The 121,896-nt window shown below is 28.4% G+C and overlaps 3 protein-coding genes across 3 annotated transcripts; 2 read left to right on the top strand and 1 right to left on the bottom strand.

The window, feature by feature from the left end:
- The first annotated feature begins 19,642 nt into the window (after positions 1 to 19,642).
- Positions 19,643 to 37,949, top strand: LOC129969631 (uncharacterized). The gene is made up of 3 exons (XM_056084282.1): positions 19,643 to 19,838; positions 31,959 to 32,036; positions 35,675 to 37,949. The coding sequence occupies exons 2-3, from the start codon at positions 31,992 to 31,994 to the stop codon at positions 37,484 to 37,486; spliced, it is 1,857 nt and encodes a 618-aa protein (XP_055940257.1). The 5' UTR covers positions 19,643 to 19,838; positions 31,959 to 31,991; the 3' UTR covers positions 37,487 to 37,949.
- An 8,547-nt stretch (positions 37,950 to 46,496) lies between these two features.
- LOC129968457 (N-alpha-acetyltransferase 15, NatA auxiliary subunit-like) lies at positions 46,497 to 117,310 on the bottom strand. Its single transcript, XM_056082342.1, has 21 exons — positions 117,131 to 117,310; positions 115,397 to 115,481; positions 112,805 to 112,909; positions 111,957 to 112,045; positions 111,685 to 111,753; positions 110,344 to 110,478; positions 109,802 to 109,949; positions 109,204 to 109,323; positions 109,021 to 109,116; positions 107,206 to 107,312; positions 105,830 to 105,902; positions 104,708 to 104,883; positions 103,042 to 103,194; positions 100,316 to 100,444; positions 99,260 to 99,409; positions 98,361 to 98,424; positions 61,023 to 61,216; positions 59,930 to 60,137; positions 58,180 to 58,323; positions 55,792 to 55,889; positions 46,497 to 51,923 (listed from the first exon to the last, which is right to left on the bottom strand). Exons 1-21 carry the CDS (start codon positions 117,197 to 117,199, stop codon positions 51,729 to 51,731), a joined length of 2,607 nt encoding a protein of 868 aa, XP_055938317.1. The 5' UTR covers positions 117,200 to 117,310; the 3' UTR covers positions 46,497 to 51,728.
- LOC129968458 (uncharacterized) lies at positions 84,585 to 89,307 on the top strand. Its single transcript, XM_056082343.1, has 2 exons — positions 84,585 to 84,718; positions 87,513 to 89,307. The coding sequence occupies exons 1-2, from the start codon at positions 84,701 to 84,703 to the stop codon at positions 88,476 to 88,478; spliced, it is 984 nt and encodes a 327-aa protein (XP_055938318.1). The 5' UTR covers positions 84,585 to 84,700; the 3' UTR covers positions 88,479 to 89,307.
- Positions 117,311 to 121,896: the final 4,586 nt, after the last annotated feature.

Below are 121,896 nucleotides of genomic sequence, written 5' to 3' on the forward strand. Positions count from 1 at the left end.
TTGAGGTCACTCAGATGTACGATTCAAAAATACGAGCAAAAAACAAAAACAAGTTGATTTCTGTTTGTTTTGGCTAAATCGTTTCTTTTTTTACAACCAAGTAAAGATAGAAGACTTGTGACGTAGAAATAAAAACTCTTGGCCACAAATAACTTAATTTGAATTCACAATTACATCATAATAAAATTATTTATTTTAAAAATCGAAATAGCTAATGGAGTTTTAAAATGTAGTATAGTATTTATTATTTAAAATAACAATATTAGTTGTTTGGAAAGTAATTATATATATTTGGAATTATTTTGTATCATTATTTATTTTATATTTTTGTGTAAAAAATTAGCAGAAGAATTTGGAATGTTTCAAAAATATTTATTTTGTGTATGCATATTTTGAATTGTCAGTAAATATATGGAGACATGTTTATTGCGAATTTTATATTTAATATTATTTTATATTAAATATAAAATAGTGTAAAATATTTTATATTAAATATAAATTTTTATATATAATATTTAATATTATTTATTTATATTTAATTTATTATTTATAATTGCAAACATTTTGATTGCATTTATATGTATTGCAGCACACGTATTTGTTTACAATTATAAATCGAAATTACTCAAGAAATCTCTCTTTTACTAAGATGAAAAACAAGAATTTTACAATATTTTAATTTTTTTTAAACAATAAATATTTCCTTTAGCACCAATTATGAAAGTTTTGAAACGAAAGTATTTATGTAGTCTCGAGAAGGAATGCTCTTGGGGGGGGGAGACTAGTCAGGAAATAAATATGCGAAAGAAAGACTTTTGAATTTATTAAATTACTGTCTTTAAATTCTGAAAAAGGAACAGGACAGATTTAAAGATAAGATTGCAAATTTTAAGTCACAATTAAAAAAAGAAATAGATTGCAACGCATAAAAAAAGAAGTAATCTTTTCAATGAGTTTCAAGTAATGGTGCGACGGAATTTAATTTTATTGCTAGTTTTATTTTTAATTTTATCGCAGCTAATTCATTTCTTAAGGCATTTAAAGAAATATTTGTTCGTACGAAAATAAGAATGCGCAAAAGTTAAGAACTAAAATAACAATCGAACCACTGATTTGTGCTATAAATAGACTTCAAAGTTGATTTCTTTTTCAAAAAAATTGTTCAAAATATTTTTAATTTCCTTCGAAAATTATAATTAGTTTACTTCAAATGTTTTAAAAATATTATTTTAAATCTAGGTTGTACAAAAAATAAGGTTAATCATTTATTACTCTACAAAATAAATAGAAAATTTAATAATCAGATAATTTAATCGGAATAGCAGAAAATCAAATTTGAAAAAGACACTTTCAATTTTTGTAGAAGCTAGTTTGATATTAAAAAAAAATCAACACGAAATTGCACGAAGAAGTTTTAAATTAATATATCCTTGCTAACCAAAAAGCATAAACAAAATTGTTATCTCAGCAAAAATGATTAAATTACGAAAAAATCAATCGAAATTCATTTTAAAATTTGACTGATCACACAACTTCACGAGTTACAGAATATTTTAATGGACGTTGTAAAAATTATTAAATAAGAAGAGAAAAAAATTTAATCGGTAAATCTTAAAACGGTTTTATTTAATATTTAAACTAGATGACAGATTACACCAAAGGCAAAATAAATAAAAGTTGGAAATCTTTGCCAAGATTGGTGCTGACATCTTTTTAAGCTCTTTTGTATCTGTAAATTTAATTCTTAAAAGTGATGAAGAAAAATCCTATCTGTCATCAATAAGATTTGGCAGACAAAACTTTGTTTATAAAGTTATCATACTTTCGATAGAATTTATTCATAATATTGATTAAAATGTTTAATTTTAATATAATGAGTGCAAGTTCATAAAGATCCATAGAAAAGTTGATTTATATATATACAGGGCATAATTTAATAACATTTATTTACACAGGGCATAATTTAAATAGCATAATAAGAGCACAGGAAAAAAAATTAATTAGGTTAGCTGCAAAGTTGGCGAAAATAGCTGCAATTAAAATTATAACGTTTCTACACTTGAAAAAGCGTTAGTCCTAAAAGTGAAAAATGCATTCTCCGGTATTATCATGTAGCTTTTCAGAGTTAAGCAACGGCGAAGTGTAATTTAAGCAAACGAAGAAAGTAAATAAAAATAATAATAAAAAATCTCTAAAGATTACTCGAAAGAAAAAAAAATGAGAAAGCATTCTTTTTTTTTTTTTTTTTTGATGCCACGGATAGTTTTTAATTTTAACGCAAATATCTCTGCCAATTTTGCAAATGACCCCATAAAACTTTTTCATGTGCTTTTTGTTATGGTATACGCACATTTTTCTTACTGGACTTTTTGTCCAAATTCCTTTATTTTTTAAGTTATTTTTTGTAACTTTTTTATTTCGCTGCAAGAGGATCTGTAACCTCTTCCAATAAATTTAGTATAGTCACTTAACTATAGATGTTACGTACAGCAAAATGACTATACTTTACATAGGTTACTTTTCTGGATATATGAGACTCTGTTTTGAATTTAAAAGCCTTAAAAGGACTTTATCTTCAATCCTACATTTATTTTGCATATTACTAAACTAAATTACATTTTTCTAAACAAATAATCGTCAAAAAATAATTTTATTCACTTTTTTATTCAAATACCCAGTTTTGCAACGGCTTATTTTTTTACATGCTACTCAACAAAGCTAAGAGAAATTTAAATACCATTGGAATATCTTAATTTCAATATACGAATGATAATCTTTCATAGGACATAATTAATTATACAAGCCTAATGTGTCAAAAGCTGCTACGAATATTTTTTTAACGAATATTTTATCGATGCTCTGTAAATTTTTTTGTGTTGCTTATTTTACCTCACATGTAGGTTAGAAAACTCAGTCTTTGAATATGCCAATGAAAGCGCCTCTATTTGTGACATAATAAACCATAATTTCTGAATCTATCTTTATAAAACTCTCCGGTTCCAGATTAAACGCTCTAAAAAATAAAAAAAGGGAATAAGACAGCCCATTAATAACCAAATGATGTTCCATATCCGAATATGCATTCCATCCTACCTCATTTCGTATTCAATTAGACATGAATCTTTCATTAAAAATGTCCAACACGAAATATAGTCCAAACTAAATCGCCCTAAAAATCGGACGCAGCGATGTGCTCAAAAAAATGCCCCCAAGAGTTGAAATGTCAAGTATATCTTCTACATAACGTGACGGTCGGGACATATCAGCATCTACCATCGCTGGTCCGTCTGTCCGCCTTAACTTTTCGTGTGGAACGTGTTGCTTCCTGTACCTATTTGCACCGCCGCGAGATCCCGCAGCTGATACCAGCCCGGAACGTTTTAAATGCGTCACCTGCTGCATTTCATTCATCGGTCGGTTTCTTTTTATTAAAAGGATGAAACTCTATCAGATTAAGGAGGAGGAGGGAGGGGGGGGGATGATCTCTCAGCCACTTTGATTAGCTCCTCGAGATGATTTGAATCTGAGGAATGGACGTTTCTTCTTTCTTTTTTTACCTCGTCGTTCCTAAGTTATGATTCTATCTCAAAGAAGCATCTTTGTAAAGTCATGCAATTCAAATAACGGTTATTTTTCAAGAGACACTAATAACTGTTTAAAACATCTATTAGGGATGTTAATGAATGTTTTTTAAAGCATTAATTCGATGAAAGAGAATTTTAAAATCATTTCTAGATTAGATATTTTCTGTTACAACCCAAGTAAATCACTTTTTCATAAAAATTGATCTCATGAATTTTTAAAAACGTGAACTGTCTGTAAATTATTAACATTTTTTTATTTTCTATTTATTTAAAAATTTGGAGAATGTTTTATGAAGGAAAAAAAATTTAAAGAGATTTGCACCTTCAATCTGAAACATTAGCATGATGATGTTTTTGGGCCATATTCAGATGTCTTTATATTGTTTTAAACAATTTACTCTTAACTACCGCAATGGGAACGAGGAAAAAAAAAAAAAATTCCAAAGTATGTGTATAAATGCAATGATTAAATTATATAAAGTAGGTGACTATTTCAACAAATTATTTATTTATAATTATAATTTTTTTTATTTAATTAATATTTTTATTGTCCGAGTAACTTTCTTTATAAAATTGTCAGAATTTTGTTTCTAAGTCTACTTTTTGGGAAGTTACGTTGATTTTAATATTTGCGTTTGCATAATTTTGGATAATATTAATATATTTTTTTTTGTTTATGGATTTCATTAATATTCTTAATGTTCTGATACTATATTCTCTAATTCTAATCTTTGATAGAATTTTCATACCTAAATTCTCATAAATTAAAATCTAATGGATATTTTTAGTTCAAATTTGGCATAATAATTTCTCAGCATGTTCAGCAGCTCCTGAAGTAGAGAATAAGAAATCTATTTATTTAGCAATATTTTTTGTTGTTGTTTTAAGGCTTTACAATAAGAAAAAAATTGAAACCTCAGTGTTATTTATCTGTCGAACCCAAATAGTTAAAGAATGGATTGAAAAACAGCTTTTTTTAGTTCAGAAATTAGATAATGTATTTCTTAAGCTATCTGAAAAATTTTAAGCAAATCATTTGATAAACTTCAAAACTAGAAGACTTTTACTATATATATCTATTTAGATAAAAGAAAAAAAGATATTTTTACCAATTTTTTAAAGAAATGTTTGTCATTTAATTCGTATATTTTGGTTTCATAGATCTTTTTTCAATCTTTTTTATGCAAATATTCAAAAATATAATATTTTCGAACATTTATCAAAAAATCCATCCCGAACCTACTCAACTACCTAAGAAGTTTTGTAAAATAAAAGTTTGCTTTTTTTAATAATATTAGAGCGGAATTTTTTTTTTAATAATATAGAGCTGGGGGGGGGGGGGATGCGTCGCATTAGTTTGTTTAAAATTCTTTTCTAACAAACGTTTGCACATTGGAATTTGTACATTTTGAATCTAACAGGATTTTTCTCAATAAAATCATTATTTATTCTTCATTAGCCACTTTCATCTTTTACTACTTTTTAACATTTTATTCTTAAATACTATGCTAACTATTAAATAGTATGTAACCGATTCCGAAAATGCAGATCTCAATGGTACGCTAGAAGGGATCCCAATAATGGCAATTCAACAGCTTATTTATAACGGTATAAGAGTTTTTTTTTAGTTTATTAGATAGAATAGGTCGAATTCAAAATTTTTCACTGATTACAAAAAACTATTGTTAAAAATTTTTATAATTTGGAGTACGATTATTTCGATAAATTGTAAAGACATTTATAAATTTTTTTTCTAAAACCAGTTATATCCGTACATTTTAATGTTAACACTTTTGAATGATTCCAATTCCTGTAAAAATAACCATTCACCATTTGGGTTGACACCCTAGACACAACATCTGTGACCCTAACTGTGAATGTATAAATATTTGTCGTTGCGAAACGGTCTGTTCTTTTTGTAATCTCAAAACTGACATTGAATTTTAAGGACTGTATGAAACCAAAGAACTGATTGAACTTTTTCTTTGTTGACGCCATTTTGATTACAATCAGCCATAAAATCACTATTTCTTATTAGTTTCCCCATTTATTTAGATTAAAAAAATTAAATAATCTGACTATTCCATTGCAGAAATTTTACAGAATATGCTGTATGGTTCTTTTGAATTAATATTTTGTGATTAGGGAAAACATTAAAACAGCCCAGCATATTTTTATATAGATATTATTAATTTAATTGCAAAGGCTATTTTAGATTTAGATTCCTTAGATTAACCGCCGTTTTAAAGGGTGATTGCAGGAAGAACTGTGCTATTTTGAAGAAGACGACCAGATGTTGTATGTTTATCGTTTAACTTTCTCACACCTTATCAATTAGCGAATAACTGACCGACAATAAACACATATGTAAGATAAATCCTCGCTGAACTCAAATTTCGATATGAAATACCAGATCTCAAATTCAATACATTTAGATTGATACACCGAGATGTGTATCTATACTCCTGGTCGCTGTGCCACTGCTCCTGATCACCATATTGGCAGAAATTTAATTCATTATAGCACTTGCATATTTATATTTTTTTTATTTGAGTATGACACACCGAGATGTGTATCTATACTCCTGGTCGCTGTGCCACTGCTCCTGATCACCATATTGGCAGAAATTTAATTCATTATGGCTCTTGCATATTTATATTTTTTTTATTTGAGTATGACACACCGAGATGTGTATCTATACTCCTGGTCGCTGTGCCACTGCTCCTGATCACCATATTGGCAGAAATTTAATTCATTATAGCACTTGCATATTTATATTTTTTTTTATTTGAGTATGACACACCGAGATGTGTATCTATACTCCTGGTCGCTGTGCCACTGCTCCTGATCACCATATTGGCAGAAATTTAATTCATTATAGCACTTGCATATTTATATTTTTTTTATTTGAGTATGACACACCGAGATGTGTATCTATACTCCTGGTCGCTGTGCCACTGCTCCTGATCACCATATTGGCAGAAATTTAATTCATTATGGCACTTGCATATTTATATTTTTTTATTTGAGTATGACACACCGAGAGTGGGCATCTATACTCCTGCCCTCTCCTGGTCGCTGTGCCACTGCTCCTGATCACCATATTGGTAGAAATTTAATTCATTATAGCACTTGCATATATATATATATTTATTTGATTACGACACACCGAGATGGGTATCTATACTCCTTCCCTCTCCTGGTCACTGTGCCACTGCTCCTGATCACCATATTGGCAGAAATTTAATTCATTATAGCACTTGCATATATATATTTTTCTATTTGATTACGACACACCGAGATGGGTATCCGAGATGGGTATTCAAATTCTGCACAACACCTAAATATTTAACAGCTTGAGTCCAATTCACTGCAATACGTTCCTTCCTTAAAGCACATTATTATATGTACGTTGCTTCTTTCATTCACTGTAAGAAAATGAATTACAACATTTTTTTCAGGAAGTGAGCAATCGGTACTTTGCCATTGTGAATCCGCACAATGACGCACGTGAATAGCAGGTGTGCTGCTAAATTTCAAGATCAACACCCTAAAATAAATATTGCCGTGTCTCTCTCACGCGCGAACAAATCCTCCCGTTCTTGAATGTGGGTCACCGAAAATAACTCTGAGGAGGAAGGATAGAAGGGGAAAAAAAACAGCTCATCTTCGAATAAGGCGTTCTTCCTCTCCACTCCAGCCGGGTCAAAGAGAACGACCTTTCACGGAACCCCTTCCAGTCACAGAGAGCCAGGGGCGAACCGCCGAGTGACAAGACGATTCTCGAAACGTGAGAGACTCGGCGAGAGCGTGACACCGAGATGCCTGCAAGTGGCATCGCGAATTGTTTTGTGTGTCACGAGCGCGCGTTTGTGTATCACGGAAAGCGGTAACAAGAGCAGTGGGAGGAAGGTAATGCAATTATGCGGTTACCGCATCTCAAAGAGGAGAATTTAAACCTCCATCTCCGACATCACTTCGTTGGAATGCAAAATACGAGAAAGGGACAGTCAGTAGAGCACGCAGAATGACAAAGTGTATGTTGGTCACGAAAATCATGCATTTATATCTAAAGTCACGATTTCTTTCAAAATAATAAGTTTATTTCAGAATTCAAGGTCAAAGAAAAATGGTATGGGAAAAAGGATGATTCGACTTTCAGAAATACAAGAAGTATTCTTTAAAATACTTAAGAAATATGTATTGGTTTGGTTTACTTCTAGAGCACCTAAAAAAAATTAGTCATTCAAAAAAGTGCTTGTAACTTTATAAAAATTTTATCTTTATATAAAAAAAATTATTATGCCTAAGGTTTTTTTTTTTTTTTAATTTTTATAAGTTTTTTAAATGAAAGAGTAGAAGGTTTGGATTCATTACTCTTAAATTTATCAAATGCAAACTGACATCATTCAGGAAATGCATGTAGAGTTTAAAAAATTTTATAAAAAAAAGTATTGGTGGCTTCGTATTTTGGTTAATTTCTCGTACGACTAAAACAAAAGTTACTCATTAAAGGACAAGCTTGTCAGTTTATAAAAACTTTATCTTTAAATAAATAAAACATATTTATTATGCATATGGTTTCCTCTTTTTAATCTTTATAAGATTCCTTAATGGATGAGCAGGTGCCTTGGATTCCTTACTCTTAAATTTATCAAATGCAAACTGGCAATATTCAAGAAATGTATGTAGAACTTTTAAAGTTTTTAAAAATTTTGTAAAAAAGTATTGGTGGTTTCGTGTTTTGGTTACTTCTCGTACGCCTAAAACAAAAATTACTCATTAAAAGAAATGCTTGTAACTTAATAAAAATTTCAAATTAAAAAAAATATTTATTATGAGTAAAGTTTCTTTTTTTAATCTTTATAAGTTTCCTAAATGAATGAAGAGATGGTTTGGAATCATTACTCATAAATAATAATAATTTACTCATAAATTATATCATATATATAATTTATTTAGAAATTTATGTAGAGATCTTAAAACTTTTAGAAATTTTGTAAAAAAGATATTGGTAGGTTCGTGGATCTAGTGAATGATCAGATCTGATCAATAATCAATCTTCTTGATCTATCTCAAAATCTGGCGATATTGGACTATAAATTACTTTTCTTTACTCCTTGACAAATTTAAATACCTTAGAGGCTTTGAAGCAATTTAATTTCAGTCTCTGTGATGGGCTTCACAATCAACGTTTCTGAAATAAGAAGCGGCTGGAAAAGATATGGTTATGAAAATTTCTAAATAGTTTCAGAGATAAAGGGGTATGGGGTATTCTGGGTTAATAGATACCCTGACTGAGGTCTTTGCGATTGGTATTGGAATAAAATATTCTCTACTGAAGCGTCAACATGTGACAAGATGATTTTTTAAAAAAACATTACAATTGTATCAATTTTATTTTATTAGAAAAGACGTATCCCCTAGACAATGACACATTTAACCGATCGGATTTGCATGAATAACTATATAAGTACACCCGTCCTAATTTCAATTTTCAAGTTTAACAATTCATTGACAATGCGCATTGTTTCGCCCTCATTTGTAAGTTGGAAAATCAATGGATAAACTAAAAATTAGGTTTCTTATTGAAAATAGAAGAAGTTATGAAGCTCCACCTCTGCATTTAATAAAGCCATTGTCTAATACGGATTCGCGACCGTGATCAACTGTAAAATTTAACGAACTAGTTCATCTTTTATTGAACCTCCTCACGGAGTCAGTCTACTTTTTAAAATCAAAAAATTTAAATGACATTTTACCTGAGTGTTGAATGACTGAAAACAACCTCGTCAGGATATTGGAAAGACATTTTTTTTTTTCTTTAAACCTTTGAAGTGGAATTTTCATTATGTTAAAAAACGTTTTAAAAAAACATGAAGTTTGTATGATTTTTTTATAGTTTCTATACAGTTTTTTACCTTCACATATACGTAATATAGAGAAAGCATTGTAATCATTAAAAAATTCGAGCTCAAATTTTGACAAATCGCCACATTTTAGACCTCTTTGAGTTCGAAAAACGCATTTTTGGACAATGTTCATCAGTTTATCTGTTTATGACAAAGATAACACAAAAACGCTCTGAGCTAGACCGACGAATTTTGATATACGGTCTTCACACCAAATTTGTAGATTTCTATTAAATTTTGATCAAAACCTATTCAAAGGAAGTCTGTCCGTCCTGCTGTCCGAATATATGTTAACATAATAGTTACAAAACGAAGAAAACTCTAAATAAAATTCAGTACACAAATTTAATATCTATAGTGTAGATACTTATCACATTTTGAGTCAAATCCAAACAAGGTGTTGACCGTCTGTCTATACTTTCAGAAACATGTAAACGCGATAAAAACACGCTGATTTTATTATATCAATTTGATTCATTGTATGAAATCGTTCACATATCAACCACATGGCATTCAGTTCAACAATGTAAGCTAGTTTGTCAAACGCAGAAACCATATTATTCTAATATTTTAAATATTCTTTCCGAAAATTTAATTGGTAGTCTCCATTATTAAAAAATCGTAATTCTTAAACTTAAAATATATCAAATGGTTAGTCAAAGAAACTAAACACAAATCGGGTGAAATCTGACTTAAAAAAACTTTAAAAGCTGACAAATCATTCAAATTATAATTTTACAGAGTTAAATTCTTTGCTTTGTTTTAAATCTTGCCTGTTTGTTCATTCATTCATTATTATTTTGATTTTAAAAAAGTCATTTTACATTTGCCACACTTTCAAACTTTAACATGCGAAGGCCAAATCTAGGGATGTATCAAAAAACGCTCAGAACGAAAATTCAAATTCTACTGAATAAAATTATCCATATCACGATGAGCTTACCATGGCTCATAAAAGTCATTGTCATAAATAACACCGAAATTGAAGATTACATCTAAAAACTGTCTAGAAACTTCTTCAACCAAATCAAGAGTCATCCTAACACAATCAACTGCTGTCAATCATTTTCCCTTCACAATGAAGAGAAACATGCATAATCATTATATACAATTGTTACCAAATAGTCCTTCCTTTCAAATCACCCTAATTTGGAACAATCTAAACTGAAAGCTTGTGTTTGAAATCTATTACTACTGACACGAAATTAGGGAAACAATTTTATTTCCTAATCCTCACTTATAAACTTAACTTTGAATCTTTTCTGTTGCCATCTTAAAATGCTCTTTAGCTGAATTTCCGAAGTTTAGCACACAAGCTGAAGAAAAGGGCTTTGACATAAATTGAGTTTGACTCAACTTCACATAAACGAATTTTAAATTAAATGTTTTTCCAAAAAGTTGCCATTTTTTTTCTTTTGAGATTATTTATCTTGATAAATTTGTATGAATTCTTTTTTAAATTCTCAATCTAGCTTAATGGGTAATAAAGGTTTTCATTTTTCTTACTGCAAATGTGAAAAAATAAATAACGAATATTTTATTTTTAAACCAGCTGGAACTCGGCGCGTTGCTGTCGCAGAAGAAATAATTTTTTAAATATCGTATGAAATTTTAAATAGCTGTCTTGTTTAATTAGAAATTATAGAAAGTATGATATTTATTTTCTTGTCGACAGTGAATACATTCATTGAAATTGAATAATATATAAAGGAGAAGTATTGAAATTATAAAGGTGAAGGTGATATATAAAGGTGAAGTATATAAATAATTTTTTTTTTAACTTAAGATATAATCATTGAATTGGACCTATAACCTTCGCGCCAGTACAAGCAATAATTTGGTAAAGTTTCATAGCAATCGGATGAAAGGTACGACAGCGCATAAAATACGAAAAAAAAATCATTTTTATATATTAGATCAATTCGTAGCTGTATGAATTTAACAGTGAGAAATCCTTTATAGAAAAAAAAAGTATTTAAAAAGGGTTCCAAAATTAGCGCAAGATTTGAATTTGCGGTCGTCATTCGTGCCGTTAAGTGTTAGCAACCTTATTAAAAAAAACATTTGACTGCTGATAGTTTAGGGGGAATAAAACAGAGCGTTATGTGATAGAGCAACGTGTTTTCATTGTTGAACTATTTCAAAAATGGTAAAAGTTTGGCTGCCACAGTTCGAAATTATGAGAATTGGCTCCTTAGATCGAGTGATTTAACACCATTGGATTTCTTTTTAGGGGATTATTTGAAGTCGAAGGTCTTTGATAACAAGCCCACCAGCACGCATGCATTGAAGGAGGAAATTCACAACTGCATCAACGAAATTCAGCCCATTCAGCAGAATGGTCTTGGGAAAATTTCGACAAAAGAGTGCGTAGGTGCCAGCAAAGCCGCGAAGGCCATTTGCCCTATGTGTTATTCCATACATTACCTTATCCTATATGATTTGCGATTCAATAAAAATATAACAATTCAAAGAAAAAAAAACTATTTTTTATTCAATTCAAATCTTGCGTTGTTCTATTGTGTAATGCTCGGTTTTTATTAACCCTAAATTATCAATTGTCAGATGGTTTTTTTAATAAAGTTACCAGCACTTTACTGTAAGAATGGTGGCAGATTCAAATCTTGCTTTAATTTTGGGACACCCTTTATAGCCCACATGTTTATTTCCTTTTATGTAAGTAGATTACTTAATATGTTTATTTATATAATATTAGATCTAGTAAAAGTATTAAGTATATCATTTTAGTTGCTTTATAATGAAAATAATTTTTACTATGATGTAATTAACAAATTTTTACAAAAAAAATGTAGTAATAGAGAAAAGAAAAAAAAAATTACAATCGAACTAACGTCATTAAATTGATAATTTTTTCCTAATTTATGAAGGGTGAACATTTATTTTCTTCGAATTGCACCTTTAAAACTTATCCCTTGAAAACATCGAAATAATTAAACAATAGTTTCAAACTGTGAATGAAAAAGACGATTTTGCATTTTTAAAAAATATTTTAATTCATTGTAAAGAGCAATAATCATCTTTTAGTTCACATGCTGCAAGGGATATTTTACTGTGGATATATGTGCGAAAGTCGAAGGAAAAATACCTCTGATGTTATAGCTAATAATTTCAGCTTACTGCTTTGTTTTATTTCTATCTTATGAAAAAAAAAAGTATTACCGAAAACTGCTCGAGGGAGTTACACTTGACAGAGCAACTGAGATTGTTCATTAATTAAAATTAAAAAAATTAGGCGTATTTTAATCTTTTAAATTTGTCATAAGAAGGATATGATACTAATGAGGATATGATACTAATAATCTAATTTAATTAATTAGGAAATCTAATCTAACTAATTAAGAAATCTAATCCAATAAATTAAATTATTATTAACTATATTATAATTATAACAAAGTTTAACTCTTGTTTGAAAATATCTGTCCTAAATCTAACATTTCTATTCAGTTCTTATCGTAATTTACACTGATAACAGGAAGTGCTTGCGTGCACATGTGTTTGAGATGTCCACACAAATCTATAGCATTTATAGCCATGAAAACTGTAATGATGATTCAATGCATCTCGATGCTTGAATTTTAAAAACTAATGAAAAGATTTTTTTTAATATTTTATTTTCATGAATTTTCTCCTGCCTTTGTCTTTGCAGTGTTTTTGATGATCGTACAAGAGGTAGAGAAAAACTCGATGCTCAGTCAGATAGAACAAATAATTGCTTTTCTAATAAAAATTTGTTTTCAACCTCTAATATAATTAGGCAAATTTTGAGAGATTTTTAAGATACAATCAATTATTATAAGAAATTCTAAAAATTTAAACAAATTTCTGCATCCGACATTCTAATTCTGCTATCTTTCCCAAATCTCTTGAAGTGATAACTGGGACCTTTTTTTCTTAGTTTAAAACTAAGGCAGTCGAAATGCCTTCTATTATTGATTTGTAATTTATCGGTTCCTAATGGATTGAAAGCTTATTTTCGGGAAATATTCCTGAATAGCAAATCTGAATTTAGTTCCTGACGAAGTCCTTAAAATGTTGATAGTCTGCTCGAAAGTAAACACATTAAATCAAAAACGCATCAGAATAGATGGATGAACTTTAAAATATTATGATTGCCTCAAAAACTGAGGACCTGATTTGATTCTTATTGGTCAACGTAGGAATGTCCCTATTCATACTCCACTTTCCTCATTTTATTACATAGGTCTATGTAAATTCTAGTCAAATCGTTAAAAACTGACAGATTCATCAGAAATTTTATATATTAGCTTAATTTGGCGAACTCTGATTTGTTTAGGTTATTAAGAGTATATAATTTCAATTAAATCACTGAGGCACAACTTCATAATTCTAAGAACTAATAATTTTTAAGCACTAAAATGCTATAGACATTAGACCTGTGTTATTTTAATGGCTTTACACCTATTTTGTTCATATACGTGATTTTTTTCAATAGAGTCAAGTCTTATGATTTGATAGCTTTATTAAAAATGTCCTTCTCATTTTCGGATTACTATAACTTTTCTTCCTTGTTTCTCATGTAAACTAGTCAGGTTTTGAACAGTATTTTTCCTCTTTTTTTCAATTTTTTTTTCAATGCGCACATTCCTACGCTCCAAAGTATACTTATGCCAATGTGGTAGGCTAGATCAAATTGTCTGCCTTATAGAGAGTCAACACACACACATTCTCCTCTATTATTAGCGGAGATTGATAAATAAAATAAAGCAGTAATATGAAAATGGTTAATTTTTTTTTAAAAATTAAGAAGAAAGAAATTCTACTTTCTAATCAGAAACATCGCTGAATGATACCATTTTAGGTTAGTTTCTTCTGTCTTATCTTTGTCTGACATGATTGTGTCAGCTTCACGAATTTACAGAAAGAATATCTGATTAAAAATATTATATGAAAAGAAAAACAATACAATATTTTGAAATATATTGCTATATTAATTTAAAGCTTTGGTTAATTATAAACCGAAAAATCTAATATTTGTTTATATTTAATAGTACGTGAATTATTAAAACTTTAACACTGATTATTAAAAGTCTTACAGTATTTCTACATGCGATTATATAAAAGAAATGCATTATTATAAAATCATTACTAAAACTAATTTTTAAAAAATCATTAAAATTAAAGAGCAAATTAATTTTTAAACTTAAAGTATAACTTTTTTATAATTTAAATTCATGCAAAAATATTTTTGTGTGTTAATATAATTATTATATAAAAAGTTTAAATTACGATTTAATTTTAATAAATTAAAAAAAATTTGTAAAATTTGTAAAATACTTTTCTCTGTAAGCATCTGCAACCCAAGAAGTAAATTCGAGACAATTTAGCAGTTCTATATTTATTGATTCGCCCTGTAAAGAATTTTGAATGACTTTTGCCTTTCGCAGTTTATCAGTCTCAGATATTATTATGTTAAAAGTACAGATTTTACTTGAAAATATTCGCGAAATAGAAACACGCACACAGACTAAAAAAAGTCACTGAATATAACATAGATCTCAGCCAAATGCTGACTACGAATTTTAAACATTTAACAAACTTTGCAGTCATTTTGATTACTTTTATTATTTGAATTTTGCATTGATTTTTATTTTCCAATATATGAAGTATGAAATTATGAAATTGAAATTATGATTATGATATTGAAATTATGAAATTATGATATATGAATTTGGCAGGAAACTAGAACTCAAAATTTTGAACTAAAATCCTCGTTTCAAACCTCTCCGATTCCAAAAGACATATTTTTGGAATTATATCTCTCCTTGAATACGATAATTTAAAAACGTCTACAGTTATATGGATAAAAGTGATATGTGGACTTCGCACTGAATTTGTAAATTTATTTAAAATTTTGAATGAAAAGTATTTGCCGGTGCTTTGTCTGTCTGTTCGAATGAAACAGAACATGATAACGACAAAATATAACGAACTAGAAAGATGAAATTTGGTTCGTAGGTTTAGTATCTAAAACTTTATCAAATTTTGAGCTGTATCAATCGAAGATTTGACCTTCTGTTGGCCATGTTCTTTTGTATACATGTAAACGCTATAACTAAAAAACGCAATGACTTGGATAAATGAGATTTAATACACAGCTTTAAAATCTAAACTGTAGAGCCTCAGTAAATTTTGAATGAAAGCCTTAACGTCAAAGTTCCAGATATTTAGAAATTCGAAGAGTATGCGAGAAAGTTTTGGGGAGACCAGTCACGCAGCTGTCATTTGAACAATCTGTAAAAACCAGTTGGATTTATTTAAAGTTGATAATGAAGTAATTTAGCACCTTAATGCAGGAATTTTTATTTTTAATAAAAAAAAAATTTGAAATCAATTGAGAAATGGGTGTAGTTAATGAAAAAAATACAAAAATACAAAAAAAAAACACTCATAAGATTTTTTTATTTTTGAGGAAACATATTAATGTATTTCTACAACATCATGAACAATCACTCCTTGAGTTCTACAAATCTACTACGTACAATAACAGAACAGTTCAAACATAAATAATACCTCTCATTTCATAACAGAACATGAAAATTCATGCAACAATTATTTTTAGAATTTAAACTTAAAGGAACATTGCATATGCTACATAAACAATGTATGGTACTCTCACTTAATGGAATTTCACGCCTCAATTTCTTTGAAAATATAAGCCAAGGATCAACGTATATGTTTTCGTATATCCATAGACGGCAAAGGATGAGATGACTCTCTAGATTTAGAGAATTTATGTAGAACCGATTTTGAATAGTGATATATTTTTGCTTCACAAAAAAGTAATATTTTTTGCATAAATTTATCAGTATATGCAAACGTATAAATATTATTCGTTACTCTTACTTTATTTCTCTCCAAAAATAATTTTCCCTGTATATATATTTTTATTACTTTTTTTAAAAAATAATCGTAATTCGTAACACCCGCCGAAATGAAATTGTACTCAGATAACGTACCACCAATGAAAATTGGTGGTACGTTTCACAGATAAAGAAATAAACCGTCAAAGATTCTAGTTGAGTTCGGAAACGATAAAATAGTTTTTGTAGAATTAATATTTAAAAAAAAACACTATGCTACGTAAAAGGGTTATGAGATTTTAAACATACGATGCAGATCTATATCGCCATGCATTTAAGGGTTAACTCTCTTTGACGATTTAAATTTTTTGACATCAAAGTCAAGAAATTCACACAATAATTTGAAATCTAATATATATACATAGATCCTAACGTTATTAAAAAAAATCTGTAACCAAATTAAGTTTCAAGCATCTTAAAATCATAATGCATGCAAAGTTTCTCAAAGATAGGTCAACATTTGTTGCATCCATTACAGATTTCAGAATTTTCATGGCTTTAAAGCGGATCTTTCGTAAAGTGCTGCATATATTTCTCATCTTATCAGCGAAATGCATTTCTAAATAGCTTAAGAGGACCGAGTCATGCAAATTTAAAAGGTTAATAAGATAAAATGTTTCTGAATTACTTTTCCCGTGAAGTACGGAAGCTGAATTCTACGTTGAAATTTGTGACTAGAATAACTTCTGCATGATATTCTTTCGTTTCTTCCTTATTCAATTGTCGCCTTTTCCTTATTCAGAATAATTTGGCTGCGGTTTGTCATGATTACCCGGTTACTTTACGATTGCCTCATCTTCCGTTTCAAGGTCATTTTCTAAAATGTAGGTCTTAATTTTTTTTTTTCCTTCTTTCTTTTATTCAAGGAGTTATTTGTTGACGCTTCTACTAGCATTTGTGCTACAGAAAACAAGATGAGAATTAAAAAAAAAAAAAAAATCTTGGAAATGTAGAAAATATTGCACAAAAAATTTTTAAATGAAAAAAAAAATTCAATTCTTTACGCATTTGGAAATCGTTTGTTTTGAAATTTCGATTGATTTTCAGATTAAAATTATAAAATTTTTTATAATGAAATCATATTAAAATTGCTTAAGCTGTACATTTAAAAAAGAAATGGAAACTGCAAATTTTAGTCTTCTAATGCTTTTTTTAAATGTATTTCTAATTAATTATTTACAATTTTTGTAAGAAAACATTTAAGCAATTATGTTTTCTCTCTCTTGCTTTATAAGTCTTACATAAAGGTGGCCCCCCCACCGCCCCCCCATATACACACCTGTAATGGTCTCCCCAAAACTTTCCCGCATTCTTTCTAATAAATAATCAATATTAAAAATTTTTTTTTAATTTTACAAAATCTGAAATACTAAATTCTCAGAGATTTTATTTTTTACTAGCCACTTTTATCGTCGCTAATTTGCAGAGAATAAATATTTGCTGTACTTAACTTCAATTAAATCTCTCATGCATAATTTAATTCTTATTATTCCATCAATTAAGTATATTCAGGCATCAAATGCTGAAAGTCATTATAGGAGTGTTAATATGCAAATTCTACAATGTATGCAATTCTATATGCAATTCTTTTTATTGTATGTCCGAGCATTGTTAATGGAATCGAATCCCATGACATCATCATATCGTTAAAAAACTTGTGTATCTGGATAATTTATTTCAAATTGAACTTGTCTTTTGCGATAAATAATTTTACTTTAAGATTTCTCATAGAAACTGGGATTCAAATAATAATAACCATAATTTGTCTTCCTTAGCTGTCAGCAATGAAGGGAAATCACACCATTAAATATTTTATGAAAACAATAAAAACGATTTGAATGTGATTATAATTATTATTTATAGTTGGCTGATTGATTTCTAAGCGGACATCTTGATAAATTTCTTATTAATGTATAAGTATTGTGTTGAAAAGTATTTCGACTTTTTGCCATTTTATTTAAACTTGCCGTTATTAATTATTTTGCTATTTGAGCTTGTTACAATAACTGTTACTTCAAAATTAGTTATAAAAAATAAAATTAAAATAAATACAAAAAATATTGATGGGAAACTCCCGCCCTTCGAAACTACCATTCCCTAAGTGTTTCTATAAAATTTAATCCGAATTGGGCTCTGTCGCCTCCAGCTGATGAGTTTTAGACTGAAAACAGTCTTAAGTTCCTGATTTGATCCATGAGAAACTGGACTTTGCCATTAATGTAAGGTGGTACATGCCAAATATACGAAAACAGAAATAACGTTTTAATAGAAAGAATAAAATTTCAAGACAGCAATATTTGTTCTTACCAATTCGTCATAGTAAAAAAATATATATATTAAAAAAATCTTTACATAAGCATCTTGTTGTTTCAAAACGGAATATCAATTCAATATATCAAACCTCGATTTGCAATTTTTGCTCGATTTTATGCCGACATACATTTAGTTTTGAAATGCATTTTTTAAAACGGAAAAAATTACTTAAATTATTTGATATTGTTAATCATATATCGAATTTTCTGCGAATTTATATTTTATTCATGCAGTATTACATTTCAAAATTTTTTTAATTTATTCATTTGAATTTAAAAAAGAGCAATTTTACTATACGATTATAATTTATAGTTGGTTCAATGATTTGCAAATCAGTATTCTGATAAATTTCGTATTAATGTATAAATACTGTGTTAAAAAAATTTTCCACTTTTTACCATTTTATTTAACTTTTTAAAAAAATGTTTTGGCATCAATTTATTTCTCTTGATTATTATATAAAAAAAACTATCTTTTCTAATATATTTTGAATATATTAGCAAACTTTTTATTTCACAGACAACAATGAAATCTCACTAGTGTTCCCAATTTTTTTTAACATAAATAATTTTCTTGGAAAGTTTTAGAAGTAAAAAAAGCTCCACTTTTGAAACATAATCTGTCCACTTTTCACTCTCTTACAAAAATAAACACAAAGTTTTGTCTATTAAAAAAACTAATAACAGCCAAAGCGATGCTGCCATTTTATAATCAACAAAATGTGCAAACGATCTTACTTATTTTCCCAAACGAATGCAAATTAGTTTGATTAGAATGCCTTCATTGGCTCTTTCGACCGTTTTGTCTCGAGACGTTGAACTTGCAAGTGAGGCAACCTCATCCCCCCCCTCTTCCCTCCCTCCACCTCAGAAGTCACTGGATATTCCAGACAACTTTCAGGTGACTATAAAAACATTAGGTCACTCGAACACCGGGTTCAAAAGCAAAAGATCCCTGTCATGTGGATGATCTAGAAGCTCCTGTGAGAGGTGGTCGTCGTCGGTTCCTTCGCTCATTTACTTCGCAGTGGACTTAAAACAATGTGCTGGACTTAAACCCATTTGTGACTGGACATTAGATTTCTGTTGACCATCAATAGTGTTTGTGTTTATCTGTACTATTTTTGGGTGAGTGTTACTGGTTGATTAATTATTGATGGAGAATTCTTTTTGTGGTACTATTCTAAAAATAGTACTCGAAATCAATTGTGGAATAATTGCCATTTTAATAGCACTGTCCATTTCCTAAATAAGCATAATCATTGCAATTTAGCAAGACGAAAAAATATTTTTCTTTGTATGTTTTGAGTTATTTGAAATGACGCTTAATGACTCATTAAGCTGATTAAATATAGCATGGTTCTTTAAATTCTAAATGTTCTTTATTCTCTAGAATATAAATGATTTTTATTAAGGTAACGATTATTTAATTTTGTGTATCTTATAAATTAGTTTCAATAATGATTTAGAAAACTGTGGTTTTAAATTTACTAATGGAAAGAGTAAATAAGTGAAGGTTTGTTTTTTACTTTTTTTTTTTCCTGAAACAAAACATTAATTTCAAGAATAAGGATTTATTTATATATAACATTGATGAGATCTTTAAAGAGTGCTTGTGTTAATATTACTGTACTTCCCTTTCACAATAGTAAAAGGCATAATTTGGAAAAACAAGATAGAAAGAATATTGGTAAATGAATGGAAATAAGTGATATCCAAAAAATACACATCACATTGTTTTACAATTTTAACTAACTAATTGATAATATTTTGTGCAAACTATAAAAGAGGCCAAAGCGGCTTATTAAAAGTCCTTTCAATCTTTAAAATAATTGAATCTACTTTGAAATAGTAACTTTTATAATTTTTAAAACTCTTAAGACAAATTAAAGAGACAAAGAGTAATGAGTTTTTTTTAAAATTCATGCATTCCTTTTTAAAATTATTTCATCAGTTTCCAAAAACCTTCAGGAGACTCTGGCATTGAATTTCGTTCTCAAATTTTAAAAAATAATCAAATTTTGAGAAACAGAAGAAGGAGTTTTGAACAAGGAGAAACAAATTCTCTTGTTTCCTAGTTTTAAAACATGTTTTTTATTTTTTGAAAAAACAAGATAGGTTCTAATATTTCATTAAAACATTCTAATATTTTATTTAAATACATTTTTATTTTAATACATGATTCTAAAGTGTCAAATATTCGATTTTATTGATAAATATTGTTATTTTAGCTGTTGAAATATCAATTATATCGGTAATTTAGTAGAAAAATACAAGTTCATCCTGAATTGCATATTTAAATATCATTTTTTGAATTTAGCAAAAAGAATGAAATATTTCATATTGTATAGTTGCTTTGATTAAAGCTATTGGTATAGTTAAACTGCATGAGTTGTTCTGTACGTGCGTTACATACAAATTAAATTGTTGTTTAACATTTAATTCTCTAAATTATCGAATTCAAAACAATGCAATGAAACGAAGATAAAATTACTTCTGCTAGAGTAAATAAAATGGTGAGTCAATGAAAAGTCAATGAAATAAAAAAAAATTAAATTATGCCACAAAAATATTAATTTTTGTAAAATCCTCCCATTTCTGAAAGAGATTATTGAAATATTTCTTTCAAAATTAAATTTAAACTGTCTTTTGATTATCAATTATAATTAAAAAGAATTAAAATGCTTGGAGGAAACATACTAATCTTTTAATTTTAACTCCGAAATCAATATGGTATTACAATGTTCGGAAAATACATTTCTTTGTTTATATTTGTAAAAAATTATTGATTGTAGTCCGAAAACTTTAGCAATATAAATGAAAAAAATTAAAATTTTCAGATTTCGAATTTTTTTATAAGTTTTTATTATGCAAATTTAATTAATCATCGCTTTAGTATTAATTTTAAACATTGGTAAATAAATAAAAAAAAGCTTGTTGCTTGACGTTATCTTCAGTTATACGTAATAAGTTTATAGAATTATTAAGTAAGTGCGAATTTTTATTTTTTTTAACCTTGTAGTTACTTGGCATTGAGAGAATGTTGGATTAAGTTGATATTCATATTAAAGAAATACAAATTCCTCTCTCAGTTAATAATAAACAATAGTTCGTTAACAATACTAACTTCATTATCTAATTTTAAATAATATTTATTTATTTTAATTTATATATTTTCTCTAAAATCGTATATTAATTAAAAGTTGCTTTCATAAGATTAATTAATAGACGAGTGATCTTCACGAATTTTCCGTGATGGTTCATTTTCAAAAAAGAAAAAAAAAAAAGTACTTTTAAAAAAATTGTAAAATCCATTTCATTTTTATTTTCTTTTTCTTTTTATTTAGAATAAAGAGTTTAATTTTTGTTCTTGTTCAAAATTTATTATATAACTAAGTCACCGAAATAAAATATTTTTTTTTAAATAAAATGGTTTCTTTTCCATATTAGGATGACATTTTCTGGGAGACAAAAATACCCTAATTTTAAAGAGAAAAAAAAAACAAATAAAAATTTGGAATATACAGATAAACTTTTAAATAAGTTTCGAAAATTTTCCAAAATTTAATATTATCGAATTCGAACTTCCATTTGAGAATTGTAATTAATAATAAAAAAGATACATCTTATCTCTTATTTCATTACTTTTATTTAGGTAAAGGAATTTTTTTTCAACACTGTGACATGAAAATCTTTTAGTTTATTTAATAAGTAGATTTTGATTCATTATTTTGACAACGGGCATAATAAGAAACCGATGAAAAAATTTATAATGATTTTAAGAGTTGTTTGTTTGGTAATATTATTAATGCAAAGCCAAACTCCGGGTTTAATGCTATAAGAGACAGTTTATTTGATACTCACCAATTTTAAAAAATGGACTAATGTATAAATAATATCATAATCTAAAACTTCCATTTCCTGTAGTTGATAATTAACGTAACATTAAAAGCAAATTCAATGGACATAGGAAATTATTTTCTTTCACTTCGAATAATCGTCTGCTTAATCTATAATTTACTTTACATCTATAATTTACAAACTTTTACATTTCTAAAACAATACGATATGGATTCAATTCAATTTAGGGAATGACTTTTTATACAAACTCAAACTCAAAATATTTGATAATATTGCAATATGTTTTAAATCAAAAATTCAATGATATAACTTCTACTTCAATGTTTTAAGAAAATTGATAAAAAGAAAAGAAATAAAAATATATGAAATATTCGAAAATATTTTTAAAAATTCCGTTTAATTTCATTGTTGGTTCAGAAGCTTTTGATTCATTGAATTGGTGAAATGAATAAAAAATTTTCTACTTCGCTTTTTCACTCTAATTGTATGTATTATTTTTTCCATCATTTTTATTTTTACACTTCGCCACTGTTCTGCATGTGTCTGATGTTTAAAGCAAAATTATAACCTGGCACCTGTTCAAGGTCATTTTTTTATATTACTTAGTGAAAAGAATAAAAACAATCTATATTTATACTTATAATAAAGCTCAATGTGTGTGTGTGTGTGTGTGTGTGTGTATGTTGGCGCTCTACAGGCCAGACCGTTTGACTTTACAGCTACCAAATTTGGTTACATGTATACCTTGGAGATGCACCTGGGTCCCTTTTTTGAATTTTTAATTAGAATTTTAATTATTAATTAAAAACTAACTTTCCTGCCAAAAACTCTTTTAATTTCCCCACCGCCAAATGAGTAAGATTACAGGTTTTTTTTCCCACGCTAATGAGGGTAGGCTTAACAGGTTTTCGACCAATTATTTCAAATAATTCTGTTTATTTTCGTAATGTTGGATGCATTTAAAATTAAACATTATTAATTAATCCATTTTTCGGATTTATTCTGAAGTACTTTTGAATTAAAATAAAACAGAATAAAGGAAATTAAAAATTTCTGTTCTGCTTAGCGTTACTCCAACTGGCATAGAAAATTCAAGCATTTGCGATACCATAACTGGCGTTGAAAATGCACGCATGCGCATTGTGTTCTGATTGTTGACAACTGATTTGCTGTTTTGTTTTATTTCAGCTACATACTGTAAATAAAATGTTTTTAGGTTAGTTGTGTGCTTTTGTAATTAAATTGTATTTATGTTAGTTATATATTTTTCGTATGTGCTTATAGTTTTAAGTACATCGTTTTTTTAAGTAGTTTTTTTTCTTTCTCCTACGCTAACAAGGGTAGGCTGAACATGCTTTCGACTGATTATTTCAAACGATTCTGTTTATTTTCTTAATGTTGGATGCATTTAAAATTAAACATTGTTAATTAATAGATCTGTTCATGATGAATCTGAGAAAAGTTGTTAAAATATTCTTGAGATATTACATAAATTAAGAAAGATATTCTTTAGTGCCCATAAGGTTTAAATGCTCGGCGACTCTGTTTTCAGTGCTCATATTTTTTTAATAAATGCTTTGTTTCAGTAAAAAAAATGTTCTTATATTAATTGCAGTTTAATCATTTACACTTTAATTTAAAGCATAAATTCTACGGGTGCTAACAGAAAATTAGAGAGATTCATATTACGTTATTTCTGAAGGCCTTTATAATATTATGAGTGAATTATATGACTACCAAAATTCGAAGCTTTAAAATATTTTAATGAAGAAGCTATTAAAGAAGGAGTTATATAAAATAGTTAATTATTAAAATTTTAACGAGCATTAAAATGGGCGAACCAGCTGGTCGCCAAAGACGGCTAGTATAAAATAAACACAAAAAAGATAAAGCAATTCTTTTCAAATTAAACGAAGAGTGTTTAAAAAATAGAATTCTATAATTGATTTAAAATAGATTTCAATATTTTTAAAAATTTATTTTGCGCTTAATTTTATTGAAATGAAATTATTTAATATTGTTGTTGTTTCACTTCAATACCAGCACATACTACTTTTTAAAGAATCAAATCAGAATTCAAAAATTAAATAAGACTGCTTTCTTTTTTTAAAAAGCACACTTTTACGTTGAGTTAAACCCTTCTTCCATTGTCTGCAGAAGAATTAGATACAAGCAGCTTTGCAGCTGTTTATTAATGGTCTATTCTTTTCATCTTTATTTGTAAAAAACGAAAGCTATCCATCTGGCAATGCAGTATACGATAAAAGCAGATGCGTTCTTCTTGAAAAACAATTATCGTTTTGTTGAACAAGATATGACTGGAAGTTTGAGTTCGGTTACATTTAGTTTCATTGATTTAACGCTTCCGTTTTCTTTATTTTACAAATCAACAATTTAATTCTTTTAGTTAAAATAAATTTGAACCGTTGCAGATAAGGATTTTTTTTTCATTTTATATAAAAGCTAAAATAAAATAAAAAAAGCTTTTATAAAAAAAGGATTTTTTTAAAAAGAAACACTTTATTAATTAATTCGTCATGATATTACTCTGTTTTTTTAAACTTTTTTTCTGTATTAAATGAAAAAATAAATTGTTTTCTTTTACACGTTTAATGCAAGGATAGTCAGAAGGAATATACATGGAATTGTAACAGCGTACCTGGCAAATAAAACTTGCTCTTTATTTTATAAACTCTTTTTTTACGTGTCTATTTTGGTTCTCTTAATAATTATTTATAAGTCATCGCTAATAATTACTCAAGTGAAATTTTAGGTCACAAAAGATTAAGGGAAAAAATATTTTTCTGTTTGATTCATTCTTTTTTACTGTAGCATCGATAAACTCCTAATTATTATAAATTTATATTATAGATACCCTTAAAGAATTCCAGTAGCAATTAATTTAATACAATTTTAGCTTATACATATTACAAAATATTTAAATATCGCAGTAAATTCTTTACCCCTGGATTATATGTGATATAATTAACTGATAGTAAATCAAAACCAATATTCAAACATGTGGATTTTTATAATTCAATAAAGTAAAATATATATTTTAATATATAAAGTGTTTTAAAGTAAATATATATATGTTTAAAATTATCATTAAAATAATGGAACTAATTTTACTCCTTTGTCCTTTAGGGAGATATTCAGTAACTGCCGAGAAAAATGATAGCAGAATTATTGTGTGTGTGTTTTTATCAATTTAATATAAAACAACTTTATGTTTTTAAAGACTTTTCTTTTAATGGCACACTTGAAATTTATCTCTTATTAACTACAAATTGGATTTCGGGAAAATTGTGTTACTTCATGCTATCAAACGTTATCAGAAGTTACAAGGACTATGTTATGATTTGTCAACACATTTAATTTATCCACTTCCGAATTCGAAGAAATGAGATAAAAAAAACTTTAAAATCAAACAAGAAAGAAGCTTGTTCACTTTTCATGTCATTCGACCAGCTGCTACATGTTTATTTTGATTATTTTAACTTCCAGGGTTAAAAACCTTGATCTTATGAACAAGTTTTCGAGTTAGCAGCAGCATAAATAATTTTTAACAAATTAAAATTTTTCCTGATTCTGCTAAATAAATAAAAAATAATATTATTTTGACCATAACCTACAATTAACATAGTTTGTCTTTTAATAAATACAAATTTTTAGTGACAGGAACTTACTATTGCTCAACGAAATTAAAAAGATGCGCAATATGAATAATCATGGTTTTAATTTTATTTTCTGAAATGGACTTTTTTTTGTAGAATAATTTATATTTTTTTCTCATTTAATTTATTATATAAATGAAACCTATCCTATATATGATGCTCTAGAGAAATATGAAAAAAAAAATCTTACTGCATTTTGACATCGTCTGAATTTATTTTAAAGTTTATCGTTTTATCTTGATTACTGATTCCAAATATAAAAAAGAATAAAACTTTTAGAATAATTATTTGATTGTTCCATTTGGAAAAAATGGACAAAAAAAATCCATTTTCTTTTTATGATTAGAAAAAAAAAATCATGAATGCAAATAATTTTCGAATTTGAGATTTTATCGTTTGTAATTCGATAATTTTACGATATAGCGAAGTTTAAATAAAAATCATGCACATTCTAAATATCTGAATTCAAAATTTTTTAATAATCTAAATTCTTGTAAGCTACAAGTAATAATCCTCGAAATTTAAAGAAAAAAAAGAATGATTTTTATGAATAAAAGTATACAAAAAAGAATTTAATAGAAGTATTGAAATTACTGACTTCATGTTATTCATATCTTTGTCAGAAAAGAATTTACATCAACTAACGCACGATTTGATAACATATTTTAATAAATGCACTCAAAATGAGATATTCACATTCATTTCAATAAAAATAAAGACTAATATTATAAAAACTATGCTTAAGTTGTGTTGTATACAGAAGAGGTCAATTGATTGTTTTTCTTGAACATCTGACTACTTGAAAATATCGTTATTTTTTAAAAAACTTGTTTCATTGTAAGTAATCGAAGGATTTATTTTAATGAGAATTTTCAATTACACTTAAAGAATTTTACAGCCAGTAAATAACAGATAGCTTTAATAACGTATGAAATGTTATGAAAATCGATTTTTAATTAGAATTTTTTTCATTTCATTAAATTCTACTAAGATAATATTGATCAGGAAATTTTTAATTTCTTTGATATTCTTTTTTCCCCCCTTGATTATAGATGCAGTGGCACTGGAAGTTAAAATAATATTTTATGCAAATAATAACTTAAATTCTCTGGAAACTATTCATCCGATGACTTTCCGCATTTATTTAGTATATTTTCTCTTTGTATCTATAATGCCTTCATTTTTTAAATAATATATTCTACAAATCCAATTAAATAATTTTTATAAATTCTGATTAAACTTCTTTTGTAGTGTAATAGCGAAACTTAAAAAATGCCCTTTTTAATTGAAAAATTAAGATTTTCCTTATATTTGTTCAATTTTTTTTTTTTTTTTTCTTTTTCGCCAGGATAAAGAAAACACATTACAATTAGATTATTCTCAATTGTAATTATCAAATTAATAATTATCATAATTATCAAAAAGAATAATACAAATTTCCGTTTGCATTTTCAATCATATATATAGCGCGACATAATCAGATACATTTCTTTACGATATAAGTCTACAAATTATAAACTAAACTCGAATCAATGGATTAATAAAGAGTTCTACAAACTATAGTAACAATAGGTGAAAAATTCGCCAAATCTCTAGAAATAATCCGAAGTATAATTCAAACTGAAAACGAAAGAGACGCATACTATTTATAATTTTTTCTTCCTCAGAGTAAAAGTTACTACAATATGCTAGCCTTGCACTGACAATGCGGAAATAGATTTTTAACCACCCGCATAAAAACAGGACCTCCCTTCTTAGTACGAAACGTGCAAGACGACGTAACCGTTGCTAATGCAAGCATGTATGAAGCTAACTTAGGAAGAACAGGAATTACTTTTGAGAACTTGTACTTACTAATAACTCGGTAGTCAGAATCGATTGCTTTTGTTATTAAATATGGATATATGTGATCTATGGTGAAAGATGTTATTGAAGGTCAAAGTGAGGCCTTGTTGGTCACGTAGAGGGAAATATGTAATTAACCCTCAACCTCCGAGTCCAGTAAGTTTCTGAAATCCATAAATATCTTAATGGATTGTATTTCTTTTTCATTATTTATTTAGTAACATCAATTGTATTTAGTGTATCTTTGTGACAATTTTATTAAAATGATTATTTTGGTTTTACTTACAACATGTAATTCTTAAACATATTAAATATTAGATATTCTAAAAAACTGCAATAAATAACATCTTTATTATTGACTAGTCGCCTCAAGCAATCATTTGTTCTCCATGAATATTGGTTATGTTTAATTTCAAATAACTCCTTTTCTATAACTTCCAAACTGTCTGATATAAAGAGCCGTGTTTTTTTAATTGTCTTAGTTAAGTTCTGTTTATTGTGTGCATGAATCTTTCTAATGGAGATAGTCCCATAACATTACAGTGTTATTAAACTTAAATTTCCTGTTCATATATCTTCCACATTTCGCAATATTGTAACTTCATCTTTTTATTTGAATTGTAAACTATGCAAATATTTTACAGAATTTTTCTTTTTCAGCTTTCAAAAATTGAATAAAATTACAAGATTAAATATTTCATGAAACGATGTAAACGGTTTGAATTTTAAGGCAACAATGTAATTTATTCTTAGAAATAAAGGAAAAGTTAAAAAAAATTGCCAAAATTTAGTAAAAATTTGCACGTTTATTAAATTAGTATCATTAAAAATACATTTTTTTTTAAATTTTGAAACGGTGTAAAATTTATTTTTGTGCAGTAATATTTTCGGAAGTTATCACAGAAAAACTTCACAATTCAACTTAATTTTAATTAAAATTATATTTAAAATTTCAAAAATTTTGTCAGATGTTCACATCATTACCTTCTAAGGTAGAAAAAAGATTTCAAAAGATTTCGTTTCTGTCAGAATATTACTTTACAGAATAATTTAAGGTTAAATAATAACATTTGTTCAATTTTAGAAAAATCTATTAATCTATTTTAATCATTATCAATGAAAGGACTTTTTAGACAACATATTATATTTATTTGCGAAAACAATAATATGAATATGTATATGTATGTTTTTTTAATGAATATGAGTTTCTTATTTGCGGAAATAATCTCATAAATAAAGTGGTTTAATTAAAGAAAAAAAAAGAAACTATCTTTAAAATTAGTCTTTTTTTTTTCAATGTTAAGAGAATCACTAATCTTAAAATCCCTTTTAAAAATATTCAAAACAAACATCAAGAAAAATGTTTCCCAAATGCAATAAAAAATAATAGAGTAATTTCTATAATTTAAAGTCTTTATAAAAAAATTATCAATATCTCAGAGTAAAACGAAGCCTAAAAATTAAGGCAATTTAGGAATCTCTTCAATTGTCATCTCTTCAAACACATGTAGCGCATAAGCTGAATTAAAATAAATTCAAAACCCCACTTTTAAAGCATTTGCAGTTTTTACTAAAACTAAGCAAAATTTCATTACTTTCGCAAGGAGCCATGATACATTGTTTCAAATCAAATGAACTAAACGAATTCTGAATGTTAAAAAAGTTATTCTTCTCAGTTGTATGAAATTTAGCTTTATTTTCAGAATTTCTTGACTGTTCAAAGATACTGTTTTAAATTAAAATCATTTGAAAGAATATTTTAGAAAAGAATATTTTGTTCTCTTATATATTTCGAATATAAGAACCGAAATCAATATCCGAAAGAAAACGCAGCAAATAAATTTCTTTGTTGGAGCAGACGATAAGATTAAAAATTTAGTCTCCAGCTTCTAAAAGTTCCGTTCCGTCTCTATTTTATTTAATAAACTCTTTACTCAAGCATTTCCTGCCTGCTGTTGCCAAACGACATCACAAAAATATGCTTTTAGAAATTAATCACTTGCATCATATTTGTTTTATTTTCATGTTAGCTTGCACTCATATTCATAATTATATGTTCCTCAATAGTAACATGATCTAGATACAAATGTGAACAATTTTAATAAATAATCTGAATGAAATTAATTGATAAATTTGAATGAAAGAAATAATTTTTAAATGGTACTAAATCATTTCAATGTTTTTATAAACAAATAATAATTTGTGTTAAATACATTAAATGAGATGAAATACATATTTAAATGGCTTTCAATTGAATTCTCAAATTATTCTAATAATCATCTTCATGATCAATTTAGAATTAACTAAGCCTTAAAGATATAATATTTGTACATCGACACTTTAAAATATCATTCATAATTAAATCAGTACTTAATATATAATGTCCTGAACTTTTGCTGAAATAATAAAATGCTAAAAGAAGTAAGGTATAATATTTGTTATTACTTACCATTGAAATTAAAATAAGCAGTACTCATAATAGTTAAAAAATTAATCTAGATTTATAGAATAAAGAATAGTTATTAGAGGAAAAAATTTACAATTTAAATTTTATCCATATTTTGCTTTACAGATGAATTTGGTTAAGCCAGTTTTTCTAAGAATTTGATTTTAATTTGTACTCATAATAGTTATTTTTTGATCACTTACCTTTAATGAATATTATTCGCAAGTCGCAGATGCAGAATTTTTTAAATGAGAGACTTATGATTTAAACATTACATGAAAATAGAAAATAATTAGTTGCTGAAATGGAATAGGAATTATTTTCTATAAGAAATTTTACTGCAAATTTATTTTTCTTGCGCCTTTGGATTTGTTATTTATTTAACCAATTAAGAATGATCTTTATAATTCTAAAAATAGATTAATTCCTTCTAGTTGCTTAATTGATTTAAAGGAATAAATTCAATTATTTTACTATGCTTTTTTTTTTAGTCTTTATTTATTTTGAAAGATTCATATCATATTGTTGATTAGATTTTTAAAAAATTCACAAGATTAAAACTTAGAGGAGGCTTATAATACGATTAGCTGAATTTTACGATGACATAATTACTACGTAACCACATTTTCCGGGCAAATTTGTTAATTGAGGGGACGATTATATGTTTTGTTTCCATTATCACATTTTTTTTCCTTTCTAAGTTGTATTGAAAATTAAATAAAAAAAAATAGAAGAACAATTAGTGCCCTAACTGAATCAATACATAATAAGATTAAAATTCTACATTTTAAAAATTAGATTTCATAAAAAAGACTTTAAAGTTATCAGTCCGCATTTCTACATTGTTATATAAAGACATTTAAAAATTGATGGCTTTTATTCAATATTGAAAGCATATTTGTTTGTTTACATTTGAAAGTATATTTGCACAGAAGACATTAAAGAAGACAAATTTCATTAAGAAAATTTAGATTATTTCAAATATGGTTTGAAATCAACTAATTAAAAGAAAAGAAGGAAAATTTACATTTTCAAAATTCTTACTGTGTATATTTAATTTTTTAATAAAAATGTGTCTGTTTCTTTTATCGAATTATTTCAACTTTCTTGTAATATGAATTATTTACCGCTAGAAGACTTATAGAATCAAATTTTTTTTGTTTGTTATAAATTAATATGATATTATAACGTAATTTATAATAAATACTAAATAAGAAAATATCTTCTTTTGAATGTCATCTTCTTATATGCAATGTTATAATTAAAAAATTTGTTTTTGTGTAAGTCACGTGATTTATGGTATGACAAATTATTTCCAGTATTATAAGATTTATAATAAAAATATTACATAGTGGCATTTAAAAAAATTATTTTGTAGCATTTTGGTGCTGTTTTAATTAAATCATTTTTCTATTATAGGCTGTTTATTATTGCAAGAAGCTTCTAATTACAATGTTGTGGACGCAAGCTCTCATTGCTTTCGTGGCAGTTGCAAGTGTAAGTATGAAATCTATATTTAACGACATCGTGAAATTTTTATATAATATTTTGTACAATACAAAAGAGAACGATTCAAATATCAATTAAATATTTGATTTTTGAAGCATTTATTCCAATATTTTAGACAAACGATTTTCTTTCCGGATGGTTTGTTTTCCTCCATTTGTGACTTAAACTGTGTTCCTACTATTCACCTACTAATCCTACTAATCACCGAAATACTATTAATAGTATTTCGGTGATTTTTAATAAAATTACCAAAACATTATTTCATAAATTATCAAACAAAACGAAGCACTGATGAAAATCAAAATAATAAGAATATATAAATGATCAATTCTTATTTTTATTGAACTAGAACGAATCTTCGTTTTGTTTTTATTCGAATCTTTTGTGACTGCATGATATCTTAAGATGAATTCATTCGTTGAAGATTGTTCTAGACAACTCATGCTGAATACAAACATATTTTTTCTAATGCGTTAATCTGACATAAGATAATTAATCTCTTTGGTATATTTTTTTGAATCGTAAACTTTTTTTATTCCCTTCACAAGAACGCTTTATCATCGTCGGTTTTACTTCCGGAGTCAACGAACACGCAACAATATGTAAAAACAAATGTTGAGGTTCGTCTTTCGAATGAATATCATCAAAAGATGTAATTAAAAATAACAGGTGTCTTCGCAAAAGCATTCTAAACAGAACAAAGCACAGCAACCAACCAATCATCTAACACCATACAAATTCATTCATTGTCAAATTTATCGTCGCTTTTTTCGATCGCTTTGCCTACCGAAGCAAATCTGTCCAATCGCCCTCAATCATTACAGAGATTTGTCGCATAAGAAATAGAAAAGAAATCTGTCTTCCGAAATTCCATTTAGGCGTAAAATAAATTGCGGCATCGAATACTTTGTTGGGCATCGCACAACATTCTGTTTTGCATCCGGTCACTCGGGCAAAGAAGGAGGAACACGCGATTTCCCCGCTGACCCAGTTGGCAAAAAACAATCGCCATTCCTCCAAAGGTCAAGGGCTTCCTCATCCTTTTGCCTCGCGGTGCTGGGAAAACTTCCGTGTCTGGGGGCCCCCCTCTCATTAAATCAGGGGATACCCACTTTTCGGTCATCACGGGTCACTTCCTGATTCTGCTGCCAATGATATAATTCTGGACTATGCGATTCGCGCCAATTTTGAAACATAACCGGCTCGGCAAGATGCTCTTGTTAGCCAAAAATGCCGTTCACTGTGTGACCGGCAAATTATCTGTCGTTTTGGAATGCCGCGTAGGAAATCTTGAATCTGTTTGTGCAATTTGAAAGGACATTAAAGTAATTGTCGAGGTGTGCAACAAGTAATGTCGCAAATAATCAGAAGAATATTTATCGCTTAAGGGAGGAAAAAAAATCTGTTTTCTTTTCAAATTTGCTATCTTGAGAATAAAAAAGACAGCTGAATTTATTACATCTTAAATATTTTTTGGTAAATAAGAAGTTTCTAATTAAAATATAATTTAATTTAACATTTAAAAAAAAGGAAAAAATCCAAATTTTTCTTTCAAATTCAATGGAAGTAACTAAATTCTTTATATTTTAGATATAGTTTATGAGCAGAAATAAAAGATTTCAAATTAAGATTTATATTTCATTACAACTGAAATGTAAGGGGAGATATTTAATGTTATTAAAAAAATTCTGAAAACCAATGTTTTTTTCGCGCTTTTTTTATTGGGGGGGGGAGGCTAGAAGAGAGACACTATACTTACTTTTTTCGCATTTCATAATCTTTCGTCCTCAAATATTATATCTGTATTAAATGTCTAAGCAAAACTTTGACAAATTTCAAAAAAAAAAAAAAAAAAAAAATGATAATTTTTCTAAAAAAAATGAGAGAGTGAGATAATTTATGTTAAATTTTAACAATCTTTGGCAACCATATTATTCAGATGGAATATAAGCTTCCCATTCCATTAAATTATGAATATGATATACGTTTATTTAAAATTTCACCATATAATTTCATAAGACTGAAACACATGATTTTCATACAATACTATAATTACTCGACATGTAAATTATTAAAAAGTGTATAAATTATCAGATAAAAAGGAAAGTGAAAATTCTACTTAGGAGTTAATGTCCACATAAAGCATTGAAAAAAATTTAAAATTTAACATTGGCAAATGTACATAATTGAATGGTTTTATGGAACAATGAAATTGGTTTCAAATTTCATCATAGCAATAAAAAATGGTGTAGTCGATTGTGTATCTACTTAAAATTTAATATGAGGAGAACAAACTGTACGGAAAGGAATCTTTCATCATTAAAAAAAGTAATTTATTTTGAGTTTTAAGATAGTGTAAAAACCTTTCTTTGAAATAATACTTTTGGGTGATATGCTGAAAATCATCGATAATTGCTTACATTTTAATTAACTTCTAGATTTTGAAAACATAATACTGACTCTCTTCTTGTCTTGAAGATACATGTGCCAAAAATGATAATAGTAGATTTTTATAAAAAGAAAAGCATGTAAATAAATATTTGTCTTTACATATAGTATACAGATTTTTCTTAGAAAATAGAAACGTTTCTTATCAATAAATAAATCACAGTATTAATATTAAAATTCTAGGATGTTTTACACATAACAATTACAAATAAATAATGCTTGAATTATTTTTTCTTTCTTCTCTTTCCCGGTTTAAACAGCCTGTTAGCTTTAGATAAAAAAGAATACTTTTCAAATGTTCTTTTCTCTCTTCCATCTATTCTTATAATTTTACATGCATGAAATGTTTATGTAAAATTTGTCTGTTATTTTTCACCTTTCCTTTTTATCTTTCATTTTGAAAAAAAAAATTAGATTTTCTTTATTATATTAAAACTATTTAATTCATTCCTTTAATCATATCATTTTCTTTTTTATATTAAGCAAATCTTTATTCACGGTAAGGATGTTTCCAGTTCAATTTTCATGTCTCCTATAAACTTACCAAAAAATTTTAATAATTTATGGTGGGATAAATGGCTTGAGAAATAATAAATTGCATTCTTATTTAACATAATGCTGCGAATTTGAGCTGCAATGAAACCCACGGAATGCTAAATTTCAGGTTCCGGGAGAGTAGGAGGGGGGCAGGCTAATTAAAGGTTACAGTAATTTTCGTAAACCATTCTCTTACAATTTTTAGTCTCTTTTTTTAAAAAAAATATTGCCCTAAAAACAAATACAAAAGAAAAATATTGATTTGGACCGCTAATTTTATGTACTAGAAGATTTGAATTAACGTCATCAAATTGAGATATTTTGGAATTCAGGCCAGTCCTTAAAACGAAGACTTTTACTTTGCAAACTATTCAGATTTTTTTTACAATGATTAGATTTTGATATCAATAATGACCGATATCACCTGTAAAACATACTAAGTGATGAAACAAATTTTAAAACAAATCTGAAGATAGTGCCAGTCAAAGCTGTTATCAAAATGAAGATTATAAATTCTTTTTAAAAATTTATGAATGATGTTTGGAATGAATCTGATGTTTAATATATCCTTATACTATACTATAAAATTATTAAAATTATAATGCACCTTAATTGATAAATCTACTGATTCTGTATTACAGATCGTGTTGGGTGCGGAAGAAATCAAAGAGAAAATCGACACTGCTGACTCTTCTCCTCCTACGGAAGGAAAAGACGAATCAAAAGTGCTCCAAGAAAGAGGAGATATACAGCAAACATATAAACCCAACCCTCAAAAGAAAAGCGGGGGTGCTCAAGAATCTGTAGGAATACCCGTTAATGCGCATCCACCTATCAATCATCTCCTCATTCCACCACCAGGATTAAAAAGAAATCCAGGTCCACCTCCAGGTCTTCAAAGACATAAAGAACTTCCCAACCAGCCGATTTACAAAACATCTAATCAGATTCTTCTGCAGTCGTATGAAGTAGCCCCAAATAATCATCCCGATTCTGGTTCATATCCAGCCGGAGGACATCAAGAATTCCATCAAGATGGCAGGCAGTATCAGGGAGGTTCTCATCATGAATACACAGGTGGGCACAATTCCATACCCTACCAAGAAGGTGGAAATCAAATAGACATTCAAGGATATCATAATCCCGAGGAGGAATACAAGCCAGAGGATCAAAACGGCCTGTTTCAGGGTTTCCCAAGTTTACCCCACAGTGAACCTTGGCCATTACCCATGCCAGATATGCCAAAGATAATTCACTTGGATGTAAAGTGTGAAAAGAATTTAATGAAAGTGTCAATAGAATTTGATAAGCCTTTCCATGGAATTGTATTCAGTAAAGGCCATTACAGCCATGGTAATTGTGTACATTTACCACCAGGATCGGGACATACTAGTGTTTATTTCGATGTATCCATCAACAGCTGTGGAACACATGGAAATGCTCCTAATGGTCAATACAACAGTTATGGAGGCCAAAATGTTGCTGGAAGCTACTTCGAAAATACAATAGTTGTACAGTACGATCCTCAGGTTCAAGAAGTATGGGATCAAGCTAGACGCTTAAGGTGCACTTGGCATGATCAGTACGAAAAAGCTGTCACTTTCAGACCATTCCCTGTTGACATGCTAAATGTGGTCCGAGCTGACTTTGCTGGAGATAATGTAGGCTGTTGGATGCAGATACAAGTTGGTAAAGGTCCATGGGCAAGTGAAGTGAGTGGAATTGTCAAAATCGGTCAAACGATGACCATGGTACTTGCCATTAAAGATGAAGAAAATAAGTTTGACATGATGGTTCGAAACTGCATAGCTCATGACGGAAAACGAGCTCCTATTGAACTTGTTGACAGCCAAGGATGTATTGTGCGCCCTAAGCTCATGAGCAGATTTACCAAAGTAAAGAACTTTGGTTCAAGTGCCTCAGTTTTAGCCTTTGCACATTTCCAAGCTTTTAAGTTTCCTGATTCAATGGATGTTCACTTCCAGTGTACTATCCAAATCTGTCGACCACATTGTCCAGAACAATGTGCAGCAGCCAATCCTGGCATCGGCCATCAAATAGCTCCTAATCATGATATATATGCATCAGGTTCGTCTGCGCACGGATCGGTGGTAAGACCTCGGGAAGAAAGAGATGTTTCACAGAAAACTCAATCGGAGCCGATTGTTGAAGAAATGACAGAAATTGGTCTAAACAGAGTCATTCGTGTTGTGTCCACTGGAGATCTGGCTTTCGCTGAGCCCCCAACACAGCAGCAAAGTGTACCAGATTTCGAAAGTCACGAGTCGGATGATATGATCTGTATGTCTACCCCTGGTTTTGCTGCTTCTTTAATCGTTTTGTTGTCTATTTTAGTAGTGTCTTGCCTCGTAGCTGCTTTCCTGTGCCTCAGACAAAAATCGCCAAGAGATATCATAACATCCATTTCTGGGACAATTATCAAAAAGAAATAAGCCTTTACAAAATGAAAAAATTTCATTTCGTGTTAAAAGAGCTTATATTTCATGGAGGGTGTCCAGTAGAACTATAAGAAGTCTGAATGAGAAATAAGCAAACTGATGATACATTCTATTCTTTAAAATCACATTTACAAGATTATTTTTCGTTTAGATTGTTTATTCCTTTTAGAATGTTTTGTATTATTTAATTTTGTTTTTATTTATGATTCATGGAAAACTAATATTCGAGTTAAACAAGAGGAATGCAAACGTAATTTATGAATAATTTAAATTGCATGCAACTTATTAAAGAATTATACCATGAGGCAAAATATATAATTATGAGACAGACTGTGAAACAATTTCTTAGTTTCTTTCCCTAATTTCTTTCATTTGCAGTCTTTTTTCAATGACAGAAAAAAAAGTCAAACTTAGATTTTTTAGAAGAAATAAGGTAAATAATAGTTTTTTACAAGCTCACGAGCTGTAGGCATTAGCTAAATTCGTTAATAATTTAATTATTTCTTTCTTGAATATATATCATGAAATTTTAATGGCATTACTGTTTGTTATTGAATTTCAGAAGTGTTTGTGCGATATAGTTAGATTTAAGTGAAAAATTTAGTATTTTTTTTTAATGAACTGTTACATTTTTCTTATCATTTATATGTGCGTATAGAGGCACGGTTTCATCCTTTTTGTAAATCATTGATGTTGGATAATTGAAGATTATTTTGTGCTTTAAACTAACTTTCACTGCTCACGCTATTTTCTTAACAGGGAAGAATCATAAAAGTATTGTTTAGTAATTATTCATTTTTTTTCAGTTTTGGCAAATATATTGTTGTTGTATCATTATCAACTGTATTTTGTTTATATATACATATATAGTAGAAGGAAACTAGAGAGTGTAATGGAAACATTTGTTTTTGTATTTGTTGTCAAAATGTAAAAAATATGTGTTAACATAAACTATACATCATTTAACAGATAACTGAATGTAGTTTTTAGTGCAGGCACAATATAACTTAGATTCGCCTTTGTAGGTGAAAACAGGCAAAACAGCAACTCTTTATATAAGTATATAAAGTGAATACTTAAGTTCTGAATTAATGGACTAGTAAAATATTTTCTTTGTTAAATGAAATCATATTATTTGAAAGAATATAGGAATTCCGTCCTCTTATTGGTATGGATAAAATTTTAGATGGTTTTTGCCTCAAGTGTTATCTGTTAATGTTATATATTCTGAAACACAAGGAATTTTCTTATTAGGCCATTTAAATGTGTAACAAATCAAACCAATCAAGTGTTAAGAATGTATACAGTACTAATTAGTTCCATCTTCTGATTGGAGAGGATATATTCTTATTAATCCACTTAATGTGTAACAAATCAAATCAATCAAGTGTTAAGAATGTATACAGTACCAATAAGTTCTTTCTACTGATTGGAATGGGTTATACTCTTATTTATCCACTTAAATATGTAACAAATCAAACGAATAAGTTTTAAGAATGCATACAGTATTAATAAATTCCATCTTCTGACTGGAGATGTTCGTATTAACCAACTTACATGTGTAACAAATCAAATAAATCAAGTGTTAAGAATGTATACAGTATTAATAATTTCCATCTTCTAATTGGATTGAATATGTTCTTATTAACCTACTTAAATGTGTAACAAATCAAATCTATCATTAAGAATTTATACACTACTAATAAGTTACATCTGATTGAAATGGATATGTTCTTATTAATCCACTTAAATGTGTAACAAATCAAATCAATCAAGTGTTAAGATTATAAATAGTATTAATAATTTCCATCTACTGATTGGAGTGGATTGTTCTCCTAAGCGCTTTACTATCTAATTTCATCTTCAATTCTTACGTAAATTTAAATGGAATTCACTACTTAAATAATTCTTAACCATTTAATTGTTTAGTTTTCTATCTTATCTAATTAGATAACACTACTGTGAGAATGCATTGTTTTGATTTAGCTAAGAGTTTACCGAAGACTCAGATGTTTATATATTCTACTCAAGTTTCATATCAAATAATAACATCTATGAGTGTTTTAATTTTAGTTAATAGGATTAAGAATACAATAATTCAATAGACGTACAATGGATGAGCATATGAGTGAAGTGTTTGAGACGCTATGATAGAAACATATACTAATTAACTTCGATTCTTGATCTGTATTTTATCATGAGAGCACAGGTACATTTCTTTTTTCATAACCAATCTAAAGGGCACATCATTACTATCATTCTAAGTCATGATTCGATTTTATTTTCTGTGCATGTTTTTCATCGGCGGCCATATATGTATGTATTTATTTATTATCATTGTTTGTCATATTATTTTTGATGGTGTAGTGTTTATGTAAGTACTTTTTCCACCGAAGGGGTAATAAAGTTTTGATTAAAAACCGTCTCTTTATTTGAAAACAATATTGCTTTGCACGTTCTCTTATGGTTCTGAAGTTTTTAGTATGCCTGGTTTGGCAATAGCTGGAAATCAATTTAAAAGAATAAACTATCAGATGTACTTATAAATCTACAGTATCATTCAAAAAGAAGAAGCAGATTTTAAATATTTATTTTTAACGAATGGCAATAGATACACTCACACATTCAGGGTAGAGAAAAAGTTCAATGTTTTATTCTATGCATTCAATTTTAGCTTTTTTTGTTATGTGAGAAATATAAAATCGGAAGCCCATTTTTTGCCTCACTTGAAGTAATTGATCCCTGGCCTGGTTGTTATCATTGTAATAATTCGATCTTGCACAAATATAAAAAAAGTAGACAAAGATTTTAAGCTCTCGATATTCCTTTGGTTACGAAATTCTAAGCTTTTTCTTATGATTATGTTCGAAAGGAATTCAAATATGCTCAGTATTTTCATCTAATATGCGAAGACGGTTAGTGCTTTCCTTTGTGCATATGCAACCATCTTAAAGCAATTTCAGGCACTTTTCTTGTACCAATTGTAAATCTATTTATGACGAGTTGGCTCTTTGCTGAATCTATTGAACTACTGGATTCCCTCCTTGCATACCAAAGTACATAAAACTACTTTCCTTGAGACATATCCATTTTCTTATTAAAAAAAACCCGAATAGGGCGGCTTTTGTCAGGGTTATCCGAATGCAGGGGGAAAAAAACTTTGGGATTTCCTCTATCGCATATGCTTCCTCTTGGCATTCATTAAAAATGAATGTTTTCAATTTATCCCTTCTTTTTCAATAACCCAGTATTTATTAGGCAAAAAAAAGGCGCGGCTTTTGCCGGGATTATCCGAAAATAAAAACTTTGAGATTCCCTCTATCCAGTGAAGTATCGTATATGTCTCCTTCTGTTGCCATTCATTAGAAATAAATATTTTAAATTTATTCCTCCTTTTTGACTAACCCTGTATTTACTACGTAATCAGACCTGTTAATAAATATTAACTTAATGTAAGTACGAAAAAAAAATACAATATCACATAAAATCTTTTTGATACCTAAGAACTTTTGACATTGACATAAGCTTTTGACGGGACTATCCGAATACAAAAAATAGAACTTTGAGATTTCTTCTATCAAGTGAAGTATTACATATTTCTCCTGTTGCCATTCATTAGAAATAAAAGTTTTTAATTTATTCCTTCTTTTTGACTAAACTTGTATTTAGTAGGTAATTAGACTTGTTAATAAATATTAACTTATTGTAAATAAATAAAATACAATACCACTTAAGAACTTTTGGCATTACATTGAAGCATTTACAAGAGGCACCGCTCTTTTTCAACCGTAGCCATTTCTTGATCACTTCTATCTGCATTTGTTGTTACTTTACATATTTGTGGCGCATCTTACCACTAATGCGATCTGAATTTTTAAAAGGATAAAGCTGCCCCATGAATATTTTTTGCAAAGTGTCAAATGCCAAAAAAAAAAAAAAAAAAAAAAAAAAAACGATAAAGAATTTTTTTATTCCTTTTATCTCCCATATCGTGCAATAAGAATGTTGACTATTTTCGATATTTTAAAAATCTACCAATTTTAATCATGAAAGACGAATACCTTAACTTCAATCTAATACCAGCTGTCAGCAAGTAATAAAGAGACGATATAAGGAAAATCTAAAAAAAAAAAATTATATTACAGCCGATTAGAAGGCATCTGAACTCTTTTCTCAACTCTGAAGGCATTGAACATTGATTTTCAACTCACAAATGGGCCAAAGTTCTCTGTCAATCTAAATTTAAGTTTTGGTAAAATTGAATTGTTTCTTCTTAATATTTACAATGATACTTCGAAACTTTACAGAAACTTCAGTAATTAAAATTAAATAAAATATAAAGCTGTATTCCTTCAACTTTGTTATCTAGTACCATATACTGTATCAATAGATATGAATTAAGCTATGTAATCAGATGAAACTGCAACCATTTGCTGTGTAACCAAACTTTCCCATTTAGTATTTCTTTAAAAAAAATTGAAAAATGTGTTTCTCACTGTCAGCTTGTCACTTTTTGTTTTACATTATGCAGCTTTCACGTATCCTAGGTTTAATTTCGAAATATATAATTCACTGGTCAGAGTTATGATGGATCAATCTATTATAACTATCAAAAGAAAAACAATATCTAATTAATTATAAGCAAATTAGAAAAAAATAATGTTTAATGCAAAAAGAAAGAAATGATGAATCCGGCCTGAGGACTTCCTCAAGGGTCACCCTCAGGCAGGGATTCAACTAGGCATTTTTTTCTGTGAGAGGTCTGACTTTCGTTCAAAAATATTGATCCATCGTGACCCGAAAATCCTCCAGGAATTGAGGTTTTAGAGATAAACCAGTATCACAAAAATAAAAGACAATAAATTATACAATGAAGCAAATTATTACTTCCAAATCCAAGCAAAACCACAATAGAACAAACACAAATTACAAAAGATCACTCAATCATAAAACCAAAACATATAATTAAAACAAGAAAGTAAAGGACATACCAGTTGCAGGCAAAACTACATTCAACTCACCCGCATCCAAAGCTGCACACGCCTATTTCTCTAAGGCCTCAATTTCTGGGGATTTTCGGGTCACGAGGGGTCAATATTTTCGGACGAAAGTCAGACCCCTCACAGAAAAAAAATCCCTAATTTGAATCCCTGCCTGAAGGTGACCCTTCAGGCCGGAATAATCATTTCTTCCTTTTTGTATTAAGCTTAATATTTTTTTTATCTAATTTGGTTAAGATCATCTGTCTTTTAGTGGTAGCAGCATTAGGGCTCTCTAAATACAATGCATCTTTTATTAGTTTGGCTCAGAAAACATTTATTTTTAATTGAATTTCATAATGATTGCATTTTTGATTAATTATAAGAATATGCTTATTATAATGATTCTCTGACACGAAAATTTTTGCTTATCTTTACCGATCATAGTCCCTGAGTTTTAATTGGCTTGGAAGAGTAAAAATCTTGAATCAATATGTAAGTGGGCCGTCCAGCTAAAAAGTGGCGGATATGTTGGGGGGTGCTAAGCTTTTATTGCCATATAGTTTTCTTATGATTTATGATAGAAAAATAAACCTGATATAGAGGAAATGAGGACTAATCGAAAGGAACAATTTTTAAGTTAAAAATTTTTTCGATAGCTACAATTGCTTAGAAGTTAGGGGTTGAAAAGTGATTTTCAACTCCTAACTTCGGTTATTTTTTAAATTATCTATGTTTCCATAATTAAAAAATAAAATAATCAAGACTTCTACGCTTGTTTTCTTTTCCTATTTAATTATTTAAATGTACGTGGACTAAAATTTAATAGCTTGAAGAAAATTAATTAAATAAAAAAAATAAAGAAGCAAAATGATTTATTGACAATATTATAAAAAAAACGATCAGTTTTAGTGAATTCCAGTGACTGCTTTAGTTCTTTTGAACGCATTTAATATCATGTAAGAACATAATATAATTTTGGTTTGTTGTATTTGAAGCCTCAAAATGCATGAGCAGAAAATTGGTGACTTATCTCTTTTGAGGCATCAATTTTCCACTTTTAGGGTTACTAGAACATGAAAAGAAGGTCGCCACATTTGGTGACTTATCGCAACAAAAAGTTACACCTTGGTGCGAATGTCCGCCATATACCTGATTCTCCTGTCTGTCCAATAAAGGGCGGGGTTATAAGAAATTATAGCCCGAAAAAGCACAGAAAAGAAAATGGGAATGAATGCGAAACAGCGAGGGGAGGTATCAAGATAAAAAAAAATTGGTTTCTAAATATCGACGCATGTATAATCTGATAGTCACATAATTGTTTTTCACGAAAACAATTTTAGAACTCGATTTTGAGGTGGTCAAAAACCATCGTTTTTCTAAATGTTGGTGATAGCGAAATATGAGTTATGTGAAAACAGGATGTTTCCTTGTCGGATTGATAACACGTGTCATAAAAAAAATAATGTTTTCACTTGATTACTTGAAATTTGTGATAGTAGATTTTTTTTTTTTTTTTCAATAACTTCGAAGTAAAGTATTGTTAGTCAGTGTACTAAAATGGCATCTTTGCCGCTTACTCGCTATTAATCGACTAATAAAGAGGAGTTAAAAACATAGTGGTTGTCTTTTACTTTTGCAATATTTGTAATACTCTGAGTTATTAATGTTTATTAACCAAAAGATCATCAAATTCGCAAAAGCTTTGAAACAACGAGGTTCATTTAAAACATATATTCAAAAGAACTAAAAAAACACGCAGCTTATTGAAGTAAGCAATCTTCCTATAGGAATCTACTTAAAACCAGTTGTGTGTTGCAAAGAAGAGGGAAAAAAATAATAAACACTTAATAAATAAATAAAAAAAATTAGAATTATTTAAAAAATATTCTTATATCTTCAAATCTGATTGAATGTACATTGACTTCATTATGCAAGATAAAGTGAAAATATTAAAAATTCTATTTATGTATGTAACCTATGTTAAAGATAATACATCTTTGATCTTAGACAAAGCAGTATTGAAAGATTTAGAAATCTAAAAAGATATTTCTCTTCCAAAAAGTTTTAAGATTATCAGTTCTTAATCCATATTTAATATACAATTTGTTCATTGAAAAAATTGTTTGTTCATTGATTGCATTTAAGACGTATGTTTTGACATTACGCTGCTTAGAAATTTTAACAATGCACATATGCTGATAGAATAACAGTTTGTTAATGATATGCTATAAAATTATATATGCATGTAACATTAGATGATAATAGAAACACAAAACATCAACGATCTCATGTTAGATAATGCTTCTAGTGTCTGATTCCATTCATAGCAAGTATTAATCAAGGTTGCCACTCAAATCTGAAAAAAAAAAAAAAAAAAATCTCGCTGTAGGCATATTCAAATTAAGAGGAAACAGGAGGATAGCATTCATGTGGTAGTTATACTAGTACAGTAGACTCGATTATTCGCGGGCGGGTTATCCGCGCCTGCTGCAATTTTTTTTTTTTTTTTTTTTTTTACTGATTTCTTCAAAAAGGTGCAGTTTTACAGTTATGCTTTTGTAATTACATAATACATTACAGTATTAAAACAGTACATATGTATTCATTTTTCTGTGTATCCTTGACGCCTCTCGTAAGTGCAAAGCACTTTTCTGTTTTCATTCACAAAATGCATTTTAGGTTAGTTTTGAGTGATATACTAAAATATTAAGCGTTAGTTAAACATTTCCTGCTGTTTATTTTACGTTTTATTGTACATAATACGATTTTTCAAAGTTCGAATGACTGTTTTCTCTTTTGCTATACCCGTTTTTAGCTTTTTTCGGATTATCCGCGGCGGCCGCGCCACCCAATTCCGCGGATAATCGGGAGTGTACTGTATTTGGTTTTAAGGAGTGGAAAAAAAGCGAGGAAAGGAAGCAAAAATTTAACATTATTCGAAATATATTAAAAGAAGGTTTATATTAACATACAATATATATATATATATATTCATTTTGTAGAATTTAGCAAGATAAAATTTATATATTAATTTATATTATCTTTCATGTTCTTTAACTATAAGTCACATAAAATTAAGGAAGTTGAAATAACACCCAATATTTTTGTTATCACGATACAAATCATACAAAACAAAAACATTAGAAAGCAAGATTACTTTTTTTATTTATTCATTTTTGCCAATTCAAGTATTTGGGCATCGATTTTCTGCCATCAGTTTCATTCAGTTAATGGACCTAATCTGTAAGAAATAAGGTGCGATACTTCCGTACTGCCTAATGAAATTTTTTTTAGTTATTTCACTTTCAGGGAACACAAGTAAAAACATTTCCGATATTTAATTGAATGCATTAAAGGACGTTTGTGATGTAACACATTTTAATGCCCATAAAAATTTAGCTTTATAAATGATTGTTCTAGAACTATAAAGTTCAAAATCGGTTTATTTTCGGACATTAAATTTGACATGCCATCTTCTCCTGCATTCCAAAGTCCAATATCAATGATGACCCTTTTGGATTGGTACGCAGATTGTTTCGTTTTTAGAAGCTATGATTACTATCTTTTACTCTTGAAATCTTCAGAGAGTGGCATTTTTTAGATGGGGAAAAATAACTAAAAAACTTAAAATTCCCTTCTTTTATGAAAATTTTCAAATTTTCCGGGTTTTTTCGACAATTTTAAAATTCCGTGTTTTTTTTTGGCGCGACAACCCTGATTAATACAAAAGTGGTTGTTAACACAGTTAATTCTTATTAATGTATATATTTAATTTCTTGCATTAAGAAAAGAAAACAATTACTTCTCCAAATATTAATGACTACAACATTTTAATGATCTGCTACTTCTCAAATAGATTCAATGATTTATAATATGGCAATGATCTAAAAAAAATCACTGAAATGAATTCTGATAACAAACTTAAATTGACTATTCAGAAATATAAATTCTGTGTCATGAGAATTGTCTGTATAATAATAAACACAATAAGTTTTTCAATAATTTTTATTTCATAAGAGGTACTTTTTTTTCTTTTCAAATTTAAATATCAGCAAAGGACAAAAGCCAGGAAAATTAACAGTCAAATATTACACCTTTAGCCATTGACTGCAAATTCATTAAATAAAACAGAACTGAAAATGCATTGTGGTCTCTTTTACAATATGGTAAAGCGGTGTGATTTGCAAAAGCTACAATTTTAATAAATTGTAAAATACTATTATAAAAAGAACATTTGAACTATTATCAATTCTTCTATAAGAATACTGTAAATAAATCAAGCGAATGTATATTCAACCTGTATATAGTCTGAGATGTATATGGCTAAAACGCATATCTTAAAAATATCTCTAATATATTTAATATATATATTGCATAGATATTCATAGAGTAAAAACCAACCCTGAATCAAAATATGAGCTAGAATTAAACATTCTTTGTTCCAGTTGCACAAAAACGGTTTCAATTTTAATTATTGTTTAAAGAGAAAACCCGCAAATAAATGCCTAATTGCAACAACCAAACTATTGCGACACATGAAAATCAAGGTTTTCCATAAAAATTCAAACAAGTATTAATAGTTTATGAATTTATTACATAATAAAAATCAGGTTTAAAATAATAAATACATTCACATTTTTTTTTAAGAAATCAAAAACCTCTTAATGTAAAGGGGGAAAAAAACTCTAGCTTAGGGTTATATGTGGATTTAAATTCTTCTTCTTCTAAGTGAATTTAAACTATTATTCAGAATACGAGAAAGATAACTTAAATATGAGGTATAAATCATGAAAATATTATATATTTCACCCACAAAAATATAGTTGTAAAATACATGCAAGTGTAATGTTTTTAGATAAGACTTGAAGGACTTATAGACTTTAAATGTTGTATGAATTTTTGTTGTATGCAGGTATTGTGCATTAATGCAGTGAATTATTTTGAACAAAAAATGAAAGTTAATATTAAAATCACAATATTTTTTTTATTAATTCATTTAAAAAAAAAATCAATTTCATAAAATTTGAAAATCTATTTTGCTTCTCTAGATAATAAATCTAATTAGAACAGCAATTATAACTATTCATATATAATTTCCGAGACAGAATTCAATGTTATTCTTTACAGTTACTAAGTAACAGTTTATGTTTAAATTTTAAATAAAATAGTGTCACAACAATTAAGAAACAAAGAATTCAAATGCAAACAACATTTTGTAGTTGCTCATTGTTTTTTTTAATACAAAATTCTTAAGTTCAAATACAATTCATGTGATAAAGAGTAAAAAGGTCAAGAAACATTGACATTTTTTTCAACCACTTTTAAATATCCTAATAATGAAATATCAAATAACTTTGTTTTTGTTTACCTTCTCTAGAATGACTAAGTGAAGGAATTCCTCTAAGATTATCATGAGTTTTAAGGTTGCTTCTGTAAGATTGGCAATTTCTCAAGTGATTCTAATAATTTTTACTCTAATTTCTTCAAAATTCACACAAACAATAACTGCTAGGATTACATAATTTTAAATGAATTAAACATTTATTACCTCTAATATATATTATATATTTAATTAAATCTTATTTCTTAAATTATTCAGTTAATTTTCTATAAAGCTGATATTTTTCAATTATATTAATTAAAGAATGTTGAAGTAAACTGATATTAAAAAAGTACAAGAACTTTTTAAAGAGTTCATTTAATATCTGATTATTAAATAAAAATAACTGGGTTAACTATTAATAAAAATAATCATTTTTTAAATGATTTCTTCATAATTATACTTTTTTCAATTAAAAGTTAATAAATTACTTTCAAGTTTAACAAAAGAATAAACTTTAAATAATATATTTCAATTTCTAATAAAGCAGCTAAACATGTCATTTTTTTTAAAACTTAAAACATGCATACACTTTTGAAAGTTAGATTGAATTTTTCGAGTAATATTCTACGTCTTTCAAATTATTAGTGTATGTCACATTATAGTTAAATCATCATCTTATATACGTCACATGTACTTAATAATCAACTTAATTGGCTATTTATTAATTCTAATGAGGACAGACCTCAATGTTCTCTCTTTAAACCATATTAACTTAAAAATATCAATTACGCAATGAACTGATAATTGTCTAAGTGATGGATTATTTAGATTTCAGTATTAGTCTCATAACATGCATATAAAGAAAAAATGTTTGGTTATTTATAATGCAGATCTATCATGGTAACCAGAAACTTTTTAAATCATAGTCTAGACTTGAAGTGGGCCAGTATATATAAATTTTAAGATTGCAAAACCCTCAAATGTCCATGAGCTCATAAGATTCTTTATTACAAACAAGCAAAAATACTTAGCAATGTAGATATAAGTTATTCTCTAAAAATGTTTGTAAAAAAAAAAAAAAAAAAAAAAATTAACCGAATTTTGGTAAACTAATATTTAGTCAATGACTAAATATTAAAATTTTGCTTTTCTACCTATATATTAATGTGCAATCATTTCTATTTTTATAAATGTTTTTTAATTCTACTTTACGAACACCATGCTCGTTTCTCAATAGAGCAGAGTCATATAACAAGCTGGCTATTCAGTTGAAGATTATAAAATACAACACAAAACCAGGTTGGGATGCTACACTATAAAAATACTTGTTTGAATTTTAGATAGATAAGCCTTGCTTATAATCAACTTTGCACCATAAAATATATTAATCTGTTGTAATTGAAATGCTAAATGAAGATAGTAAGTAATAGAAATATTTTTTTTTCATAAACTGAAATTGTCTACAAAAAAAGCTCAATGATATATGTGAATATATCAAGCAACACGGATAAAAATGCAATACAATGTGAAAATAATTCAGTACAATAAACATGAGCAACTGTCATAAAGGCATTAAATACTAACATATTATTTTGCTGACAAATTTACTTATTTTTCCCACCTATGTCTATTTTAAATGATGATGACACTCATGATATATATATATATAATACAATTGCTCTACTTATTACAAAATTTAGAACAATATGCAATTCATCTCACATATCTGGAATCAACAAGAAAAGCTTATTGCTTGCATTTGGTTTATTAATTTATTGCTTCAAATTAATACAAAAAGATTCTCAATATTATTATTCAAAATCTTTCAATTCATCACAGATGCTAATTGAAAATTTAGGCTGAGTATGTAGTCTGTTATTCTTTATAAATCTAGCAAATAAACTTTTGTTCCTGTTTCTTTTTAAAACAAATACTACAAATTTCATTAAATAATTAGTTGATTCACATACAAATTACATAGCTAAAATTAAGTATGAATTCAACTGCATCAAAATCAAGCTAAATATGAGAAGTTCATAACTAAGACACAAGGACAAACAACTCAGTATTTAGCAGGAGAGACTGTATGAAAATAAATTAAAAAGAATGAAATTATTCTAAAAATAAATATATATAATTTCACGATATATCATCTGCCAGACATGAGTAATTTGAACAAATCAAAAATACCCGGGATTAAACATATAAATATATTAATCGCCATGAAAGTTGTATTTAACTCATGCTATTTTTGACATCAGGGCCTCATGAAGGATATGTAACTCACATGCCACTTTATTTTTTTCAATACAAAATACCATAAACCCATTTATCAATCTTCTTTATCTAGAGTGGCAGTTAATGTGTTATTTTATTTTGAACTTGTTTTTAAATTAAGAATCATTCTTTTAAAAATTAAGGGAATACTCCACCAATGTTAGGCTTCTAATTGAAGAATTTAAAATAAAAGTGCATTCAAAAAGGTTGAGGGGTATCAAGAATTTTTAAAAAGAAAGTTAAGAATTTTATTTTATGTATGTTTCAAAGTTCAATTAATTATTATATTAAAATAAATAGAGATAAACTTCGTTGCAAAGTGAAAATTCTCCTTAAATCTGCTTTTCAGTATCTCTTAAAAAACACCTCAAACATATTTTCAACTAAAAAAAATAGATAGAACTTTTTTATTTACTCATTTATTTTGTTACTTTAAAATTCATACAATACTAATTAGCATCAGCACCTGTCTTAAGCAGGCTCCTTGTAGAAAATGACAGAAAATCAACAGCAGTGTGAGGAACAGTTTGCTTTCAGAAATATTTAAAAACAAGAAAGGACCACAGTTTCTTTCGAAGCATTTTTGGCATTGATATTATCTCAACTATCGATGAAACAGCAACAAGAAGTAGATGGTAGAATAAAAAAATAAGGTTTATTATAAGTAACAGTTTATTTACCAGACCATGCTCAGTTGTATAAAATGTACCATGAATGCACTTGTGGCAAATGCTTATGAAACAACATGCACACTCCAAAAAAAAAAAAAACAACACACAGCTAAAGTACTACACACTAAGAACTTCCAAGCGATTTATTTCTTGAAGCCGTTTGAATCAGCATCAAAAAAGCATACAAAACACAAACTTAAAAAAGTTCACAACACACACAGATTTTACAATAAATTACAAAAGGACAAAATCTTACATTTAACCTGAAAATAATTTCTTGCTTCTCATTTTATTCACTGAAGGTGTATGAGATGAAAATCAAGAAAATTAAAAAGCATTTTAAAAATAAGGATTTCATTTCATTAATTGTAAAAAAATACACACATTTTTTTTCCTTCCAAAAATTGCCATTTGAGAGGTATATGTAACATTACAGAAACATCAAGGCCAAAATGTATCATCCATAATCATTTGCACAAATGCATTCAACAATACAAATACTGATCTAGTAGCCACAAGACTTTTGGGCATTCACTTGAACTAAGAGTTCATGAAATTCATTTTTTTTTGTCACAAGAGACTAGCAAAATTCAATCACACCTCCAAATATCAGTTCATTTTCCTCAACACAGTAAGAACACTCCAATATTAAAGATGCTATAAGAGTATTCCTTTTCAACGGAACATTAAAAAAGAAAAAAAAAAGTCTTGCATTATGGCAAAGAGCCTTGAGGTCACCAACAGCTTGGAGTTCTTTTTAAAAAACTATTTCTATGTGTCATCCATTCCGAAAAACGTCTTGGCGGTGAGACCAGGCGTGGCAGGTAACTCCCCACTTGAAAACCCGAGCATCGTTCGAGGGTCGAAAGCTATTCACATGTGTTCTCGGATTTGTCTGAAGCTGCTTATTTGGAGGATCAGAGTTCAAGAAGAGAATGACCTGGGTCCAGAAATGGATTGCAAGTACTAATATATAAACACTATTATTCCTCTTTTGGTAAACTGTCTACATGGTTAGCAACAGAATTGGTAGTTGGACCCACATTGTTCTCATGAGCTTGTCTGAAGACTGTTGCATATGGAAAGAGTTCTTGGCATTTTTTTAGGAAGGAGGCCATTTCTTTATCACAGGAGCCAAGATCACCATTTCGCATAGCTTCCAGTACTTCAATACAACTCTGTCATAAATAAAACATTAAAAAAATTATGACATAAAACAAACAGATACAAAATTAGATACGAAGGCAACTTAATATACTTTTAAAAAAGAGTATGTAGTAATGATTCCTCATCAGTCATCAAATTTGGACTCTAGTAACAACAATAATATACATCCAACTTTAAAGCTTAACACAAATATATCAAACAAATGCAAACTGAAAACTAAATGCTAATATCAGTATTTATTGTCATCATAATTATTTGCATATTTTATCAATTCTATTTACTATTTTAAACAATATGGTATCAAAATCCATAATAATTAAGCATAAATATAATATGTAAATAAAACAAGAAACAAATATAATGCAAAAATTAATAATACAAAGCACACAGTAAATCAACATATTGTCTATTGTCCTTTCTTTTAGCCTTCCATATTATTTCTTGCAAACAAAATATGAATTGCATTTTCAATGATCATTTCAAATATTTTACATATAACATGTAATTAAAAAATCTGATTTAGTGTTTTCCCCTAGTTAACTCATGATTGAATCCAATAGGTTCAAAGACAAAACTTTTTTTAAAAATTAATGCCAAAAAATTTTGCAATGCATTTTGGAGTTATGACCTTCACAAGGTTTTGTTATGAGAAAATACAAGTTTTATGCCATTGTGCTTCTTTCAGATTATCATCCGGGCACTTACTCTCCTGCATTTGCTTGTTTAAATCTCTACCCACTACATTAGCAAGTAATTCTGTATGTTTTGCAATTTTGCAGGAAATATGCAAATTAAAAATTCATAAAATCATTCATTTAAGATTTCACCTGTTTCTTTGAAATAAGATTTTTGTACATTCTTCATATTTTGATTTCTTTTCCATTATTTCTTTCGTATTTCCTCTATGCATATAAATATTCAATTCACAGTTATTAAAATTAAAATTACTTCAATTTTTTTTTCAAAAAAATTTGTTCATTTTAAACAACATTATATTAATAATTGAACAATTATTTGTCAATTAATATTAATATTGGGACAATTATTTGCCCTTTATTTTGTATCATACAAACAGGGCCGGCCTTCTGGTGGAGGGGGGGTGGATTGGATGCCATGCACCTTGGCCCTGGGATTTGAGGGGTTCCAAAATGATTAAGAACTAAAATCGTGGAATGGAAAAAAAGAGAAGAAAAAATTTAACTTTAAAAATCGATGGGTTTGGAAATATATGGATATATTATTATCTAATGCAATTATGTAATATATTACAAAGCTAAGGCAATAAATTTATCTCCCCATTAAGTAAGATTGCATATAGTGTTTGAAAATTCATACTATAAAACATTTAATATTGTTGGATCTTATGTTCATGGCAAGAACATATCCCTCAGGGTATCAAAAAAGAAAAATAGCAGGGGAAAAAAAAAAAAAAAAAAAAAGAAACGTTAAATTTTAAGAAGATATATTTTCTTGTTTACAAATTAATTCTGGCAATGAAAATGCTTCGACCTCAGAAGTTACATTTCGAGCTTCAACTGGAGAAGAAAGTTCCGTATAAACTACAATAACTTGTAAAGGAAACACAGAATTATGAAATTCATTGAAGAACTATATATTTAAACAAATATATATGAATATAAGTGATCCATATTTATGGCCAAGTATTATTGTAAAGAATAAGTTTAGAATAAAACCCAACCTGTATAACAGAAAAGATGTTTTCGAAGAATCCTGAAGATAGATCGTTTTCCACTATGTTAAAGAAACATTTTATTTTTTAAGAAATGCAAATGGTGAAAACCAGGCTTGCAGCTGCTTAATGTATACAAAAACCTAAGACTTAGTATTTTGTTTTTATTGTATACCATTTTTAAAAACAAAAATAAAAATGAACAATCTACACAATTTATAAGGGATTATAATAACAGGAGATAGTTGTCAAACGTAATTAAGATCATGATCGTACTATTGGCCACTTTGATTTGTTTATTGTTTGGAAAGAATTATTAAAATGAATAAATTTATGTTCGACTACTGATAAAACAAATCAAGTTACTATAAACAAAGAAATGGAACTATTTCAAAGAATGTGATTAATTATAATTTGAGCATGTAATAAACTTCCACTTCGAGAAACCGAAGAAATAATAGAAACCCCTAATAATGAATTTTTTTAAAAAAATTTTAATCAAATTATTAAGTAAATACAATTCTGTGCCAATGGATCATATAAACAGAATATAGAATTTATCATCATTTAACAAATAGACCACAAGAACAAATTATTTCAGCGTTACGAAATGAATTAATAAAATTAAAGACGGTACATAAGCATCCACATACTATAGTAGCTAAATATACTCCTGATATTTCCCATAAGGAACAGATTTCAGTCATTATTAAGAATACAAATTTTGAAGATAAAGATTAGCTATAAATGAGTCATTTACAGGGTTTATAGAAATAACTGATGTGACTAGAAAAAGACTAGCAAAAACTCTATTGAAAAGATTAAGTAAGCTAGATTTTGATATTATGAAGATTAAGTAGAGGACAGGTGTACGACAATGGTAATAACATGGAACGAAAATATACGGTGTACAATCTATAGAATAACTGCTCTGAACTTAATGCAATTTATATGCCTTCCAAATTACATTCTTTTAATTTATTAATTTGTGATGCCACTTCCAGTAACGCATACTGTAATTTTTTTTGGAATTTTAACGTTTACTTTTCTTATTTTCTGCAACTACAAAAAAAAATGGGGAAATTCTACAAAAATATTACTTTTAAACAGTTACACGACACTTGTTGGGAAGCCAAAACAGATTTGGTAAAAACAGTGTATACATAGTTTGAACAAATTTGTAATGACCTAAAAGAATTCATTGATGCAAATATCACTCCCAAAGCTAAAAGTCTGTAGGATTCAATACCAGAAGTGCCACTGATTTCCAAATGTATCAATATTGATAAATTATTTCGATCAAAAGCAATTGTTCTTGGTTGATTTAATTTAAGTCAATAAAATTAAAACTGAAACCCAAAATTTAATACATTTTTAGAAAAAGCGAAAATGATAGTGTGTAATTTGAATATTTCTGCAACTACAAAGCATTTTTTTGAAAAAGAAAAAGATTATATTCCTAAATAGCAAACTAGAAAACCCAATAGAGGAATTTAGATGCCGTTTTTTAACAGTATAATTGATACCGTTATTGCACAAATAAAAGAGTATTTCAAATTAATTCATATATTTCTAAATAAATTATTTCAGTCTTTGGACAGAGTGCTGAGCACTCTTTCAGCAAATTAAAAAAGAATTATCTTCTGTCAATCATTGTATACAGAAGGCTTAAATGCACTTGCTATATTAAACATCAAAAAGGAAATTAATTAAAAAAAAAGAATTATAATCTGAAAAAATTAAATTTTCCTAAATAATCAACAGCAAAAATAAAATTGCAAGAGAAAGATATGTTCATGTTTGTACTTTTTTTTTACTTTACAAAAAAATTTAGGGCCCCAAATTGTTTTTTGCACCCAGGCCCTTTTATAGAAAAGGCCAGCCCTGCATACAAATACTAAAAAATTTTGGAAAACAATTACAAAAATTTTGGGAAATATTATATATGAGAGAGAGAATTTTGCATAATACACAAATATAATTTTGTTGCAACAATTAAAACTTGCATAGTAAAAAAAAAGGGGGGGATACATTTTGCATGGGAACTATAAAACAAAGAGTTAAGGAGAATATAAATAACACAATTGCAAGAAAAAACATTAATGAAATGGAATACAATTATTTTTTTTAACACTGATACAACAATTATAATAACAAAACATACAAATTAGATGGAAATCAATGCTTACTTCTATAGTAACTCCTTGAATCTGATTGTTAAAATTTGTCACATAACTAAGAGCTTTTTCTTGCGACTGTTTATCAAGGCAATACTTCATTCGAGCACCTAAAACAAAGCAATTACTATTTTATTTAATGAATAATCTCCAATAATTTTTTAGAATGAAAATCTATAATTTAATATTATATGATTTCTTGTGAAGATTATGTTCCATTTATTTATAAATAACAAGACATAACAAAGTTTTGAGCTTTCTTTCTTCAAATACTATTACTATTATTATATCAACATAAAAAATGAAGTATAAACCAGTAGACTAATACATTTGTAATTTCCTTTACAAGTTAATAAAGTCATCATTTTGATCAAATCTAAAATATTTTCATTTTAATAGCAAGAAACATGAAAAATAAGAATTCAATTATGAATCAAAATATTTCACATCAGTTCCTTAATAAAAATACAAAATATACCAAAGTAATTTCTTTAAAATTATTTGAAGCAAAAGAGTTTTTAAACAAAAAAGTTATCTTAAACAAGGAAGATATGCAATTGAAAAATATTATACAAAGGGTTCCAAAAAATGGAACGAAACTTTAACTTCCTTAACTTATTTCTTCAAATTAGACGTATACTTCCAGTTCTAAAATTTCATCAAATAAAGTATCCAAAGGTTTGAAAATGTTGTAGCTTTTATAAATGGGGAAAATAAATTTTTATATGGTGAAAAAATGTCAATGTGTAAAATGTTTTTCTTAGATGCTTCTATCAGTGAAATTGGCTATGATATTAAAAAGCAAATTTATAGATTTTGACCATTTTTCCATACCTCTAACTAGTGTGAGTGAGATTTTTACTGTAATTTTAAGGGATTTTATATAATATATGTATAATGAAAGATTATTTAAAGAGCAGAACCAGAAAATAATAATGTAATTACTAACTTTCATTAAATTAAAAAAAAATGTCAGATACAACATACAATGAAGTACTTAATAACTTGTTCAAAATAGACACTCAAATACTTAAACAAAATTATATTCTTTTGAAAATACTTGCACTTATACATTCAAGTTCATCACTTTTGACCTAAAAAAAAAGACTTCTTGGCAAAGATCCAAACAGCATGAATTGTCAAAGCAAATTCAACCCTTGGTTGGACATGAAAAACTAATCGACATATTGATCATTATCCAGTATACTGTGCTACAAAATAGAGCCAATCAATGATTTCTAAAAATGGCACACCACGCATTTGTAGAAAATTCCCATTGCTAATAAACCTCTTGTATAAAAGAGTGGATTTTTACTGTTTTCCAAAAATCATAGGTTTGAAAGTTAACATTTCTATCTCGAATAAAGCAACATTCCTTTGTCCAAATTACATTTCTCAGAAAAGAAAGATTTGATTTTGACTAAAAAGGGAACAATTGTAAAATTTTAGACACTGATAGTGTAGATTTCTATGTAGCTGTTATATTAGTCCATGAACTTTACTAATACTGTATGGATGCCAGCTATGTTAAAATATTCTCTACACAACTGATTTTGGAATGTTGAGTTCTGGTTTGATTGTTTGTGCACTAGAATAACGGAAATTTTAAAAAAATAGACCAAAATATCAATTTTTCCATCACACTGTAATATCTCATCCATTCAGGTAAATTAAGAATCCTGCGGATTATAATTACTAAACTTTTCTGTAAGCATAATTCCTAAAAGGATGCTGAAAATTTGGAAAATGACATTTGTATTCTTCCACAACTAGGTCAGTATCATGATTACATACAGCATAAACTGTTGAATATCAAAATGTTCCTTATTACTGAAATATGTCATATATTCTTATTTTTTTAAAAAACACATTAAGAGTAAGCAAAAAATTTTTGACTTTGCTTGGCATTAAGCCCAATCTTTCAAGATTAAATTGAAAATATATGTTTAGATACAATATTTACGAAAATAAAAGCTTGTTTCACTTTTTAGAAACACTCTGTATATAAAACAAAACGCTCATTTTAAATTTCAGCAATTAAAAATTATGTGCATTTGAGCAAAGATGTTATTACAAAAAAATTTCTTAAAAAAAAGGCGTAACAAATTTTCATTTTTTTTCTTTCTTGGTGAAATGAATTCTATATATACATAATAGATAGCAGTGTTTAAATGAATAATAGAAGTTATCAAATATTAAGAGTGAACAGTTTTTATATTATGAAGTTTAATTTTACAATATACATAAGTATCTTAAAATTACTAAGAGTAGTCAAATTTTTTTAAGAACCAATGAATCGAAAAGAAAAGTAAATCATTCAAGTCTCATGACCATTCAAAGCAGATGATCATTTACATTATTTTTATGAAATTATAACAATTTAAAATAAAATTATCTCACCTTGCAGAAGATGAGGCAATGAATTGGAAAACTGAGCTAAAAATTCTTCATTAAGTTCATGAGCACTTTTGTGTTTATAAATCTTTTCCATCTCCTGATCAAGGACGGTTTGCACAGGCGCAGGGATTTCTTTTCTACTTGAAACTAAAATGGAAATACATATAACATTAGAATTGAATTATTTCAATTTTCTAAAAACGTAAGAAACAAAATTTGTATTGCTAATTATTAAAATGAATGGTAGAGATTTTATTCTTTTTTTTTTTACGAAATAATAACTATTTAACTATTCTGCCCCATCCTGCCGTACATGGGAAAATATGAATGACAGACTGTCATGACAGCATTGGCGGGAATTGAGACGAGTCCTAAGGGCCATCACCAGCCACGATATAATCCTCCTGTGGGAGTACGTCCCATCATCAGTAGGAGGGTAGCCAACCCACATCATTCCTATACCTATCCGGGTAGTGACATTCCAAGCCTCAAAACCCTATATCTGAGGTGTACTTCTATATAATAGAAACACATACAAATTTCTTATTAAAAGTTTAGGCACTATAATTTCAATTAATGAAAATGAATGCAATATCCTGATTTCCAAGTTGAATGATTTCTTTAAATCTTATGATTATAATCATCATCAATATATACATTAATTGTATTCAGATGATTGTCCATAGATATTTTGCATTTTTTAATTTATTATGTTTGGAGATCACCAACAGATGTGCATATATATATCAGTAATTTTATGCACTTTTAAAACGTTCCTCCCCCTTTCATTGCCAATGTAAACATGTGTAGTTTCACCTCTAAATAAAGGATTAAACCTTTTTTTTTTTCAGTTATGAAAACTCATGAAATATCAAAAAGCATTTCATGCAAAGTGCATCCTTCTCTGAATAATTTTTCGTAATTACAAATAACATAAGACATAACAAAAATAATAGCATATAATAATATATATATATATATTTAGAGCCTCTATGATGGAATAAACTTTTATTGTCATATTTCTTTTTTAACCGACAAAAGCAAAGTATGTCACATTTACTATTATTAGAGAGAGAATGTAAACAGCAGAATAGCAACAGTCAAATTGTATGGTTAAAAAAAAAACACCCCACCTTTAGAATGCAAATTACAATATGCATATTAATAATATGTATGTTTAGAATAAATGCATTATGAATAGTTTAATTAAATAACTAATTACATGAAAAGTTAACACTTCTAATATATAATTATTTTTATTGAATATAATCTTATAACAAATCAAAATATTTTATTACATAATTAGAAATGAACACTAATTAATCAACTCAAGAAAAAAGATCTTTGCCAAGAGATAGAATTTTAAGTTTGAGGTTAATTATGCAAGCATCCCTTCAGAAACAACATAACAGCTTTTTTGGGATCGACATAATGATTTTAAACTAAGATCAAATGACAAGGATGGAATCTGGGCAGGAATCACACTTACATTTACAGTTCTGAAGCCAAAGCTTTACCTTAAAGTTATATATATTTTTAAGAATGGAAGCATACCCTCTAAATAAAAAAGCACCTTTTAAATTTTATTAAACTTTAAATTATCAAATTCAATACCAAATGTTAGTAACAAACAATGATATACCAACACAAGAAAAATATTTTGTTCAGTATGCAATGAAGCAATGTTATATTCAATAATATCAACTAAAAATAATGAGAGCTTTGTAAAAAGATGACTGACATAAAAACTTACCTATATTACAGAAGCGTATTAAATTTGAATGTAATTTAGGATGGTTAGGATCAATCAACCAAGCTCTTTTGATAGACTGAAGCATTAATAATAGTTTGTCTTTTCTGATATAGATCTCAAAGGCTAATAAATGAGTTTCTATTCTTTCAGATGCTAAATTCTGAAGAGGCCTGAGAAATTTTATAGCTTGACCTAATGGATCATCAGTCTAGAAAAGAATTAATATAAACTTTAGTATTTTTAAATTTTTATATAAAATTCCACATTTTAAAAAAAGGTGATATGGCTTAAGATTTTCCTTACTAAGAAAACAATTCATATTCTTCTTAGAACTGAACTGTGTTTTCTATTCAACTTCATTAACATACAAGTAATATAGTGAATTTTAAGATTTTCAATACTAAGTAATTTTTTTAATTTTTAATATGTCAAGAAGCAATTAATTAAAAAGATGAAATAACACAAGTCTAACAGGATGATTAATGCATTTTAATTTTCTTCTCATTCAAAGACAACATATTCAAAAATCTATTCTGAAGCAATTTTGAACATAGCAGACATATTTCAGAAAACTTTTTCAATGACAGTCAATCATCACAAGAGTATACAAGTACATTATTTTAGAACTTTTATATTAACATTAATTAAGCAATTTAATTTAATAGATTAATTTCAATTAAATCTTATACAAAATTTGATGCAATAATTAAAAATATATACTTAAAAGAATTAAGTTTACAGGAAAGCAAGGATTATAATGCAAACATTGCTTATATAACTGCAATCACATTAAAAAAGATTTTTTAAAAAATGGAAAAATTCTAATAACTTTTATTATAATTTAGATTGAAATGATTTTTTTTTCAAACAACAATGATTTATTTAAAAAAAAATAATCTTAGTACTTAAAAGTATGTAATAATGACAAAGAAAATATTTTTGGGTGCTAAAAATTAAAATGGTAAATTTTGTAATTTTTTTTTTAAGTTGAAACAAAAAGGAAAGAAATATGATTTAATTCAGTTTTACTACAGTATTACCTTATAAAAATACCAGGTTTTTATTTCTAACACAACAGATAAGATTAACTTACTTTTGCTAGTTTTTCCGGAACCAATTCTTCTTCTTTAACACCATCAGTTTCACCATCTTGTTGCTGCCGAGATTTAATATGCTGTTCACGCTTTTCTTGAGCAGCATTTTGTTTCTCCTTTTCCAATTCTGCACGTTTACGAGCTTTACGCTGCTTATTTCGATACTTTTTCAGTTCTGCTGGTGCCATGTTAGCTATCAAAGAAAGAGACACCATAAGAATAAACAATCAATTGTATTAATTTTTCTAATTATAAGTATTTTATAATTTTGTTTTAGAAACTTGCTTTTTATCTCCTGAAACCATTTAAACTCATTAATTTCTCCAACAACACAAGCTAAATTATCCGTCCATAGTCCAATCTACTACGCTGAATATTTCACATACAATGAGTGAGAACTCAGATTAGAAGTGCATATAAGAGTGTTTTACTGGTAAACAATGTAATGCATTTTCACAAGTCTTAAAGCAATAGAAACAGCTTACAGATTTAAATGAGTAGTTTCCCCACACAAAATATCAGATAATACAGATTCAAACTAAATTTTATTTCAGCTAGGACATTAGGATACACTCAATAATTTATGATACATAATCTACTTGAAGTGCCACTGATTGTAACAGATTTCACACAGGACAAAAGATTTTCTCAACTTGTGTTATTTTATACAATTACAATGAATTTTTACCAAAAAAAAAATCTACTTAAACATTTACATTTCAATCCAGTCAGAATTTCTATGGTTAAAAATTATTCCTAAAAAAAGTATATAGTAAAAAAAAAAAAAAAAAAGCATTTGTCAATATATAAATTTTTCTCTTGAATTTTTTTTATTGTAATATTTAAATTTTGTATTCTAATACACATTTTCAACAAATTACAGTCAACTAAAAAAAAAAAAAAGTCACCTCTATTTTGCTTCAATCTAATTACCTCCTTTATTCATTATAACAATCTGATAAACTCAAAATATTTTATCTAATTTGAAACAACAATTTTGAAGTCATAAAATTTTGCAATGCATCTATTTAGAACAAATATTTTTACTAAAGCATGATATACTCATTTTTCTAATATGTTAATAGTTAATTAGGTTTTCAGAGAAAAGGAGAAAGAAATATCACATTTACTTTTTCAGGTTAAGAATATTTCATTTCTTGGCACAAAATCCAACAAATATTCCCACCCAACAAATATTAGAATTTTGATTAATGAATGAAAATTAAATGGTTTGAATTTTGAAAATAACTTGCATGAAAAGTCAGTACAATTCGTTTTTGTACTTGGTTGTAATGGCGACCCAAAAGCGCCAAGAAAAAATTTCGCCAATTTGGTGAATATTTTTATAATTTGGCAAATTTTTTTCTTGCTGCTGTTTGATCGCCGTTAAAACCGAATTGTACCGATTAGGTACTTATATACACTGAAGTGCCAGAAAAATTGGTACACCAATCTAATAACGTGTAGTCCTCCACGAGCACACAGAAGTGCCGCAACACGGCATGTCATGGATTCAAATAATTTGTGAAGATATTCTGTAGACAGTTTGCACCATGGTTCCTGTAAGGCAGTCCATAAAGCTATGGGAGTGCGAGGTGATGAAGATCTCCCAAGGACAGCACTTGCAAAACATCCCAGATATGCTCGATAATGTTTATTAGTTGGACAAGAGAGGGAACGAAATTCAGAAGAGTGCTCCTTAAGCAACTCGGTAGCGCATTCTTCTGCTGGAATCGTCCATGTCCGTCGGAATGTACCAGAACATGAATGGATGCAAGTGGTCAGAAAGGATGTTAACGTAACCCTGATCTGTTATGGCCGAGTCTAGACGTATCAATGGTCCCATTTCATACCAACTGCATACGCCTCAAACCATCACAGAGCCTCCATCAGCTTGAACAGTTCTTTATAGGCATGAAGGATCCATGGGGTTTCCCCTACACCCACACAAGGCCATCTGCCTGATGCAACTGGAAACGTGACTCGTTAGACCAGATAACGTTTTTCCAATCATTAATAAGAGTCCAACGACGGTGTAGGGAAGCCCAGGCAAAGCGCAAAACTTTGTGCTGCTGAGTCTACAATGGTACACGAGATGGTCTGCGGCTGTGAAAGCCCATATCAATTAAGGTACGTTGTCCAGTGCGTACGCTGGCACTTGTTGATGGACCTGCATTCAAATCTGCAGCAACTTGAGGAAGTGCTGAACGTCTATCTCGTGTAACGATTGTTTTCAGGCGTCGATGATCCCGTTCCGTCAATCTTTTTCCGGCCGCACTGCTGTCGGAGTTTTACAGGAAACCTGATATTCGCGGTACACCCTTGAAATGGTCGTGCGCGAACATTCAAATTTCATCGCTATTTCGGGCATGCTGTGCCCCATCTCTCTTGCGCCGACGATTAGCTCCCGTTGAAAATCACTTAAATCTTGATAACCTGTCCTTGTAATAGCAAGAATCGATATAACAGCCTCCTCAGACACCTACTGTCTTAAGCGGCGTTCCTACGACCTGTCCGCCTGTAGACGAGGCACATGTTCCTCTCTTCATCCTCTCGCGATTTTCTGGAGTGCTTTGATACTTGTCTAGTAATTATCGGTAAAACTAAACAGGCATCAAAGAACCCCAAGAAATAGCAAGAGAGGGTCAAGATGGGCACGCGTGCATCGTCTGAAGAATCACTGGTCGTTGGAACACGGCTTTATTTAAACACTGTCGACCGCACTGCGTTACGCTAATTGGTTAACATTTCCATTATTTGCATATGACATGCTGTACCAGTTTTTCTGGCTCTTCAGTGTATATATGTTATGAAATTTTAAAATCTAATTTAAACTTAATTAATTTCCTAATTTTTAGCTCAATTCAGCACATATTAACTTCGTTCTAAAATATTCTCTTATTTCCCGATCCCATTCCCCTTTTTATATTTAATTAATTCGACTGAAGCGTTGTAAAAATGCTTAAACCTGCACTTTCACATGCTCTAAGTGAAGGGGTAAAAAACTGTCCAGCAAGCGCATTCTTTTAAAAGATTCCTATCTTTCCCTTATCAAAATCGACACGTATAAGAAATCCCTATCAGAATCTTAATTGTATATAAGCATGGGAAAATTATTTTCCCTCTTTTACACTAATCTGTTCTTATATCGCGCTGTAAGCGGACGTATTGTGTCCGTGCTGCTTGTGCATCCCGGGATGGAAATAAAATAATATATATAAACATATTTTTTTTATATATAACTTGAATATAAACAGTGACGAATACAGCGACAAAGGCTGTTATCCCATAGGAGCGAAAAAATTATAGTTAATGGATATCAAAATACTTGAAGACTTGAATAAAGATGCTTAAATTATTATTGCTTGCGAGAACTTGAGACGGGAAAAAAAAAAAAAAAAAAAAAAAGACAAAAGAAATGTTCGGCTGTTCGATACCGATTTGGTACCTGTACTTTGGTACTTTTAAAAGCTGTAACATTTTGAATTTTTTCAGTGATTTCTTACATAAATTGATTTCACCATTTTCTTTTCACATAAAAAAATTAAGAGTAAAAAGTAAAATGCTTTTGTTTAATGGTGGATTTTAAAGTTTCATATGTCTATTACCCGAATAATTGAAAAAACTAAGAGGAAATAATCCGACTCCCTTATATAAACTAAACGATTGCAGAGTGCTTTCCAAAACGTCTGTTCTTCGAATAGCTCATTACGAAAACAAATAGAAAGACAAGGCACCACCACTTTTAATAAGGTTTGCATTAACGACACGACTGGAAAATGAATAAAACACTTCAGTTTTTAAAAGGATAAATATAATTTATTCCTTCTTAAAAAATGATAATTTTTCCGTTAAATGACCCCGCAGCATGACCACAATAGGAAATTAATTCAACCCCTGAGCCCGACGATATCAACAATACGCCATCAGCGAAGCATGGCATTAGCGGGTAAAAATATCACGCTTCCGCACCATTGTAATCGCCGACACGCATTCTAACTGACAAAGGCCATCTTTCTTACAGCGACGTCGGCAGAAAGCTCCTCGTACAACACCATCATTTACACTGCATAGAAAACTTTAAACAAGCAATACAATTACTTTTCCCAACCACCCATAAAAGTATTTGAAGCTCATAAAAAGAGGTATTTCACGTTGTTACGAACCTTGAAATTTTAAAACATCGTAAAGCTGTCGTCAAGAGTCGCAACAAAACGTAATATCGATAAAGAATATCTGTTGTAAGACGCTAAGAATTGCCAATGATGCAGCAAAATATGACATTTCTTTTATAGATGTTTATATTTTTATAATATGGGGATAGATGCAACTTAACCCTGCGCCAAAGACGAATACTTTATAAAAAGAATAAGATATCCATTAAACTTTTCAGCTTTATTTAACCAAAGACAAAAATAATTGCAAAAAAAAAAAAAAAAAAAAACATATTTTCTTTTACAATTCTTACATAAAAATTAGAATACAAAATTTTTTCAATATTTTAATGTTGTGTTTGAAAAAGTCTCATCTGCATGTTTTTCAAAAAAGTCTTTTTTTTTTTTTGGTACAATTTTTGAATTAATACGTATCAAGGAATTAGGATAACGTTCCAACATACTTAACTCATGACACATATGGCTTAAGCAATCGTCCCTAACTACCTTCAAAGTAATAATAAGCGAATGCAGATGAGAAGATTATAATTTATTGATGTAATGTACTCAAATAGTTAAGAATGAATTCATAAATTTCAAACCATGAGAAAATTTCTATGTGTGTCAAACAAGTTATGATACAACAGTAAAATAGCTAAAAACGAGTTTTTAGCTAACGAGTTTTTATTAGATGACGCTAACTTAATTCTCTTTACTTAGACCATGGCAACCATGAGATTTTAAGTGGAAAACATTTACTGACAAAAGAATTGAGATGGCTGGATCATCAATAAAAATGCTGAAAAAATAAATATAATAATCTTGTTGCAATGGAAGAAAAAGTTATATAATACAATGATCCTCAACAAATATGAATCATCGATATCTTCTATCGCATTTATATAATATATATAAATGCAACATTCCTTTTAGAGGAATAAAATTCACATGTTCTAAATTATAGATTTTAGTTACACAACAAGATTGAAAGAATTAAAAAAAGAGAAAAGGGTATTCGAATCTCTAAACCGAAACATTATGGCATCACAATGTTAGTTTTAATTCATATTAACACCATGTCATCCGTACCTTTAATCGGGATTCTTTTGTTTGATGCTAGTAGGATTTCTGTCGCAGGCAATTTTTCGAGAGATTAATTAAAATAATAATTACTAATGAAATTAAAATAAAATTTAAAAAATCATAAAATAATTAAAAATTAGCGAAACCAATGTGATGTCGCCGAATAGCATAGTGGTCAAGTTTTTTTTTAGCTTTTTTTTAATTAAATAACAGCGATAACGAGCACATAAAATATAATAATTATTGCAACACGTGAGATTAAATGAAGTAACTAAAACAATGAAAAAGATAGAATACATTTTTAATATTTTAGACAATTTATAACTGAAAAAATGCAGAAAAAATTCTTTTTACTTGTTTTGTTCCTAATTTTTAAGCGGAGTAAAAATAGTTTTTGTTCCAAAGTTACTGAGGAAAAACGATAATATTTTGATCATTTTTTACCAACAATTTAATTAAAATTTTGAAAAACATTTCTTTATGAGCATTACTACCAAAGAAATCGCTATATGCGAAATTTGGTGGTTCCAGGTGCAACAGAGAACTATGCAGAGCGCTCTGAACAATTTTTTACATTATCCATGTCGTAATTGCAAATAGTATCAAGCCATTAAATATTATCAAGTTTATAAAATATTGATTATCGGGAGCTTTATCAGATCCGTTTAAATATCAAAATCAATTTTAAAAACAGCTTAACGACTAAATCTGTATATGAAAAATACGCAAATAGATTCTTTACAGATCTAAGAAGTAAAGATCACGTAAGAATAATTTTCAACTTCAATAATTAGATTGTCTTATACGTTAACTTTTACCAGTAAACATTATTAAAATATGCCGCTTCTACAAAACAAGCAATAATTTTCAAAGACCCGTCTCTTAAGTGACATTCATCCAGCAGAAAATATTGAAAGTAAATCACTAACAGCCTAACACAACAATATCCATCTCTCATTTGCCTTCAAATCTACTGCAAGACACCAATCGTAATCAAAAATTTAATTGTAAAGTCGTGTCCCTTGCATTTCTTAATGAACCATGGTATCAATTAATCATAATACCGAAATAATGCGCAGCTTCCCGATTCGCCTCGATCAGGAAATCAGCATAATTAAAGTTGAGCGAGAAATACCTCGTTGCAACTGGGTTCTTCCCCTAAGAGAAAATTCTACAATGGTTTTAACCTTTACCCCTTGGAGCATCCTTGGCCTCTTTCAACTTTTGCTTGCCGAGCCATAGAGTATGGGAAAGCTACTCAAACGTGCCAAAAAACATTCAGGGAACGCAAGATGAGCTCGATTTCCCGAATTCTTGGCCTTCTTCAGCTACGTAAGAAAATATTTATGAAGGTTTCAATTGAATTTCTTCAAATAAAGAACCAGTCAACTGGTTTCGCCAAGTTCTTGACCAGTACTCGATAGGATTGCAGAAATCAAAGCGGGAAGAAAAAAATCTTTTCGAATCTTTTTTGCAATTAACTCATTTTTTATTCTTTTCTAAATATCGCAATATTAAGCTTATGTTGATATTTAGTGTCTTTCACAATGTTTAAAATTACTTACCTATAGATAGAAAAGTAAAACTGGATTTTGCATACAACTATCTTCCGTATGAAATCACAGAACAGAATGTCATATATGCCATATAAATCGCCAGCCATTTGAAATATGATTGCAGCCAGATCGCTAATCTCAGTATTGAAGTAAAGAACATCATTTTATGTAGTTTGAGTCAATAAATGTTCTGATGAATAACGAATCTTATATTTTTATACAGACCCCCCGGTCCTATGAGTCATATTTAATAAAGTATTCTTGAAACTAACATTTTAAATAAAGATCCATTCTACTGCGACTAAAACAGAGCGAATTATGAAAATTTGGATATTACTATCTTATAAAAATACACGATTTTAGACCACTCCATTGACTGCTTCAAAGAAGATAAGCCAGTCAGCGCCCAGAATTTATCCAAGACTGATTCGCCTAAAATTATGAAATTGCTGATTGTCCTAAACTCGATCAGATTTATTGCAGAAGACGGAAACATTTCTAAGAGTGTCAAGAACAATTTACTGAAAATTATTCCTTAAAGCCAAAGGATTGTATTAAATTTAGACAATTATTTATGCCATTACAAAAATGAATAAAAAATTTATTATTATTTATATCATTTAAATCTTTTAGAAAGTAAAAATAGAAACTGAATTTTATGATGAATCAGAGAAATTCTTATCGAATAATTCTTCGAGATATTGCACAAATTACAGAAAATATTCTGTAAAGCACATAAGACGTCCTGCAAAGTGATTCTGTTTTTTGTACTCATATATTTTTGACGATTTCAAATGTTCTGGTGGCATTGAAAAAGTTTTAATATTGAAGTTTAATGGCTCCAGCTTTAATTTAAAGTCCAAACTGTATGAAAAGTTGACAGAAAATTAGATATCTATCTATCTTAAAGACGCCTTTTCCCCTTTCCAGCTGTGGTTGCCATGGAAACCAGTCCAAGCGCAGTTTTTATAGAATTTTGACACGTTTTTTTATTATTAAGCTATTCAGATTTGTAATGTCTAGTTAGAGATGAGATGTAACGGTGAATATCCTTGTGTTAGTGCAAGTTTTCGTGTTCGTCAATAAATGTCATTATGTGTTTAGTGATATCCTTCATTCATGAGAGTTAGAAAATAGGTTTAACGTTAGATCATAGATAATTAAAACCACTGAACCACATAATAGATTTTGAATGGTGCGACTGCATTAAGAATTATTTGTCGAAAGCTCTGAAGCCATAGACATCAACAGTACATTAAACAGAACGGTGTAAGGCTTCTATGATAATATGAGCTACATGACTCAAAATTTGAAATTTAAAAATATTTTGCTAAAGCGGTTATTAAGGGATAAAATTACATAAAATATTTAATTGAAAATTTTAGCGAGCATTAATCCTGGCGGACCAGCTGATTCGGCTAATATTTCACATGAAGAGTTTTGAAATTTTATCAATTTTATATCCCCCCCCTTTTGCCATAATTTCCGAAATTGCACCTCCCGAAAAGAGAGAGGGAAAAAAAAAAAAAAAAAAAAAAAAAAAAAAAACTAATAACTACGCCTAACTGAGAATACAGTTAGGCTGTTCCCGCCTTTGACAAAAGTGTGTCATTGTCTAAGTTCTTTATGGTTATCGCTGTTGATAAAGGCATTCCCATATTTTTACGCCTTCTGTTTGTGCCAAATTCCATATCGGCGCGATTTCAGTAAATTCCTGAACTATGTAAGAAAATTTCAGAATAATATCTTGTTAAACATCTAGATATCGGGGAAAAAAAATTGCATGTTTTATATTACTATTAAAAAGTACTCTCATGATAAGCCGCTATATACGAACATAAATTTTAGAAAAATTAAAAAATCATATATAAATTCTGATAACAGTAATATTTCAAAGCTATTTGAAAATTTATTCCCGTTTTTCTGAATAAGAGTTGGAGGGGCTGGTACTTACAAAAGAAAAAAAAAAAAAAGCATACAATATGTTTTATAAATATTCTACCCCCCCCCCCCCGGTTGCTGAATTTCGTACTTCCCATTCAATTTATCAAACAAATACCAATAAAAACTTTTAAAAAGAGAATGCAATGAAATTCTTAAACGCTTTCTTGAGATATAATTTCTGGAAAAAGGAAAACACCTATAAAAAATAAATTTCCTGCAACTTTTTTCTAAATCATCATGTTATCTTAAAAATGAAAAACATTGTAAGTTTTTTTCTTCAAAAGTGTTGGATGTATTTGTAATTTTAATTATAATCACATATATATATATATTTAGTTCTGTTCTCGTGTGTTTTTGTTTTCGCTGCGTTTTTTTTAATTATTATTATTTAAATGTATGACATTGTATCTGGCAACCAATTTAATGTTCAATTTGTATTATATTCTTGGCAACGGTTATTATGTGGTTATTTATTGGCTCTGCTGCAGGCGTTCTTTAACACTTTATTCTAAATGTGAAATTAAACGTGTTTGTACCTTTAGAGGCCTTTTAATTTGATCTGTAACGATCAAAAAGTATTAAATTTTTTTTCAACCGAATGAGTTAAAACAACATTTATCGAATTAAATGAAAAGAATCCATGCTTCTCTTTTTTGAAACCGGACCATACTTTAATTTAATATTAAAGTATTAGTAAATTAATTTAGGATTAGATTCCTGTTGTCAAGGCTTTACATCATTTTAAAATAACATATTCTGTAAAAAAAAAAAGGGGGGGGGAGAGAGATGTTCTAGACAGAAAGGAGTACAAACAATCTTTCGACAAAGAACGTTTTTCAAAAATAATAATAAATAAATAATCGATGGCATCATAAAAATGCTTGACCAAGTAAATGTAACCATTAATGACAAACCATCCAATCAATATTCATTACACCATTTAATGAATACTGCGAAATACACATATATAAAACAAGCAAAAGGTGTTAGACCCATTCCATAACCTTCGTACCGGCAGCCAATAATTATAAAAACACAAAGGAAGAGATAATGGATGAAACCGAAAGTTTTCCCTGACTCGTAATGAAATTTGCGAAGACCTCATAGGAGGGAGGGAGGGAGAGAGAATATAACAAATAAATAAAAATAAAAACTTGTTTAATATCATTCCATCCTCTGTCCTCAATCGAAAAGCACGTCGACGATAATGGGTAATCTGGCAGTAAGAGAAAAGAAGATGCGCCGCAACTGTGATTAAGGAAGCTCACGACGGGCACAAAAAAGAAAATTTAATTTTCTTGCTGAGCGTGAGGATTGCATGCACACGGCCGGGAGATCTGCATTCTCAATTTTCGAGTTTCTTTTACAAAGCGAGGGTGGCGTGGGCGTCAGGAGCTCCTTTTTAGGTCGGAGGCAGACTACAGGGTAGCAACAATTTTCGAGAGGATTATTATACGGAAATCGTGAGCCTGAAACCGATCCCCTTCAGAAATTACATATGGGAGACTTCCTTTATACGTCACACGAAGAGATGAAATGATAAGACCAAGGTATGAAGGTAAAAAAATTTTCAATAATCGAACAGCAGAATGCATTACACAACAAACTCGAATACGGAACCTGCAACTTCTTGAAGGATTTTCCATTCGTTATTACAAAGTTAAATGTGCGATACAGAAATGAATCGAGTTCCAATCCAAACAATAGATGACCAATAGTGCAATAATTTACATAGAAGTTTAAATATAAAAAATATAACAGCTTTTTTTTAAAATTGACCTCATGTCCAATTAGAAAGTTAACTGTTTCGACCTCTTCGGAAAATGCGTATCTAAATTGTGTTGTAAAAATGTAGCGATGACGAGTATACTCATCAAACACAGAGTATGTGTAATAAGAAATTATGTTACAATAAAATGACTTATTTTTTTCAATAATCATATTTATTTATTTACTTAAACTAACATACAATTTTTGTATATGAACCATAAAAAAAGCCTAGAAGACATGTAAAAAGGATACAAAAGGATCCTCATCCCGGTTTTTATTACAAGGGGTGCCACTTATTGAATTTAAAACAATTCATGGTTGCCTAATTGCTTCTGAGATGACTAATACAAAACAGCGATACATTTAAGAAAAGCAATTCATAATACACGCGGATTTTTTGATAATAATTATTTATAATCTTTTATTCATTCCTTTGATTTCGACTTGGCCTCAAAATATTGTAAACATCTTGAAATTTACGAATATGTTTGAATTTTTACTAAATTTATAATTCAAACTGCAAATGGTCACTACTTATTACTCCTGACGAATAAACTCGTCATAATGGAAAAATGTTGTACTTTTCCGTGATGAGTATACTCATCAGAAACTTATAACTGGTTAAACACTGGTGTGTAATAAAGTAAACATTCAAAGAAGAAAATGAAGTGACAGAAAGATTCAACATTAAGTATTTCAACTTCAAATCAGTCGCTGTGGTCTCCTCTAAACGCTCTAGCATACCCTGTAATAAATTGATATTTTCTATCCATCCTGCATAAAACTGTTTAACTGGACAAGGCCATAAACACCACGTGTACTCAAAATTTCATTATCCCACACAAAAGATTTGTTCGTCACAGTATAAGTGAAAAAACCTAGTATGTATATCGTTTTTTTAGGGATCGACTGAAACTTTAAAAAAAAAGATACAAAACTATAATTTTACTGATTATAGTCTTGTAAATAATTGAGACCAAGTACCAAATTTCATATTACTAAGCTCATTATTTTAGAGCTATCATTTTAACACAGACAATTATAAAAAAAAAAAAAAAAAAAAAAAAAAACGTGTTTTCGCATTAGGAATGATCACGTGGAAATTCGACAAAATCAGAAAGTCAAATTTTTTGGTGATCACTTTCTCCTTGTATATCTCATATACGAAAATGGCATGGAATCTATAAACATCAAGTCTTCTATTGGCACTGTATTAAGTCAACACGATATACATAACTAAGACTGAAGAATTCCTTTAATCAGATAATAATAAAAAAACAATTAAGAAGTTAAAATCAATAGCATTTTATATATGAATTTCTTTTATCTCTTAATCTTTATATAGCGAATTCTACAATTTTCAAGAGCTAGTGCGTTCACATATTATAACTGCAATTGAATAACTATAAACTATAATAAAAATTCGAATTACTTTCAAAAGAATTTGGACTTACGTGCAAACATTGCACCTAAATAGCGATTTACATAATAAGCAGTTGCAGCATTAATGAGGTGACTCAATTACGACCTGCAGTATCAAACAATATAACTGAATGTATGTTTCAACCAAGTTATCACAAGAAAATGGATTTATTGGATTGGCAACTAAGTCACTGCGGATTTTGTCAATAGAGAGTTTTAGCACATTCATTTGTTTTGTCAACTTATTCAAAGCATCTAATTTATGTTGTTTTCTTATTGTTTGGACTTTCATTTTTAATTTAATAAAAAAAATTGTATCGACTGGTTATTTAGTTTTGCTTTTATCCCAATTTAAAGGTAAAAGAACAAGACGAGCCTTTCAGACATATTTTATTGTATTATTTCCGAAAAGGTAAGAACATATCGCAAGCGCACAAGAAGTTAAGGGCTGCATATGGGAATGAAGACTTGAAAGAAAGGCAGTGTCAAAACTGGTTCGACAAATTTCATTCTGGTGATTTTTCACTGAAAAATGAACAATGATCTGGCCTCCCAGTTGGAGTTTATGAGACCCATATCAAGCCTATTATCGATTCATATCGTCATAGCACAACACGTGAGATTGCAGAAAAGCTCGATGTATTGCACACATGCATTAAAAATATTAAAACAACATTACTGCTTCAAGAGAATCGATTTATGCATCCCTCATAAGCTTAAGAAAATTCATTTGATGCAACGCTATAGCATCTGCGATATCGCTTCTGAAACGCAACGAATTTCATCTATTTCTGAAACGACTCATTACTGGTGACAAAAAGTGGATAGTTTATAACTTAAATCAGAAAAAGATCATGGATCGAAGATGAATCAGCCCAGAAAATACCAAAAGCTAAGATTCAATTAAAAAAAAAGATTATACTGTGATTTTGGTGGGATTATATTAGAATTTTGCACTTTGAAGAAACCGAACGATTAATTCAAACGTTATATTCAACTACTCACTAAATTGATGATGTTGTTTGTTTGTTGTTGATGTTGTTGTCACTCACTTAATGATGTTGTTTTTTAGTATGATAATGCAAAGCCCCACACATCTTTGGTCACTCATCAAAAATTATTGGATCTATGTTGGGATGTGCTGTCACATCTACCATATAGCTCCGATCTTGTGTCTTCAGATCACCATTTATTTTGTTCCATGCAGAACTCCTTAAATGGTAAAATTTTTAATGACGCTCATGATGTAAAATCACATTTAATTCGGTTTTCTGTTTGCAAAAATCGGAAGTTTTATGAAACACGGAATTAGGACACTGCCTGAAAGGTGGCAAAAGATCATCGACAAAGACGGATAATGCCTAACCGAATAAAGTTATATTTTTAAGTAAAAGTTCTGAATTTTCCTTCTCATTTAAAATCCGCAATCACTTAGTTGCCAACCCAATATAAACAATGAAATTTATAATTAAATTTATTTTAACACAAAAAAATTATTTTTTTAACAATTATTTTCCTCAAACTGGGAAAGACATTAATATCAAACGCAAATAAAAAGAACTTCCCAAGAAAATAAAATATAGACCAGCTGCATCCTGCGACCAGTTGTTCACCGACCATATAAATAGCATTAATTTAGTGATATCAATCAATTTTGATAAAGGACGTCTTATCATACCAAATGAAAGTATATAATTTTAAGTTATACTTGCATAATAAACATATAGTACTGACTGGAAGCTATGCATCTAAAGTATAGAAACGGGTCAAATCAGTCCAGTTACTGAAGGTGGGAACTGTATCAAGGTTTTATCTAGCGGTATCTCTTATAATGGAGGGTGAAGGGTGTGAGGCAAGGTAGCAATTGATGGCGTTCTAAAGGTTGCGAGGTTACATATGAAATAAAAACTCATTCACAACATTCAGTCTAGTGGTTGGGTGTAGGGAACACACCCATATTTTTTCCCCCATCAAAAACGTACAACGAAATAGTGTTTCTTTCAGGAGCAGGAAGGGCCGGCAAGTAATCATCGATGACACTTATGGGAGTAATGACGTTCAATGTGAAATAAAAATCGCCGAAATTGGACTAATGGGTAGAGCTGAGAATACGGTCCTTTTGTTTTTTCGTAATTATTTTGAGGATAAAGATAAATTGTACTTGGTCGCTCTTAAAAGTAGACTAAAATGATTTAAAAGTCATTGTAATTGAACTACTGAGATTAGATGTTTCCACGAACGATTTTGAAATAAATCATTTGTCTCATGCAAAAGAAGAATCTTGCAGTTATATCCAAACAATTTAATTAATCTGCAAAAAAAAAAAAAAAAACACTTTTTGCTGAAAATGAAAATTTTGCTACAAGACTGGTGGGATCTTAAATGTATAACAGCAATTTCTAAATTACTCAGCGAAACGAAACAATTTTATAAGATTGGAACCAATACACAAATGTAATTTCAACCAACTATTATTATTATTTAACTCCCTGAAAAAAATATTTCCATTAAAAGACATCAAACAGATGCTCTTTCTGCCTACACCTGCCGTAAGATGGTAATTAACATTTTTAAATGAAAAAATTGAAATAGGGGGAAAAGAGTGGAGAGACAGGATATAAAGGTAGAAGACAGCATCTCAAACACAGCTGGCAGGGGAAATTACTAGACTTTTTGTATAATAAATCCGCAAGATTCGCTTTCCTTTTTTCCTTTGACAAGAAATTATCTATTTACCCAGCCTAATGGGACCATTAATCAGAAGTATGCCTTTCATTGTTCCTTTGTATCCGGTTATGAGCTATGAAAAAAAAAAATCAATGGGTGGTACCAAAAGCTCATAGGCGCACTTCAATTTGCATTATCTCACAATGGATGACGTCAACTTACCGGCGAGACAGTCAAAAGACCTAAATGACTGAAGCCGAATTTCGGAATAATTTGCTCATGACAGTAGACTTCGCATTCGGAAAGGTCAGGCGAATTAAAATCTTAAAAATATTATAGAAACTCTCTATTTTCTGGAATAGAAAAACATGGCTTTATATTATGCTATAAGAAATGGAGATTCTGGGGAATTTCAGACCGAAACCCTTTAATTAGGAATTACTATTTAGCATTTCCCACAGAGACAAGCTGCTTTGTTTATACTTAGCGCAGTTTTTTTTAAGAATAAAAAGAATATAATTAGCGTTTTGCTTCCAGCAGTTGAAGAACGAAGAAAGCTGTTAGAGAGCGATCGTTGAATTGACATTTTCATGTTACCACTCCGCAATCCTGACTAATTATAAAATCATGCACGAAAATTTGAAAGGAAGATTTTAAGCCAACATCGTATCGTATTATTTTCTACTTTAAAAAGTTTTTCCTACATACTTATTATGTATGCATTTAGAAATTTGCAAGTAATAAACCGTAATCTAATAAAAGAGTGGATATAATAAGCGGATATTTTTATATAATAACAAAAAAAACTTTCTGTACAATACAGTCTAGTTTGATCAAGTTTAATGGACACCAAAAGATATTAACGTGCAGAGAAAACGATATATCAAATCAGTTTAACGACAATAAAAGGAACGCATACGATATATCGCAGGATAGAGGAAAATTATATCTTAGGCATTCGGATAAACCCGGTAAAAGCAAGGTGTTGTTAAAAGAGAGGGGGGGGGGGATGACGATGCCTCTGTAAAAGTTGTTTTGTGTGCTGCAGTATGGAAAAGAGTGAATCCATTGTTGCAATACAGCGCACATTTCATATCTATTAAGAATGGCCATATTTTTTTTTTATATCAACTTAAAATTCAAACCTTGAAAGGCCTTCAACATGAAAGCGAGGATATTAACTAAATAGAATGAGCAACTCTGAATAACTGACGGAAGTTCATCAACAAAATAATTTTATGAATTTTACGACCAGCCAATTATTCCTAGGAACTTATGGCCGTAAGATAAATAAATTACCATGAGTAATCCAGGCAAGTGTAATGGTCATAAGCACCTTTCTAATCTGTTCAATCGCACAATCAAATTCAACCCCAGAAGCTATCATATCTGGAGCTGGATTACCTTGAATCTTCTGGATGCAGTGCGTTAAGGAAGGCAACTCTTAACTCATCCCTGGTAATGATCAAGCTCATACTGGAATGGAACAATCGCCCATTTACCTTGGTTTCATCACAGAGATTGCACTCAAGTAACCACCTTGGGCGAATGATTCTCCCTCGATGTTTATACAATATCAATTATTCTTTCATATACCGTAATCAAGCTGAAGGTTATAATCCACTGATCAAAAGAATTGCCAATAATCAAATACAGGTTGTTTTCCTTCTTTCAAATAACTACTTATACTTATCTATAAATTACGGCTACAGGTAATAGTCTTAAATGGAATTAGATGCGATTGTGCACTTTTTCACTTTCCCGCGTAATGAAGTATATGCAAAAAGAAAATATTATAATCGTCAAAAAATTCGAATTCCTAATTTTTGACGAGTTTTTTCGCTTTAGACCTTTCTGACTCTTGGAATACGTCTGCCAATGAACAAAAAAACACTTTAAATTAGACGGAGGAAATTGGTACATGGTCTTTACTTCAAAGTTGTAGATTTTGAACAAAATCCATTCATAGGAGACCTGTCTGTCCGGCTGTGAATATAAGTCAGCATGATGTTTACAAAATGGGGGAGGGGGGAGCTAGATGATTAAAATTTGGTGCAGAGATTTAAAATCTGAAGTGTAGATAACTACCATATTTGAGACCAAATTCGTCAAAAGGTTGATCATTTGTCTGACCATATTTTCATTATCATGCGAACGCGATAACTCAAAAATGCAATGACTTAAACAGATATATGGCATTTAGTATGCGGTTTTATAATTACAATTATAGTTTTGTGTCAAATTTTGGCTTCAATCGGTCGAACAACAAGAATATAAATTACACATTCGGCGTTTTGATGTTTGTACATCAATATTCTAGCAATAAATCGCCAATAAAATAGCCAGCAATCGCAAGTCAATAAACTCTGTTGTAATTATTGTTCACGAATGATATGTGATTAATTATACATAAGTACATTTATTACACGAGAAAGTTACATGTGGACACCCCCCCCATTTGGTTTCCTTAAACAACTCGCCATAATTCTTCATCGGTCAAAAATTTTTCAAGAATAACTCTGCGAAGATGTTTACAAAAGAGTATTAAAAATTAATGTAATATATAATAAATTAATGTATACACCGTTGTATTATTTGCGTTAATTTTTAATATTCACAAAAGCATATAAATAAAATGCACACATATAAAAAAAATAGTGTGATAGGCGGTGTTTTAATACATTGTATAAAAAGGTGAATTATATATACAGAATGTTGCCGCATTCGACCTATAAATTCAGAGAGAAGATAGTAAGCATCAAGAGGACAAAGAATCACCAAACAACATGGAGTCCCAAAGGACGTTTAATAGGTGAAAATCGCAAAAATATATGGAGTCGGGGAACTGTTGGAAATTGTAAAAAATTAATAAAAAATAACAAATATTGTTTCAACTATGAATTATTTTTAAGTGGAAGCACATTTTTAAAAGTTTTTTTGCCCCACGTTGGTAATATGCGAATTTGATGATCTAGTAGGTCGTAAATGACTGAAAACGAAAAAGTAGTTTAGAACCCACATTTGCAGAAATATTAAAACTCGAAGAAAAATAACTGCTTGAAAATGTAGGGAATTTTATATTCTATAATTTGATATGAGCGAGTAGTGTGAGAACTGGGGATTTTTAAAGATATTCAAGAAAAACTAAAATGGGAAATCTGACGCCCTATGAATGCGAAGATTAGGAACAAAGGTAATCGAGAAGCCCTCTCGTATATAAATTTTTAATGCGTTGGAGAAAAATAAGAGCAGCGAGCAAGTATTCATTAATTAGCATTGCAGGATGGATGGTCGTTAAACTTCATTCGCAAACAACAAGTCAGATTTCACGAATGCAACTAAAATGTGCTGTTGCTCCATCGTGCATTAACCAAATGTTCCGGCTTACAATTGTCGGTGTTCCCTGCAGTAAATCCGGAGGAACGTGCTGGAAGAAAACGAGGTACTTTGTGCCGCTGAGGCGTTCGGGCTGAAGATACGGTCCAAATAGTTGATTCTGCCCAGATGTTAATATCAAACTTGTGCTATTTCCGAATGACCGAATATTCGTATTTTGCGTGTTGAAGACACCTTCTCTCGTAAAGCAGGCTTCATCTGCGACTAAAACTCGAGCAGAAAAGTGTGCATCTTCACGTGTGGCATCAAGCATCCAGCGTGTGAACTCTACCCGATTTGTGATTTCCATTGAAAAACGTTACCTGCGACCCTATGCTTTCTAGTTATTTTTCATCTACTCAATGTCTATTATCCTTTCTCTGAATTTATCTTTCGAATTTGACAATGCTCTCTGCGAACATCGGCAGTACTGATGCTGTAGCGATGTTTTTTGGTTCCCATTTTAGTTTTTCTTGAATATCTCTAAAAATCCCCAGTTCTCACACTACACGCTTATATCAAATTATAGAATATAAAATTCCTTACATTTTCAAGCATTTATTTTTCTTCGAGTTTTAATATTTTTGCAAATATGGGTTCTAAACTACTTTTTCGTTTTCAGTAATTTACGACCCACTAGAGCATCAAAGTCGCACGTTACCAACGTGGAAAAAACTTTTAAAAATGTGCTTCCACTTAAAAATAATTCATAGTAGAAACAGCATTTGTTATTTTTTATTAATTTTTTACAATTTCCAACAGTTCCCCGACTCCATATATTTTTGCGATTTTCACCTACTAAACATCCTTTGGGACTCCATGCTGTATGGTGATTCTTTATCCTCTTGACTCTTACTATCACCCTTCTGAATTTGTCGATCGAATTCGGCAATACCCTGTATATCATAACGTACAAAGTCTTTCTTGAATAAGTGGGCGCGTGTCATAAGCATCGCGAACTCCCACCGCTTGCAAATTTTTTTTCAATAAAATCAAACAATATATCACAGATCCGTTATGGTACTGCCATCGAAAAATATTCCCTGGTGATCTTTTCGTCTTACGCCCTAACTAGTAGGCGGGCCGTAGTAGGTTGTAAAAGGATACCCCGTGTGATAAAAAACGAATCAAAGCAAAATAAGATTGCTATTACCATCCAAATTATCAATTTAAAAAAATGTATGCCAATTTTGAGTTATGAATAATAAAGATTTTTAAAAAATTCCTTCTGAATCTCTCAAATACGCTCAATTAAAACGTTTTCAAAACAAAACTACGTACAAAAATGGTATCACAACAGAGACTAAAGAGATGATATCTTCCAAAAGGTGTCAACAGCTGCTTCATTTACCTTAATTTTTCTAAACTTTCGAATCCAATCAAAATTCTAATAATTTACAGAGTTTAAAAAATCATTCAAATGCATTAACATTTAAAACAAGCATTGCCAAAAATGTTTTATCATTTCGCAGATATAAATAAAAATATAATGTTCGATTTCCAAATAAAGACAAAATGAATAATCCAACACTATAAAGGGATTTTAATTCATAATTTTCATTTTATCATGAGATCTATGACTATGATCATAAAATTAAATTATGACTGATACCTATCGATAATCATGAAGTCTAGGACAATCACAAAAAGAAATTGGAACAGTAAAATTGATTAAATCAAAATGACCGAATTATTTAAGAGGCAACAAAATCTCTTGCAATCTCGGAAATCGGACAAGTGCAATTACGAAGAAAATATGAAAAGAGGCAGATTCCCAGAAGCTTTATAGAAATCGACAGCTGGTTAACGAAAAGATTAAGATCTCTTCACCAACACAAAACTACATTCTTCTGTGACATACACTCAATTAAAGAGTTGATACCCAACAAAGAGAACACAAAAGGCTAAAAAATCTGGACTGCAGCCAACGACAAACCTATGGTACGCCCGAAATCCTCTCCATTTCAATGCCTGTTAAGAAGATGAGCGTAGGAATGGTTGTAACGATGACAACAAAAGAAAACGGATCCTCCCTACCGTGTGAAAATCTTTATTTTAAGGTTACAGAAGAAGGGATGCGCTGTCCACGCTTTTGGTTACCTAATGCAAAGAATACTTGAAAGGTCATCGAAAGGAAGAGGTTCCCATCAAAGATGACACCTTCGATGGAAGATACCGGTTTCCTTGACCTGACCTACTGATCCCTGGGTAGGCCTTTCCACCACCCGAAAGGGTTGCCACCAATTGGCATCGCAGCCAAAGCAGGGGATTATCGAGAAGTATCGATGGTGATGCGGCACGACGATTGGGTAATTACGCAACCCCGTTCGAAAATAATAATTAGTCAATAAACGAAAGTTAAGAACTACTTTACCTCTGATTATAGAGGATTCAGGTAGTAACAGCCAGTAGCTCACGATTTATGAAATGAGGCCGCTATACCAAATGGTCTTCGACATGAATTTATAATACTCAATAACAAAGGAATTAAAAATTCAAATGTTGTAAGTAATTTCGTTATCGGAAATTAATACAGTATTGAAAAAATTTTATAGACTTCTTCAGATGTTTCCTGCAATCAAAGTTCTTTTTTCTTTTTTTTTTCTTTTTTTTTGAGATTTAAAAATGTTTTAATGAATACTGCTTTTAATAAATTTAATGAATTGTTCTATTTCTTAATTGACTGCCGTAATATTTAAAAAAAAAGTTATTGCTCTTCAATATTTTGACAACTTCTGATCTTTGAATATAAAATCATTAAATTCATTTCGCCTAATAGAGCTCCAAATTAAACAGAAATGTCTAAACAGACCTGTGAAAATTTAGAATTCATTCTTATTTTACATTCATTTCTCTCGGAATGATGAATAATGGTTCTTTTCGACTTCGTCAACTTAAGCAGTTTTATGGCATCCATCACAACTACTTATTGTTAAAAATACCAGCCCCTATCTAAAACAAAAATAAAGACTTTAAAGGAGATCTATTAAGGGAATATTTAAAATAAAAAAGCGGTAAGAAATGAGAAAAATTGAAATAATCGTTAAGGAATCTTTAAAAAGAAAAAGGGGGAAAAAAAAGAAATATTGTAAAAGCAAATTTTTGATTACTGAAACCATAAAACATTTCAATGAAATATAGAATATTCGGGTAGGGGGAGGGCAACCATCGGATTGCCGATCGCATCATGTGAAAAATAATATGAACAAGTTCATATTGCTTAAATGAATAATAAATGATACAATTTGCTGATTTAAAGGCCAGAGTAAAGTTCCTGAAAGGGTTTTGAAATTACAATAATTATGAACAATAGAGATATTTCTTATTAAAAAAATATTATTTCCATGAAATTTAGTCACTTCTGGTCAATCCGAAACACAAGCCGTATCAAGAAACCGAATTTCTTCTATATATAAAACTAAGGAAAATATAATGGTAAATCTAATTTTATTCTCAATGATTTTCTGTGAGTAACATTATGATAAAATATGTGAAACGGAAATTTTAACGAGCCTAAAATGGCTCTTAAATCTTCCATAATAGAACACATGAAAGCTATTAATGCATCAAATGTTAATAGTTCAATAATTCGTAAAGAGATTTTGCATTCCAAATAATCGATCTGATAAATAGTGATATCTTCCTACACTACCAATAAATCCGCCAAAATCTACGATATACCTTACAGACGATTATTCTTGATAGTGAAAAGCTAAATGTGGAAGAGGGAAATTAGTATCTTTTGACTGCATAATAACTATGAAATAATCATTGGAAGAAATACTTCCAAGAGGATATAGAATGAAAATCGAAAAACAAGTTAGCTGTAGTTAAGGAAGCAAAAAACTGGAGCAAATGGTGGTATGCGCTCGTCAGGGGTACACGATGGGGAGTAGAAATTACGTGAAAAGAATGAAGAAGGTAGGAAATCATGTAGAGGGGGAGAAAGAACATCTGATGTACCCGATATCTTAAGTCAAATTCGTCAATTAAAACTTATTAACACGAACTCAACTAAACAATCAAATTTTGGCAATGAATATTACTAACAACGCAAGACTTTTTTTTAAAAGTAGAAATAGCAGAAAAGTAAGTCAGAAATTAAGTATTACTAAATAACATAAACTGAAATTCAAAAATAATTGGTTTAGAAAATGTAATTGTTTTAGTTCGAGAATATCTTTTTAAATTATTTTTGCTTGAAAAACCTAAAACAAAGTTCTGCAAGGACTTCACAATTTAAACAGTTTTCTTCAAAATATTTGAAAATTTTAATAAATTTTGTTTGAGATGCATGAAGCAAGAATTTTGCTAAATAACTTTTTATATTACAATAAATTAGGCAAAAATAATTATTGATTCAAGTAACTAAATTTTGGGATACTTTAAACGTCCGATTACGGTATCCACTTAACAATTTGATAGTCATGTAGTCCGATCCATAAAATATTCAAAAGTAAAGAGAAGCTCAAAACCAGCCAGATAAAATGTAACTAACTAAACACTTAAAAAAAAACCCGAAATGATATTACATTACACTCTATCAATGTAGGCTTATAACAAATTTTAAATTTAAAAAGCAAAGGATAGATCATTAAAAATGACAAGAAAACCAGCAGCAATAACTTCTATGAAACTTTCTCGCATCTTTATTATAAATATACTCCTGTATTATTAATCGCAAGGATAGGGTTAGTACAGAAGTACCAGAAAACCGAATTTGTATTCAACTCCCCCCTTCCCTAACTAATTGAAACCAATTGTAGTCATAAAATTACATACCAAATTTCATATATCTAAGTCATTGCAATTTTGAGTTATCGCGTTTACATTCTTGTAAAAGTACAGACCAACATATGGTTAATCATTTAACGAATTTATTTCCAAATTTGGTATATATATCTACGCTTTAGATGTTAAGTCCGTGTACCAAATTTTATCCGTTTCGCAGTTATCATATTAAAGAAAATTCAAATAGATTTCTACAAAATGTATTTACAGCAAATCTAAAAATATGGACTAAAGACCACATGCCAAATTTCATTCATCTAACCCAGGGTTTATGAGTCATCGTTTTCGCAGATTAACAACAAATTCGGGGTCACCCCCCCCACACCGGACTCGGAGACCCGAGGCGTGGAGATTCATCAAAATCCTGAGTTCGAATTGTTTATAAAACTTTCTCTTTGTATTCAAGGGGAAAAAAATCTTTATTATTCTATTTTAAAACTTTTATTTCCGGATAGGTATGATAAAGCATTCCCCGATTATACTAAAAATAGCTCGTTCCATCAGGTCGAAAAGATAATGTTTAAAAATCAAAAGTGGCCATCAAAAACGATGTCTTGATCTTGACTGAGAGTTTCCTTGAAAAATTAGCGCTTTTATTCAAATTAATGCATTGAAAGAGAGATAACAGGCACGGATGTAGGTAAGACCGAGGAGGACAAAAGAGTTCCTTTTTTAGAACGTTGGCGCCGGTGAAGAAGTTCCAGCGAAGAGTAAATCGCCAATTCTAAACACCCCTCTGGAAAATCCCGTTCGTGAGGAAAGAAGAGTCAGAAGTGGCTATCATCACTTTCTTTTTCGGCGATTACCGATGGAGACGGAAGTCGAGGGGAGAATTCCAAAACAATGAGGACTTTACCTGATTGCTGCGTTCGAACAGGACGACCCTAGAAGAGTGCGTGCCGGCTACATAACGCCATGCCGCGACATTTAATGGTAAGCCAAATAAGGTTTTCTTTTTCTAATTGACTATTAAAAAATATTCTAATAAAAATAATGATAAAAATTTAATATTTGCTTTGAAATTAACGAAGTATTAAGGAGACAGTGGACTTTGAAAGATACAAAAAAGAAAATATGAAATTTTTTTATTATTTTATCATCAAAATATGCATTTATATTCAACTAAAATAGTCCTATAAAATGTATTGATGATGATAAAATGAATATTTAAAATGTTAAAGGGGGGGGATCTTCGAAATGATTTTTCTCCACGCGATATTCTAATAAAATTTAAATATCTTTGAAATGTTCCAGGTGTCCTCGAAAATTGGTTAAACATTAAAAAATAACATTGTGTGAATATTAATGTTTCAATTGCTTTTTTAGATAGCTTAAAGTCAATTTTAATTCAGGAAAATACCAAATTCGTATAAAAACTCAGTTCGTGTGCATAAAAAGATTTCTAAAAATAACTTTTAATTGGAATTATAAAACCATCCCAAGTTTTGTTCTAAATAAATTTATATACGATAATAAAGAAAAAATTAATAGAAAAAAAATTAAACAGGCTAGACTATTTTGAAATTTTTAAAACTTATATTTTTTGTTTTAGAGTTCTTAAACGATATTTGACGTATTTATATTTTAGTACACATGCATAAAAAAATTTCATATCCCTAAGTGAATAAATTCGCAGAAATGCCTAGAATCCAGGTGACTTAAATAAATTAAAAACAAATTAAGATACCTTAAACAGTTAAAAAGATCCATAAAATACTTAATTTAAGAAGTTATATTGAGGCTTCGGTCATGTTTACAATTCCTGGTCATCTTAGAAAAATAAGAAGCAAAATTTCTTTTTGTTCAACTTTATTAAGCATTCCACTTATATAAAATCTTGGGGCCACGAACAAATATCTCACCTATCGTAACACTGAATAAGTTTGCACTCAAAATAGCATTGATTTTTTTTTTTTTATAAATCAATAATGTATATTATACATCATTAATGTATCATAACACAGATTATTTTATTCATATTTTTTTTTTTTTTTTTTTTTTTTTTTACATTCTACCCTTTAGTAAAAAATTATCAATAGAAACAAAAAGATTAAGAAATTTCTTTTAATGAAATCTAAAGATTAGAAGTTCGAGAAAACCGGCCCTGAAAGCATATCCAATGAAGTAGAAAAGCGCAAAAGTGAGTTCAACATATTTATAATAGTCTTTGAACGAAATATTCAAATTTGCATCGCGAGAGAGGGGGGATTATCCGCAACTTTATATTTAATTCATTATATCTTCACATATGATAAATTTCATTCAAATTATTTAAAAATTTGAATTTTGAAGTTAAATTTATTCTTTTTAACTAGTGAACTGCAGAAGAAACGTTTTTTAACCAATAACTACTTTGGACAAGTGAAATTGTTTTCCAGAAAATAAGGTTAAGGGGACAGCAATTAAGAAATGTTATCACTCTCAAGATCTTTTTCTCTTAATACATGAATACATACGTTGTTCAACTATGTTTAAATAAAAAAAAAAATTAAAGCGTTGTTCAGAAGTCAATTGTTTTATGCAACTGACTTCTGAAACAAACATTTCAATCAGATTTCACAATCCAGGATATATTCTTAAAAATGGTTCACAATATTTAACCTATTTGAGATAGTGCATTTGGGGGAGGAGAGTTGCATTGCAGAGATATTCTTTGCACATAATGAAAATAACCAAATCCATCATGATTGGCTTAGATTACTAGATTAGTTTTCTAAATAAATTTCTGTAAATCAAAATTTTAACTTGAGAAATATGAGCAAAATTGTTTAGCTATGAAGTATTAACTTAGTTCAGAAACTTCCAAAAAAGTAAATGAAGGTCTCAATGCTGATGCTCTATAGTGTAGATTATTAACCTAGAGCTATCAAATTGGCGCAAACATACTTTGAAGGGTAAGAATGTGTATTTTGAGATGATTTTTAAAATTTTAATTAGAATTAAAAAACTTTTGCAAAATTTTGCTTTTTACAAATAATTTTGAAATTATTATAGCATAAAAGTTATTTTTACATCATATAAAATACATAAAAATGTTATTTCAATTACTATATGTATTTTTTTTTTTTTTGCCCAATTTTTCCTCCCTTTTAAAAAATTTATATGAAGCTTTCAACAATACTTTCCAACGTTACAATGAAATTCAACTATTTTCATTATTTCAATTAATATTTAACAATCGGTTTTTCATCTACTGTCAAACTTCCATTTTTTTTTTTTTTACAAATTCTTTAGTGAAATTGCAATGAATTTTACTTTTTTTTTTATCACTTTTGTGCGTGTTTGGAATCTGTAAAGAAATCCTTTATTGTAAATAGAAATTAATTTAAGAAATACTTCACTAAGAAAACATATATCAAATTATGTGTAGCTTTAAATAGAAGCATAGTCACAGTTCACAAATATAACTGTAGTACAAATATAAACCTGGGAACTGCCTTTTATGTAATAAATTCTCTCTCATAATGGATTAATTTTGCAAAAATATTTCAATAAAGCCTATACGAAATCCTTTACAACACATAAGGCTGACAACAGTTTATTCCCTTACCTTTTCTAGAATCGTACATTAATTTCTCATTAAATTATACATAAAATAAAAAGTTCTTATTCTACAAAATGAATTTAGCAATTAGAAATTAAATTTTCTTTATATCTATATCTCATTACAATCTAATTGAATAATGTTATTTAAAGATAATATATTAATCCTCTTTTTCTTTTTCAGCTTAACAGGTTAGCAGTATGGTTGACCATAGCCTGTATCAGCATAAAAGGCACACAAGCAGGCATCTTAAAATATGGAATGAGATTACAGCCTCCATCAAGTGTTGCACCTTTACAAAATCATCAAACTGTGCTCAATAAAACTCTAAATGCAAAAACAGGAGTACAAGATATTCCAAGTAAAGTGAATGTACCAGCTGCCATAAGAAGGAGTGACAATGAAGCAAGTCACTTGCTGCCGGGGTCTAATGTTAAAACTAAGAAATATGATGCAGTTAAACCATTAATCACATCTCAACAGGCAACTTTCATAAACTCAGAGTTGCCAAAAGACAATTCTAAAAGACCTGCAACATTCTTTTTCACTCAAGTAGAGCCACATCGATTTGAATATCGAGCCATGTTTCAACATCATGGGCAAATTCCTAGTAATGTCTTTCAACCATTTGTGCATGACTTTGAAGGATTTGGAAAAGATTTTCCACCTCTGCCAAAATTTCCTACCTTTCCAGATTTGCCAGGATTCTTTCCAGAGCATAAAGATCCATTCCCAAACTTTCATCATAGTCCATTTCCAACCATTCCACCACCAGAGGAGATCAAACGTCATTGGCAACCACCTATAGTGCCAATTCCTCCACGGCCAACAATTGATGAAAACTTTGAAGGCCCACTAAAAAATTATGACGTTGTGCTAGGACACACACGATATCCAAAGATCTTCAGATTCAATGAAGAAAGAGTTAATATAGAGGACTTTGATAGAGAAAAGAAATTAAGATTTTATCGGCTTGGGAGAAAAGAACAGAATGAATTATCTGAACCTGAAAATGTAAAGCGTGATCAGTTACTTATTTTACATGGAGGTATATTTACAGTTCAAGAGCCACCCTTATTCAACAAACATCGGCTAGTCAAAAAGAGGAGAAAACCTGGTGGATTTGGATTGCATCAACCAAGAATATAGTTCAAATAAATTGTTTCTATTTAACAAAAATAATTTAAGAAAAATATCTGATAATCACCTAAGTATTTACAGTACAATTTTTCAAGCAGAAAAATTAGGATTCCTGCATAATTCAGTGTAAATGATTGCAGCATATTTTTCACCAAGGTAATCTTTAATCATTTAAATATTATAGCCTTGAAAAAAGAAAATACTCTTTTACTTGACAAATTATGGAAAGTGCATTTCAAAATGCGAAAGGATCTGTTGGCTTAAGTAGATTTTGCTCTAATTAGATGCTTTTTATTTACATTTCTAAAAACTGATAACTATATCTGCATCTTGTAAAACTGATAGCTATATCTGCATCATAAATACTTATTTTTATTCATAAAAATTTTGAAGATTTTTCAATAAATCATTTAAAATTATTTTAATAACTTATTTAATAGTATAAAAAATAATAATGTTAATAATTTAATATAAATTAAAAACAATGGAAACATTTGATGGACATATCATATATGAGTATTCGTATAAAATATTACAAAAATAATAAGCTTAATATAATTTTTCTCAAGAATTCTAAATAGGAACTGAATTTAGAACTGCATTATAATTTATTACAACATAAAGCAACCAAATCAATATGGACAAAAAAAAAAAAAAAAAAAAAAAAGTTTAGAATTTCAACTGTGAAAAACAACACCTTGCATTTTATTTAAAATTTCCTTTGATTAATGGGGGGGAAAAATCATGAGTATTTTAACTCAACTATTGATATATTCAAATATGCAGTTAAATAAAAGCTTTAGTATTTTTGAAATAATTATGAATGGATTCAATGTATTTATGAAAAAATAAAGTTGTTAAAAGTTTGATGCACTATGTCCTTTTTGAAAATATAAGAGTTAGCACTTGCAACACAACCACTAACACAGCAAGGGAGGGGAGACAAGGCAATATTGCCTATATTCATATAACCATAAAGTTATTTTTGTAGTAACCATACATAGCATAAATTATATTTTCTTTAAATCAGCACATAGAATCTATTAATCAAAAACACCATTTCCATTATTTACTACTAGCCGCCTTTGGCGACCAGCCGGTTCGCCAATCTTAATGTTCGTTAAAATTTTAATAATTAAATATTTTATGCAATTTCTACTTTAATAGCTTCTTCATCAAAATATTTTAAAACTTCAAATTTTGATTATCATATAATTCATTCATAATATTATAAAGGCCTTCAGTCATAACGTAATATGTATCTCTCTCATTTTCTGTTAGCACCTGTAGAATTTATGCTTTAAATTAAAGTGGAAAGAATTTATCTTCAATTAATATAATAATATTTTTTACTGAAACAAAGCATTTTTGGTAAAAGTGAATTTTAGTGTGCACCCAGCTGCGCCAACAATGCCAAGTCGCCAATAAAGATGGCGGACAAAATAAACAAATACTTCCGCGGAACAGTTACGGTTACTATTTCCCGCCATCTAATTAGAACTTTTTACTTATAAGCATTTTTTTTTTTTTTTCATACTGCCCGGTGCCTCCTACAGATGCCTTCGGCATCTGTAGAAGGCACCGGGCAGGATTTTTTAACTTAAAAAAACATCCTACGGCTTCGCTAGCAGCGGGAACCTAGTAGCTTCGCTAGCACATTGAACATAAAGACTGTGTGGAAAACAGAAACAGTACATAACCAAGAGAAAAGAAAAAACGGAGAAATAAGCAATCGGAACATTCTCCATACAAAATTTCAAACAAACATACTTTCCCCACCTTCATCAACTTGTAAAAAAATATATTCCACTCACCCTCCATCCATTCTGCCGGTTCGATATCAAACCATTCTCAATACAAAATTTCAAACAAGCATCCTTTCCTAATTTCATTAACTCATAAAATATATATGTATGCATATTTAACTCGCCCTTCATCCATTCTACAGGTTCGAAATAATCCCGACATAACAAATTATGAAGGGAACCAACCGTTATAACACCAAAAACATTACGAGAACTGCGAATAATTCCATTTGCAGCTGTCTTTGAAAGTGAGAATGCAGACAATTTTTTTAAAGCGAATACTGACAATTAAAAATTGCAAAAGAATAAATATTTTTATTCTTTTGAATAAAGAAGAAAATAACTTTTAATTATAAGCTTAAATTTCTTTATTTAATAAATTTTAATTATAATAAAGAACAAAAGTAAAATCTTTAATCGATATTTTTTTAATATTTCTAATTTAACATTTTTCATAATTTAATTGTAGTTTAAGTACAACTCAACCATCGCAAAAAGTAGTAAACAAAACAGCAGTACGGTTGCTATAAGAGGGATCCGATGGGTTGCAATATTGGCGACAATCGGCTGGTGCACACTAATCTTCACTTAGGCCGCATTTTTTTATAATCTGATTACTGAAAATAGAGTCACTCAGCGTTTAAACTTTATGGGCACTAAAGAATATCTTTTTAAATTTATGTAATATCTCAAGAGTTGGTCAACAAAATTTTCTTAGATTCATTATGAGCAGATCGATTAATTAACAATGTTTAAATTTAAATGCATCAAACACTAAGAAAATAAAGAGAATCGTTTAAAATAAACGGTTGAAAACGGTAGAATTTATGCTTTAAATTAAAGTGGAAAGAATTTATCTTCAATTAATATAATAATATTTTTTACTGAAACAAAGCATTTTTTTATAATCTGATTACTGAAAATAGAGTCACTCAGCGTTTAAACTTTATGGGCACTAAAGAATATCTTTTTTAATTTATGTAATATCTCAAGAGTTGGTCAACAAAATTTTCTTAGATTCATTATGAGCAGATCGATTAATTAACAATGTTTAAATTTAAATGCATCAAACACTAAGAAAATAAAACGAATCGTTTAAAATAAACGGTTGAAAACAGGTTTTTAAAAAACTACTTAAAAAACGATGTACTTAAAACTATAAGCATATACAAAAAATATATAACTAACATAAATACAATTTACTTACAAAAGCATGGAACTAACCCAAAAATAATTTAAATCATCCATTTATAACGTTGTCATGGCAACAATCAGAACAGAATGCGCATGCGTGAATTTTCTTCGCCGGTTACGTAACGCAAATACGTGATTTTTTCTACGCCAGTTGGGGTAACGCTATGCGGATTAGAAATTTTTAATTTCCTTTATTCTGTTTTATTTTAATTCAAAAGTACTTCAGAATGAATCTGAAAGATTGATTCATTAACAATGTTTAATTTTAAATGCATCAAACATTAAGAAAATAAACAGAACCGATTGAAATAATCCGCCGAAAAATTTTAACACTAGCCTCATTACTGTTGGGAGAAAAAAAAAACTGAAGCCTTTCTCGTTTGGCGCTGGATATAATGGAAGATTTTTTTGGCGGAAAAGTTGGCGGTGGGGAAAATGGAAGATTTTTTTGGCGGGAAAGTTAGTTTTTAATTAATAATTAAAATTCTAATTAAAAATTCGAAAAAAGAAACCCCAGGTGCACATTCCCAACCTCCAAGGTATACATGTACCAAATTTGGTAGCTGTATGTCAAACGGTCTGGCCTGTAGAGCGCCAACACACACACACACACACACATTGAGCTTTATTATAAGTATAGATATAGATAAGAAATACATTACTTATGGGGAGAAATTCAAAGATCCATATCTTATATTCTAGAGCACAATGATTTTAAGATTATACATCATTGCTTAAAAAAGAAATTATTACAATTCATGCCTTAACATTTAAAAAACATTTTTAAATATTTTTTTAACTTTCTTATATGAATACAAAATCTACAAATAATGATTAAAATGATTTAAAATATTAGTATTAAAAGCAATTATTTATTTTTGCCATTTGCAAAATCAACATTTTGTAAAGCACACACTCACAATTTTTTACAACTACAATTAATAGAGACTTAAGTGAAAGAGAAAAGTAGTTCTCCTTTACAGGTGTTTTCATTAATTGTATTCAGTTTTTATTTTATTTATTCCTCAAATTTTTACTTAAGTTTTCAAAGCTAAGAGAAGCATGAAATCTTACGTAAATATTCAATTTCAGAATAGTTTAGTTAATAAAAAAAGATTAATTAAAAAAAGGGATTCATAATTAGAAAATTCCTTTAAAAAATCGATACATTTTGCTCATACCAAGTTTAGGAATTTATCATTGTATACTAGGGTAAAAAAATGACATGCATCCTTGTGCAGAAAACATCTTAAAAAGTAATCAACATCAGTGAAACAGCACGTAATGATTATTAAACATTTCATTCTGCCCAAAACTGCAATCAGAAATGAAGTATAAACAAAGAGAAAGGTAAAAACACACCAAAGAATGCACTAAAACCGTAAAAAATTGAGGAACCAAAGTATTTAAACAGCAGAAAACCTCAAGACCACTCAACTACTAAAGACCTACTAATCACCCAACACGGAAAATACAAAATGAATAAAAGAACCCTAGGTAGAGATAGCAAGACCAATAATGTATAGAAAGAACTGAAATTTACTAAAAACCATGCAATTACCCTTAACTAAGACACAAAGGAACTAAAGAAAAGTATTGACACTCTGAAGTTAAGAATCTATTTTTAAAATTTTCAACCCTACTTGAAGAAAGAAGAATGTATAAACAAGCTAAGACCCATGAAGAAAAGTACAGATCTCCCTCTTAAAAAAATAAAATAAGCCCCTTCTGGCCTATGCAAACTCTGACTCCCTGCAACCTGATTAAACCTTCTTCAAACTGCTCTAGCTTCTAAAGTATAATGTAAATTGTTGCTAATCTACCATCAGCAACTTTAAGGAACCACATCAATCAGGTTCAAATCATTATCACCAGGTCTTATTAGAAAGTAATAGTTAGGTTTCAGAGATTGAGAACCCTGCAGTCTATGCACTCAGTCATTATCATTAACTAATTACCAAGCATTGGCATAATTAATAGACTATATTGGGAAGAAATTACTTTTTATCAGCAACACAGCAAAGGTCAAAAATAAAATTGGATGAAAAATAACTTATAATTAAAGAAACACAAACTTGTACTACAGAACAGACAAAATTCATCGAATCTGGCATATGAAGTTTATAACGATGCATTAATTTCATTGCAAATATGGATTAAAAGGGAATAAAAAAAATAAGTATAAGACAATTAATCTTGAAAACATAATAATATATTAGATATTCATGTACCTTTTAAAGTGTAAATACTATCAGTTTCAATTTCTCAGATTATTTGCATCTTTCCAATGAGGTTTAAGAGCATCTTTAAAATCTTGATTCAGCAATTTCTTATCAAATGATTTTCTATTTATGGAATTTCCCTTGTCAAAGTTACAAAAAAATTGGTAAGATTATAAACATTTGGTTGCTAAATGGGAAATTTTTTTGCCATATTCTCTCTGGGAATATTTCTTAATGACACAATTTGGCCTGCCATGCTACCAAAACGATAAAGGAATGGAATTGACAACAATCCTCTTTTATTACATATTACATAAAGTGTATACTACCATTATTATACATTGTGTACTAAAATCAAGATCACCGTTCTGATTAGAATACATATATTAGTTAAGATCAAAATCCATTGAAAATAGTCTTAAAAAAAAACACTTGGAATACACGTCACAAAAAAAATTTAAAATATGATTTTTTTACCTTTTGGGGATAAATAGGGGCTATAAGTGTAAAGGCAAAGATATGAGTATGTCAATGAAATAGTCCTGCTATTAATTTTCATCGAGTTTTATGTAATACTATGAGACAAAAATTTGAAATTTTAACTTGTGCTGCAACTATATATTTATTTATATATATTTTTTTTAAAAAAAATGCTTATTTGCACCTTTAAATTGGTACAAGGTTAATAACCAGGATATGGTACATGTGTATGGTATACTATTATAAAAAAGGAACCATATATTAAATTCAAACAAAAATTTGAGATATTTCAAAAGCATAAAAAGGTTTTACAAATTCTTTGTACAGACTTCATACACTTTCCATACTCAGGCATATATTTTTTAAAGTGGAAAAATAAGTTTGTATCTGATTTTTAAAATTACAATTTAGCATGTCTGATTTCTTATAGGATTAATTTCCAGAAGATATTTTCTTTTAAATGCAATAAAATAGATTCATGGTTACTTTGCAGGTGTAAAAAACCAGCATTAATTAAAATTTCAAATATGCATAATTTAAACACATGATCACAGTAGTAAGAAAATTTTCATTGATTAAATTAGCTGCTTAGTTTTTGTTCCACATTTACTTCAGCAATTTATTGAATACTAGAAACACTTTATAATAGCTATTTTGGCAAAACAAAACCTTTGATAAATAGTGGTGGTTGTTTTTTTTATCAAGGAAACCCAGAATGGGTCTTAAGATGTCCTAATTTGACACTCAATGGTTTATATTGCTTGTACAGCAAAATGCAACTGACATTTAAACAAGAGAATCAATTTTATAATTATTAATTCAATAATATTAGTGATGTCATAATCCAAACTATTTACAGAAAAATTATTAGAAGAGTGCTGGAATTGCAAAGAAGCATTTTGAGAATGATATGCAGTTTGCCTTGAATCATGTTTCTACATTCATCATTTTACATAATCTCTGCCTGTTTAATTCTTTATTTATATCAATTTTTAATGCATTATCCAAACTTTGTAAAACACAATTTTGGTTTCAAAATAATGATTGCAAATTTATATTGGTGGAAAAATATTTTAAACAGTAAGAAACAAAAGTGATGTGTCATCTTTTCTACTTCATCAATTCAATCAATTTTAAAGATAAAAATATGCAACTCTTAAAAAAATCTGTAGTAGAGTAAGAGAGATATTCCATTAGGCAAATTATATCTAAACTCATGAAAAAATAAAAAAATATTTTATAAACTTAAAAGATGATAATTTTATTAACATAATATTATTTTGTTCCTTATTTGCAACATTTTTTTTCATGAAATTCCTTTTTATTTCTAATGGATTTAGAATTCAAGCAAGTTCTAAACATTGGGTCACTGTATATCATGCTGTTGCTGTTACATCCTCTCAAAAAAATACTATTTTATGCATGCATTAGCAGAGCAAAATAAAAAACATTACACTTTATGGAATCAGGAGCAATTAGAAAACAATTTTATTTAAAGGAAACATTAAGAAGAAGTTAAGAATTGGTTAAGAAGAATAGTATAAAGAAAGTTTTGATTTAATGAATCAATTGAACAAATTAATTGTTGCAGAGTCTGAAATCCATGAAATCATGAGTTGTATTTTAAAACATTACTTACTGCACTTGAAACTGCTCTTCTTAGTATAAATATAAAATATTTAGTAAAATATATGGGGGGGGGGGGTCTGCTCACAACTGCATTTTCGAAGGGCGAAAAATGTTTCTCAATCAAAAAAAAATCCCTTTTCTCAACTATATTTACTTAATTAGACAAATTCTACACATATAACAAATAATAATAATAAAAATTTTAAAAAAAATTAATTTAAGGATTTGAATAAAAAGTTACAGTATTTAAACAGCAGTAACAGGTTGTATTTACATATTTTCAAAATGAGAGGGATTCTTTTTACATTTACAATTCCAGTACAGGATTTGAAAGTAAGGATTACAATTACCAAATATGAATGAAATTGAAATAAAGTTTCAACTATTACAGTTAGCTTTAAAATCATTTATCATATATACATAAAATACATAAGGAGTAAAAAGAATTCTCATTCAAAAGAAGTGTCAAAGTCCAAATCAATTAATTTTTTAAAAAATATGAAAGTAATATAATTAAATACACAAAAAATTCTAATATAAAACTTTCATGAATTTATTGTTACACACAAATTTTTTTTATCAAGCTTACTGATACTAAATAATCCCAACAAAATATTTTTATATGGATGTGCATGAGTACCATAACCTTTTCAAAAATTACAATTACTGGCAATGTCTGTCCCACTTTTATAATTCGTAGAATGATTATTTTTATAATTCATAAAACATTCGTTCCCATGAAACTAACAACATATATTAGTTATAACCACTAACCCCACAAAATATTTGCAGTATAACCTCTTATTAATTATGCTATGCAATTGATTGTAAATAGAAAAGAATTGAAATTATCAATGTAAGTATCAATGTCTAAAATATCCATATCAGACATAACAGAGGTTTACAGAAAAATAAACTGAACCTCATAAAAAATGAATTATATCAAACATAAAAAAAAGAGAAGTAAAATAAATAAAACAATAAGATGAATCAACTTATAGTAAAAGTATTATTAAAATACTGCAGAATTATTACACAAAATAGAAATTTAATCAGTCTTGTAAAACTCGATTTAAAAACATTGAAATTCAGGTGTCAACTGAAATGTGTTGTCCCATATTAAATATGTAATATTTCTTAGGCCTGTGCACATATATAAAAAAATATACTGAAATATTTTTATTATCATAATGATTCACATTTTAGAATAAAAACCAATAATTCCATTTTTGCATTACAAATATCCAAGAATTTGTTAAAAACTTTCAAGAAAAATCATAATTTCCATCAAACAATCTCATTGGCTTTGCTGTTTCTTTCTTAAACAATATAATTTTTCGTCCCCTCTCTTAAACAAATAAAATACTAAAGTTTGTTATTAAAAAAAAAAAATAAATAAAACCAATGAAATAAAAATTCCACCCATCCCATGAATATCATTAAAAAATCACTTATTCAATAAATTAATCTTCTGAAACAACTACAGCAATAGTAATAAATAGCATCTTCATCAATATACTTAAGATTTTTAAACAGTTAAATTCTTATATAACATCAACATTTACTTTATCGTGAAGATGTCTCAAAATTAAAGTACAATGACACTATATAACAAACAATGGATAACAGTTTGAATAAACCAAAAAGATTTAAATTCAAGTTTCCAATTAAAGTATTTTTTTTAAACTTAAGAATGCCATGTTAGTTTCTATTTTTTTAAAAAAAATGTATAATTTTCTTTTCTCTCCATTCAAATTAAACAACTAATTAATAGTTTTGAATCATGGTATAACTTATAAAAAATAAATTAGCAGGGATATGCTTGAGTATCTATGCACAATTCAGACAAATCATTAAAAGTATGCATTCTCTTTAACTTTTTATATTTTAAAAAGTATTTTACTGTAGAAATTGCATAACAATTTTTATTATATATACATATATATAAATTAAAGCATGTGTGATATTTTCAAATAATATACCAATAAACTTGCAAACTATTTAAGTTTTTATCCACCTTTTTTTACAATTTGTAAGGTATAAAGCAATATCGATGTTAATAAGTTATTATTTAACATTTAAGTTCAATTGCACAATCAATGTCCATCAACCAAAAAGTATTATTCATAAAAGATACTTCAATGTATATCACATACTAGCTCATCTTAAAAAAAAATTTGAGAAATAAATTGGAAATCGTGTAGCAGTTCTAAGGACATGCTGTTTAATTGCAAATAATAAAACTCACTGTTACTTCATATTTCTAACATGTAGAAAATTGTAAACCTTTACCATTTTTTTAACCTTTGATTCATAATTAAAACATCAGAAAAGTAACTGTGAAGTTACACAGTGATCCATAGCTTTCTTTTCTTTTACAAAATAATGATTCTTATTGCTTTATATTATTTTTTCAAAAAAAAAAAATTCTCAAAAGAGATGAGCAAATCCAAGACATTTTTAAGGATCAGTTCTTTCCCCCCCCCTTTATTCTGTAACAGTTATAAACATTTTTTTAAAAAAAATGAAGAATGAACAATTCAATGCATAAAAGGACTTACCAGTAGTAATTTCTTCAGATATTTCATTTTCTGTTAGTGGTTTATCATATAATCTCAAGTAAACCTGCAAATGTTAGACAAATTAAAAATTCTGTTTTTCATAATTTTAATCAATTAATTATTAAAATTCCATAATTTAGAAAGTGTATATCATAAAAAAAGTTTCCATGCGAGATAAAATGTAATTACTGGAAAGGAAAAATGTCATATTTAATAACAAATTAAAATTATTAAGAGGTGATATTTAAAAGATGCAAGAAGTAGAGATGCTTTGCCTCTATATTTTATAATTCTATATTTTAAAATACCTTTTTTATTCAGTTAAAATGGCAGAGGATTTAAAAAAAAAGCCAATAGCTTGGTTAATTTTCCAAACCTTCAAAAACTACTGCATGTTTTCAAGCATAAACAATTACAAATTGAAATACATTATATATATATATATATATATATATATATATATATATATATATATATATAGTAGCCTTTTATGGAAAAAATTGAAATTTTCTTTGAAACACTAGTTATTTAAAGCCTTTCTTTGGAAATATATAACTAAATGGAGTTCTGATTAGAATTTTTCATTTTAATTTATCTTTTGTCTTTATTTCAAATAAGCATACATAACTTTTGTATTTTACATAATTATTAAAACCTTTATAAACTACAGATACTAGAAACAAAAAAATATTTAAAAAAACTAAATATCATTCATTAGTATTTTGATGATTAGTAAGAGAAAAAAAATGACTTGTAAAATAAATATCTTAAGGCAAAAAAAATTTATAGTTCCTTAAAAATTAGATATGAAGACAAGTAACTTTATAATAATTTATCTTGCAAAATATAAATAGGTCTTTCAATATAATTTTATAACAATTTAAAATGTCATTACTCACATCTATTGCAACTTTAGCAGCTTTAAAATAAAAAGGATGCGATTGAAGAACATCTTCTAATCTTAGCAATCCAACATATGCTCTAAGTGTCATTTTCCGCATACAATAGGTATGGAAGTCGAATTGATCTTCTATTATTTCTGCAAAATGCTGAAAAAAGGGAAAAAAGATAACTCATTACAAATGAATAGAGCATTTTGATATAAGATAAATTAAGTGAAAGAAGTTGAAATTGGTGTTAAAATCAAAATCAAACAGCTTTTTTTTTTCTAACAAAAAAATTCTAAATATTAGAAGTTAACTGTTCAGTAATTCATTTGATTAAATAACTTTGAAGCATAAAGAAATTACCTTGAACTAAATGTTTTTTTTTTTTTCTTCTTTCTTTTTGCATTTAACATATGCTTAAAATTTAAAAAGTATTTTCATTAAATTAGAGTATTTTAGTATTATAATATATATATATATATATTATAAATATATATTTTATATACATAATAAACTTATTTCCAAAGAATTCTTTCATTTTTTAAGAAATTAAATTTAACTGCCTAGGTGTTAAAAACTGATCTTTCCTAATTTTTATGTTCTGTTCGAAGACATAATTTGTATTTATCAGTTTAAACACTCAGACAGTTAAATCTAATTTTAAAAAATGAAAGATTTCTTTGGAAATAATTTTTTTCTCTTAATTATCAGTCCATTTAAAAGAAGATTTAAAACAATGTAATGAAAAAACTAAACATAACTAAAATTTAGTGAAAACATTTAGATGTAGCTTAAAAGTTTATTCCTAACTAATCTTAGGTCTTAACCAATTTTAATGTTTATGAAACATAATTTAAAGTCTAATAAAAGAATCATTTTAACCATCTCTTCTAGATATCCATAATACAGAAATGTTAAAAGAAATTTAAATCAAGTCAATATCAATCAAAATTTAATGTTTTAAATAAAATTTAAAAAATGAAAAATTTTCCAAGTTATTGTCAACAAATGCCATTGCTTAAGTAGCATTTTATTAAAAAGCAGTTTGTAAAATGATTCATTACATACCCTATCAATTTCATGGCATTTCTTCAAAGCATCTCCCCATCTTCCTAACCTTTGATATGCTAACGCACATTCTGTTTGAAACCACATACACTGCATCTCATTTAGGTTTTCCATTGATGACACACCTTCCTAAATTAAAAAATATAAAATTATAAATTTACAATGATTAATTTTCACAATAACAAATTTAAAATTATTGCTTGTTCAAATGAATAAAATAATTTACATAGATTCATTCTCTGCATACATTTACTAATACATTTCTTGACTATAGTTCAAATTGTTAAAAATTAGCTTTATTAAATTAAAACTTTAACAAACTTTATTAAGCTAAAGAAAGTAACATAATATCGAGACAGAGAATAAACATAATTTTGTTCTGAAGAGTAACATTTTTTTTCTCCAAAGATTTCTCTTTTACAAACAAAAAGTGATGTCTATCTTGTATATCAGTTCTAAATATCAGAAACTCAGTTTGCAGGTCAAAATAAATGAAAGGCATGTTATTGACTCATTTATTTTCAAATCATGCTATTGTTCAGAAAATTAAAAGTTTAATAAATATCTTACATTTGTAGCTTATTACTTACAAATTTCATAGAACTATTACAATACACAATTGGATCATACTAAATAACTGAGCCCAATCAGAAGGCAAAAATAAAATATACTGCCAAATAAAAATATATAAATAATATCAAAATATTTTGGTTCTCAATATCAAAATAAATATATGAACTGTAATTGATTAGAGGATTTTTTTTTAACATTAAGCAGATTTCAATAATAAGCACATATGGCAATACAGAATTATTCTGATTTAATTAACATACACTTAAGACTTTCAATCTGTTATAAGCTTATATTACATATGCTACTTTGCTAATATCCAACTACATTAAAAAAAAAAAAAAATCAAAGTTGTCTCCATCTAAAAACAAACAAATCATATTTACTGTGGTATTGATTTTTAGTTGTGGAATACTGTTGTAAGTAAGGAAATAGTGCTTGCTGTTAAGGCAGGTTACAAAAATAATTACAATCATTTGTCAGACAATATAATTTCTAACTCATTTCTATCTGGCATATTAAACATTTTATACTTCTCATATATTCAAAATAAAAGTAAATAAAGAAAATGGCTAACACTATGAGAAATGAAAAGGGAAATAAGTATTCATCACAAAACTCAATTTTTAAGAAACTTATTGTATAAATAAATACTATTATCCCATAATAAATATCATTATCATTACATAATACAAATATGTCATACAATAAATCATTATAATTGGATTTTGTGCTATCAAATGGATTATATACAGTACACGTGCAAGCTAAATATAAGTTTTTAATACAAAATGAGAATATAATGCTTTTAATTTTACACAAATCAGGGAACAAATTTGTAAGTAAGATGATGTTTAAAAAAAGCATCAATTTCATGTTATATATATAAATAAAACTGGAAAACAAAACAACGCTGAGTTTAGAGCATAATGGAAAATCTGAAATGCAGCAAATAATTAAAACCATATAAAAGAAGCACTTTTACATTAAAAACAAATTCAGTTATTTTTAATCAATTAATTACCTATCAAGGCTCAGAGAAAGTTCCACTACAAAAGCATTTATATTATATATATAAAAAAAGAAAATTTAAATTTAAATGAGAAGATAACTGCAAATTAACAAAGAATCATAAATATATAATTACTAGAATAAGATGAGTAAATACACACGCACACACTATCTATCAGTAAATATTTGGACGCTCATACAAATGAGGATATCTGGGGTACTGATCTTTGTCAGACCTTCTGCACTTAAATATCGTGTAGGCAATAGCATCAGTATCAGTTGAATGCAAGATGCCACAAAATTCAGAGCTGTCTGACTTCAAGAAAGGTGATAATTGTAGGATACCATAGAAATGGCCAATCCTTAAAGGACATATCTAGTGAGTTAAACATTCCAAAATCGACAGTGGCTATTGTGATTAAGAAGTGGAAGATGAGTGGTGATTGTTGGAATGTGTATTGACCTGTCAGATCCATGAAACTAAGAAAAAGAAACCGGCAAATGCTATCCAAAGAAATTTGGAAAAACCATATTAAACTGATGGCCTACATACTCCAAGAGTTCCAACAAGCACCTAGCATTGTTCTTTCGTTAAATACCTAATGGAATTATGGTCTGGGGATGTTTCTCGTGGTTTGGACTGGGGCTCTTGATCCCAATTCATGGTAAGCTCAACACTGAGTTATACTCCACTATTCTAGGCAAAAATGTGCTTTCTATGCTGTGGCAATTTTAAGAGTTGGATAATTTTTATTTTCAGAATAAAATAATTTTGTCAGGTTGCGAGGTCCGCAATGGACTAATATGACGACAATAGGGAACCGACTGGACTGATCTGTCTAGAGTCCAAACTTGAATCCTATGGAAAAGCTATGGGACGGGTTGCTCAATTAAGGAGTGCAGCAACCGTCCAAAATCTTTGAAAGAATCTACATGTCCTCTTCAAGCTGAGTAGAAGAAAATACCACTGTCCATTATCCAAACACCTGTGAAAAACATACCCTGGAGGGTTAAGGTTGCAATTGCCTCAGGTAGAGGCTCTACCAACAATTGAACATCAATAAACTGTGTTTATCTCTTTTATCACATGTGTCCAATTACTTATTGATAGATAATGTATATATATTTCTAGGCGGGGGACTTACTCTGGTGAATTTTGAACACATTTCCTCTGCTTCTTTCACCAGATTGGCTCTTAACATATATTTGGCACATTTGGAATTAATATATCGATCAGCAGTATCAAGAGCTTGTGCTTCATCTAAACAATGAACAGCCTCCTGGATATCGCCTGAGTGCTGCAGATAAAAGAAAAATTTTTTTTTTTAATATCACGGCTGAATTATCAAAATAAAAGTATATAAAAAAAATATTTTTTTCTAAAAATTCTATATAAAAGGAGACTTACACAATACATTTGATGACTTTAAAAAAAGTGTAAGTAAAAATATAAAAAGAAAGTAGGCAAACTTTCATAATATATATATATATATATATATATACACAGCTTACAATTCTAAAAATGCCTCTTGATATTCCAATTTTTAATCTTTGACAATGACAAAAAAAATTCCAATTATAGTAAGTTGCCAATATCAGAGAATCTTAGTATCATCAAAAGATAAAGCAATGAATTCGTACAATTTTCTCCCAGATTTTAATAAAATTTCTTTTAAAGAAAAACAATTTCTTATAGCTTTTAAAGGCTAAAATAATAAGCTATGACATCAATAATAAAAATTTTAAGTAATATTCAAGTTTAATTGTTAAAAGCAGGTCAGAGAATAATTGACAAATACAAATTTATTTCCCTTTCACAGAATTGCAAAACCGACCAACAAATAAGATTTTAATTAATTACAATGATGACCAAAATAATCTTTCAAAGCCAAAGTTAGTCCAATCATCAAAGTAACAGGCAACAAGACTTTTAATCAAATTTAAATGCTAAATAATTAACATTTCCACAAACCACTACTGTCAACAGACATTTCTAAAATCTATTTGTTTTTTATAAATTATTAAATGGTTATCACATTTCCAATAAAAAAATGCAGATCTCTATCTTAAAAAAAAATGGGGGGGGGGGGAAGAATCAAGCAAAAAAAAAAAAAAAAAAAAAAAAAAAAAAAGGATATTTAAATGATATTCTATTTAAGGCACATTTTGAAATACAGTTAATCATAGAAAAATTGTTACATTTTCCACAAATTTATAATGCAATGGAATTAAAAGGAATGGATTTTATTTTTAATGGTAAATTTTATATCTAGGTAAAATGTTTAAATATTAAGCATTAGTAGTTCCCCATTACATCAATAATATATATATATATATATATATTGGAGCAGTTTCATAGCCAAAGAGACAGCAGGCACTTTGAATTTTTAAACTTCACTTTTATTCCATCTGGGGAGGAATAATTTATGTACAAGAAGCGATGGCAAACTAACCATTCACAAACAATACAAAAGCAAAAGATTTACCCTTCGGTAATTTTTACAATTATATTTTGATAGAGATTCTTTACATGTGTTAATTTAGAAAAGGGAAATACAGGTGTCTTTTAAAAGAATTTTCTTAACTTTGCAGATTTTTATCCCTTCACAGAGCATGTGAAAAAGCTAATTAAAGCAATTTCACAGAGTTCATGTAACATTAATTAAATAAAAAAAGTGGAATTGGATCAGGATATAAGAGAACATTTTAGAATGAAGTTAATATGGGCTAAATTAAATTAAAAATTAATTTAGATTTAGATATTATATATAACTAAGCACTAACAAAATGATAATATTGTCTCAAACTTACTTTGTAAAACCTTGCTTTAGCTAAGAACAATTCAATTAAAGTAGGAGTGTGATCTATTGCTGTATTTATATATTCTAAAGCTTTAGAAGTACTTCCCAGGTAGTCAAAATGCTGAGCTAGATAATAATAGGCCCACAAAAGAGCAGTAGCTGGTTCTTTTTCTTTTGAATTTATTTCTGTAAGATTTTTTAAAAAGCAAATTAATAGAATTTATATTAAGTACCATAAAAATAAACAAAAATCTTGGCATCTGAATTACTAATATCATAAAGAATGCAATTATTGTTAACATAATATTTAATTTTATAAATTAGTTTTGGATTGTTTTGAAAAAGAGATAAAAATACATGTTTTTTCCCTTTCAAAATGCATGAATATTCTAACACAATGAATTACTAAAATATATTCACATAAATTGTTAATAGTCTGCAATCCATATTTCTAATCGGGATTATTTTAATAAGTAGGACACCAATGTGGTGTCACTGACATTTCTCCGATAGTTTTCCCAAAACAACACCAATGTGGTGTTACTGGACCATACAGATATAACAGATATAAACATTATAGTTAACAGATATAAATATAATTTATATTTTAGATAAAAACAAAAATTTCCTAAAATCTATTTGCATATTTAAAATGCACTGCTTCACAGACACTAAAAGCTTTTGTTAAATTTCTGCAAAACACAGAAACAAAATTAATTCCTAACATTATAATAGAAACTTTGCATAATGTCCAATAAAAAAGGAAGGAAAACGAATTTAATTTTTTAAAGTTTATTCTTGAAAGGTAAAACAATTTTACAATCAAAATATCTTTGTATATTTCAGAGAATGTACAGCACATAAACACATATATATGAGCATGGAATATCTTAAAAAGTCAAATCTGAATTTAAAAACAGGTTATGAAATTCATTTCACTATTAACAACCAAAGTTTTATTAATTTGTTAATAAAATTGCATACTAAAGTTATTTACAAATTTTTCCATTAAATTTTTACTAAATGTATTTGTAGCTGTAAATTAAACTAATTATTCTTGATATTAAAAAAAATTACTAATACTTATTAATTGAGAAAAACAATTTGAAGGACTTGAGAAAACAATACTCACTATCTTCCGTAAAAACCTCATGCTTTGATAAGCACTCAACATAACCCACAACTAGGTCACCAATTATTCGTGCCTAAAATAATAATAATAAATCAAAAATCAATAAAAGGAAAGAACGGAAATAAAAACATGACAACAGAAAATGATAAGGAATTTCAAATTTCTCAACAAATAACAAAACGCTTCACAAAGTATCCAGTCTTTAAAATATTTTTCAGTTGTACTTATTTGGTCACTCATTTCTCAGAAAAAAATAATGCTTTGATAATAATAAAGTAATGGAATAAGGAAATCTGAGCTCAACTCATAGATTAAAAAGTATAAAATATGCATTAGATATGAATGTTGAAATCTGTATAGTTCATTATTTTTTATACATTTTATATGATCTATATAAAATAAAATTTCAATACTGAGTCAGTTTATAATTTAAAATAGATGTAAACATATAATTTTAAAACAACAATCAGAATTAAAAAAACAAACAGACGAAATCTAAAAAAAAAAAAAAAAAAAAATGCCATGTAAGTATTTTTTTAATTGGTTAATAATAAAAAAATATATTTACTTTTTTTTCTTCTTAAATAACTGTATTAAACCATTCAAGTAAGAACATAAAATTCAAATTGATAAAGGAAGACAAATCATTCTAAATTTAAAATTAAGGATAAGGAATGAAGCATTAAAGCAGAAATCAATATAAGTCAGAAATGAGTGACTGATAAGGAGCATTTTACAATATATTATTCCATTAAAGGCTTTAAAACAGACATATTCAACATAATAAAAGTAAAATTCTAAAATAAGAAAGTAACATAACAGAAACTGAAAAATTTCCATCCACAAAACTTAACAAGGCTTATTTCTAAAGTAAAGTCACACACTAGTAAATCAATTAAATTATTAACATATATATATATATATATATATATATATATATATAAAATTTCACAAACTTTGTAATAATCAGAAAAAAGCTGGTTTCGAAAAATGAGTTTCGTTCTTTACAAACATTCACTAATGTGAGCAAAATATATATAGGAGCTCCCACAATTTTTTTTTCCTCCCCTAAATTACAAACACTGATCAACCATGTAGTTTGTTTTAATTAATTTCATTATTGCAAACAACTTTTCGAATTGAAATATGCATATATACACTTCTAAATCGCGTGTGTGTGTGTGTCTTCTATGTTGAAAAAAATGTAAATAAATAGATACTATAGAATTAGCTGGAATGAGAAATCAAAATTTTAACAAGTAAAAATAGCCAAAAAATCAAATTCATTACATATTAATTTTAAATATAGTTGTACAAAATACACAAGTGCATAATAAATATAAGTGACACTATGCAACTAACTATAATTAATATACCTTTTCAGGGTCTTTGTACAGAGGACGCAAATCCACAAACAGAGGTGGTACACCTTTATGTAATGCTTTCTGAATATATTTTCCAACTAAGCATTTGAAAAGTTCACCTTCAAAATAGAAAAAAGTGGGCACAATTCATTAGCTATTATTGAAAATCAATATTCAACTGCTATCATTAAAGTGAAACTACAGAAAACATTTCTTATATTTTACAAAATATGGCAACTGAGCAACATATCATTTATATGATAACTAATGTGAGTGGTCACCCTGAACCTTTTTTGCATACTCTCTGATAAAGGTCTTATTCGATTTTTTCTGCATAAGATTGGGAAACTTGGATATATATATGAATACCTTGCATAGCATTGGAGAAAGAAAGTTACAAAATATAGGTCTTTGCATTTTTATTATCCTCAGAATGTGTATTTTAGACACTTTTTTGCCAGCCAAACGTTACCAAATTACAATTATAATCACAAAGTAATATACCAAATTTCACTGATTTAAGTCATGTGTTTACATGCATGCACAGACCAACAAAATTCTAACCAATGACAGATTTGATTAAAATTTTAAAATGTATATTTTAGATGCCAAATTGTGTATCAAATTTCATTTCTCTAGCTCAGTGTTTTGGAATTATCGAGTTCATCTATACTCGGACAGTCAAGCAAACAGACGTCAAAGGAATGAATTTTGTACAAAATTGGATAGAAATTTAGAAATTTGATTGTAATTCTATAAACTGTATATCAACCATCTATCTCAAAGCATTTTAGAGTTACTGTATTCATAGACAGACATAATGGGGGAAATGTGAACTCGTGGAGATTCGAGACATTAAGATTTGTGAAAATTCTGAACTTTATAATTTTTTAATGATTACAATACTTTCTCGGTTCTTCAAATACGAGAAAATAAAAAGTGATATTTTTATAATACACCATACTTGACTTATTTTAAAACCATCATAAATGAGCTTGATATTCTTTTCAGATTTCATTCAACTTAAATATAAAACTGATGAACTTACAAAATTTTATCATATTTTAAATGTTCAAATTTCATGAGGAAGAGATAAAAACAGTTTTAAGATAGGATGATTTCAGGTAATCACCTAAAAAGGCCATAACAATGGGGCACTGCCTATCAAATAAAATGGTCTTTTGTCCTCTTTGGAATTCCACAATTCTTAAAAAATATACATGTACTATACTTTTTTAACTATAAAGTATTTAAATTGATTTTCTAATACAATTAAAATTTTAAATATTTTATTATTAATGATCTGCAATTTAAATAACTTTCATAAATTTTGTTTGTGCAATAGATCTCAGAAAGATGTCAGATACAAAATTAGAGCATAAACAAAAGGGCTATATAAGTGGAAGTATATTTAAAAGAATTATATTTCAAGAGCAGGCCAAATCAGATAAAATTATAGTTGTAATAAATATTACAAAATATAAGTAGCAGTCTTGCTGCTACATGGACACTGATATCATCATGCAAATCTTGTTTTCCCTTGATTATTGCTTACAGGATTAAAGATACCAGACAATTGGAGAGGAAAAATGGCAAAATATCATATTTATAGCGATAATATTATATTGAGTTATATGTCTGAATATATAAATACATACTGGTAAAGGATAACTGTGTTTTTATTTGTCCAGAGTGTCAGAACATATGCAGACACCACTTTAAGTTATTAAGATTTATTGCATTCAGATGGCAGATTCCAAAAGAGGAAATTTCTTATTAAAACAATCAAATAACACTACTCTTTATTAAATCTATGCTCCATATTACCTGAAGTAAAATCCAATGGTCTTCGTTGAGGAGTCTGAGCTCTTGGAAATTTTTCCTGGAATTCCATATAAATTTTCATTTTATCTTCAACAGACACTATTGGATAGTAGAGAAAAACCAAATTGAAATAAACAAAATACAGAATAAATTAAAATTTTCATTAAAAAATATTAAGGATTTAACCTGCTTGAGTTGCTTTCTCTACACCTTCATAGTATGCATGATTTTCAGGATTCCTTTGTAACAGCTCAGTATAAATTTCTTTGGCTTCTTTAAAGTGATTTAAATCTAGATGTAATTTTGCTGTAAAAATATACATTATGTTAATAAATATTTAAAAGAATGCTAATTAATTGAAATAGAATTCTATTTTATTAGCAATTCTAAATAAATTATACTATCCGAATTGACTTCAAATAAGAAATAAAAAAATTATCGTAAAAAGTATCGTTCTTATTTTCAAAAGATAATAATTTTATAACTGTTAAACATGTTATATAAGTCTTATAACTAATTGATAAAATAGAAAACTGTTTAACCACGAATTATATATTATTTATTTTCTTAATAACTGAAGATAAATGCATACAAAAAAAATGAATTCATCTTGTAATAATATAAACAAAAAAGGTGAAATTGTATTTCTATTCTAATTGTATTCTATTTTATAAATTAAAAATTTATTTAATGGAATTGTTAAAATTAAAATTAAAATATTTTCTTTCTCTTTTTAAAGAAAATATTTAAGAAAAAATTATTCTATAAAAAAATTACTGTATACCTTTTGTCTCCATAACACTTAACTTATCACAAATTTGTTCTTCATATTTGTTCAAGTGACTAAGAGCATCTTCTAAGTTCCCAGCTTCTCTCATAACCATATTTTGATATAGAAGTAATTCACTATGTTCATAATCATAACCTCGTTTCTGAAAAAAAAAAAAAAAAAACACATTTATAAAACTTAAATATCTTATTTTAAACAGATTCTGCTGAAAACAAGAATCCAGAAATTTACAAAAAATAAAAAGCATTGATAAAAATAAAACAATGTTATTTTTTATTTGATTAATTTCAGGCTTTATATTATTAATACTGCCATTCAGATTTCTCATTCCCAAATTTTACATTATGATTTTCAAATTTATCTATGTGTGTGAGTGTATAAATGTTAAATATTTAATTTTTTATAATATTTCATACAGAATAAGTCCAGTTAGAACTATGGACCAAATCATATAGTGTGTCCTATATATTATATTTTTTATAAGAATTATTAAATGAAATTTTGTAATAACGAAATTAAAAAAAGAAAACACTTACTGTCTGTGTTTTCCGAAACTCCTCTAGAATTTTCAAAGCCATTTCAAAGTCTTTCAGTAAATGGTATGCCATGGCAAAACCTATCCAAGATGCTCGTTGCGTGGGTCTTAAAATAAATAGTTGATACCTAGTGTCCTGTAAAACAGTAAAAGTATCAATACACATTAGCAGAGATATCAATAATAAAAATAACTGCCCTGTATCCATTTAAAAGTATGCATCAAACTCAGCAGTTTTTTTAAAATTATCTTTTAAAAACATGGCAGAAAATGTATATATACATTTTCTGCCATGATATGAAACAGTCACAAAAATTTAAAACAGAAGTAGGCTGAACTTTTTTTCCTCCCCAATAATAAAAATAAATTTGAACCACTTCTGAGCAGATATTTTCGCATAAAAATAAATATTTTACTGAGTAATTATTAAAAAAAAAAAAAAATAGAAAAGTTTTAAATAAAATATCAATTTGATCTTTAATTTAAGGTGGTAAAAAAACATAGCATTAAATATCTGGAATACATTAAAACAATTCTTTCTAAGTATTATTACAATCCTATTAATTTTGTATCTAATTAGTCTCATAAAAGAATGGTATACATACAATACACATATTTAGAAAAATTTTTTTAAATAGGATGACATTCATATCACTACAATACATATATTTGTTGTTGTTGTGGTTTCTTATGGCACTTGCCTTAGACAAGCCCGCTGTTCGAAGACAGCCGATTTCAGCCTGAGAGGGGAGCGCCTCTTGTTTCTAAAGTAGCGCCAACTAGGGCCAAGAGAACGACTTAGCTACACACACGTCATAACCCTTTTTACAGGGTGGACTTCATTCATGCATTTCATTCACTCAACCACAGATCGTAATTTAGACCTGAATCAGAGAACAATCACCCCTGATCCAGTACCCCCAGTGGTATTACTCTCGACATGGAGGACTTTGTGACCACGACAGATTTAACGCTCGTCAGTCACCAAGCACGAGGGGATTCTTCGGCAGGCGGGGTTCGAACTCGCAACCTAAGGGACGCGAATCCGACGCTCTACCAACCAGGCTATCCCGGCCTATATACATATATTTAAAAAGTATTAATAAACTTGTAGGAGAAACTGAAGAATAAGCTGCTACTTCAAAATAAGCTTTGAATTTCTTCTGTTTAATAGAGAATAAAAGTAGCATATTAACTTTTCTTGCACAAATTTAGTCCCTAAAAAAAAAAAAAAAAAATCTCATTTTGTAATAATTTTTTGTTAGATTTAAAATTCTACCCTCAATGAACTCTTTTTTCATATTTCAAAAAATGCAAACATAACTAACACAAAAAAACTTACCCTATAACCTTCTAAATCTCGCATCTGGATTTGAAGAAGAGACAAGTCCCTTAAAATTTGTATGTTGTCCTAAATATTTTTAAAAATGTACATTAAACAATATTCCAACTATTTCAAATAGGCTATGTATTAAAACTAAATTCTAGTATACAAGAAATTAAAATTACTGTACAATAAACAATACAGAACACAAATGAGGTAAAGAAAAGGAAAACGTATTTAAAACTTTATAGTGATATACAGAATCGACTCATTAAAAAAAATTAATTTACCTTGTCCCATTTCAAAGCATTCCTATAGCACTTGATAGCTTCATCATATTTACGGTCGGATCGTTGTAGCAATCCAAAAACATGCCAACCTTTTATAACTAGTTAAGGATAATTTACTAATGATTTAACAAAGATATGATAATTGGAACTGTTGTTGAACAAAAACATCACACAATAACTTTTCTTTGGAATGAAATTAAGTTATATTATCCAGGTATTTAACCAAAACACAAATGGAACATTTGTATTTCCTACATTATAACATTAAAGCAGCAACAAAGTCAACTTGCAACACAACAAAGTTCACGAACTTCAGAATGATCAAGTGACCCCAATGAGAAAATGGCAAATAGTTGCTCTGTCAGGGCAATTACTTGCCTGCCAATTAATACAATGCCTCTATACTAGACTATTTACAATTGCAGTTAAATCTCGATCAGATAGATATTAAAATCTACTCAACACAAAACCTATGGATAAATATTCCAAAACAACAACTGAAATCTTACATTTTTGCATTATTATTTCCTACTCTGAACAGATGAAAATAATCTTTAAAAAATTGATATTCAATATACAATAAATACAAATATGAATAAGCATAATTAACTACTTATTGAATTAAGCATTTTTAATACAATTTTTAAAAAAATGCACTGAATAAATAAATAAATTGATTCTAAAAAATTCAAACAAAATATTTTATGCAGCATTCTGATGTTTACATTTTTAAAAAATCTGAACCAGGAAACAAATACAACCTTAAAAATTAAATGACAGCTTATCTAAGAAAATCACAAAAAGTAATAAAAGAAATAGAATTAATAAATTCACTTAATAAAGGATACACACATGACTTTTCAAATCATTTCTAAGGCCCTTCCTAACATATTCATATGCCTCCTCCTTCCTTCCCAAACAGTTAAGAGTAAGGCCTTTCATTGCTAATGTTTCTAAAAACCAAAGGGAAAATATTGTTTAAATAAGCAAAAGTTTTATAGAAATTTACAATGCTGTTCATTTAGTATTGTGAAAATTCAAATTAAATATTTAAAATCAAAAACATATTGTTCAGTTTGTCGTGAACTACTTCAAAGGAATCTTATATATAGTATATTTCAAAATAAGGTGATAGGAGTAAACAGATATCTATATTAATAGATTATTTCCTGCATTATTTAAATCAGTGGATTTAATGTATAGTCCTCTATAGTGTCGGTTTACAAACCACTTAATGAAAAAAAGAAATTAAAATAAAATATTTAAAACTTAAAAAGATATTTTCTTCATAAAGTGCTTTAAAAATTGAACACTAAACATTAAACAATAAAAATCATTGCAAGGAAATATCATGTGTAATTATAAGAATATACTAGAGATTTAATTATTAGTTTTTGCCCCATGCTTTGAATGTGTTTCAAAATTTGGAATGTTTATGAATTACTAACTAAAAATGTAAATAACTGAAATAGTGACATTAGATTTAAAGACTAAACAAGACATTTAAAGACTAAACAAGACTCCAATTATAAGTAATTTTAAGTAAATGAATTTACAAGGTATTTGCTTAAAAGAAGAAAATTATACTAAAAGCCTTTATTTTATTACGAAGTTTAAAAAGGATATAGATCAGTATTAAAAATTTATAAATACACTGCAAAATATTTTAAGAGTTAAAATTAAACTTTATTCTAAACAGATTACTACAAACAGATGTTAAAGTATATATTGTCATTGCATGCAAAATCAATATAAATATTTACTTTTTGGCCACATAGCCAATCTTTGGCCACTTCTGTAGTGAGCATTAATTTAGGCAATTTCTAATCATGAAATATATGCATATGTTGATAAAAAGCTATTTTCTCGAGCATGTGTAATAATTTTTTTTAAAAATTATTTATGCTTTAATTTTTTTTTTACTTTGTTGTAAAATAAAATAAATTAGCATCCAAGGCTTTTTTTTTAAAGGTGTTATATATGCCTTCAAAAGCTAATTTTTAATCAATATCTAGACATCATGTAGATAAAAGCTCAAATTTCAAAAAAGTTTAAAATTAACTCTCACTACATACTACAACAATTTATGAATCTTGCGCTTCACTTTCAGCAGATAAATAAAAACTATTTGATTTCAAATTTCTTTCTGGCGATTTAAACATGAATCTCAGTTGTACTGTTAAATATTAACAAAACGATTACAGAAAAAATTCAACCAGCAAATCAGTTAGTTGAAAAAATGTTTGAAATGTATCCAGGAAAAAGAAAAAAATTATTTCCAATATGCTTAGTAGATTTACATATTGTTGTTTCAGGAAGGTACTGTTTACATGAATATAACCTTTACGAGTAGCTCAGTATGCAATTTATATTTTGACTTGTGAGTACACTAACTTTTTTTTATTTATCAAACTACTTTAACGAATTCTCAGACAAAACAATGTATTCACTACCTACATAAATTTAAATTTTATTTCTTCATATTATTATTCTTTATATATATATATATATATATATATATATATATATATATATATAATGCCCTTTTTAGAACTAACAAATTATACATTGAATCAATGAAGATAAAAGCAATAAGCAATCAAAGAGAAACTAAGAGTTATAAAAAAGAAACAGGATTTTTATTAAATCATAAAAATGTCTTTTTATACATTTATGTTAAAATATCACACGCCAAATTTTTTATAAACAAATCCAAATAATTAGTTTTTAAGACTCAATTAATATATCAAAATTCTATTATTTTTTATACTTTGAAATTTTCTTATAATATTTAATTGCTGAATATCCCTTCTAATAAATATAAATAATGAAATCTTTTTCAAAGTCAAAAAATTATATTTTATATAGATTTAAGATAAAGTTCTCAAATAAAATAATTATGCTCAACCACAATTATTTGTGCTAAGATGGATAGGTACTTTATGAGAGCAAGCAGAGTTTGCATAGAAAATGTAGGATTTCTAAGCAACTCTCCAGAAAGGTTGTGAGCCCAGGATACAGATCTCCAATTTCTAATAATTTAAAAATTGTAACCATTCCTTTAATAAAATTTAACATTAACCATTGAAACCAAGATAAATCTTATCTTTATTTAACACGTAACATCAGATTTTTAAAATGCCTTTCTCTGAAAAGGATATGTTTCCTTAAACAAATATTAATTGAAGGGAGATAAATTATAAATATTAATACCAATACTTCTAAGTAAATCTAACATTCAGCAAACAATAATAAACTTATACCAACATTTAATCGTTAATAAGAAATTTTGTGGTACATCAATGAATTACACATAACATCCACATTACTAATATACTTTTAAAAACAAATCTAAAGTATGTAAAATTTATCTAAAACATTTAAAGTGCTTTTTAAGATCTATTTAACAAATCTGAAATACATAATAAAAAAATAAATACCTCCATGGTCACTAAATTTTGGATTCGTCAAAATCTGCTTTGCAAATTTCAACCCATTTTTATATTGCTTGTGTTCATAACATTTCTGTAAAAGGAAGAAAATAATATCACATTAAATTCCTTCCTTTTTCCAACTTAATTTTGAATTAATGTTACTGTATTTCAGCTGAAAAGTTGACCTTTTAGATCAATTTGAACTTTTTGCCATTGAATTTAAAGCTTCAGGAATCTAATAGTTTTAACAGAAACATCTTTTAAGTAACTTAGCTTTGCTGATTCCTTAAGAATATAATATATCACTGAACAATGCATATAACATTTCTAACAATGATATGATAGGGTAGGAGGAGTATAAAAACTAATATCAACAAAACAAAACAAAAACATAAGATAGTTTTTAAAAAATCTATGAGTTATCCAATATATGCATATCATAATCTGTAGGGAAATATACATAGAAGGAAATAGAGAAATATTTTAATGATTTTTTATATGTTATCAGAACTTAAAAATCGAATAAAATTATCTGGATGATATCTGCCTTTGTTACTACTCATCTAATACATTCAAGATCAAATAAAGTATAAATGTAACTTTTATAAGCCCATTTTAAATTATGCATATTGATAAGGGCAATAAATAATTCCATATTTATTTCAAGTTTTAAAATATTATAACAATTACCTAGCATGCAGTAATAAACAAAAATTGATATCAAAATTTAAAATAAAGTCATGAGTTTTGAAAAACAAATCAACCAACTTGATAAAAAATAATAAACAGAATTTCATATTACAATATAATGATTTATAATTGCTACTTGACTATGCAACTTCAATATGTACCACTGAATAAAGACAATATTCAAATTAACAATTGAAGTGTATACCAAGAATGTGAATATTTTTTACAAAATACAACAATTTTAAATCAGTAACAAATTTATAGTGTTTTATAAACACTGGTATTTCATAGATGCATTTGTTTACAGATATAATAAAATATATCACATGTATCCAATATGTCTAAAACAATGGAAATAGAAAGTTATTGTGTAGGAGAGAAAATGCAAAATCATCTAGGGAAGGTTTGCAATATTTATTAAAGCATTATAAAACTGATAACAAATATTAACATCCTTCAATATATTTGAAAATGCAATAAAAGAAATAAATACAAAGATACTATAATTGCTATCAATTTTTTTGAAAATTCATAAACAGATTACCATATGACGGAAAATACATGGGCATGCAAATATTTATTATTCTTGATTTAAACAAATTGCACTGATTAAAAAAATGCATTTCATTTGTTTCGAATTATAATAAACTTTACGAATCATAGATTGATACTTCAGCGATTTAAAATGAAATTCACACATCAGACAAGAGAAAATTATGTCATAAAATGCTAAATGTGCAATTTATTGAAACTTCAAATAAATGTAATATGATAGTTTTTGCAGTAGAATATATATTAAGTGGGAGGAGTTAATTGCCATGTGATTGATTCTAAAACAAAATTTGGACATTTTTCAATTGACATAACCAGAGATCGATCGCATATGCAATCGCTGCAAGTTCAATTATTTTTATTTCGCTGTACGAACAAACAGCATAATACTCATCCGGCTATTCCCGCTATGGTATGCAATCTGATGCCGCAGTATAATATATATTTACGTCTCTGTGGAAGTTACATTAAGGTCAAAACTTTTTATTGCGAGCTTACCAAAATGCGTTTAAATAATGTATTTTCTTTCGGAGGCAAAGGTTGACTGGGCGACATTATCGTTTTCATGCAAAATGTGTGAGTAATTTAAATATTTAACTATATTTATTTATAGTACTTTCACACCACACTCCTATTACAACCGCGTGGTTCGAACCAAAATGGCGTAGATATAAACCTATACTAAGGTTGCCAAGCTTAAAAAAATTATATTTGACAAGAGCGGAACCGGAAATCGCACTATATCTATAACAACTCTACCTCCCCCCGTCTTTATTCATATATGCAATTTTAAAATTACTTTTGGTTTGTTTCAAGCTTTTAAATATAAATCTATTATAGAAACACCTATTTTTCATTAAAATTTCTTTCGATAATTTAATCTCATAATCAAACAAATGTCAATACATTTCACCATTGTTAAGAAATTGAACTTATTTATCACTTATCATTAAACTTTCCATTTAATCGAGACTCTTTCATACCAAAGGTTTGAGATTCAAATGCAGAATATTTTTGAACTTGGAGATTTCAGGGCATTGTCTTTACTTCATATAGAAATGGATCCAATATGTATTATTCAAGTTCAATAAATTATTGTACCACAACTTTACGTCTGCTGAGATGACAATCTTTGCTATTTAAAATTCCAGTTATGATATATTTCAGCCAACTTCTATTAAATTGTCTTTGTATATATATATATATTACTTGTTTGAAATTAGCTCCAGTTATTGTAACCATTGATATTATCAAGAGTGAAATTGTTCACACAAATATGCAAAGGAAAAAAAAAAAAAAAAGGGACTTATTTATTTTTTCTACAGAATTTTAACTTTAAAAAAACATTGCCAATATAAATATTTCACCATCTTCAAAAAGGAAAAAAAAATGCTGAGATCATCCATTTTCAATTCAGTTAAATAGAAAAAGGAAAGAAAAAGAAGAAACTGTCTCATTTTTGAAATAAAAAAAAAGAATATTTTGCGAATGAATTTCGCAATTTTACATTGATTAAACGATATTTGAATCAACTTCCCATCATACAATCTTCTATACCATCAACTGGAAAATGTTTAAATAGTGGCTCATCGGAGCAGGGGAATGAGGAGAAAGATAGGGAAAATGTGCACGTATGTATCTATGTCCCTCTTCAAAGCAAAACACGAATAAATACAGTAAGGTAAAAGAAGCCACAAATCATTTTATGTTTCGGACGCTATTTAGTATCGTTACGCTGTTGCGTTTCTCCCTTCAACAAACTTGCTGGCACTAGGCTTATTTCTTACCCAAGGTTGATGTCGAATCCGCATCTAACCGACTTCAGAGTCGGGATTTTGCTTTGAGGACATTACGAAATAATATTAGCATCAAATCAGATGATCAGATATATTTCTGACGACTGAAAGTCCCAATTCAAAATTAGATATTTTCGCCATTCTCATGTTTTCTCATTGTTTCGTGCTTCTAATAATTTTAACCAAATTATTTAGCTTCGAAGTAGATACTCTTGTTGATGAGGCGGATTTATATATTTTTATTTATAAAGGCTGTCATCCCATCGTTCAACAATATCTCCAATTAATAAATGTCGAAAAATTTCAAGTGTTGAAGGAAAATATGGAGAGATAGTTTATCTGCAAATGCTTTGCTCGTGAGTTGTTTGAAATTACAGGTTGAAAGAAAGTTGAGGCCCAACTTCGACCAGAGACAACGTCTGATGCTTGAGTATTTTCGGCAGTGCAGTAAGATATGATCCAAATTATTCATGTTTCGCAATTTGGTTGATTCGACAGGTTAAAACGATGTAGAAGGCCTGGTGTAATGAGTGTTTTGGTAGAAATTCTAGCGTAAATGATGTCTTCTCTTCTATTTCTTGTCCATTTAGCAATATTTAGCAAAGATAATCTTTACGTCATTTCAAAAATTAAATTTTTCAGTTCATATAATTATATTTATTGGACTTAAGCCAACAAATTTGGTACATAATTAATTATTTACTAATAGGTAATCAAGTGAAATTCTATTAAAATTTTAATAAAAAATTTATTGATTGATAAATGTTTTCCTTAATAATTTCAAAGCATATAGTTATACAAAAACCATTTGAAAAAAAAATTAGATTTCCAATTATATAAATTTTTTCATATAAAACTTTAATTAATTAAAAAAATTTTCGCAAAGTACTTTCATTGTGCATAGTCACTATTTTTACCCACCCTCATGTTACAATGATATTTAATACATTTTTTATGCAAATATTTTTCTTAATGTGATTAACAGTATATTTATAAAAATAATTAAAGACAAACGAATCAATTATAAAACTTTATTATGCTTCGATTTTTCATATAGAGACTCAAATGTTCCTTTATTTTTTTTTCTGTGATTTGAGGAATTTTGAATATATTTTAATATCTTTTTATATCCTTATCCTTTATACATATTATTTTGCATTCTCTATCATATCTGAGTGTCGAAAAGAATCGGGGCAGTTTTCTCGATGGAATATAAATCAAATATATTCCATCATATAGCTTTCATTATAAAGATTTTAAAAAATAATAAAATGTCTTTTCAATCAATCAGTACAGCTCTGCCCTTCAGTATAGCACCGCCCTTCAATACAGTCCTGCCCTTTAGTATAGCTTTACCTGTTAAGAGTTTGAATCTTAATCCAAACAAATATCTGACTTATGTTCAAAAGCAGTGCAAACTAATAGCCATTTTTTAAAATTTGTACTAGTTAAGGTATTGCTATGATTTAGAAACGAAACAAAACGATTTAAACAAGATATTTTTTTAATGCACCAAGCTTTTTAAAAGAGACTAAAAAGTATGAAATAATTTCTCCTAGCCGTATACAAATTTATAACCCCCATATAAATAGTAGTGAACATTTGTGATTCATACAAATTTAGTGTCTAAAGCTAGATCCTTACTAAGTTTTGAACCAAATGTATTAAGATCATCTATTAAGGGATTGATCATCTGTCGATCAATATTTTCGCATAAATGATAACTGAAGGACGAAACGAAATGGTTAAAGGAAATTTGTCATACAGTTTTAGTACTGAAAGTGTATATTTTTTAATCAAATCCCTCAAAGGGTTGACCGTCTGTTGGTTTGTACTTTCATAGGCACATAAACACGAAAGAAAGTAATCTCATAAGGTAAATCAAAACTCAATGAGTTTAAAAAAATGAAATTTGATACATGATCTTGTTACTAATATTGCAGTTCTGACTCAGATTTTGGTTTCAGTCGGTCGAAAAGATTTTATTTGAAAGAAAAGATTAACACTACTAAGTACAAAATTCTCCTGTGCTTGACACTGAAAATAAAAATCTGAGCACTTCTGGCATTCATAACTTTGTCCGAGATTCAAGGGTTTATGCGAAAGAAGAGATGCGAGAAAATTCTCCCTCTGGTTTATTAAAACATGAGCGTTAAAAAAAATCAGAAAAATATTCAGCGCCGATAGAAATATTCAGATAAATAAGAATTGAACTTCATTTCTTATGTACTTTATTTTTAGTGAATTAGAAATGTATTATTTTATTTTAGAAGTTATGTTTTTCTTTTTATAATTCCCACTGTATTTTAATTTCTTCATTCGATTAACATTGTTTTCAGCAAGCTGGGCTTTTACAATTTTATTTTTGTCTTCCTTATTTTTGATTAAAAAATATTAAAAACTTTTTTATTTTCAGTATATTTTATCACGTGACTATCAGACTACGCATGCGTCGATATTTAGAAAATAATGTAATTTTTTCTCCCCTATCTCAAAATCGTTCGAGCTCCAAAACTTTATCTCGAGGCCAGAATATTTTTTTTTTCTTTTTCTTCTTGCAAAATTCTGGTTTAAATCGGTTTGGAATGATCACGTGACTATTATATTGCGCAATAGTTAATTTTTAGAAAAGCAATGGCTTGTTTCATCTCAAAATCTTTCGATCTCCAAAACTTTTTTTGCCAGCTAGAAAAACTGAAAGTGAAAGTTTTAAAAAATTGTATTATTACCATTATAATATATACACATTTCGATATCCCCCTTGTTGTTTCGTGTTGATATCCGTTTTCTTTTTTTGCATTTCTTCGGGCGATATCTTCTAACGATCCTGTCCTTTATTGGCCAAACAAGAGAAGCGTGTACATGGAGGACATCCGCGCCAAATTGTAACTTTTAGTTGGCCAAATGTGACAACCTTCTTTATCATTTTCTAATAAACCTAAGAGCGAAAAAGTAATGCCTCAAAAACCATAAGTCGTCAACTTTCTGCCCGTGCATTTTGAGACATCAAAAACCCAAAACCAAAACAACATCATGTTCTCACATAATAATAAAAAAAAACAAATAAGCAAATATTAAAAAGTTGAAATATCCACAGTTAACTTGCATAACTTATATAAGTTAATTAATTAGATTTCTTGAAGGAAGGTTACCGATGCCAATGGTTCTCATGACACAACTTTCAGACAATTTCTGCAGATATACACATTTATATGCATTCAAATTTTGCATATAGATGTATTGAGGCATGCAGATGTATCCTGAAGAGTTTCGTGATATTTAAAGGACTGGTTGTTTATATTTTTATTATTTAAAGGCTATTTTTCGCGCCTTTTTCCTATGCCAATGAGAAAACGCTTAAAAAGTGTTCGCTTGTTGCTTCAAAGGAAATTATTATTATTATTATTATTGTACTTTATGTATTGAAAACTAAACATTCTTAATTAATCGATCTTTCAGATTTATTCT

The sequence above is a fragment of the Argiope bruennichi genome, chromosome 5 (assembly GCF_947563725.1).
Source record: "Argiope bruennichi chromosome 5, qqArgBrue1.1, whole genome shotgun sequence".
Lineage (NCBI taxonomy): Eukaryota > Metazoa > Arthropoda > Arachnida > Araneae > Araneidae > Argiope > Argiope bruennichi.

Bases quoted from the DNA above. Each gene is read 5' to 3' on its own strand.
- LOC129968457 (XM_056082342.1), bottom strand. From the start codon at position 117,199: ATGAAAACGATAATGTCGCCCAGTCAACCTTTGCCTCCGAAAGAAAAT. The intron at 112,910-115,396 runs GTATTTATTTTT...TTTGGTTTTTAG, and splicing joins AAAATTTAGTGACCATGGAG to AAACATTAGCAATGAAAGGC. The intron at 58,324-59,929 runs GTAAGTTTTTAT...TTTCCATTTTAG, and splicing joins AATACGCTTCTGTAATATAG to TTTCAAGTAGAAAAGAAATC.
- LOC129969631 (XM_056084282.1), top strand. From the start codon at position 31,992: ATGTTGTGGACGCAAGCTCTCATTGCTTTCGTGGCAGTTGCAAGT. The intron at 32,037-35,674 runs GTAAGTATGAAA...TCTGTATTACAG, and splicing joins CTTTCGTGGCAGTTGCAAGT to ATCGTGTTGGGTGCGGAAGA.